Below are 144179 nucleotides of genomic sequence, written 5' to 3' on the forward strand. Positions count from 1 at the left end.
GTTTTTGTTTTTTAACTTCTATCCCTGTGTAATTGGACTTAGTTTGGACAGTATCTAAGACTTTACTTTCTTCTCTAGATTTGGTGTTCATTTCTCACACTATGGCAGTCTGTTATCTGCTCGAATGCTTCATTTCTTGTTTTAAACTTTTGCTCTTTACTACGTTCAATTTTTCACTTCAAATGTTCCATGACCGCGTTTCCATGATCAAAAAGAAAGCAGTCATTGCAAAACTTTTCTAAGGAACGCCAGCGATTGCTACAAGGCTTGCAATTGAATTCACGTAAGGTGCAGTGGTTTGAAACGCTCGTTGACCTTCCTCCCGGGTATCAATGTCCACGATCTTATTCAAAATCAGTACCTGGTGATCGGAACCTCCTCACTACAGCCCTGCCCTCAGACCCCTTAACCGCAAAACCAAGATCATACAGCCCATTGACCGCCACGAGAAGCCCCAGCGGTTGCTGATGATGCCAATGGTGGACAAATATCCCCAGTCGCAACGGCCTCCAAAAAATGGAGCGAAAAAATTGAAAAGTTTACAAAACATTCTGGCATACACTGCCAGGAAACGCCAAAAAGGTTGGCAGAATTGATAAAAAAATCAGCCACTGACGGGCAAATTTTATAATATTAAACAAAAACAACGCTGAGAAAAATTTTTTTGAATGTCAAGATGAAACTCTGAGCAGTTTGCATGGCTTCTATGGAGAAATTTCATCTAAGATTGTCGCTATCTTCCCCATCTTCTTGTCTTTTGCGTGAATTGACCAACGATCGTTCGGCTACCAGGACCCTTGCCCGAGACCTACAGTTGTAGTGCAAAGGCGACCTCGCCGTGCTTCTTCCGGAAGTTTGAGCACTGCAGTGTAAACTACGTCAGACCCCTAAAAACAGGACAAAACTAAGAAGTGAAACAGTTCAACAAATTCATGGAAACTGGAAAAAATTCAAACGCTATCAATTGTCTCATTTGTGAAATATCATGGTGGATATAATCATGAAACGATAAAATAATGGAAAAACTGTATATGAGTTGCTCAAAAAGAAGCACCCGACTCCTTCACAAGTAAACGCCAATTACAAATTCGGCTAAAACACGTTTGAATCATTCCAGTATCACACCGTAGTCTTCGAAAACATAGGTGAGTCGGCAGTTAAAAAAGCAGGTTGGAAGACACAAGACAGCCAAGGACCGTCCGGTTTAGACGCCACAATAGAGACGATTTTTCACTTGCTTTAAGGATTTTTCAGCAATCATAGCGGGAACAGTAGCTAAAAATGCTATTCGTCTGGCAAATGAAAAAGTAACTGAAAAATCTCTGGAACCATACAACGCATGTTGACTAATCCCCGTAGACCAAAACCCCGGTTTACGACCTATATCCGTAGACCAAAACCCCGGTTTACGAGGCAATAGAAAATGAGTACTATGTAAATTGGTAAATTGCAAAACCAAAGAAATGGTGACCCGCCCTTCCTCAAAAGAAGTTCGTATCACAAACTCAAATATCCACTTTTTGGTTTATGATAGTTTCGAAAACAATGAAAACTGTTTGCGGAAAAAACTGAATAAATTGAATTAAAGTAAACTCTCCGATTACCCGCCGTTGTATGTAATTTGTAAAACAACATTCCTGCAAAAGATGTCCATATTTCAACTGTAAAATCCAGTTTCGTTCATTTTATGAAAAATAGTGGAAGTTTTTTGGGTCAAAGAATGTAATAAACCGTATGAAACTAAAATCCCAGACTACCATTAACATGTAGATTGTCAAACAAAATTGGTCAGCCTAACGTTCCTGGAAAAAAGTTCTTATGTCAACTGCAACTATCCCACTTTTTCGTAATTTTTTTTCGAAAGGAAAGTTTATCGGTTTAATGGGTTCTTTAACGTAATGAATTTTCCTATCCCCGATTCTCAGAAGTAAGTAGACTGCCTAATACAATTTTGGTTGACCTAAATTTCCGGGGAATAAGTTCGTTTGTCAACTGGAACTCTCCATTTTTTCGCATAACTTTTTTCAATTATTATTGTCAAAATTTAGCGGTTGAAGGAGTGTTTAAATGAACTAAATTGATATCCACAACAAAAATTTGTAGGCAGAACAAAAATTGTTGCCGGCTGCCCTGATCTAGGATATGTAATGGCAAATGAGAAAACCTATGAATCCTATAATATAACCACAGCTGAAACTATGCTAATTTGTTTAAAAAAATAGGTCAAGTGGCAAAAACATCCCCTCAGAACGCTGACGCATCCCTAACAAGGTGCGCGCAACAAAAAAAAATTTGTTTGTGGAATTTTCCAAACACGCAACGAGCACAATATCTACACAGACGTGGAAGCCAACATTCAAACCCACAAACTATTGTCGTCCTTCGACCATCCAATGTCTCAAACTGCATCAAAATTGTGTTAGCTTCGCAGCCGGGAAGGCGGACTTAACACCAATGAGCCCATAGATTAGGAAACGGAGTACGCCGAATCGCTGACCTCATGTGCTCTTCTTGAATATGGGCAATTGCTCCGCTAATCCTAGAACTCTTAACGCACGACCAACCAACCACACACCTCAATGAAATTGGCTCGCGAAAGAAGGATCTTATGGAAAAACTTCAGACCGAGCAACGCCACATATAAGAATTGGCTTCGTAAAAGGGAGCCTCGAACAAGCTCACCGCTCTACAATCTACACGATAAGGTTTCTTGCTAACAAAGTCAGAATATAGAGAATGGTTTTACTATAGATACCTTATCGAGGCCAAAAAAGACCCATTGGTTTTCCTTGTGGTAAAATTTTACCTATCGCATACTCTCCACTGTGCGAAGGGTTGGCATACACACATGAGACATAATGGGATCTATGATACCTTTGCTAAAGTTATGCATAACTTTTGATAGGATGTCGAGGTTGAGCCAACTCTCCAGTTTCCTGGAAGCGAGTCTTTTACATACAAAACTACTAGCACTGATAAGGACGCGCCACTAGTGAGTATTAAAGCAAATGATCTGTGGGGGTCCATGTTTAGCCGTTAATTCTTCAACGTGATCCAAACAAATGCAAACGGTCTAACGTTAAGTTAGGTTTCAGAAGTTTTCCAATTTTGATACTGAAAATTACCGTCAAGTATCCCTATTATTGGTTGTTTCAAAAGATTGAACGCTTCCTACTTATTTCCATTTATAAACATCTCAGACATCTTTAATGAAACCGCTAATGGTTTAAGACGAATGCCTATCTTTTATTTAACACGAAGCCCACCTTATGTCTAATACGATTGCCGATCTTGACATAAGATTGGGCAGTTTAACCGTTGTTGCTTTGCTGGCTGTAATTGTGGCAAATTTTTGGATGAAATTTTTTGACAAATCCTTACAGAAACCATATGAGGGACGAGAGAACAAAACTTCTGACGTGAAAAAACCTGCATTGACTTCAACTAACTTGTTGTTTTTTGAGGGAAAGGAGTCGAGTGCGGTTCATGTAAAAACTGGTTTCTTGCAAAATGACATAGTATCAATGACACGGAGTTTAAAAATATGCAGGAAATTGTAAGAATCTGTTCTTATTGTGTAGAACAAACAAACCGGAACTAAAATTATTCAAGAGGTGTATTAGAGACATAGTGTGCATTGTTAAGAGGAAAGGTCTAGAGTTCCTTGAGTACGCAAATTCTCCTCACAAAAACTTACATTTCATTATTGAGATACCAAACGGTGATGGAAACGAGGCGTTCCTGAAAATAACCGAAATGATGATATAAAAATTAGCTTCCATTGGTATTGAAAAACTACTGGTACCGTATTAATTCTAAAACTCTGTAACTCTTTTTTGTTACAACAAAAGAAAAATGTGATTCATGGGACTGTAAATACAATTTCAATGCATCCAGTTATTGGCAATCATTTTTTTGTAGCTGATAGGATAAATCAAGAGATCTGGACCAAATGTCTGCATCCAACCGAGTGGTCTTCCAGTATTGTTAATGAGACGTTGGATGAAATAATCAGAAAACAACGCATAACGCACGACCAACGAACCGCACACCTCAATGAATTTGGCTCGTGGAAGAAGGATTTTATGGAAAAACTTCAGACCGAGCAACGCCACGTAGGAGAAGTGGCATCGTAAATAGGAGCCTCGAACAAGCTCAACGCTCTACAATCTACACGATCAGGTTTCTTCCTAACAAAGTCAGAATATAGAGAATGGTTTTACTATAGATACCTTATCGAGGCCAAAAAAGACCCATTGGTTTTCCTTGTGGTAAAATTTTACCTATCGCATACTCTCCACTGTGCGAAGGGTTGGCATACACACATGAGACATAATGGGATCTATGATACCTTTGCTAAAGTTATGCATAACTTTTGTTAGGATGTCGAGGTTGAGCCAACTCTCGAGTTTCCTCAAAGCGAGTCTTTTATACACAAAATTACTAGCACTGATAAAGACGCGCCACTAGTGAGTATTAAAGCAAATGATCTGTGGGGGTCCATGTTTAGCCGTTACTTCTTCAACGTGATCCAAACAAATGCAAACGGTCTAATGCTAAGTTAGGTTTCAGAAGTTTTCCAATTTTGATTCTGAAAATTACCGTCAAGTATCCCTATTATTGGCTGTTTCAAAAGATTGAAGGCTTCCTACTTATTTCCATTTAAAAACATCTCAGACATCTTTTATGAAACCAAAAATGGCTTAAGACGAATGCCAATCTTTTATTTAACACGAAGCCCACCTTATGTCTAACACGATTGCCGATCTTGTCATAAGATTGGGCGTTTAACCGTTGTTGCTTCGCTGGCTGCAGCTTTGGCAAATTTGTGGAAGAAATTTATTGACAAATCCTATCAGAAACCATATGAGGGACGAGAGAACAAAGTTCCTGACATGAGAAAACCTTCATTTTTTAACTAACGCGTTACTTTCAGAGGGAGAGGAGTCGAGTGCTGTTTATGTGAAAAAATTTTTCTTGCGAAATGACAAGGTATTACTGACTCGGAGTATAAAAATATGCAGGAAATTGTACGGATCTGTTCCTCTTGTGTAGACAAAAAACACACAGGAATCAAAATTATTCAAGGGATATATTGATGACATAGTGTGCATTTATAAGAGGACTCGTCTAGAGTACCTTGCATACGCAAATTCTCCTCATAAAAACTTACATTTCATTTTTGAGATACCCAACGGTTATGGAAACCGGGCGCTCCTAGATTTGAACAAAAACGTAAATGATGAAAGAAAGATTAGCTTCCATTGGTATTGCAAATCTACTGATACCGGCAAAATTTTAAATCTCCGTTGCTCTTTTTTGTTACAACAAAAAAATGTGATTCGAGGGTCTGTACATACGATTTTCAATGCATCCACTGATTGGCAATCAATAATTGTAGCTCATAGGATAAACTAAGAGATCAGGACCAAATATCAGCATCCAATTGCGTGGTCATCAGGTATTGTTAATGAGACGTTGGTTGAAATAGTCACAAAAAAAGGTTACCTCAAAAAAGAACTAAATCTCAAAACAATTAAAAGTCTCAATAATAGAGCTCCAACCGCTGTTTTTTGTTCAATACAGAAAAACATAACTCAAACTTTTGCGAGTATATGTAAAAAAACTGTGTGACATTCAAGTCAATTTCACCACGAGAAAACTAGGAACTTGCTCGCCCACCCTGAAATCATCCTTTGATCAAATTTTGAAATTGCATGTGGTATAAAAAATTACATGTAATGGATGCAAATCCTCATATGTTGGCCAACCCAGCAGACCTGTTATCGATGGAATTTTTGAACATCGAAATAAACTTTCTCTTCCCCTGTGGAACAACACCTCGTTAAATGTTATGGTGCATCTCAAAATATTGAATAGCACCATCTTGATGAATGTCGCGGGGCGGTAAGGTCACGCGCATAACTATATACGCGTGACGAGCACCGGGGCGGGAATCGACCTTAGAGTATTAGTTCAAACGGAAAAGTTCAAACAAAGAAAATTCCCGGTAATTTTAAAAACTCCGGAATTAATTTTGAAAATATTGCGGCGTATTTTATTTAAATAATGTGTAAATGTGACTTTAATTGTAAATAATTTCAAAAAATATGTTTTACTTCAACTCGTTTCGTAGAATTCGATAGAGTCAAAGACTAGTACATATACTTCGTAAATAATTTTATTCGATTGAGAATCATTTTTAAGTAAACCGGACGATGAACACAATGTTTGTAATTGTTCGTTTTTTAAACCAATTTAATTATTAGCAGCACTGCCATAGCTAGGGCTATTATAGGCCTTCTTTTTGGCCAAGCATATGACGTCACAACCACTTCAATTCTGCTTTTTGATCATTTTTTCATGCAATTTTAACTGAAGTGCGTGTGTGACGCCATTTTTCACTCCTATTGGAGCGAGTTTTTTGTTCATTCGCTTGATTAAGTTTATGTTCACACGTGACTTAATTTACGCTCAAAAATAAGTTCCTCACTTTGAAATTGACTTTACATTAATTCAAAAAGATAAGGTCAAGTGAAAGTTTGTCACTATTACTTGAGGTTTTCTGAGAGCACCTAATAGAGTCAGCAATAGCTTGCACAGATTCTTATTCAAAATATAATATCATATCCTTTAATGAAAAAAGTAACTTTTTTGGTCGGTCCTTACTGATTTTGAGGTCTCTATGTACATTCATTTTTATCGAGTGAACCGTTCGTTAGAATTGCTTGCTTGTCATCTCTCAAGCCATGAAGTCATGATTTTTGCCCGCCGTCTTAGGGGTTCATTCAACAGATATTTAATGCATCGAATCACAATTTAGTGGAAAGAATACCTGAGGATGTGTTGTCGGGGCCCAATATTTAGTGTTGCAACCAACTTTAGCTCTGCAATAAAGAAAGTTTATTAAGAAAACTTGTTAAGAAAACTTTTCCCGCGATCAAGAAAACTTTTTGTGATAAACTTATTAAATAGGTCTGGAATGTAAATCAAATGGTATTTTTTCAGATCACTTGAGCTAGGGTACACTGATAAATTATTACTTGTCAATTTATACGAAGCCTCAGATGGGTTTCAATGGTATCTGACTTTTCCAGAGCCCCGTATGTCCCTAGCTTAGACGCGTGAAGCCGGACACCCATGAGAAACCACAGATTCAAGTCATCATCCACAAAGAAACTCTTCATTGTAGTTTCACAAACCAGAGACTTACAATTCTCCAATTTCAACGTTCTTTCGTTGCCTGGAGCTGTAATCAAACACGTTAAAAACTTCCTGTCTCCAAAGAACAAGTATGACTTAATAGGGTTATTATTGGTGGCAACGTTCTTTTTAACGGAGTAGAACATTCATATAAGAAACCCAAGAAAGTCGCATCTAGTTTGAAGAGTCTTTGTAAACGCGGGTACGTCATTGTCATCTCAGTCTGCGGAGATTCCTTCCATAATAAGTGGCAAGTAAGAGCAATAAACTAATTCATCGAAACGAAAATCAAAGGCACTTTACTGCAATACACAAATAAAATTGCGAGTATCATTTGAGAGACGACTCGGTCCATATAGCGAAGATGTCATTGTGCAGTATCTGTTCACTTCTGAAAAACAAAATTCTGCACAATTATTTCTCAGTATCAATCGATCGACGCGGTCATCTTGCTGAAAATGAGTGCTCTGGACTGTGTTTTTGTAGCTGCTTCACCCATTAAGTCAGTAGTGGTAGTTGTTCTTGTCTTTAATACGAAGCAAAGAGTATTTTCAAGTAATATCAGTTATTTTAAGCTCAATACGTTGCCGCATATCTGTATCACTTGAGCATTTACAAGCAGATCGAAGGCCAATACTTTATAATTTTTGCCTCCAATCTCATTGTAAAGTCCGAATAGCCACAAGTAACCACAGGTGAAAACTAAAATGACTAGAGACAGTTGTGCCATGTGCAAGTTGCGAGTAAAAACAGACTGAAAATATGTATGCTCTATCTGTAACAAAACGCAGCACTTAACTGTGGAACGTACTGAGTTAAGTTAATAAGAAATGTGTCGATGTTCTGGTAAAACTCAAAAATGATTTCATCCACATCTGCAATAATTGTAAACCAAAACTGCAAGATGTTTTGGACAAAATAGAATAGAAAAATGAAAGTCTAAATTGAAAAAAAAAATAAATCCATTTCAAGAAAAAAGCAATGCTGAATTGAAAAAAAAACTTCAAGAGCAAATGAAATCACTTACTGAGGAAATTGAAAAGTCAAATATTATTTTGACAAATTGACATACGAAAATGAAAACGGTAAAAGAGGATACACAAACATACAAACAATCGCTTGCTGTGGTAGAACCTGAAACATTGGTGTCAATTCCTGATGAAATTGTATTGGGAATATGCATTAGAGTTATCCACGAATCATTCCAGTATCACACCGTAGTCTTCGAAAACATAGGTGAGTCGGCAGTTAGAAAAGCAGGTTGGAAGACACAAGACAGCCAAGGACCGTCCGGTTTAGACGCCACAATAGAGACGATTTTTCACTTGCTTTAAGGATTTTTCAGCAATCATAGCGGGAACAGTAGCTAAAAATGCTATTCGTCTGGCAAATGAAAAAGTAACTGAAAAATCTCTGGAACCATACAACGCATGTTGACTAATCCCCGTAGACAAAAACCCCGGTTTACGACCTATCTCCGTAGACCAAAACCCCGGTTTACGAGGCAATAGAAAATGAGTACTATGTAAATTGGTAAATTGCAAAACCAAAGAAATGGTGACCCGCCCTTCCTATCCCCGATTCTCAGAAGTAAGTAGTCTGCCTAATACAATTTTGGTTGACCTAAATTTCCGGGGAATAAGTTCGTTTGTCAACTGGAACTCTCCATTTTTTCGCATAACTTTTTTCAATTATTATTGTCAAAATTTAGCGGTTGAAGGAGTGTTTAAATGAACTAAATTGATATCCACAACAAAAATTTGTAGGCAGAACAAAAATTGTTGCCGGCTGCCCTGCTCTAGGATATGTAATGGCAAATGAGAAGACCTATGAATCCTATAATATAACCACAGCTGAAACTATGCTAATTTGTTTAAAAAAATAGGTCAAGTGGCAAAAACATCCCCTCAGAACGCTGACGCATCCCTAACAGTGTGCGCGCAACAAAAAAAAATTTGTTTATGGAATTTTCCAAACACGCAACGAGCACAATATCTACACAGACGTGGAAGCCAACATTCAAACCCACAAACTATTGTCGTCCTTCGACCATCCAATGTCTCAAACTGCATCAAAATTGTGTTCGCTTCGCAGCCGGGAAGGCGGACTTAACACCAATGAGCCCATAGATTAGGAAACGGAGTACGCCGAATCGCTGACCTCATGTGCTCTTCTTGAAGATGGGCAATTGCTCCGCTAATCCTAGAACTCATAACGCACGACCAACCAACCACACACCTCAATGAAATTGGCTCGCGAAAGAAGGATCTTATGGAAAAACTTCAGACCGAGCAACGCCACATATAAGAATTGGCTTCGTAAAAAGGAGCCTCGAACAAGCTCACCGCTCTACAATTTACACGATATGGTTTCGTGCTAACTTTTTGAGGGAAAGGAGTCGAGTGCGGATCATGTAAAAACTTGTTTCTTGCATAATGACATAGTATCAATGACACGGAGATTAAAAATATGCAGGAAATTGTACGAATCTGCTCCTATTGTGTAGAACAAACGAACCGGAACTAAAATTATTCAAGAGGTGTATTAAAGACAAAGTGTGAATTGTTAAGAGGAATGGTCTAGAGTTCCTTGAGTACGCAAATTCTCCTCTCAACAACTTACATTTCATTATTGAGATACCAAACGGTGATGGAAACGAGGCGTTCCTGAAAATAACCGAAATGATGATATAAAAATTAGCTTCCATTGGTATTGAAAAACTACTGGTACCGTATTAATTCTAAAACTCTGTAACTCTTTTTTGTTACAACAAAAGAAAAATGTGATTCATGGGACTGTAAATACAATTTTCAATGCATCCAGTTATTGGCAATCATTTTTTGTAGCTGACAGGATAAATTAAGAGATCTGGACCAAATGTCTGCATCCAACTGAGTGGTCTTCCAGTATTGTTAATGAGACGTTGGATGAAATAATCAGAAAACAACGCATAATCACGACCAACGAACCGCACACCTCAATGATTTTGGCTCGTGGAAGAAGGATTTTATGGAAAAACTTCAGACCGAGCAACGCCACGTAGGAGAAGTGGCATCGTAAATAGGAGCCTCGAACAAACTCAACGCTCTACAATCTACACGATAAGGTTTCTCCCTAACAAAGTCAGAATATAGAGAATGGTTTTACTATAGATACCTTATCGAGGCCAAAAAAGACCCATTGGTTTTCCTTGTGATAAAATTTTACCTATCGCATACTCTCCACTGTGCGAAGGGTTGGCATACACACATGAGACATAATGGGATCTATGATACCTTTGCTAAAGTTATGCATAACTTTTGATAGGATGTCGAGGTTGAGCCAACGCTCGAGTTTCCTCAAAGCGAGTCTTTTATACACAAAATTACTAGCACTGATAAAGACGCGCCACTAGTGAGTATTAAAGCAAATGATCTGTGGGGGTCCATGTTCAGCCGTTACTTCTTCAACGTGATCCAAACAAATGCAAACGGTCTAATGCTAAGTTAGGTTTCAGAAGTTTTCCAATTTTGATTCTGAAAATTACCGTCAAGTATCCCTATTATTGGTTGTTTCAAAAGATTGAAGGCTTCCTACTTATTTCCATTTAAAAACATCTCAGACATCTTTTATGAAACCAAAAATGGCTTAAGACGAATGCCAATCTTTTATTTAACACGAAGCCCACCTTATGTCTAACACGATTGCCGATCTTGTCATAAGATTGGGCGTTTAACCGTTGTTGATTCGCTGGCTGCAGTTTTGGCAAATTTGTGGAAGAAATTTATTGACAAATCCTATCAGAAACCATATGAGGGACGAGAGAACAAAGTTCCTGACATGAGAAAACCTTCATTTTTTAACTAACGCGTTACTTTCAGAGGGAGAGGAGTCGAGTGCGGTTTATGTGAAAAAATTTTTCTTGCGAAATGACAAGGTATTACTGACTCGGAGTATAAAAATATGCAGGAAATTGTACGGATCTGTTCCTCTTGTGTAGACAAAAAACACACAGGAATCAAAATTATTCAAGGGATATATTGATGACATAGTGTGCATTTATAAGAGGACTCGTCTAGAGTACCTTGCATACGCAAATTCTCCTCATAAAAACTTACATTTCATTTTTGAGATACCCAACGGTTATGGAAACCGGGCGCTCCTAGATTTGAACAAAAACGTAAATGATGAAAGAAAAATTAGCTTCCATTGGTATTGCAAATCTACTGATACCGGCAAAATTTTAAATCTCCGTTGCTCTTTTTTGTTACAACAAAAAAATGTGATTCGAGGGGCTGTACATACGATTTTCAATGCATCCACTGATTGGCAATCAATAATTGTAGCTCATAGGATAAACTAAGAGATCAGGACCAAATATCAGCATCCAACTGCGTGGTCATCAGGTATTGTTAATGAGACGTTGGTTGAAATAGTCACAAAAAAAGGTTACCTCAAAAAAGAACTAAATCTCAAAACAATTAAAAGTCTCAATAATAGAGCTCCAACCGCTGTTTTTTGTTCAATACAGAAAAACATAACTCAAACTTTTGCGAGTATATGGAAAAAAACTGTGTGACATTCAAGTCAATTTCACCACGAGAAAACTAGGAACTTGCTCGCCCACCCTGAAATCATCCTTTGATCAAATTTTGAAATTGCATTAACTTTTTTGGTCGGTCCTTACTGCTTTTTGAGGTCTCTATGTACATTCATTTTTATCGAGTGAACCGTTCGTTAGAATTGCTTGCTTGTCATCTCTCAAGCCATGAAGTCATGATTTTTGCCCGCCGTCTTAGGGGTTCATTCAACAGATAATTAATGCATCGAATCACAATTTAGTGAAAAGAATGCCTGAGGATGTGTTGTCTGGGCCCAATATTTAGTGTTGCAACCAACTTTAGCTCTGCAATAAAGAAAGTTTATTAAGAAAACTTGTTAAGAAAACTTTTCCCGCGATCGAGAAAACTTTTTGTGAAAAACTTATTAAATAGGTCTGGAATGTAAATCAAATGGTATTTTTTCAGATCACTTGAGCTAGGGTACACTGATAAATTATTACTTGTCAATTTATACGAAGCCTCAGATGGGTTTCAATGGTATCTGACTTTTCCAGAGCCCCGTATGTCCCTAGCTCAGACGCGTGAAGCCGGACACCCATGAGATACCACAGATTCAAGTCATCATCCACAAAGAAACTCTTCATTGTAGTTTCACAAACCAGAGACTTACAATTCTCCAATTTCAACATTCTTTCGTTGCCTGGAGCTGTAATCAAACACGTTAAAAACTTCCTGTCTCCAAAGAACAAGTATGACTTAATAGGGTTATTATTGGTGGCAACGTTCTTTTTAACGGAGTAGAACATTCATATAAGAAACCTAAGAAAGTCGTATCTAGTTTGAAGAGTCTTTGTAAACGCGGGTACATCATTGTCATCTCAGTCTGCGGAGATTCCTTCCATAATAAGTGGCAAGTAAGAGCAATAAACTAATTCATCGAAACGAAAATCAAAGGCGCTTTACTGCAATACACAAATAAAATTGCGAGTATCATTTGAGAGACGACTCGGTCCATATAGCGAAAATGTCATTGTGCAGTATCTGTTCACTTCTGAAAAACAAAATTCTGCACAATTATTTCTCAGTATCAATCGATCGACGCGGTCATCTTGCTGAAAATGAGTGCTCTGGACTGTGTTTTTGTAGCTGCTTCACCAATTAAGTCAGTAGTGGTAGTTGTTTTTGTCTTTAATACGAAGCAAAGAGTATTTTCAAGTAATATCAGTTATTTTAAGCTCAATACGGTGCCGCATATCTGTATCACTTGAGCATTTACAAGCAGATCGAAGGCCAATACTTTATAATTTTTGCCTCCAATCTCATTGTAAAGTCCGAATAGCCACATGTAACCACAGGTGAAAACTGAAATGACTAGAGACAGTTGTGCCATGTGCAAGTTGCGAGTAAAAACAGACTGAAAATATGTATGCTCTATCTGTAACAAAACGCAGCACTTAACTGTGGAACGTACTGAGTTAAGTTAATAAGAAATGTGTTGATGTTCTGGTAAAACTCAAAAATGATGTCATCCACATCTGCAATAATTGTAAACCAAAACTGCAAGATTTTTTGACAAAATAGAATAGAAAAATGAAAGACTAAATTGGAAAAAAAATAAATTCATTTCAAGAAAAAAGCAATGCTGAATTGAAAGAAAACTTCAAGAGCAAATGAAATCACTTACTGAGGAAATTGAAAAGTCAAATATTATTTTGACAAATTGACATACGAAAATGAAAACGGTAAAAGAGGATACACAAACATACAAACAATCGCTTGGTCTGGTAGAACCTGAAACATTGGTGTCAATTCCTGATGAAATTGCATTGGGAATATGCATTAGAGTTATCCACGAAAAAAGAAACTGTCTCCGCTAGTCGCAAGCTACACGCTGACATTGCTGAGGTTGAGACTTTTCTCCAATTTTTGAAAATAGGGGACAGAAACTTCTCAGAGTACAGAGGCTTGAAAAGTACGATCGTAACAAAACTTTTCCGCGACCTTTTTTCAATATTATTGAATATCCTTTTTACTGAAAGGCCGTAATCTCATCCTGCGAGCTGTCTCTAAGTCGAAAAGCTACAACAGGTTCGAGAAAACAACCATTATAAGCCCAGGTATAACAAAAATTTTGTAAACAGATCTATTCAATTGTGAATTTTTTTGAAGTAAACCTGACGATGAACGCAATGTTTGAAATGGTATCTTTTTTAAATCAATTTAATTAATAGCCTCACTGCGATAGCTAGGGTTATTATTGGCCTTCTCTTGGCTGATCATATGACGTCACAACTACTTCAAATGTGCTTTTTCTTTGCTTCGTTTGATTAAAAAATTTTGACTGAAGTGCGTGTGTGACGACATTTTTAACTCTTATTAGAGCCAGTATTTGTTCAATCGAATGATTAAGTTCTTTTTCACACGTGACTTACCTCACTCTCAAAAATAAGTTCTTCATATTGAAATTGACTTTACTTAAATTCAAAAAGATAAGGTCAAGTGAATGTGTGTCACTCTTACTGGAAGTTGTTTGAGAGCAGCTAATAGAGTCAGCAGTAGCTTGCACAGATTACTAATCAAAATATAACGTTTCATTATTATTGGCAAAAGTTTTTTTTGGTCTGTCTGTACTGTTTTTTGAGACTGCAGATCTCAAAAAACTGGTCCTAAACCTCTCTGTACATTCAATTTATCGATTGATTCTCTTCGTTAGATTTGCTTGCTTGTCACCTCTCAACCTAAGGTGTCAAGATTTTTTGCCGCAGTCTTAGGTTTTCATTCATCAGATTTTTAGTGTATCAAATCCCAATTTTGTGAAAAGAGTAGCTGAGAATGTGTTGTCTCGACTAATTATTTAGTATTGCGACCAACTTTAGCTTTGCAATCATGAAATTTTATGAAGAAAACTTATTAAGAAAACTTTTCCCGCGATCAAGAAAACTTTGTGTTATAAACTTTTTAAATAGGTCTCGAATGTAAATCAAATTGTATTTTTTCAGATCCCTTGAGCTAGGGTACACTGACACATTATTACTTGTCAAATTATACGAAGCCTAAGATAGGATTCACTTGTATCTGACTTTTCCGCAGCCCCGTCTGTCCCTAGCTTAGGCGAGTGAAGCCGTCACACCCATGAGATATCACAGATTCAAGTCATCATCCGCAGAGAACCTCCTCATTGCTGTTTCACAAGCAAGAGACTTAGAATTCTCCAACTTCAACATTCTTTCATTACCTGGAGCTGTGATCAAACACGTTGACAACTTCCTGCCTCCAAAGAACAAATACGACTTAATAGCCTTATTCATTGGTGACAGCGTTCTTTTAAACGGAGAACATTCATTAAAAGAACCAAAGGAAGTTGCTGATTTACTTATAATCTCAGCTTTTAGTTTGAAGAGTCTCTGTAAACGCTGTTACAGCATTGGCATCTCAATCCGTGGCGATTCAATTCATAATAAGCGGCAAGTAAGAGCAATAAACAAATTCATCGAAAAGAAAATCAAAGGCACTGGGTTGCAATACAGAAGAGTTTGCCACAAAATTTATTGCGAGTATCTTTTGTGTAACGTCTTGGTCCATATCGCGAAAGAATTGTCGGGCAGTTTGTGTTAGGTCCAGAAAAAAATTTCTGCATATTTATTTCTCAGGATCAATTGATCGACGTGGTCATATTGTTGAAATGGTGTGCTCTGGACGGTGTTCTTGTGGCTGCTTTACAACTTAAGTCAGTAGTAGTAGTTTTTGTATGTGGTACGAAATCAATATTGGTTTGCGCTTAAAATTTTTTTTTCAGCTCAATACGGTGCCGCATATCTTTATCACTTGGGCATTTAAAAGCAGTTCGAAGGCCAATATTTCATAATTTTTGCCTCAAATCTGATTGTAAAGTCCAAATAGCCACAAATACTCGCAGGTGAAAACTGAAATGACTAGAGACAGTTGTGCCAGGTGCACGTCGCGAGAAAAAAACAGACATCAAGTTCTTATGATGTATCTGTAACAAAACGCTGCACTTAACAGTGGAGTGTACTGAGTTTGGTAAGAAATGTAATCATGTCCTAGTAAAATTCAAATATAGTATCAATACATCTGCAACAATCGTAAAACGAAACAGCAATATTTTATACAAAATGGTATCAAAAAATGAAAACCTGAATTGGAAAAAAACTAAAAAACTAAATTCATTTCAAGAAAAACCAATGAGGAATTGGAAAAGCTTCAAGTGCAAAAGAAATTGCTTGCTGAGAAAAATGAAAAATCATATAATAATTTGGCTAATGTACAAACGGAAGTGAAAACGGTAAAAGAAGACACAAAAACATACACACCATTGCTTGGTGCGGTAAAACTGGAACATCGGTATCAGTTCCTGAGAAATTTGTTTTGGTAGTATGCATTAGAGGTATCCCAAAAAAGCAGAAACTGCCTTCGCTGGTGACAGGCTACACGCTGACATTGCTGAGGTTGACGCTCTAATTCGATTTTTGATTATAGAGGACAGATAACTTGTCAAACACAGAGGCTTGGAGAGCACGATCATAACAAAGCTTTTCCGGAAACTTTGTTGATTAATACTGAAAATCCTTTTTACTGAACAGACGTGATCTCATCCTACGAGCTGCCTTTATGTCAAAAGGCTACAACGGGTACAAGAACGCGGTCTTGATAAGCCCAGAGCTCAAAAGCACGGAAGCAAAAAAAGCAAAACAAAAGTCTCGAAAAGCCAAGAGTTAATAAAGAGCTCTGAAAGCAAAGTAACCTCCAAAGAGATAAGAGTTCGTAATCTTACTCTAGAGGTGTTTGAAAAGAAATTGTGACTCCTCTTCAAAAAAATTTTCATTTATGAAATTGGGAATTATTCAAGCCGCTCAGAATATGGTCTAAACGGATTTTAACAAACAACAATCTCAATCTTAATTTTCAACGCTAGAAGTCTCCTTGATTTAAATAGAAGAACCAAGTTTGCTTATGGTGTCAACACTTATGATTTTGATCTCAACAGTATAACTGAGACTTGGCTAGCGCAAGATATACCGTCGTCAGCACTTTTTCTTCATAATTACTTGATTTAGAAACGATTGAAATTTTTCTGAAGACCGAAAAATTGAACATGGTGGTGTTCTCATCGCCGTCAAATTGAACATTCCTCACCAATATATAGAGTTAAGAAATAAAAAACCGGACTTCCTTAGCATAAAATTTGTGACAATAACAGGATAAGATATCGTTATATGCAAAATATACAACGCACCGCACTCTAGCCCTATCATTGGAAATGAAATTAAATGTAGCAGCTCCTTCTTTTAGTTCATGATTTAGCAGTTGAAAACCGTTGTGATGATAACGGTTGGCATAAATTTTTCACAAACAAACTGGCCCCCTTTTTTGTCAAAAATTGATTACAAAAAAGAGCTATTAGGAAAACTAATTGATCCTAATTTCAGTAAATTTTCTAATGACCCACATGATGTAGTCTTTTCTTAAAAAAATCTGATTATCAAGAAAAGTTTTGGACGGTGACTACCAAAAAAGTTAATGATAGATCTTTTCCAGAACAACAAACAATTTTCTGAGCACAAGTCAATGGAAACAATAAATGAATGGTCCAAACTTGAAACATTATCTGTAACAAAATTTATGCCTTCAATGGAACCAATTAAGGAAAAATTTAATGAATTCTTTGAACAAGAACAGTTTTTAACTTTTTGCTACAGCATTGTTGTCCAACTGTTGCTCCAATGGTACAAATGTTTATGGGGAAAAATTTACAACAATTTTTTGAGGATAATCAAACACCAAGCTAATCTGGCTCTGTGGATTTCAAGTTTTACATCAAATTTAATTAAAAGATTGAAAACACTCAAAAAACAAATTGAGTGGCTTCTAAGCAAACTGAATAAATTGAAAAAGCTAGATAAGCTAATCAAACAGTCAAGTAACAATGACTTTTTGAAGAGAGAAAGATTTGTAAGATTATCTGATGTGCAACGGGAAGACTGCCTTGATACCACCAACAGGGAAATTAAATAACAAGCAGACGTCCGTTGACAAAGAAAAGGCAGAACTATTCAATCGGTATTTCGTTTCAGTATTTTGTAAGTGTGAAAAAGTAACAACTACGAAAACTAATGAAAGTTTAAATAAGCTGATATGTAGCGACGATCAAATCAGCAATCTTTTGTGATCTAAATCCAAACACCAAACCAGATCGAAATGGGAACCTCATTTTAAAGAAATACCACAAAACTTTGTGTAAATCAATGAAAATATTCTTCCAGACATGTATAAAAAAGCAGTGGTTTCCTACATATTGGAAAATAAGACAGGTAAGGCCAATCTTTAAAGAAGGTAGTAAGGCTGGTGCTACATGTTAATTGGACAAAAAGTCCCCTTTGCTGTACCTCAAAAGCTTTCAAAAAATCAATTTTTGACAAAATTTACTATTTTTTTGAAATAAAGTTCCACCCAACTCAGTACTGTTTTAGGAAGCGACGATCTGCCACACTTCTAATGACAAACAAACGGGCCCTCTATTTTGTCAAAAAAAATTGATTACAAAAAGAGCTATCAGGAAAACTAATTGATCCTAATTTGAGTAATTTTTCTATTGACAAACATGATTTAGTCCTCTGTAAAAAAATCTGATTATCAAGAAAAGTTATTGATAGTGACTATCAAAAAAAGTTAGTGATAGATCTTTTCAAGAACAACAAACAATTTTCCGACCACAAGTCAATGGAAACAAAAATTGAATCGTCCAAAATTGAAACATTGTCTGTAACAAAACCCACCATGTATGCCTTCAAAGGATGCAACTAGAAATTAAATGAATTTTTTGAACAAGAACAGTTTTTACTTTTTTGCTACAGCAATGTTGTCCAACTATTGCTCCAATGGTACAAATGTTTATGGGGAAAAATTGACAAAAACTTTTCGAGGATAATCAAACACCAAGCTAATCTGGCTCTGTGGATTTCAAGTTTTCAATCAGATTTAATTAAAAGACTGATACACTCAAAAAACAAATTAATTGGCTTCTAAGCAAATTGAATAAATTGAAAAAGCTAGATAAGCTAATGAAAGAAAAGGCAGAACTATTCAATCAGTAATTTTTTTCAGTATTTAGCAAGTGTGAATAAGTAACAACTACGAATACTATTGGAAGTTTTAATAAACTGACTTGTAGCAAAGATCAAATCAGCAGTTTTTTTTGTGATCTAAATCCAAACACCGGACTGGATCGAAATGGGAACCTCGTTTTAAAGAAATACCACAAAACTTTGTGTAAATCAATAAAATTACTCTTCCAGACATGTATAAACAAACAATGGTTTCCTACATATTGGAAAATCAGCCAGGTAACGCCAATCTTTAAATAAGATAGTAAAGCTGTTGTTACATTTTAATCGGACAAAAGGTCCTCTTTGCTGTAGCTCAAAAGCTTTCGAAAAACTAATTTTTGACAAAATTTACTTTTTTTTGAAAAAAAGTTGCACCCAAGTCAGCACGGTTTTAGGAAGCGACGATCTGCAACATTTCAAATAAAAACTTTCCCCTATCACATTTTTGAATACAACGACCTTGAAGCAACTAGAGAATTAAATGTTTTGTACCTTGATTTCGATTATTTTGACACTGTTTTGCATATCGTCTTAATTTAAAAATTGAAATTTCTAGGAATCGGTGGAAGAATATGGGGACTAAAAAAGTCTTATCCATCAAACAGAAAGCAAATTTTTCAAAAAAATGGCCAAAAATCTTCCCTCAAAAAAGTCACAATCAGTGTACCCCAAGGTTCAATTCTAGGGGCCACTTCAATTTCTCCTGCTGTTCATCAATGACCTGCCCAATTTTATTCAAGAAGTAGAAAGCTGCGGTTACTCTGATGACTTTAGCGCGCATTATCGAGTGCTAAGTGATAGCGCGCATCCAAATTGATATGAATAAGGCAACAAAAGTTATTCAGAAAGGGCTTGAGTCTAAAAAAAAGAAATTAAATTCAGAGAAATCTCATATATTTAACATAAAAGGGAGCATCAACGCGAAGGCAAAAAGGGGTAGAAATATCTTGAATCATTCAAGTCTCAACGTGATTTGGGACTCATTATACAGCAAAAATTAAATTGAAATGAAACTAGCCTCATTAGTCCTATGAGCGCACTGTCGAATAAAACGTAATTTTGGAACCTCATGTGTTTGGAAAGTGAAACTAAATGCGTACACTGGACATGCTGTACGTCTCGGCCTCTCAAACGTAGCTACAATGTAGAAGTAATATCCACGAATTTGAAAAAAAAACAACACAATGCAACAAAATGGACACATAAATCAAACCAGAGCCACCGGGATCACTTAGTGACCTTAAAATCTATGTAGAAATGCATTGTCTTTTATTTCTATTATGCCTTATTCGAGGGGATTAGTAGTAGTAGTAGTAGTAGTAGTAGTAGTAGTAGTAGTAGTAGTAAAAGACTCAATTCCAAAACAGGAGTGAGGAGATCATTTAGTCCAGGCATCAGGAGAAATTAAGAGCGACAATTTTTACAAAAACATTTTACAAAATAAGAACAAGAGATATCAATGTTAAAATGAGTAAGTTTTTAAACTAGAAAAATATGTAATTTAGTACGAAATATGCCCAGCGGCATATCGAATTTAATAACATTTAGCTTTAGCAGTTCATTTGCACATCTGGTGGCCCTGACAAAAAAGTTATCTTCGGAGCAGAACTTCTGCGTTTTAGGCACGCTAAACAATCCAAGAGTCGATGACCTTGTGTTGAAAGAACTACTTTGTGTTTCACTCTCCACCTCGGCTTGTTTATTGATCATTTTCCAAAGCAGGACCATGTCCGACTCAATCTTCTGGTAGCAAACTGGTAAGAAAGAAAATCTTTGAAGTTTAGAAACATAATCGCGATCAGAATTAATCCATCTGAAAACTCTTGATTGAAATTTCTCCAGCTTGCGCATATAGGTTATGGAAGGCTGCCATACAGAACAACCATAAAGAAAGATGGAGAGGACGAGGCTTTGATACAATAAAAGTTTCCTCCTTGCTGATATCGTGAAAGGCACGTTTCTCTTTATGAAATAGAAAATCTTTTTGCATTTAGCTAATTTTGTATCAATATGACGTTGCCAGCTCAAATTAATCGATATGGTGAAGCCAAGGTCTTCAATATAGTCAATATAATCCAGTTCTGTCTCGCCAAGTTTTAATACTTGCGAACGGTCAAAATTGAAAGATAAAATTTTACATTTGGACGGATGAAAATTCAAGCCATTTGAAACTGACCACTGCTGTAAGGCGTTAAGGTCCTGTTGTATAAGTTGTAACTCGCAGCATGTGAAAATTTTCAAATCATCAGCGTACAGAAATTACGGTCCGTGTGAGATTACATTTGGCATATCATTGATAAATAACAGAAAAAGAAGTGGTCCGATGACACTGCCTTGTAGTACACCAGATGTCACATTACAGAAAGAAGAGAAAGTTTCATTCACTTTGACGCACTGTAAGCGATCAGAAAGATAAGACTCAAAAAGTAACAAAAAACCAGGACAGAAGCCAAGAACTTGATGTTTAGATAGCAATAAGTGATGAGGAACAGTGTCAAAGGCCTTCCTGATGTCAAAATAAACTAAAAGTGCAAGAGAGCTTATGTCTTAAGATTCATAAACAATATCTAAGTAATCAATTATTTGAGTTACAGTGCTCCTTAATTTCATGAATCCGTGTTGATGTTTGCAAATTAAAAACTTCACCTTTGGATAAATAAAATCAAACAAAATACGTTCGAATACCAACGAAAGTTTACATAAAATACTTATTGGACGATAGTTCTCAACCAAGTTCAGTGGTCCCGTTTTATGTAAGGGCGTAATATACGATACCTTCCACAACGAAGGCCAGGTGCAATTTCTGGTAACCCAGTAAAAGAGTTGTTGAACTGCTGGAGATAAAATAGTTGCACACTAACGGAGAACGAATGAGGGAATATTATCAGCACCCATAGAGCTCGAATAATCACAGCGCAATAATAAGGTTCTTATCTCCGTTTCTGAAACCGTTACGTTGTCTATACACAACTCTGGCAAAAATTCATAAGATGCTGGCACGTCGTATTTAATTTTGGGAGAAAAATCGGAAGCAAAGAACGTATTAAAACCATTTGCGATCTCGGAGCTAGAGGACAGAGAAACTCCGCTATAGGACATAACAGAAGGTAAAGACTTACTGAAGCCAAGTGTTCTCAGCAGCCTAAAACAGTGAGAAGAACATGATAGGTTGAATTTTTCAATGAAAGTTTGCTTGTCCAATTCAATCGACTCCTTAAGTGATTTATCAAGTTCTCTTTGTTTTAGTGAGAGCAGAAGTGTCCAGTCTTTTGTAGGCTTACGGAGGTTAGTCTCTTTCTGATTCAGAAGATGCATTGTATGCGAGCTGAAAAATATTGGCGCATTACGTCGCTTAGCTCTTTTCATCTTAACACTTTGACTAAAACTTTCATGCAGATAAAAATACCAGTGCTCAGGATAGTCCAAAGTCTTGATATCGTTGAAACTTAAAAACTTGAACAAGTCAGAAAGATAAAAGTTGAAAGCTTGCTCATTGAATGACGAGCGTGAAAAACCTGATTTAAATTTAGCATCAATCAGATCGAAGTTACAAGAAAAGAAGATCGGGTAATGATCGGAAAAAAGTTTGGTTCCAATAGTAACAGGTAATTGATCCACATTAGACAAGATAAGATCCAACGTGTTGTGACCTTTGTGTGTGGGACCGCTAACAAATTGATTCAAATTAAGTTCGTCAAGTAAATCTAAAAATTCAACTTCCTGAGAATTAATCGATGTAAGTGTTTCCCAATTGATACCGGGAAGATTAAAATCACCGAGCACATAAATATTAACTGTTGTTGTAGGCGAATAGTTGCTGACTAAACATTTGATTTTCGCAAGGTATTCATTTAGGCAATCAGTGAGCAATTCGATGTTGAAGTGAAATGGAGATCCGACTGGGGGTTTGTATATCAATATGAAAAACGACGGTATGCTATCTAGAAGACCACACGCAACAGAGAAAGGATATTGTGGTAATTTAAAATCAATTATTTGTGTTTGGATGGAATTAGAAGCAGCAATGAGAACACCTCCGTGTTCCCATTTGCTGCGATCGGAACGTGCCACAACATTGAAATTAGATCCGAGTAATATTTCTGAATCAGAAATGCTTTCAGAGAGCCATGTTTCAGTTAAAAATATTAACGAAATTGATGCTGTTGTCATTATTCTAACCAATTCTTGACGTTTATCCAAGCTGCAAATTGATTGACAATTGCGAAGCAAGCAGTTGGCTTCTGTTAGTCAATCACTGCTCATTTCGACTTCACGCCCTTGATAAAGAAGTTTTAAATTCTTTATCCGAAAGTCTTCTTTATTTTTTCCTTCCCGATGAATCATATGGAAGCGTTTCCCGAGGACATCTTTCTCCTTCTGTCTTTCACTGGATGTCAGAAACTTCTTTATGTATACAGGTTTTACAAAATTTTGCAGGTAGTGACTTCTAGCAAAGCAATTCTGAAGGAAAAGGGGATTGGAGGTTGTTATAAGTATAGGACGGCAGTTTTGCTTTTGTTTGTTCAGGGGATTGACTTTTTTGCCAAGTCGTCTAACACCTGTTACATTGCCGTCGCAAGCTAACCCAATATGCGATATTATGTTTTTGACTTCCATCGAGTCCTTCTCGATTTGCTTCAAGTACGAGTCTTCAGATTCAGTAACACCATTTATAATAAACTGCAGATCAGGATTTTTGTACTGAGCGTTTGAGCGACCTGAACTAATGTCAGCGTAGGATGGTAAGGTGTCATTAACAGCTTTCTTGACGTCATCGTACAAATGACTAGTAACAGACTCTTTAACAGCTTTAGGAACTAGTTCTGCAATTGATGATGTAAACTTGTTACTTAAAGAATCAAATAAGCCATTCAACTTAGCTTCGGTTTTTGAAGAAGTGAAGATGTTGTCATTCTGCTCGACACACGAATCACAAAGCCACACACAGTTGCGTTTAGCTCCAAGCCATTTAACTTCCTCCTCGGAGAGGTGAGCACAGGTACCGTGAAACCAAAGTTGACAACTTTCGCACCCAATCGCAGAACCGTCATCCTCTTCGACTCCTTTCTTGCATTGGCCGCATTTGACTGATGTCTTAGTAGAGTTAACTCTTTGATTCCTTGATGCCATTGTTCAAGCATACATTAATATGAAACTATTTAAGATATTAACTATGTATACTATGTAGATATTAACGATATTTACTATGTAGATATTTACTATGTAGATATTAACGATATTGAAGAAGCAGTGGAAACAACACGTCAGATTGAACGGGGTTAATAACGAATCACAAAAGCGAGAATCAACAAAAGTATCGATAACTTATAATAAGAACGAAATTGCTTTTCAGCTACGTTTCTTGGGTTGCGAATGATTATGGAAAGACCCTATACAAAATAACTCTACAGAAAATATGCTGGAATTTTTCCACAAATCTTAATGTGGAGGAGAACAAATGCACATTGAGAGGGATTTGCCCATGTGGAAACTGCAACATTCTAAACCAAATAAAACTGATCTGAACTGTAAACTGGGTAGAAACCCAAGAGTTTTCTCTAAATCCTGACCAACTACTACTACTAGGCGGCTCTGCGATGACTCTTTCTAAAACTTATACTTTTTTGCTTGGAACTTCCACGGTTTTTCTTACTGGATCTGAGATTGTGCTCAAAGAACACACAGTTTTCTCCTCGACTATTAGTAATCTATCATTCACACATTATTGAACCATACTAGTCCTGCGTTTGTTTCCTCCTACCTAAAACCACTTTTGCTCCCATCTTTCAAATCGAAAATATATCAAAAATAGTACATGTATGACGGCAGTGCGTTAGGCGCTTTGAAGAAACAACTGCAGTTCTTCGAGGATTTATTCGATGACAGTAAGCGTTTTGGGTGACTGATGAATATCACAGAATTGATAATTCCAGAGCACATGAAAGTTTCAGAATAGCGGAGGTTTTTAATTTAGCCGTAGGGGAGTGAAGAATTAATTCTTCTTTATAAACCGCGAGACCTGGCTGCTGCAACCGGTTTATCCCAAAATGACCGGACATCAAGAGTGGCAGGTTTCCTTGGGCATCTGAAAAGATGTTCTGTGTTATCACGCGAGGAACCGCAGCCCGGGCAGGCATCGCTAGTGTCGTCTTTGACTCTGCTGATTTCGCTTCTCAGGTGCCTGGAGTACCCCTAAGTAGCTGTGCCAACGTCGATTTCGTTCCTCTGGGTAGGTTCGCTTCTTCTGTTGAGACCTCTGTTGGCGCGGCTGACAGGACTTTTTTCGGCAGATACTCTTCGATTGTGCTTCTGACTGATCTGGTTTTAGAACTGATCAGCCCTCTTTTTTTTAAACCATTTCTTGTCATCTACGTTAACAAGTTCTGTCACTTGTTTGGCAAAGCACATCTTGAGCAGGTTCCTGTTTCTGATACATCGTGTTGTTCGGGCGTTCTTTCTTGTATGGCTTTGGAAGAAAAGGCTGCGAGAGTAAATTGTTATGATTTTTAACCGGGATGATTTTGGTTTCCCTGTGTAATTCGTCCTGATGACTCATCTACACATGGCCGGTTATGGTCCTGAGGCCCAAACTTTGGCTTGCTTGAAATTTTATCCGGTTTGTATCTGTCAGTTCTGGCGTCCATACTCGGGCCACGTAACTTAAGACTGGACGTCAGATTCCTTTGTGCGTGGTGGTTAGCAGTTATTTGTCTTTTCCCTACGTTGAGCCAGTCAGTGCTGGTAGCTTTTTATTCTTCTCACGCAGGTTCTGTTGAATCCTCGTGACATGATCCTTGAATATGTGCATTGAATCAAATGTCACGCCAAGAATCTTTGGGTTTTTCTTGGTTGATACTTTGGCTCCTTCTATTGTGACGTGCATTTCCATAGCGACTTCTTTTGTGCTTGTGGTGAAGAGTGTCGGCGACGACTTCCCCGTTGAGAGTTCCAAACTATTCTCCTGAAACCAATTCTGTAGCTGCTGCAAGTAGTTTTTGAGATAGCAGCATATCGTGAGTACGTCGGGTCCAGAAGCATATACCGTGCAATCGTCAGCATATGTAATGTTTATTTGTACTGGCGGGGTTGGGAGACGTGGCATGTAAGCATTAAACAGAATTGGTGAGAGCACTCCTTTCTGCGGCACACCTGATCTAACTTTTCTGTAGTTAAAAGCGTTGCGGAATTCTGTGTATGTCTGTCTGCCTTTGAGATACGCACAAAGCCATCGTTTTTTCATTGGAGATTGGGTTAACTGGCATATCTTCTCAAGGATGGTGTTGGTGTTCACTGTGTTGAATGCGGCCCGCATGTCCAACGCAACCAACATAGTGCGGTGTGGAGGCTTATCTTTGATTAGTCCATCAATTATATGATTATCGATCGCCATATGCATGATGGTCGTTGATCTGTGTTTGTTGGTGATCGGCAATGGTGAGGTTTTTCTGGAGGTCCGGAAGAAGATATGCCTCTAGCGTTTTTAGCATTGGTTACAATACTGATACTGGGCAATAGCTCTTAGCAGGTTTGGCCCGGTTTTAGCAGTGGGATCATCCTTCCCGTCTTCCATATGCTAGGAACTATTCCAGTTTCTAGAATGAGACTGAAGATTCCAGCTATGTGTTAGGGTGCATTGCTTCCCAGTTTCTTCAGCATGATGGGTGAAAGTTTATCGGCTCAAATTCTTTCGACGGCCCAGTTCCCTTCAGGATAAGTTCAATTTCATTGATGGTTATCTGATGCTTCGTTTGGCTCAACGTTTCAGCTTCCGTAAGATTGTGTACTGCTTGTCATTTTGCGTAGTCCACATACATTGGACATGCAGCGGATGTCAATATTGTAGAAGATTATTATGTTTCAGGATCGATCCGTGGAACTAAAGGGTCTCGTGCATCCTTACTAGCAAAAATATTGTGAACAATTTATATCTGTTTAAAAACCTATGCACTAAGAAAAATTGCCTAAACATTGTCGCAAAATGACACTGAATTGTCACGAGATTTGTACAAAAAACTTGAGTTTAGTGCTTGCATTACCCTTAACACTAACAAAGTTTTCTGAGACGCAGAGACAAGTATTGAAAAACTTTTGCTATGATCGTTCTTGACTGGCTGTCGCGCAATTGTATTCACTCCTCCTGAATCGGGAGGTAGGACTCAACGTCAGGGTGCCAATGGAATGCAACGCCGCATCACTCGCCGCAGTCGAGCAATTTGGAAATTAAGATTTCACGCATATCCAACTCATACAAGAAAGGAATTACCAAAACGAACGCAACGCGCAAATTAAGAGGTTGGTAGAAGAAAAGAGCTCTTCCGTACCTTTCCAGAGGACAAACGCCACAATGGCGGATTGGCAGGAGAAGAAGGAGTTTCGAAGTAGCTAACTAACTTTTCACAATGATAAAATCGGAATTTGTGATGTTTGTGAATTTGGTACAATTTTTAAGCCAGCAAAATCTATCGACTGATCGGTGAAAAATTCTAACGCAAGCTCTCCACTTTGAAAAGGGGGTTATAGCTACATGTGGCACATCCAAATTCGAGACTTGTTCTCGAAGACGTCCAATTTTAGCCGGCATTTCAGATAATAGAAGGCAAAGTCTTTGACTAGAAAGCTACTAGCACTGATGATAACGCTCGATTTGACATCCAAGAATAATGCTCGTGGGGTCTAGATTCAGTAGAATGTTCTTCGAGCTGAAAAATTCAATCATGTGGCCACGTTCACAGCCGGAAAGAAGCTGAGGTAGCCTACTAACATCACCTGGCTTCGAGATCCTAAAATAACAGCTCATTTTTTGGGAAAGTGAATAAAGTAGTACACCCGTACTCTTTTTGGGGTTTTTTCTGCATGGGAAATCGCGCACGCATTATAAAAAAGTAGCAAAAAATCTACAACAGATATTCGGACACATTAGCAAGCATTCGAATGAAGATAAGTTGCGGACTCCTTACCCGTTTCTCATATGCTTCGGACACTACTGAGGTTCATAGTACCTGTAGTGTTCTGTGGGAAAGAATGATAGACATCTAATTAGTAGTAATAATTTAACGCTTCTTTTACTATCATATTCGTGTAAGTTTAAAAAGCAGTGCGTTTTTGCGGTAAGATTAAATACGCTGCTGTGGGACCCTCAATCAGAGATTATTGCTTTCTACAGACTTCTCCAAAGCTTTTGACAAAGTACCACGTTATGAGTTAATTCAAAAATTGATTGACATTGGAGCTGGAGGATGTTTGCTCGAAATTTTAATCGACTACTTGATTGATCGACGACAATATGTGCGTGTGGACAATACCAGTTCGAAGATACTCGATATAACAAGCGGGGTACCACAGGGGTCACTCCTAGGCCCTATACTGTTCTGTATATTTATTAACGATCTTCCAGATGTCCTGATGTTTTCTGAGCCCTTTATCTTCGCTGATGATCTTAAAATTTTGGCTGTACAAAGAAGCTACTGGGAAGTCCAAGATGATCTACATGGGATTGAGAACTGGATAATCCAAAATAAAATGGAGCTGGCAATAGACAAGTGTGCGTATCTGAATTTCAGAGGTAGAAACGAACAGTACAAATTGATGGGAAAAGATTTGGCGAAATCCACGACTGTCAAAGATCTTGGTATTCATGTTGCGGCTGATGTATCGTGGAAACAACATATTGAAGAAAGAATGAAGAAAGAAAATAAAGTTCTGTACATGCTTAAGCGAAATGTTGCAACTAAAGTAAACACAATTGTGAAATTGGGATTATATAAGTCCTGAATTTTGCCGGTATTGCTGTATGATTTCACGTGCTTGACTGCAGGAAGAACTGAAATTCAAATTCTGGAAAAGTTTCAAAAAAAGGTAGTCAAATGGATAACGGGAAATGAAGATACAGAATACAAAAGCCAGCTTCGACTATTAAACATATTGCCATTGCCAATGTTTATCCAACTTAACGATCTATTGCTGGTTTCAAAAGCTTTGAATGAAGAGAATAGCGGCATCGAGCTACCAGAAGTACATACGAAAGAAACAAGGAACAACGAAATTCAAAATCTCGAACAGAGAAAGCGCGCAGCGAATTCACCTTTAAAACCTGTCGAATTGCAAACCGCCTAGAAAATTTAATAAACTTAAGGGAACCATCTGGACTGAAAAACCGAATATTACGTACAATGTGGAATTTTTTCGAGAAGAAATTTTCTGAGCGAAATATTTGCACTTGGTAATTGTTCTGCGATTGTCAAAACTGTAGAAACTATTGGACATTATTGTAATTTGATGACTGGGACTTTAGACCCTTCAGCACAGCTGTAAATCCCCAACAACAACAACAAAATAGGGGGATCACTCTTCCATAAATTGCGTGGATCATACCATCTTTTTTTTATTGAATTTTGGGTTCAAAATTGATAATCTGAGTAAGTTAATGTTTTCAATGAGTGTCTTTTTATTGTGATGAACGATTGGCGATTTGTTGGGTGAATATTACCAAATAATTTTTTTATTGATTTCAACAGTAATTTTTGCTGAATTGTCAATTAGGCTATGACTTTTGGCGTTGGGGTGAAATGTTTGTAAGATCCCTTTACGTCTGAAAATGGATACGTATGTATCCTTGAATGTACTATCTTAAATTGAAGACTCCTGCTTAAATTGAGGAGTTCTAAGCTGACATCATTGCATGCATAAGAACCAAGATAAGCGTTGATCTATTGCGAAGCTCAGTAATATGCGTCCACGGATCTCGGACGCTCAGGCGAAGCGCGACTGTTGACACATCGATTGCAACCATTGTTGAGGAGGGGAGATTGCTAGTCTGGAAGCGCAGTGTTTCTCACCTTTGGTGCTTTTCTTTGTCCCTTCAATCAACCCCTTTATAAATCTCGAGTGTATTTATCAATTTTCTACATGCTGTTCGTTATAATTTGCATTTGATGCTAATTCGATGTTGACTGATGTCAGAATTTAAAAATGCATATAGGAGTTGACTTGCCGCCCCCTAGATGTACGGCTACCCTATAAGGGGAGGGGTATTTAATTGACTTTTTTTGAATCTGAAATTGAAAACAAAACTGAGTAACTGAGTTTCTAAATTTATTGTTGCTTTCACCCAATTTTAATCAATTTCTAGCAACATGGAGGGCTCGGTTGTGGATTAAGTTCTCTAATAATTAATTGAATAGTACATTACTTTCCACTTTCAATATCTTGCGCTACGTAATGCGAATGTTCAATGTCGTCAAAACCGTATAATGTTTTCACTACTGTGGTTCGCCAAAGGCGTCTCCCTTCTTGTTTATTCAAGATTCGATAAAGCGCTGTAACGTCGGAAATTGTTAGTTGAGAACTGATTTTGATTTATAAGAGACATATTTAATGAATTCAGGTTTGATGATGAATGCGGCCAAGATTAACCTACTTCACAATCGCATTGGAACTCAATCAAAGCGAAGGGATTCCGTTTGATCGTTCTATCTACCGAGCTGGAAAGTTTGTCAAGTTGATTTTTGATTAATCATTGTCTTAATGACCGTATAACAGATCGAGAAATGCGTTTATTTCGGCTTCTACATATGATAACTGTCTACTTATGGGAATATTCAGGGCCTGTCGTGATGCCAATAGCCCTGATGGGCATTATTGTTTTACTATTCAAATGGTACGAACGCAAATACTTATCCAGTAGAAGTAATCAAATCAGTGATGAAGTTATCCAGTTTTGCAATATTGAACAGTTCAAACGGCAGCGTGCCTTTGAAGCTTTACAGGAAGATAAAGAAGATGAAATTTTTTCTGAGGCAGATGCGCATTTGAAATCCAAGTCCATACAAAAAGAGACCGAACAATTCGCTACTGCTTCAAAAGTCAAATCAAGTCAAAGTTACGCAAATGGCGGCGAGTGCTATGAAAATTCGGATAAGCATGTTATCTATTCCAAAGCAAAATTTGGTTCAGTCTCGACTAGTGTTGAGGAAATATCAAACAGTAGTAAAGAAAGCGTAGTGTTAAATAATATACCAGCCAAGCTATGCAATGTCGATGCAGTTGGAAAAAGCGAGCACAACTGGCATGACATAAAAAGCGAACACTGTATCCCTGTATTAGAAAGCAGCTCAAATGTTACCACTAACTTAGATGACTGCGAGGATAGTAATAGCGTTGATATTAAAAATTCAGAGGTGGTCTGCTGTCTGGATACCAAAGTCGGCAATGGAGACGAAATCATTGGCCTCAATAACAACATTTCTGAGGACATAATGGATCTTGCCCAGATCAAGGAAAAAGCCAGAAATTTTGCCGACGATGATTTTAAATTGGGCGTACTTACCGAGAAGCTGGAAATTAAAAGCGATGAGAAAATTTCTCAGATATCAGAGGAAAGTGAAAAGGAAGACGAAGACCGCGATTACGACAGTGATTGTTCATCAGATGCGTGTAGTGATGACGACGATGAAATCATATCATACGATTTAGAGGCAGCTGCTAATGAGGATGATGACGAAAATAATAGCGCAGATGAAAAAGCTGTGTCATATACCATCAACTTATCTTCTAACATCAAAGACGACTCGATAGGTTAGTTATCAATTGTCTTCTTTTTTTTTTACTTTTGACAATTCGACTTTTAAGGGCTAGAAATTGAGGTACATCATTATTATGACGCTGAAGCTAAACCTACCGGGAAGGAAGGAAAATTTGTGACTAAGTAAACTAAATTTGCCTCCTGCTTGATTTTTTTTAAAAGAAAACAAAATGACGTTACCGAATTAACGGGCTATGTCTTGCTTTTTTTTCGGGGTCTTTGTTGTTGCGTTGTGTAACTTTATATTTTAGTCCTTTACTGAACAAGAAACTATTTTACCAGGACTCTTGAGAAAAATTCCAGCTTTTTATCTTGAAGAGATATTTTGAAGGAAAATGTTACCAGATTATTTTTTCTTCGTTTCTATTTTAGTTTTCTGGGAATTTTTTGATCCTTTATATATATTCTTACATGTTAAATGCTAATCGAAAGGAAGTGGTGGATCTTAAGTGGAAAGGAAGAAGTGAAACTTAATCTGTTGAGAATAGTTTTCGAAAAGCTATTAGATTACAGATTCCCCTTTTTCGTTATTTTGTTCTTTTCCTCTGGGTTTTCTCACTTTTTTGATGAACTGAAAAGGTTTTATAGTCTCTTAATCATTATTGATGAAACTTGAAACTGTCCGGTCTCTTCTCTATGAAACCTAATAGTATAACTAACTCCGTAATTGAAACAGTTCCGTAATTAAAACTGTGCCGTTTTTTGCTAACTTTACTCGTTGATTATCAAAAACGCAGCATTTAATTTTGATTTTTCAACTAACAAAATATCTATATCTATAACAATCGACAGAAAGTGTTCTTAGTGGACGAACAGCATTGGCAGAGCTAGTTTTGGACCAATCTTGAACTGTTACAATCCAAAAATTTTTCATATTGTAATCAGTCGATCTTTTTTATAAAAAAAAATTAGATCTTTTTTATTTATTAGGTAAATAACAGAACATTTCAAATCAAAGCTCACTAGTGATAGGTCTAATTTGTTTCCTAATTAGCTGCAAATGATTGTATCTAGTTTATTACTTGAAAGCCTATAGTCGTTTTGACTTTTAAAAATATTTGATTTTTAAATAAATAATAGCTTATTGAACTTTGCCTCCATTTTTCTACTAATTTGGTCAACTTGTAGCTTAGTGTCAGCAATGCAAGAATGCTTCTTCTTTCTACTGAATTCCAATCTTATTGCGGTTTTACACCTTAAGTTATGGTTTTCTGGCTTTGATACTACTAGATTTCTTATTTTTTGTTTTTAGGTATTTGACCATTTTTCACGTTTTCTAGTTTTGTCACATTATCACGTTATTGACAGTTCATATATCACATTATTGGCGTTTGAGATAAGGCACAACTGATAATATTAAAATCTTGAAGGATATGGAACGGTTTTTAACGTCTTGGATAATAGTTTCTCCAAGAATTAAATTGAATTCTTAAATTTTTTCTTCAAATGTTGTTTTTACTTTGTGTTTTTAGTCGTATAAAATTTTCTGTACAATGATTCGGTTTCATTGGTTTTTCATGGAAGAATAGATGGGCCGATTTTTTAATATAAGTAGATAGCTGATGGATTTCATGACTTTGAAAACAATTGTTTTCCAAATTGAAAAAAAACTTAGCTTCGCAATTTTGTTCCTTGTATTGTCTATTTGTTACCTGGTCTGGTTAATTACAAGCCAAATATGAGAATATTGTTGTCAAGTGATTGGTGTCACAAAATCTAGTGTTTTTAAAGAGTTAGTTATGACTATTGGCTTCGACACGGGTTTTTCACAAAAAAAAGTAAATTAATTTTTGATTGTCATATTTTACGTTCTCTTTGTAGACGTGATATATTCTGGATAATTGCAGGTCACAAGGGCTTCCTTTGGAAGAATAAATGAAATTGTCTAATTTTTTCATTTTGTAATTAATGGCTTTCTTCATGTCTTTCTTAAAATTAAGTATTACTTAATTTCGCCTTTCTTTTTGTCTGCTTGTTTTCTGGTTTAATTAATGAGAGGTCACATAATGAATTATTGGTGTTCAAAGAAGGTGCAATTGAACATATTTTGAGGGCCAAAGTTTGGCTTTATGGCTTCAATAGCGTTTTCGGGCCAAATTTAAACGATTTTTTGTTGTCTATTTGTTGTTCTTTTTGTAACTGCATAAAAATTGAATACCGACAGTTTTTAATTCTCATTTTAGAAACTCTGGTAACTGTAAACCTATGGGATATCTTAGTTGATATTCATTGGTTTTCATTACTTTGAAATTAATTGTTCTCTAATAAATAAGCAATTTTTTCAAATTTAATTTTTGTTCTCTATTGTTACCTAGCCTTATTATGGACTGCTCCCATATCTTTCCTGGAGAATTTGATATAGTTTGATATAGTTTCAGTTTTATCTGATGCTATTTTGACTTTGTTATTAAGTTTTGTTCTTTAAAACGGACATAAATTTTTTGTTGTAACTGTTTGTTGTTGTTTGATTTTGCTGTCCGTGTTGACTCGCTATCTTAATATTGGCATATCTCATCAATCTAATGCGTCTTTTTTTTTTACTCCACTGAGTTATATGTTTTGATGGCTATTTTTTCGTTCATATAACGTTTTTTTCAAATATAATTTTTGAAATTTATTTTAAATAGTCACCTTGAATTTTTGGCTATTAATTGTTGACGAAACTATCATTGCTTTTAACTGTGTGCTAATTGGCGACAGCCGGGCAAAGATATCAATTCAAAATGACAATATTTTCTTAATTGAATTAAAACCAGGAGGCTTGGTAATGGGCATTCGCACATAATGTTCCAACCACGCTCAACCAAGTTTTCGACTTAATTGTTCACCAAATGAGGAAAAGATGGAAAACTTAAAAAATTATTTGTTTTTTTTTTTTTGGGGGGGGGGGGGGATGGCTATCGGTTATCTGACCACTAAGCCTGGGGGGCTATAATGGGAGACCCTAACCACTATAAAAATGGCCAAATGATACTTGCCAATAAGGAAAGTAGGAGACAAGAAAAACAACAAAATCAAATAAAAACAACTAACATTACTGGCCAATAAAACTTAATGTCTATCTATTTTTTCTCAAAAAAAAACTTAATGAAAAAGTCAAAATTGCATCAGTTAAAAAGTAGGCTCAACCAGATGAATTGCATTACCAGAAAAGATATGGTTGCTGTCTTTTTTGAGAATAATTAACAAGTAGTCAGAAAACAAGCAGGGCAAAATTAGAAAATACGTTTACACTTTTTGAAAACAATTGAATTCAAAGTCGTGAAAGCAATTAGTATCAACTGAAATCATTCTTTGGTTTCGTTAATATTTTCGTACAAATCCAATGAGAATGGTCATTTTGCAGAATATACTGTTACGAAAAAAGCAAATACAGGCAAAAATCAAAGTCAATTCAGTTTTTTGAGGATAAGGTGTGAAAGCCTATAAGATCAAAATCTCTTGTTGTAAAATTTTTGAATATAATCAATTCTGCAGCTTTATTTCAGCAATTGAATTCAAAGTCGTGAAAGCAATTAGTATCAACTGAAATCATTCTTAGGTTTCGTTAATATTTTCGTACAAAACCAATGAGAATGGTCATTTTGCAGAATATACTATTACGAAAAAAGCAAATACAGGCAAAAATCAAAGTCAATTCAGTTTTTTGAGGAAAAGGTGGCAAAGCCTATAAGATCAAAATATATTGTTGTAAAATTATTGAATATAAACAATTCTGCAGCTTTATTTCAGCAATTGAATTCAAAGTCGTGAAAGCAATTAGTATCAACTGAAATCATTCTTTGGCTTCGTTAATATTTTCGTACAAAACCAATGAGAATTGTCATTTTGCAGAATATACTTTTACGAAAAAAGCAAATACAGGCAAAAATCAAAGTCAATTCAGTTTTTTGAGGAAAAGGAATCAAAGCCTATAAGATCAAAATCTATTGCTGTAAAATTATTGAATATAATCAATTCTGCAGCTTCATTTCAGCAGGCTTACTTCAGCAATCTCAATGTGATATGCGATTTGTCATTAATGTTCCTTTAATGTGATGATGGGACAAGACAGCAAACGAGAACCTAACAAATTGCAAAGTGTCAAAAATTATGGAAAATTGTAGTATCAACGATGAAAAACATTATTTAAATAGAAAACAGCAATAAAGTGTGCATTATATCTCGCTTGCAAAGGAATGCAAACTCACTCTTAGCTTAGAATACGCTGAAAAGTTCCAGAAATAAGATTGAAATTGCTAATTCTTCAAATGCCTATTTTTAAAGGCGTAAGGAATAACAGCCTTAAGCTTTCACTTTAAAAATGGCAAATAGTTCATTTCGTTGTTTAGGAAACCAATGCACGTGTCATTAGCGAGACTAAGTCTGAGGACTACACATTAATTTCGAATACCGTCAGAAATCAAAATTTCACGATCAATTTTATGCGCATGGTGTTGTAGCCAAAAAACCGTATGCTTCGCGCTGATTTTCATGTATTTTCATTGGCCTCGTTTTGCACGTAATTTTGGGTTGTGAATAATTGAGGTTTAACCTGAAATCATTTTGGTCTGTAACTAACATAAAAAAGCAAAATCATTTCAAAAGTATACAGGGCCCCATTACTATTCGACTAATTTTTGAATTATAAAATTTTACAACTGGACCAAGACTGTTCCTACTCTTACTGCTTCTCCATTGCAACCAAATTGGTTCCAATTTTTTTTGAACTAGAGAACGTGACCAAAACGTCATATCAAAAAATAAATGATGAATTTTGGATACTTGTTGAGTAATAGAACCAAGAAACCATTGTGCCAACTGAATGCATCGGATAGTTTCCTTCATAGCTCCTTCGATACCAAGTTAGGCATTGATTAATTAGACTCAGTCATAAGACTACAAAAAACATTAAATGCTGGCAAAACTGAAGAATTAAGCAAAATTTTATGAAAACAATTTGTCGGACCCTTAAAAACCACGCGCTTTACTCATAAAACACTATTGTTTCGCTGGACATTATTGGACTCTTATCAATGGAATATTTGAATCAGAAAAAACTGACTTCTAATTGGGATGAAAAAATGCAAAAAAAAATGTTTTAAAATTGACAGACGTGAGTTAGTTTGAAAACAATTGTTTTCCAAATTGAAAAAAAACTTTAGCTTCACAATTTTATTCCTTTTATTGTCTATTTGTTACCTGGTCTGGTTAATTACAAGCCAAATATGAGAATATTGTTGTCAAGTGATTGGTGTCACAAAATCTAGTGTTTTTAAAGAGTTAGTTATGACTATTGGCTTCGACACGGGTTTTTCACAAAAAAAAAGTAAATTAATTTTTGATTGTCATATTTTACGTTCTCTTTGTAGACGTGATATATTCTGGATAATTGCAGGTCACAAGGGCTTCCTTTGGAAGAATAAATGAAATTGTCTAATTTTTTCATTTTGTAATTAATGGCTTTCTTCATGTCTTTCTTAAAATTAAGTATTACTTAATTTCGCCTTTCTTTTTGTCTGCTTGTTTTCTGGTTTAATTAATGAGAGGTCACATAATGAATTATTGGTGTTCAAAGAAGGTGCAATTGAACATATTTTGAGGGCCAAAGTTTGGCTTTATGGCTTCAATAGCGTTTTCGGGCAAAATTTAAACGATTTTTTGTTGTCTATTTGTTGTTCTTTTTGTAACTGCATAAAAATTGAATACCGACAGTTTTTAATTCTCATTTTTAGAAACTCTGGTAACTGTAAACCTATGGGATATCTTAGTTGATATTCATTGGTTTTCATTACTTTGAAATTAATTGTTCTCTAATAAATAAGCATTTTTTTCAAATTTAATTTGTTCTCTATTGTTACCAAGCCTTATTATGGACTGCTCCCATATCTTGCCTGGAGAAATACATGTTGTTTGGTATCAACTGAAATGATTCTTTGGTTTCGTTAATTTTTTCGTACAAATCCAATGAGAATGGTCATTTTGCAGAATATACTATTACGAAAAAAGCAAACAGGCAAAAATCAAAGTCAATTCAGTTTTTAGGAAAAGGTGTCAAAGCCTATAAGATCAAAACCTATTGTTGTAAAATTATTGAATATTATCAATTCTGCAGCTTTATTTCAGCAATTGAATTCAAAGTCGTGAAAGCAGTTAGTATCAACTGAAATCATTCTTTGGCTTCGTTAATATTTTCGTACAAAACCAATGAGAGTTGTCATTTTGCCGAATATACTATTACGAAAAATGCAAAAACAGGCAAAAATCAAAGTCAATTCAGTTTTTTGAGGAAAAGGTGTCAAAGCCTATAAGATCAATATCTTTTGTTGTAAAATTATTGAATATAATCAATTCTGCAGCTTCATTTCAGCAAGCTTACTTCAGCAATCTCAATGTGATTTGCGATTTGTCATTAATGTTCCTTTAATGTGATGATGGGACAAGACAGCAAACGAGATCCTAACAAATTGCAAAGTGTCAAAAAATATGGAAATCTGCAGTATCAACGATAAAACATTATTTAATTAGAAAACAGCAATAAAGTGTGCATTATGTCTCACTTGCAAAGGAATGCAAACTCTCTCTTAGCTTAGACTACGCTGAAAAGTTGCAGAAATAAGATTGAAATTGCCAATTCTTCAAATGCCTTTTTTTTTTTAAAAAAAAAAGCGTATGGAATAACAGCCTTAAGCTTTCAACTTAAAAATGGCAAATAGCTCATTTCATTGTTTAGGAAACCAATGCACGTGTCATTAGTGAGACTAAGTCAGAAGACTACACATTAATTTCGAATACCGTCGGAAATCAAAATTTCACGATCAATTTTATGCGCATGGTGTTGTAGCCAAAAAACCGTATGCTTCGCGCTGATTTTCATTTATGTTCATTGGCCTCGTTTTATGTTCATTGGCACGTAAATTTGAGTTGTCAATAATTGAGGTTTAACCTGAAATCATTTTGGTCTGTAACTAACATAAAAAAGCAAAATCATTTCAAAAGTATACAGGGCCCCATTACTATTCGATTAATTTTTGAACTATAAAATTTTACAACTAGACCAAGACTGTTCCTGCTCTTGCTTCTTCTCCATTGCAACAAAATTGTCCCAAATTTTTTTGAACTAGAGAATTTGACCAAAACGTCATATTAAAAATTAAATGATGAATTTTGGATACTTGTTGAGTAATATGACCAAGAAACCATTGTGCCAACTGAATGCATCGGATACTTTCCTTCATAGCTCCTTCGATACCAAGTTAGGCATTGATTAATTAGACTCAGTCGTAAGACTACAAAAAACATTAAATGCTGGCAAAACTGAAGAATTAAGCAAAATGTTATGAAAACAATTTGTCGGATCCTCAAAAAACCACGCGCTTTACTCATAAAACACCATTGTTTCGCTGGACATTATTGGACTGTTATCAATGGAATCTTTGAATCAGAAAAAACTTACTTCTAATTGGGATGAAAAAATGCAAAAAAAAATATTTTAAAATTGACAGACCCGAAATACAATCAGAATCCTTTTCATTGCAAAAATCAACGATGGGACCAAAACTGTCCTTGCTATCGCTGCAACACTGTTAATAATCTTATTTGTTCTAAGAAATTGCGTAATAGCTTTTTACAAATGAAAATCTTAATATATCAAAAATAAACTGATCATTTTAAAAAAATAAATAGTGTTAATTAGAGAAAGACCGCAAAAATAATATTTCCAGATACATTTCTTAGGAACAGGAGGTAAAATTAGCCCACATCTGAATAAAGGAAAATTGTGTCAGAAGTTTTGATGTCTGCACCAACGGTCAGATTGGACAACGTGTAACAAAAGGGCATAACTGATGCCATTTTTGTATCAAAAAGGTAAAAATGCTGACTTTTCAAACATTTAGCTGAAAAATTTGCCGAAATACTTGGTTCAAACTATTCATCAACTCTTTTCTATCTAAACGTAAAACCAATGAGGCTGTTGTTAACAAGTTTATCATATTTTAGCAAAAATTGATCAAAATTTAAGCACAAATTACGAAAAATGTGAACAACTCATCGGAGGTTAGGCTGACGTTCACATTTCTTTAAACCTCCCTAATTCCTCAGAAAAATTGAACTTCAATTTTTTTCAATTTGAATTTCTACGCTGGATAAGTTTTCTAATGATATCTGATTAAATTGATCGGCGAAAATTGACTTAATAAAAAAAAACAGTTGACTTAACAAACAAAAAACTTAAGTGTGTCGGAGCAATAATATAGGCCGTTGCTAATAGCTCCAATTAAAGCTAACTTTTCTGCGTTTGTTGTGTCTGTCGTCTAAAGCACCCGTCTTTAACATTAATGCCCATCGTTGTGTAGCTTAATTTCTGCACTGCCCTTTTCCACTATAGAGTTGTCCATGTTTCACTTGTGCAATTTTCATAACAGATAACGACAATTTAGCAAATTTATTACATGCGACTTTGCTGTTTTTCTGCTGTTCTCATTTATAAAAATTGTTTTGGGTCATGCTTCCCGATATTTCTCTGGGTCAATTTTTTGTCATTAGCGTGAAAATGGTTTAATGTCAATTTGATTCTCTAACTTTCAAATTTACTCTCGCTTGACTTAATTAGTGGTCTAAAGACTGATAAATCAGGATGTGATTAAGATGCATTGGATGATTAACTCTTGATAACCCTTATGCCTAAAAGCGTATTTGCTTTTGAAAGTTGCTGAAACTTTCTAAAACGACTCCCCGTAAATATGAAGTTTTCCGAATGCAGATCTAATGAGCTATTGCAGCTTTTTCTTTTACTCTGCCATCTCAGATTTTGTTTTCACTTAATCTCCTTACTGTTTCAAATTTTTGTGTTTTAAATCATAGCCGCGTCGCGACATCTAGAGCTAACATTGGAGTCCCCTTAGAGCCATGTAGTTAGGTTGTATTTGTACCCTGTTTTTCATATGATCTGTAAGAGTGATATGAATTGGACAGAAACGCACTAAACTGGTCAAGTCCCAGGGCATAAATTGGCCGTAGTTTTTTGAAATTGATGCTGCCGGTCTAGAAGTTTGCACGGTGACCGAAGCCAGTAAAGAGGAGAGAGAGCCAAATGATGATTTCCTTCCTACGGTTTACCTTTTTTTAAAATCAACTGTTTCTTAATTTTGTTTCTCAACTTGTGCGTCGATTTTGCGATCTATAGCTTTTGAGTTTAATTTCTTATACACCACCTTTTGAAAAATCAGTAGTGACTATTTCAGTTCGGTCTTTTCTCTTTGTTTGTTTCATACCGATACAAAATATTTCTAAAAGCCGATACAAAATATTTCTAAAAGTTGTGTTTTGGTATGTTTATATTCTGCCTAGTATTGTCAATGACATGAAGTTTTGAATGTAAACAAATAAAACTTATCAATCTTCTTGAACGAATATGTTTTTTCGAGGGTTTGTGATTTCCTCGTCATTATCGATTACGTAACGCTCGTTGATGGGCAAAGTGTTTTTCCACAAAACAGAAAAACGTCACCCTGTTGCTGAGTTTCAAGTCTGAAATGAAAGCATATAGGGGCTTGGTTTGAATTTAAATTTTAACACTGGAAAATTTGAGATGGAATCGGAACAGTTAACCGTGTGAGAAGCAGCTCGAAAGTACGATTTTTAAGTTGGTCAATCATTGATTTCATTTTGAAGTATTTTCTAGCTATGGGTGTAAAGCAACGCATTTCTCTGACATAAGAATTTTAAGATTATTGTTAACTTTGTTTGCACGGCTGTTTGATCATAATCATATGCATTGACTATTGGCAGATCTGTCTGAAAACAATGAAGACGCTACAACACCTAAGCTACTGGCCAATTCAGCAGAAGGCACGCCCCTGAAGTCTTGCCTGAAGGAGGGCTCCGTTTCATTCCATGCAGAAAAACAATCTCAAGAACTCACCCCCTCTAGAGTCCAATTCGGAGAAATCCGAGTGACCGAAGTCGAGGGGCTGGGATCCTGTGCAGGTGAAATTACACCTGCGCACTTGTGGCCAAAAATTACGTCATTCGATGACTCATCCAGCTCAGATGCAGATGATTAATCAAGTATTCAGATAGAGGCATTTCAGGGATTTAATCACTGCAAAACACTTTTAAGTTGCTCCTTCAGTTTTCAAAGCTCGTTCGATTTATAATGACACATCTTTTTAAGCGATGTGAATATTTCAACTTAATTTATCAGCTTTAGTAATTTTTACTGGTTTCAGCTATTAGATAACCTGTTTGGAGTACTAGATTAGTTGCGTGAAGAGTATCGCAGTAAATGTGTAGATTACTTGGGCGAGTATGGAGTTTTTGCGAAGAAAGCAATGCTATTAACAAAACCCCCCTGTAATGATTTTTTTTTCGATGCTAGTGATGGTGATTTAGTAATCTATAAGATTAAGTTCTGTACTGTTTGATGTCATAATTTAACTCATGCCGTATTTTTACTTCTCTTAAAGCTATTGTGCAAGATCTGAAAATCGTCAACATCCTTAACGTCATTTTGATCTCAGATTTGTGAAAAATTAATGTTAAAGTTTGCTCATAAACGCGATGTTCCAAATATCTTTCTAACTTAACGTGTTAATATGTTATAAATCTCGTAGATTGTACCGCCTTTTGTTGAGTTTCGAGTAGCATTAGTGGCAACAGTACGCTTTGTGATCTGAATATTGAGTTACCAGTGAAGTGTATTTGTAGATTTAGTTGTTCTTTTTCTGTCTCGAAGTTTTATTCAAATTAAATTGTGGTTATTCTGTCTTTCGCTTCAATAAAGAACCAGGTCATGTAGTAAAACTTATTTGGGCGCTTTTAACAAAACTTAGGGTAAAATTGTTCTACGGGGTTTAAGCAATCAACTAAGGAGAGCGTATAGAACACTTATAAGCATGTACCTTACAATCATTGGACACAGGAACGCAACTAATAGTAGAGGTTACAACCACTATGCATTATAGAATACATTTCCGTTGATACGAAGCGGCAGTTCAGTTCTCAGTGAATGACATTGCATCGGTTTTCACGCTTCTGTTAGAACGTTTGACGGAAACGTGCTATTGAATACTGCGATATTTAATGTTAATATCACTCTTGAAATCCTGATGCTAGTTTCTTTTTGCGTGAGTGATCGCTCTCATCTTTATACGGAACGTCACAGCAATTAAATTGATTTTAAGCAACTGGACTAAGATACTCACTTTTTGACCAGGGATTCACCCTGTTCTTCATGCGAGCTTTAGGATTGTCTAATGTTAAAACTAAGTCTAAGTTGGTTTGCGCCAACATTCAGCGAACTTTGACGTTAAGTGAAAGCTTGGGGCCCGAAGATGCAAAATGATGAAATTTGCTCGCGTGGAAAATGTGAACAACTGTGAAATTACTCGGCTTTCTGGCGTAATTACTCGAAAGCCGAATAGTAATTACTCGTGCTCAACGTTTAGTTACTGATAAATGTGTTCCTTTGCTTTTTTTAGGCTACGAAGAGATAAATAAAAGAGGTATCTTTTGGGGGTCTTACACAAATATTTAATAGAAGGACAATGAACTTATTCTTTGTATCTTAATACAACAAGGCGGCTCGGTAATGTGCGATGGCACATAAGGTTCCGACCCCGCCCATCCACAATTTTGGCATATTTGTCTACCAAATGAGGAACAGATAGAAAAACCCAAAAATTATTGCCAAAAAATTGTGTATGAACGATAAGATAGCCTTCAAAGCAAATAACTAAGTGGCTTAAAAATTGAAGCATTAGATTGCTGTGATATGGCAATATTAAGAAAGCGAGTCAAGACGAACAGCAAAATCAAACAACAACAACAACAAACATTAACTACATTAAAAACTTTGTCCGTTTTAAAAAACAAAATTTAATAACAAAGTCAACATACCGTCAGATAATCCTAAAACTAAACAAAATAACTTATAAATCGCCAGAAAAGATATGGACCAGTCCATAAAAAAGTTTGTAACAATTAGACAAAAAAGAACAAAAACAGTAAAGTTGAAAAAATAGCTTATTTTTTTAAAAAGCAATAAACTTCAAAGTAATGACAACCATTAGAAATCAAGTAAAATCTCACAAAAGATTACGGTTCTAAGAAAGGACATTAGGACCTGTCCTTATTAATTTGAACAAAAATTCAGTTGAAACTTTCCAGAAAACGCTGTCAAAACCGTCAAGCCATGTTTTGGCTCTCAGAAAATATTCGGTTGCGCCTTCTTCGATCATCGATAATGTAGTATGTAGCCATTTATTAGTGAGACTTGGTAAAAATAGAAAAGGGCGAAAGTATGTAAAAATTTTGATTTTTTTTTTCGAAACAAAATTATATCCAAAGTCATGAAAGAAATAAAATATTAAATGAAATATTTACATACGATAGTTCATTCATCCCAAGGAAGACTTTGAGACCTGCAATTATCCAGAATATGTCTTATGTCTTGCGTGTACAAAAAGAACGTTAAATATGACAAAAATCAAATTAATTTTAGTTTCTTTTGAAGAACCGGTGTCGAAGTCACTAAGGTCATAACGCATTCTTTAAAAAACAGTTTGGGGCATCAATCCCTTTTGACACTTTCCCTTGACACCCATAATGTCATATTTGACCTGTAATTAACGAGATTACGTAACAAGAAGAAAAATAAATAGAACAAACTTGCGAAGTAAAAAAGTTTTTTTTAGTTTTGGAAAACGATTGTTTTCAAAGTCATGAAAGCCAACAGCAATCTAGTAATATCAGAATATCGGCTCATCTATTCTTCCATGAAAAGCCATCGAAACCTATCACTATACAGAAATTTCATACGACCGAAACGACAAAGTAAAAATGACAGTTAAAGACATAAAAAAATTCATTTAATTTCTTCGAAAAATAAGTGTCGAGGCCGTTAAAACGATAATCTATATCTTCCAGGATGTTAATTTGTTCAATTGCGCTAATAATCTGACATGAGAACTGCCAATAATGTGATAATGTGACTAGAAAACGTGAAAAACTGTCAAATATCTAAAAACAAAAAAAAAAATCAGAAATCTAGTAATATCAAGGCCAGAAAACAAGAACTTCAGGCTTAAAACCGCAATCGAGACTAAATTTTAAATCTGTAGAATGAAGAAGCATTCTTTCTTTGCTGACATTAAGCTACAAGTTGACCAAATTAAGAAAAAATAGAGGAAAAGTTCATTAAGGCACTATTTGTTTAACAATCAATTATTTTTAAAAGTCGAAACGATCATAAACTTTCAAGTAAAAAAACTAATTGCATTAGCTTGGATCTGCTTAGGAAGCCAATTGGACCTATCACCCCTGAGCTTTGATTTGATATGTTCTGTTCTTTATTATTAAAAAGTCTTTTTAAAAAAAAGACAGACTGATTACAATCCGAATTCTTATTGGATTGTAACAGTCCATGATTGGCCCAAAACTAGCTCTGCTAATTTTTATTGTCCGTTAGGAACAATTGCTTTTTCGAATATTGTAGATATAGATAGTTTGTTAGTTGAAAACTCAAAAATATGTTCTGCTTTTTTGATAATCAACGAGTAAAGTTAGCAAAAAACGGCAAAGTTTTAATTACAGAGCATTCTCAGTGGAAGTTGAAGTAGGAATAGCCCCTTCTGTGTCTACAAAGATTGTATTAGTGTTGTTTGGGGGTATACTGCCGGCAAACATTAATCAAAGTGGACTAAAGTAGCTTATTTCGTGTTGTTTTGATGAAAAAGGCTGAATTTTTAAATATTTATCCCGAGTTTTTGACCAAAAAAGTTAAATCAGAATAATCAACAATTCTTGTTTGTCTTTAAAAAAATCAACGACACTATTCTTAAAAATTTTAACAAATTTCAGCAAAATTGACGAAAATTTAGGCGAAAATTTCGAAAAATGTGAATGAAAACAACGTGAATTCACTCTACTTTTCTCAGAAACTTAAACATCGATAACTCCCTGTAGAAGTCGAAAATTAAAAAATCTTTTTATTTCCATATTCTACGCTGGACGAGCTTTCCAATGATACCAGTCTCAACTCTCTACGATGAATATATCGATCGGCGAAAATTGACTGAACAAAAAAAACCCATTTGAGTATATAGTTCCTCCCCCCTCAAGAGGGGTCGGAACAAATACTAATAAGCAAAATTGAAATAATAGGCACTCAAAAAGGACAGGAAACAGGGCCCTTCGACCCCCTACTAAGCTTGACCTATTTTTTCTTGAATTTCAGCTGAAATAATTAAATCGGAAATTACTTTTCATGCGTTTGATCGTTGGCAGCCTCACAGTTTGAAGCAAAATTGCAATTGAATTCAATCCACAATCCTTCGATACATAATCATTTCTTATTAATATAATAAAGAAATGTTGTAATGAGATGAAATACTCAAAGCTGAAAGTAACAATATTTAACAAAATAAGCACGGCTGTTGATGTATTAGCCAGTTCGGAGCTCTCATCAACCTGATATGAGAAAGCGTAGAAACTTTCGGGACACCGAGCATTTTTCTATTTGGTATTTACGAAATTGTGTCAACGCTGCTTGCAGCTACTAAAGGCAGTAAGTATCTAGTTAACCCCCACAGGAACGGTAGGCAACCTTTTGGGGCTAAAGGATAAATAAATATCGAACCGAGGTACAGGTTGTACAGAGGGCTCCAGAACCACGTGATGAAGTTAACTGAAAACAAGTGTTTCTAGACGGGAGTCAAAGTGCATATAATTGTCATCCAACATATGTTGCACTCTTAAAAAAGTCGGTCAATCGACATATAATAAATTTCTTATGATAAAAACTTTGCTTTGAGCATTAGGTGTGATTTTATTTCGCTCCGATTTGTCGTGAAATATAACTGCTCGATAATTAATTGATTTACGTTTATTTTGTCTGCTACTTTTATTTTTTCTAGTAAAACAATCAACTCATTTATGTAATCCCGTTTATATGCTCTTAATCCAAACCCGGAAACAAACTTGACCATTTTGTCATGTATAGCCTAAGTAGTGTACTTGTATACGAATAATTATTCAATTACATTTATAACTTGCGTTTGCTCTCAATAAGGATACTATGATACTTGTACTAGTTTACTTTGAAATATGCTATCATTTTACGCGAGATTTCAATTAAATGCAAGCGGTACTATTTTTAATTGCTCTCAAACGAAGATTGTAGCAATTATATTAGTCCTGTCGGTCTTTTTTATGGGATTTTTTGCTTGACCGATTTTTCGTCTGACGCCTTTGAGTTTTCGTCGTCAAAAACGGGATAAACAGGTAGCGCCCAGCGGGCATTAAGTGCTCTTAGAGCCTTTCAGCTCTGTTTCAGCTCAAACTGTTTTGGAGACTTATATTTATGGTGTGAAGGGCGGTTCTTAGAGGTTGACCGCCTCACTGTTGACCCCCCCCCCCCCCACTATTGCCCACCCACCCCCCCCCCCACCGCGCTGTTGCCCCCACCCCACTGTTGCCCACTCTTCCCCCTCCCCATTAGCCCCCGGTCAAGGAACCTCTTCTAGGTTATAATAATAGGGTTACTGCATAGTTTTTAGTGGTAGTGGAATTGTTTCAACATTTTAACATCACGAAATTTAGCAATTCTTTTGACAAAACGTGCAATTTTTTAATTTTTTTTGACATTTATTTTCATTATTCACGTCTTGCCAGACGCAGGGGCCAGAGAATGTCCTTGGGGGTTTAATAATAACTTACTGTAAAAAATTTATTTGCCATGGACTAGCTTTCAATTTTTTAATATGACAAATTTTCGCAATTTTTTTTGGTAAAACTTGCATTTTTTTCAAGTTTTTTGAAAATTCTTGTCGGTTTATAGGTTTCTCCAGCCTCAAGTGCCGAGAAATCTCCTCTAGGTTTTGATTGTAGGAACTCCTACTTTCTCCCGACGTTAATTGGTTATGTTTTATTTTTGGTGTTTGATCCGTAGCCACAAAGCCAATTTTGGTGGCTACCACTTAGTTTTGGATTTCACTGATTCTACAATTTAAAGATAAGTGATTTGTTTCGTCAACAATAAGAGGAGATTCTAACGTGCTACATAAGGCAAGTGATTTATACTAAATGTAAAGAGGGGCCAAGTACTGAGCTTTGGGGAGAAATCGTACTGCATACATTTTCATATAAAATTATGCACAAACGGGACGGACGCAGCGATGTTTTTAAATGAACACTTTTAAAGTAATTTAACTTGCTTAGGCAGACAAAAAATAATGCGTATTTTAAATATTTTGCGCTTTTCTTTCATAGGATTGGCTTTATGGCACAAATTTTTTTGTCAAGCGGAATTAAAAATCCATCCAATCGACTACCGATACCGGCAATTTATTGTAACTAGACTGAAGGTTGTCTAATGCAAACCGACCGGCTATATAGGACTGGGGGCAAAACAGAAAAGATCCATCTTCAAACAAGACGATATTTGTACGTTCTCTTGTCATTTTGCACTTGTTCAAATATTTTACTCCGTGAAGTTAGATTATTGATATCAAATTTTGATTTTTCGCTTGACCGATTTTTCGTCTGACCCATTTGATTTTTCTTCATCAAAAACGGCTGGAACAGGTAAAGCCCGGAGGGCACTAACTGGCTGAGCAGCTCTTTTAGAGCCTTACGCCTTACCAGACTCTGAGTATGCGATTCACCGAAACTGTTTTGAGGAAATTTCATGGCGCGAAAGGCATTTTAATCTTAAAAGTTTGACCCCTTAGTCGCCCACACCCCATCGCCGGTTGTTTGAGACCAATTCGCCCTATGTTAGTCGTTTATGTTCGGGTTGTCGGTTCAAGTACATCCACAAGACTTGGAATATATTTTCCGTTTCGATTGGTTTTACATTCTCCGAATATCTCCTAATTGTTTTGAAGCATTTTTCAATCGCTCTATTTCTTGGAGTTCCAACAAGTTCTGTGTTCCTGTTTTGTTAGCTAAAAGTATCTTCCAAGCCCAATTTGCCTGGCTGATCTAAACAAATACACATTGCAACTCTTTTGAAAACTATGAAAATGAAACTGTCAACTCTAATGTCGAAGAGCTCTGCTCAAATTGAGTTGCTTCACAATACTACGCTAAGAATTCGTTGGTATTCATGAGATCACAATTTTGGATAATGTTTCAAAATAGAAGGGGTTGCTAGCTGAGTTAAAGAAGTCCAATCCTCCTTATTTTTCCTGTGCTTCTGGGTTCTAATGCTGTCTTATCGTTTATCAGCGATGTTGGTTTTAGTTTTAGTAGCGAAATAAAACAAGCCTCAAATATTATCAACTCCATGGCTATTTTCAGTATATGATATGGATTAAACTATTGCAGTTAGCTCAGCTCTCCTAATAATTTATACTAGTCTGCAAACAGAATATTTCCAAAATTGGGTTCGAAGAAATGATTTCCACACAAGCACAGGTAGCTTTGGGCGTCACGGGAGGGCTTTTTCTGGCCTATTGCGTGTACTTTGACCATAAGAGGCGGAGTGCGCCAGACTTCAGGGCTAAGCTGAAAGCGAAAAGAGAGCGACAGAGGCAGGAGAAGAAGAGTAGTAGACCAAATTATCCCGACATGAGGGATGAAGCTGCCGTGCAGAGGTGAGCATTTTCAAGTCTGTCTATGTGTATTGAATTGTTAATAGTCAATTTATCGTTCTTAATCAATACTTATGGACGGAAATAAGATTTAAATCCATAATTGGCTTTTAGTGATGGTTAATTGCACCTTAGTTGTTTAAATTTATGAAAAAATTGGGCACGTTGAAGTTTTATTGATAGAATGACATCTATAAAACCGCGTAGCATATTTGCTGGGTCCCATTTAATTAGATGAGACCAAATTGTTCTATAATTTCTCCTCTCTCAACGGGTGAATTGAGCTTACGGAAGGATCCTTTGAGCTTAGTTAGTGATCAGAGCCGACTAAGGAAAAAAGAATTAATGAAAAAAGAATTTTGTTGCTGGTGGAGTTAAAGTCGGACAACTGCGTGTGTCGAAGATCGATAAATGAATAGGAAACAAGCCCTTGTGAAATATTAAACATATGAAACATATTTAAACACTTTTACCTGCTGACATTTTGTTTACTGCTAGCATTGTGATAACATTTGGTATTTAGCCATTGACATGAAACGTTTTCAGGATTGAAGAAAATAGCACATTAAGGGTACAAATAACAGAACAGAATACGTTTGTCATTTCTGTCAAATCTTTGTTTTTGTGTGCAGATACTTCCTGGAGGAGATCCAGCTGGGTGAGGAGTTGCTGGTTAGGGGCGAAATGGAGGATGCAGTCACGCATCTTGCCAATGCAGTGGTGGCCAGTGGACAACCGATGCAAATACTCAACTTACTCAAGCATAGCCTACCGCCTGAGGTTAGTTACTTCAACAAACCGCACTAACTTTTCCACAAACTGTAGCGTTAAAGGGTTCATAAGAATTACACGGACGCTTCAATTAAGCACAGATTAACTGAAATTCCATTTTTCATCTGGAAGCTCAAATGTTAAATCTGTTCCAGTCGGGCCGAGTTTGTTTGAGGATCTATTATGATATGGTTTTGATCCACATCTTTGAGTGACGTTTTTCTATCATTTTTTTGTAATCATCAACTTTACTGATCTTTACAGAACTTTACTGATCGCATAAACTTTTTCACGGAAAATATCGGGACGTGATTGTGGCTTAGTTATGTTGAGTAGTAGCTATAATTATGTATGTTCAGTAGCGTTTATCTTTTCGAATTTGTAGCAATCATAATAGTCTTGTTGCTCTTTTAATGCGATTTTTTGTACTACCGATTTTGTGTTGAAGATTTTTGATCCGACTTCTTAGCTTCCGTAAAAATTAGGATAAACAGATAAAACCCCGAGGTCATCAAGTCGTTAAGGAGTTCTCTTAGAGCTTTACCGATCTCTAAGTGTACAAATCCCCGAAGCTGCTACAAATCGTCGAAGTGCTGCAAATCATCGAGAAAGCATAGTGATGGAGCTGGGATTTGATTTTTTTCTTAGCGGATTAAACCCCATAGCTCAAATCATTTAGACTTCTCCGCTCACCCCACCACCCTCGCCAGTCCAACCCGCCCTGTATTGAGCCCCTTTATGCACCTTTTGTAACAGTTTTCCCCTCTCAAACTCCCACTAACCTAAGTTGTTTATTAATAGCCGCACAGCGATAGCTGGGGCTATTATTGGCCTTCTCTTGGTTTTTTTTTACAATTCAACGAATTTGAATTGTATTGGGGCGCTGTCTTCTTTTTAAAGATCTGTTCACACATTTTCATGATTTTTGAAGTCAAATTGGCGTAGTGATTTTGGTCACGCCGAAACAAGAAGTGGAGCGAAAAAGCGAGTAGTTTTGCGGCGTGAATTTTTTTCGCTCTAATTTTAAAGTAGAGTGAGAAAACGGTGTTTGAACAAAAATGCGCTTTCTCGCTAGTGTTTTTTTTGTTCACATGCGGCAATTTCACACTGTGATTTTTACTGTTTTTTAATTTTTTGGATCGGTTTTTTTATTTCTAAATGGTTTTCCCAATCCAATCATAGTTCAATCTAGGCCTTGTTTTTTTTTGTTTGAACCAAATTTCCATTTCTCGTTAGTGGTTTTTTGTTCACATGCGGCATTTTGACATTGGTTTTCTGTTTTTTTATTCTGATTTTTTTAGAAATCGTTTTCCCAATTAATTCATTCCGTTCTATGTCTAGTTTTTTTTGTTTTGTCAATGAAAATTCTTTGAATTGTATTTCAGGACTTGTCCTGCTATGTTTTTTATTTCATCTTCGCAATTTTTGTTACGACCATATGACGTCACAACCACTTCAAATCTGCCTTTTGTTCAATCGTTCATGCAATGTCCAATGACGTGACGTCATTTTTCGCTCTTAGTGGAGCGAGTTTTTTTTTGTTCATTTGCGTGATTAAATTTTTGGTCACAGTTGACTTACCTCACTCTCAAAAATGACTTCACTTTGAAATTGACTTTTATTTACTCTAATTCAAAGAGATAAGGTCAAATGGGTGTGTGTAACTCTAAATAAAGGTTGTTTGAGAGCAGCTAATAGAGGCAGCAAAAACTTATACAGATTTTAAATCAAAATATAACATATCAGCCTTCAATGAAAAGACGATTTTTTTGGTCTGTCTTTTTACTGTTTTTTTTGAGACTGCAAATCTACAAAACTGTTGCGGCTTTTTTCTGTCAATCTGCCAGCTATGTTGTAAAGAATTATATTACCTTTCTCCATTCCCGGCCTTTTACTTCTGTTTTTAAAGTTATCTCTGATTTGATTTTCATCTTTTTGTTTTCTGCTTTTTTTGCGTTTAACCTTCATTGATTTTTTTTCAGTTTCGGAAGATCTTTTCTTCATTACCGACTACTATTTCGGCATCTATGACAAAGTTTATTTTATCGTGATCATAATTTTTTTGTCCTACATTGTAATTGATTGGAAAACTTATTTTGACAGAATAATTGGCCAATTTGCTTGACGAAATTTGAAGTATTTCTTGATGCTTCGTCAGGACCGAAAAATGCCGTATTGAAATTCCTCTAGTTTAGGAAACTTTGGTAACATTTTTTTAGCGGATGCATTTTTGTCTTGCTCAATTTTTAGGTAGTGAAACGAGTTTCAACTTGTTTTTGCTTCTTTTAAAATTTAAGTCAGGCCTTCGTTACTGCATTCTGTGTTTGTAGTTAAATAGAGGGTAGTATGGGGAGTATTTTTTTAGCATACATAAATTTAAAATCTAAATAAGCATACATGAATTTCAATTTTAATTGATATTGACTGGAGTTAATCCAAGTGTTCTAATTATAAGCAAATATTACTTGAAACATTTGAATTTTTTGGAATCAGGATGTCCTATTTTGGACCTGTTTTATCTTTAATCTTGGTGCTTTTTAATTTATAGAGCCCCAACAGTCCAATTCGCGGCTGTTATTGGACAATCTGAGGGCTATGTTCTGAAATTTTTGGAGTCTGGATAGGTTTTATCTCTTGATTTGATAGATTTTAAGTTGTTCATTTTAAACGGTGTATTAGAATAATCCGTAATTTTGTTCTGTTGATAGCTATCTCTGATGTTTTCTGCTTTTAAAGTCCTGATTCGAACTTTTCTCAGGTTTTTTTGTCATGATCATAAAAAAGTGAGCATAGTTTTTGTTTTCTAGATGTAACAGTCAAACTTTTTTTTTATTTATTTTGCTTTTCAAGCAGTTATTTTGATGTGTACTTGTTAATTTAGCTTTTTTATTTCCCCACTTTTTAAGTTGATCATATTAAGTTAAACCAGAACAGTACCACTCTGCTAATTATCGTATTTTTGGAACGCAAAATTGGGACAAACAAAGCAACAAACAGATTTTGGTTTAAGATTTTAATTTTTTATGAATCAATCAATTGTAAAATAGATTCTAAAACTGGTTTTGAAAAGATTAGTCGAGGTTTCTTAACAAAAATTTTACCTTTGAATGCGTATTCAAAATTTAACATGGCAATAATTGATTTTTTTGCAGAACTTGAAGCATTTTTGTCACATAAATGAAATGTATTTAACTGGCGCTGCTTTGAGCGCGCTGTTTTTGGCTTTGTCTTCGTTTATTAAGGCTCGAAAAGGAGTATATATATATATATATATATATATATATATATATATATATATATATTGTTTTAAATAGGTAAAGTGTCACTGAAGCAGTATGTAAAAATCAATGAAGCACGTAATAAGTTATTGAGTTGGTATCATTGTTGAATTCTTCATGTCAAGAAAAATGGTTCAATTGAGCCCAATTTTTAAGAATTGTTTTCTACTTCGGGCTTTGCGCAGTTCTGGATTTTTTTTTTACTAAGAGGACAAATCGAGTATTTGATGCGCCACTTCACATGATTTCTGCTTTTTTTTGTTGCTATTGTAATTTTTATTGTAAAACGAAAACGACTTGCAAAGTTCTTTTTTGAAGCAATTGCTGGACGTTACATGTTGTAAGTTTGTCTTCTGATAATTGTTTCAAGATCGTTTTTGTATTGTTTACCCATTTTCTTTGCTAGTTTTCTTGTTTTTTTTCTCGTCCCGATTACTTTGTCTAATGTATAGTTAATCAGTTATTCAAGATAGAAACTATCAAATGTCAATTTAAGTATTTTTTCAACTATTGGACATCACAATTATTTCAAATCGGCTTTTGTTTATTCGTTTATGCAATTGTTTAACTGAATTGCGTGCCTGACGTCATGTTCCCACTTATTGGAGCGAATTTTGATCAAATTCAAAGAATTTGACATGTTTTGGGCGCTTTTTCAAGATATGTTCACACATTTTCTTGAGTTTTGAATTCCAATTGAAGTGATGATTTTGGTCATGTCGAAACAGGAAGTGGAGCAAAAAGCCAGTTGTTTGCGTCGTGAATTTTTTTATTCTATTTTTAAAGTAGAGTGAGAAAACGGTGTTAGGTTGCAAAAACAATATTTTATTTTCTCGCATGCGGCAATTCGTCGTTTTTTTGTTCGTATGCTGCAATTCGACTCTGTTTTTTTAAACTTATTTATAGCCGCGAAGCTAATATTGGGGACCTTGTGGTTTTTTTTTAATTTGTCGTTTCCATCGACGATTCTTACGACCCGAGGTCTTGGAATTGACTTTTAATGACTTCAGTGACTTCTACTGCTTTGCAGTTAAAATTTGTGTACATGACGTCATTTCTGCTTTTAGGTGAATCGCGTGACCTTCCTCACTAAAAAAATGACTTCTGAACTCACTTATGAAAGTTTATGAACATTTACTAGATAATAGTGGGCATCAAAATAGTGCCCTAATACTTGATTATTAATTGCTCTCGTAGAGAAACAATTATTGTAAACGGGTGTCTTTTTTATGCAAAATTTTCTCTTGACCGTTTTGACTTTTCGAGTGACCTTTAGCTTTTCGCGTTTCGCTTGACTTTTTGCGTTTCGCGTGAATAAAATTCTCTCTCAATCACAATTTCAAGCAGCAGAACTCAATTGGCGGCAATTTAATACTAAAATTCAAACGGAAAGTGCGCCAAAACTGGCGCCATTTTTCACTTTAAATCTCAATTGTGGTATATGTAACCTTTAATGTCGTTATTTGAAGCCCACTATTGAACTTCTTGGTCCCATTCACCCCCCCCCCCCCTGAAGCAGGCTGCAATTGATTAGAGCTCCCACTAGTCATTCGAGAGCAATTCTTCTGACGTTTAGTCGGTTATGTTTAGTCTTGAGTTTTTGATTTTGAATATCAATTTTGAAACTTATATCCAAAGGTCTTTTAGGGCTTTTTCCTTATAAACCGTATGTTTCATAAAATTGACAGTCCGAATATAACCCAAAAAGTCCAGTGGTCTATTAAAGGACTGGTGGTTGATCTGTCTATCTTATTCCTTTAGTTGTTTCAATTCATGGAAGTCCACAAGCGTCTATCGCTAGTATTTTCCGGCAATCCTCCGGCTATGTTTTTTCTATTGTTTTAATCGGGGTTTTTTTTCTGAATGGTTTTTCCAATCCATTCATATTCCAATTGGTGTCGAGTTTTTTTAGATCGATGAAATTTTGCATTTTAGGCCAGGACTTTGCCTGCTATGTTATGGTTGATTCACTGGAATAGATTTTTTGGTCACACTTGAATTGAAAATGATTTTCTCCTCTCTGAAATCTTTTTTTCATAACCTAACTATAATTACATTATCGAAGATTATTTGAGTGCAGCTTTACAATGCGTTTCTTTCTAACGCAAAAAATATGACCCTATGTGGTGATTCACCTAAATTTTAAAATGAGAGTCAGATAAGTTTAAAATTTTGCTGATATCTTTTAACTACGAAACGTTAATGCTTCAAATGTCATATAATAAGAAGGATATAATTGGAACTCAAAGATATAATTCAATTTTTTGTTTAATTTTGTCGGCTCTCAATTTGTGCCCTTTAGTGACCGGTTCTTGATTCGCACAGATGTTCCTTGTCCTCGAAACGTCTTTTTTTTTCGCGAGTTTACGGTTTTCATTTGATTGAGCGGGGTATGCGTATAAATTGTGGATTAAAGCTACTCTATTGAAGGGCTCCTCCTCGTGAATTAGTGCTTATTTGCAAATGTGGTGAACGATATTGTTTGTAGCCTATGTAATCACAGTTTGAAGTTAATTAAATTTACTTTGCCTAATGTAACGCTGGATTCTCTTACGTAACTTTGTACTTTCACCATACAGTTGGAAGTTTGTTTCAAATCACACTACTATGTCTAGTTCAATGTCTTTGTTTTGTTTACCTTTAATAGTCTCGTGAAAAAGGAAACAATCCGACTGTTAGTTAATCATGTTCAGGTGCATGAACACTTAACATTAAAAACGTTCATTTGTTCCCATATTTCACTTTCTAAACATGGTTGACTGAACCCTGGATTTCAGTGACTTTCATCAAAAGTATCAAAAAGTATTCCATTTTTGCTAGTTGTCATGCTAGCCGTGATAAACAATTATTGAGCAATGAGCTTAGCAATGTCCACTGTTAAATAGACAGATAAGAAAAATGGATATTTAGTTTAAAAAAAATGAAAACCATTTTTTTGCATTTTTCACCTCGAACATTATATTTACGCAGACGCAACCAGAAACCTGTTTTTTTCTTTTTTTTGTCTGTTGCAATGATTGTTTGGAGGAAGTTTTTTGGCAAAAAGTGACAACTTCAAAAATTTCAGTTTTCTAGATTTAAGTTGCTTTAATGAGCTGTGAAAGCCGTAAGTGGCAATTCAATGTGATATTTAGGGAAGATATGTACGGGTGGATAAATTTCTAAAAATGTTTACTTTTTTTGCTAATCTTTCAAATAATGCGGTGACTTTTTCCGAATTTTTGTGTATTTTTCAAATACATTGTTAATGAGAATTAAAATCAAGCCCCGATCGTTGGGTTTTCAGATTTTTTTCAAAAACTGACTATTAACCGGTTCGGCGGGAAAATTTGGTGGATTTTGTACTATCTTCATTTTGCTTCAAGTAGATAAAAAATGTCATCCTAGCGTTACCTTTTCGTTATTCTCGTTGATTTACGTATTTTTGGGTCAGTTTTTTTGCAATGACATCGAAAAAAGTTTAAAAATACAGAGCGCTAATTAAAACTGAACCCGCTGCTAGGTTATTTAGCTGGCTACCTCTTTCAAAAGAAACCAAACTAATTCCTTTTTTGGGGGGAGGGGCAAAATTTGAAAGTATTCCGTGTTTTCTTCTTGACGAGTATGGTGACCCTTAATTTTTCTGTGCTGCGAAAAATGTTGCCTTTGCAGTATCTAGCCCTGAAAATGATCAAATTTGGAAATACCATAAAAACTGTCTTGGTTGTTGAATAAATGACTATATTTTTAAACAACAGGAGGAAGCAAAGGCTTGCTTCCCTATACTCCAGCCGAACTTTGACAATTGCTCTAACTCTTTATGGATCTTATCTGTTTGCAACCACTCCTAGGATTAGCTCTAAGGCTAATTCAGTCTTCTTTGTTAATTTTAAAAATAAGTAGTTGCCTGCTTCACTGAAGTTATAACGGCGTTATCGGATTAGGTAACCGAAACGCGCTTTTAATATTTAACATTTCCAATTGGTGTCGAGTTTTTTAGATCAATGAAATTTTGGATTTTAGGCCTGGACTTTGCCTGCTATGTTATGGTTGATTCGCTGGAATAGATTTTTTGGTCACACTTGAATTGAAAATGATTTTCTCCTCTCTGAAATCTTTTTTCATAACCTAACTATAATTACATTATCGAAGATTATTGGAGTGCAGCTTTGCAATGCGTTTCTTTCTAACGCAAAAAATATGACCCTATGTGGTGATTCACCTAAATTTTGGGTTTTCAGATTGGGTTTTCAGATCGTTGGGTTTTCAGATTTTTTTCAAAAACTGACTATTAACCGGTTCGGCGGGAAAATTTGGTGGATTTTGTATTATCTTCATTTTGCTTCAAGTGGATAAAAAATGTCATCCTAGCGTTACCTTTTCGTTATTCTCGTTGATTTACGTATTTTTGGGTCAGTTTTTTTGCAATGACATCGAAAAAAGTTTAAAAATACAGAGCGCTAATTAAAACTGAACCCGCTGCTAGGTTATTTAGCTGGCTACCTCTTTCAAAAGAAACCAAACTAATTCCTTTTTGGGGGGAGGGGCAAAATTTGAAAGTATTCCGTGTTTTCTTCTTGACGAGTATGGTGACCCTTAATTTTTCTGTGCTCCGAAAAATGTTGCCTTTGCAGTATCTAGCCCTGAAAATGATCAAATTTGGAAATACCATAAAAACTGTCTTGGTTGTTGAATAAATGACTATATTTTTAAACAACAGGAGGAAGCAAAGGCTTGCTTCCCTATACTCCAGCCGAACTTTGACAATTGCTCTAACTCTTTATGGATCTTATCTGTTTGCAACCACTCCTAGGATTAGCTCTAAGGCTAATTCAGTCTTCTTTGTTAATTTTAAAAATAAGTAGTTGCCTGCTTCACTGAAGCTATAACGGCGTTATCGGATTAGGTAACCGAAACGCGCTTTTAATATTTAACATTTGCGTCAATTGGTTTTGTCCGTGGTTGACAGTGGTTACGTATTGAGAGTTTGAGTAGAAAAAGATTTACGAGATCAAAATTAATTACGTCAAAAAAAGGACGTTAATTACGTCAAAAATTCTAACTATTTCTCACGATACACTTTTTTCCCTTCTAAATGTGGATAGACAATTTTTCAAAAGTATAGTTGATAATAGTAAATAATCCAGCTATGGAATCACCCAACAGCAGTTTTTCACAAGAAGCTGTTCACTCAATTAAGACAGCAATCTATCTGCAAATTAACCCTCTTATTGACCGAGAACATTATTTCTCGTACTGCTCTCAATTTGTGTGAGAATTTTTGAGTTTCAGACTATACCAAGACAGGGTAACTTGAATGCATTTAAAGAACAAATTATTTCGCAGGTATTCAAAGCAGTAGCAGAGAAATATCCAGCAGTGGCAAGGGACATGATGCGGGCATCTGGTATCCCAGTAGTAGGGGGAGGAGCAGGACCCGGTAGCATGACTTCAGGTACCACCACCAAAAAAGTATCAGCCGCAAAATCGGCAACATCTGCCAAATCTGTATTACAAGATGACGACGACTTAGAGTGACAAACTATCATTTTGTTGCTGCGCATGAGTTTTTGTCCCATTGAACAATCAAGACTATTGTATCACAGAGATGAGGCATTTGCCGACTTGTGTTGGTTGCATTAAGGAGTTGAGATGAAACTGAATTAAATTCTATATTTCGATTTTTACCTTTTGGACGATAACTTCAATTGAGGTCTGTTACTATTTTGTTCTGGAAAATAATTAACATGAGGCTGGATCACTGTGTGTGAGTGAGACAAACATAGGGCACTGCTACAGCTGTGATAGTCGTATCCAGAAAAGTTGGTTTAGGTAAGATGCACAAGCTGAAATGTAGAAGCTCTTATATGAGCAAGTTGCGCTGTAAATGCAACTCAAACTTAGAATTAGTTTTTATTGCTCTCGTACGCCTTTTGTAACATTTTATTTGCGCAGTTGCTTTTTCTATTTTTAGTCTGACTAATTTGATTTCTTAAACGTCTATTTTGACTGTTCGCATCTTGATTTTTCGTAAGTTAAATTGCGGTCTTTGAAAATGCGCGTGAATCAGCACGTGGTATATGAAACCTGCTAAGCTTTAAGCGCCAACTCTGCTAGCTTTAAGCCCCAACTTAGCCGCCCTCACCAGATTTGCTTTCATTTTTTTCCAATTCAGAAATTCTGGAATGAAGCAGATCACCTCATAAATTGTAATAGAATAGGTGCGTAGATTGCGACTGCAGTTTTATTTGACTAGAGACACTTACTTGTATAACAACGAAAACCACAGAAAGGGAAATGAAATTTTCCTCCAATTTTAGACGGGTGGAACTTGATCTATTTTTTAGAATCTTTTTCGTTCTCTAGATATGTTATAACCTTGAGCCCGATTGGGACTTTTACTCTGCACTCGGACGAAAGCGTCCTCTTTTCAGGGCTCTTAATTTCTGCCCGGTGAACAACTTAATCATTCAAGGCTTTAATCTAAGAGCCCTCCGATCCAAGTGTCTTGTTTAGCCTCCCTCATCTCCGCGGGCTATTATAGCGGGCCCATTTTGTACAATCCAATCTATTTGGATACAATGCGCTGTCTTTTTAATTGCTCTCAAACAAAGTTTGTAGCAATTATATTAGTCTTGTTGGTCTTTAATCGATATAATGGCTCCAGCTTAAAGCTAATATCTTTGACACTAATTGTTTTCAAAAAGGTTGACTGTCTTACCGTTTGAAATGTTAAAGTGAATTTGCGAATGTTGCCTTCATTTTTAGTTCTTTATGCCCTTTTTCAGCCATTAAAACTGCCAAAAGTTATTTTATGACTTCTAAAATTTGGTGATATGTTGTGGTTTAATTTGTTTAGCTTTACCGTAACTTGTTTAACATTTTGTTTGAAATGTCTTTGACCTCTCTAGGCTAGTTTTGTTCTTAGCTCATTCTGCTCAAGCGCTTTTAAACAGTGGTTACTCCGTAACGCAATCTATAATGAGCGGAATAATAAAAAAAGAAACGAAATTAGGAATAGAAACCGGATAAATCCATGAAGCCCAGTTTTAGATGCCCGCTACTGGAGCTTGGTTCTTAGAAGTCTTAGGTACCATCTCTAACGCTTATTGGTATTGATACTATTCCCGTATCCCCTCATTAATAAACAGGAGTATGATTAAGTACGGAATGATGTCAAAATAATTCGTACTTAAAAACCGGTTTTCGAAAATTTTCGTTTCTTTCTGTCAATCCCAATCGGAGTTATTGGAATCATTGGCAGCTGTTTTCGGCAATCTGTCTGGTATGTTTATGCTTCTCAGCTTTCCGGGCTTTACTTTGGTTAGGGTGAAATGTTTTTGACTTCTCTGGGCTCCGTGTCAGTTTCCTTCATTTTGGTCAAATGGTCAATTAAGCATTTGTTGGAAGTGAGGTTTCATTTGCGGATATGAGTGTTATTGAATTTGAGGTTCATTTTGAATTATGATCGAATCGAACAGATCAATTCGAGAACCCTATGATGAGTTACTCCCAGATCGTTTATTGGTTAAAAATAAAAATTGTGACATGAATTATTTGTGCATTTCATTAAGGCTCCCTTTATTCAGAAGACAAAATTACTGAGTTTTTTACATGTGGAAAATTGCAATTAAAAATATACATTGTTTGTTTTGTGAAATTTTATCGATGAGTCTTCAAATTTCAGCTTGAAACTTTAAAACATCAATAATTTAAGTTAGGCCGGAAATGCGTAGTAATGATAACTTTGCTATTATCTAAGTGTGCAAGGTTTGTTCAGACGAAATATGATTAAGCATGCTTTAAACAAATTTATCGTTTTATTTTCCACAAGGTAGTGAGTTCACTGTAAACAATGGGTAGGTAAACTTGCCTGCAGAGTGTGCCGGTAAGGTGTTTTGCTGGTGAAATTTACCTCCACCATTGCGCTCAAAATTGCTTACCTGCACATGGTTCAAGTATATTACCTGCAACAATATTTTTGTTTTTAATTGAAAACTTTTAAGCAAAAAATTTTTCTGGTGAGATCTGTTTTTGTTGTTCATCTATTTAGGCAGAGAAAACTTTTTCACTATAGTTTCTATATCTTTCGCAAACTAGAATGAAATGTACCATATTGGGAAGAGCAGGTGGTTTATTAATTTTCAAAAAACTATTTTTAATGAAAAACTTTGCTTAGCAGATCTAATTGAGCCTTGGTGCGCAGAGTTAAAAGAAAAATTAAAAAAAATAGTTGTGAACATTACTACAAAACATTTTAAAATTTGTAAATTAAATAAGATTATAACTCTTGCACTCTGTAAAATCGCGTAAACCGAACTGAAGTTGAGTTCGAAGCTCTCATTGGTGAAGTGGAATGTTCGAAAACCAATAAAACCAGAAAAGCTGCATTCTGAAGTCAGTATGAGTAGAAAATTTGGCCAAAGCGGAATATATCAATCGACAGAAATATGCATGAATGCTGTGTGTATTCAGTTTTCGCTTGACTTTTTGTTTGTGTTTCATCGGCCAAAATCAGAATCAAGGACAAGAATGTATTTTTCAATTGAAACTGGAAAACGTTTCTAAAGTTTGTGAGTTTGCCGTGTATTGTTTTTAAACATTCAGCCTTTTTTGGCGATGCTTATAAGACTTTAAAAAGCACGTAATGCACTTCACACTCCTAGAATATTTGTCTGATTTGGAGCGTCCATCCAATGGTCGGAGCGAAGATTGTTAAGAAGGACACAACCTGCGACACTTTGTTCAGCCCAATTGCCAAGTCTTTCCATGGATTGAGATCCTTAGAAGTGTACTGAGGCCAAGGTCCTGTCAGGTGCGATGAGTCGTTAGCGATGAGATCCGACGCTCCTCTGAGGTCTGTTTTGGTCTGCTCATGCTCAGTGATTGTGGGGTATTTGTCACTAAACGTAGGTCTGTTCAATAATATGGAAACATAACTGACATCAGATGTAGAGAAATCAGATCTAATCTGTTTAGGCCCGCAGTGTGTTTATGACCCCACTTACAAATTATCTGTTGCTACATAGATTGTTACTATGTAAAATAGCACTTGCGTTTGAGGAGTGTAAAATATATATGCCCGCTAAGTTATAGGTCCAAAGAGAATAGATCCGAAAATTCAGTTATTTAATGAACTACGGTTATCACTATCACCAACTCAAACGAGTTGAAACGTCTTGAGGTGCAAGTATCTGAGATGAACTTCTTTTTTGAACTGTAGCTTTCAGAGGTCTCAAAGCGCAACAAATAAAGGCAATACTAAAAAAAGCTAGGACCACCCCCAAACAAAAATTCTGTTTTCCACTTTCTAGTGTTACTTGGCACTACACAATGTATTTATACCACTATAACGGTTTAAGACTTAATTACAGAGGGTTATAATCCTATGGGGCAAGGCAAACGTTCCACGAAACCAAAATGAGGCTAACCCAGGTTTCAATTTTTGTGCGATCTTGGACAACCATTGAGGCATTGGTTTTGAGGCTGGTGTCTGATAGACACACTGTAGTGCAACTGTCATTATGACCGACAGGGCTACAGCCATCACTTGCGACAACACATACTTGCCCAACAGAGGAAATTTTTTTTTATCAGCTGGAGGCAAAATGTCCGCTAAAACCAATAGTTCCAAAACCTGGGAGAGCAGAATTGCGGTGGAAAAAGAAACTCTTTCTCCACCCTCAAGTGGCAGTCCGAAAGTCACGATTGCCAAAATACCAAACATTGCGCATGGAATCATAACGACTATGACGTAATAAACAGGTTGTCGTTCCAAAACGAGAGTGTAGATTATTGTGTCGAAGCGTAAGTCGTTTCTTCGTGCACTCTGAATTATTCGCTGGTGAATTTTGTAATAGACTGGAGGTTTTAGTTTCCACTGTCCATTTTGGTGGAAGTAGTTCAAAGGCATCCTTGTGATGTTTCCAAACTCCGGATCCGTGGACAATCGGTAATGAGAGTTCGTTGTTATCCACTTTCCGAGTGTCAGATTACAAATCTGTAAACATTTTCCCTCTTCTATAATTGCACAACGCAAGTCAATATTCCCTATTTAGCTCTCGAGCGTGACCAACTTTAACCAAACGACCATTTCTACTTCAACTAAAGAGGATATTGTTGACATTGCAGGCTTGTTGCAGTAGTATGGAAAAGTTGGATCTACAGTGATTGAAAATTGCTTTTTCAATTCCCTGTAAGTGACCCTACGTTTAATTAGATTCAACAGATCAAAATCCCCGATAGATCGGGCAATCACTTTTCTCGAGTTAATTTTTAATGTCTGAGTTTGGTTTTATTCTAAGTGCTTTTTCTCAAGAATTTTGGGATGGGAACTTAATTCAACGATAATCACGATCCATTAAAAATGAGACCTACCTGTGTATCATATGGGAAGTGTTTGAGGTCAAAGGGACATGTGAGTTTGACATTGAGACTCGTGCTTCTTGCTATTACGAGTCCTGTATGTTCAACGAATTGGTAGTCATTAGAAGAGAAAGCAATCTCAACTGCATTGAACAGAGTGACGTCAGGAGTCCAAACGGTATCAGGAGGAATCTAAAAGCATAACTCAGAAATGTTTCCTTCCTCTCTTAGATACCAAGATCAGCGTGTACGAATTGTTCCAACTCTCTGAGCCTGGTTGTTTTGCGGAAACAAAATGACTAAGAGTCAATGTTAAACTCAAAATCGTTCAGCAAGAACTTAGATTGCAATTGATACCACCTCGTGACAATCAGGTATGTTAAACCTATATCCTAGGTAGAATAGGAAAATACATGATAAACTGAAAAAACTTCGATGTTGCCTAGCTGAATTCGATGAAATGTAAAGAGAACTAAATTCCTCGAAAAATTTACTTTCGAAAGAAAGAGAATACTCTTAACAACAGCAGTCAGTTATTAGCTTTTTAATTATAAGTTATTGTACATGAACTATCTTGCAAGTTTTATTTTTCCAGTCTTCGAATAACTCATATTTAAACAAAGATTTCAAAAAACACCCTACTTACAGAACTAAACTCAAACAATAGAAGCTACTCAGACTTTACAGGAAGACGTAAGATCTGCATACATGAAATGGATTTTAGCGACCGCGCAACATTTTTTGGCACCCAGTTTCAGACCTCGACTCATGAAAAGACCATAAGTCATTTGATTACTATATTTTTCCATAGCACGTTTTGTATATACTGCTACGGCAATCTAGTGTTCTTTCTTTGCTGAAGAGATTTTATTATCTTCGCTCGATTTTCCATTTCTAATAAAAAATCTTTCTGCTTCTCTTTCGCTTAGAAATCTAAATCCAGACTGGAGAAATTGAAATAGTACGCCATTTATCATGCATGTTTAAATCTACCTTGATACAGTTTTAAGATTAATAAACTTTACTAGCTGTAAAATCAGTTGCAATATTATAGTGTTACAATGTTTTAGTGTTGCATGTTTTAGTGTTGCAATGTTTTAATGTTCCAATGTTTAACCTAAATAAACGTAGGCTTAAAATTATAATTTCATTGCTTCGGCTCTTCGACTTGATTTCATGTTCGCTTGCCCTCGTGCTGCGCTTCATGCAAAACCCCAAATAAATTTGAATTTGATTTGCTGGAAGATTTTGAATGCTCCTTTTTAGTTGATGTTGTCCAATTATAACATCAAAGTGATCAATGCTAATTAGACTTAACAATTGTATGCAGATATTAAAATGTAGTATTGGAATTAAGTTGTTAAAACAGCTCTAGACTTTTCATTATTTACTCTCGAACAAAGTTTGTTGCATTTATTGTAAACTTGTGTTCTTTCTAATGCAATATTTTAGCTTGACCGTTTTGTTCTACAATATATTCTTGATTCACTTCTGGAATGATTTGTAACCTATTGACCTTTCTTTTTTAGTTTGTTATCAGAAATTAAGTGCTGATACAAAATTGGTAAGACAAGCTAGCACATTGAACTGTACGACAAGTGGTTCAAGCTTCAGTTGATTACGACGAAGGTCGGGAGTTGGAATCTATCCTGCATCGTCTTTTTCGCACCTATAAAAATTATTCAGGCTACAGCCCCCTCTGAATTAAATTTCCCTGCCTGTCGTTCGAGAGTAAATTTTCCGACGTTAATGTTATCTGTTTATAATGTAGTGTCATCTCAGTATCTGCCTTTTTAAGTTTTTGGACTATAGATAACGCTATTTTCAATAAAAAATACTGGCAAAGGCTACGCAAAAGTTTGTTTTAGGCGTATGAGTAGCCTGAATTAGGTTTTACAAAAGAGTTATCTGCATAGAATTTTCTTATTAGCTTTAGAAATCCTAGCATTTTGCGCCGTTTAATAAAGAGATTTTCAAAATTTCATGAGAAAAAGAAATCGCGAAGAATTTTTCATGTTTTTATATTTTGTCGCTGATCTTAGCAGGCTCTGAGGAAAGATAAAAGCGTCAAAAGTGCCAAAAGATTCTACGAACTTTTTTCCATCAAACGTTAAGTACTTGGCGAAGAATTTGTAAATCGTTGAGTACGATTTTGTGATGTTAAGGAAAATGCCATTTATTTGCTTCTGTCAAATTATTCGATCGGAGTAAGAGAGCTTATGACGGTTTTTGATACTTTCATAACCGATATTTTGATTTTTTCAAAAAATTTTATATTTAGGTGATACTTTTCAAATTTGTATGGAAGCTTTTTATTCATTGCTTGGTTTGGTGACAAAAACTAAAAGGTTTTCATGACTCTGGATTATTGGATGACTATAAATATCGAAGTTTGGTGGAAACTGGAGAAAAATCAGGAGAGAAAAACTTCTGGCACGACTTAGAATGAAATTACAGGTTTTTGGCGTGCAGTGGATGAAATGAACAAATCACAGGAATTTGAACGAAAAGATTATAGTAAATTTTACCGATTTGACAACGTTAGGTTATTGGAAATAAATGCCTAAGTTCTTTTTTATAGTTGTTCGTTACAATTTAGAAGCAAATGATTGCATCTCATATAAATGTTGAAATGCTGGTTAAAATGTGGCCAGGTGAAAAATACTACACTAGCTTTTTAATGAATCAATTAAAGTAAATTAGAGCAAAAAAAATTTGTAGGCTGATGAGTGGCCTGAATAAGATTTATCGAAAGAAAGAGAGTAATAAGTAGGGGTTTTTTGCATCTCAGCTTCTACTTTAGCTTCAGAATTCTGAATTTTTAAAATTGAAATCTTTTTTATTTTGATTAAATCAATCGATGTTATGATAATTATAGACTTTCTATGGAAAATTTACGGAACGAAAAAAAATTGGCTTATAATTTTTTAAATTGTTGGATTTGAAATCAAAATTTGATAGCAGATCATAGCAGGCGCTAATGAAAGATAATTAAAGCGTCAAAAAATGTCACAAGAGTATAATTTTTTCCAAAGAATTTGTAAGATATGGAATTCGCATTGTAATGTTTAAAAAATTGCTTTTCATTTCATTCTGTTAAATTAACCGATCAGGAGCAACGTCACAGTGCTTTTGACGTTTGTGATTCTTTCATATTATATTTTTTTTGAGGTTTTTATTGAACATTTACGAAAGAACCTAATTTTTTAATCCATTTTTGAACTTCGTTAGCAATTTTTTTATTTGAGTGGTTTTTTTATTCACTTTGAATGACTTTTTGTGATCAGCGGCAAAAAGTGATGTATTGTGGCTCTTGAACATTGGATCACTGAAAATGCCAAATTGGGTTGGAGACTGGGGTAAAATTTAGTTCGAAGAACTCCTGGAAGGAGTCTGATCGAAACAGCTGTACGTTTTGGCGTACAATGGTTGATGTAAATTGAGGTTTATGAGTTTCGTAGTTTTACCAATTTGATAACGTGAGAGTCGTGGAAATTGATGGAAGGGCTGTAAACAACTAAACTTTTGTAATCTTTTATATGTCAAGAATTTTACCTAAGATTTTGAGCGTAGACTGGATTTAAGATTAGATACATTTTGTCAAATTTGTGTCAGATTTTCAATATTACGAGTGTTGTAACAACATTGAGCTAGATTGTTTGATGTAACGGTGAAGTTTTTAAAATTTTCCTATGAGTTGAAACAATTTTGTTGAAACAATTTTGTTATGCAGTTTTCAGCAAATCCTCTGAAAATTGCACGATTCTCATTTCCTACAAAAATCGTTTTTTATGGGCTTTACGATTTTTTTAAAAACAATATAGCCAAATTGAACATAGAAACCAAAAAAGTTTTTGAAAACTTTCATTTTCAGGAGAATTGATTGAGGACGACCTAGTCGTACATCAAAAAATTAAAACTTACTTTTTTATTTTGTCAATAAAAACTGGATCAAAAATAGCTTCAACAAAAGGGCTTTTAAGAAATGTGAAATTCATCTAGTTATAACTCACTTCATTTCACCGATTTACCGAACTTTTTATATTTATGTATCGCACGTTACATAGTAAAATTATGGTCATATTTCCGAGGAAGACATTTATTTTCAAAGTACTTTTACTTTTCCCCGGAAAACACTTATGAATGCTATGATAGAACTAATGTAGGAATCTCATCAGGCCTAATGTTAGCTCAGCAACTGTCAAAAGTACTTATTTGTGGATGTGCGCTATTTTTTTTAAACAAACGTTTCAATCGCATATAGATGCTGAGATTGTGATATAATTTTGGTCTTGTGTGAAATTTTACACTGATCTTTTTTGAATGATCCGGCGAAAACTGGAGCTAATAAAATACTGCAATTGAGGATATCGACAGTGACAGTTTTCTTTTCTTGACGAAACAGGCAATCCGTACTCAATAAATGATTGTATAAAACTTAGTTATTATAATTTTAATTTCAATTAAGTAAAGAAACATTTCGAAGAAAAATATTTAGAGGAAACAATTAACTGCTCAAACTGATTGCATTAAAGAAATTTTTAGGGCGGCAGCCAATTGATTGCTCCAAATTTTTAGCAGTTAGAACCAGCAAGTTCTCAATTTTTACTGTATTTTTTAACTGGATTTAATCAAAATCAATTGAACTCAAATGTTTTTTATTTAAATTTTGCGCTGCTATTGATAAACTAATCCTTAACGACTCTATTGAATTATATTTCCACTGTTTGGAGAAATGCAAATTTTTTGGAAAACCGCGGCCTTTATTAACATTACTTAGCAGAAGAGAATAGGTCTGACTGTGCCAAACCGTTTTGTGCGAAAAACTAAACTACATCGTTCAAATTATTCTATTGTGAAATAAATTCCTGCTTTGTTAACTAACCTGTTTCAAATTAAAGATGTGCGTGATTTTTGTATCCGCTAATACAGCAAAACCACCGTTATACTGAACTTATGTGACCAATTAAATAATACAGCTGTTACGTCAACTGTCTGGCCTTTTACAAACTGTCCAATAATAAGTAGTGTTATAGGACATTTGACGTAATCTTTAGCATCACAGACAAGTTTTTTTTGTACGACAGATGTGCAAACGAATGCAAAAAGTAGGCAAATTTGTAAATTAAGTACATTAGAATACCTTTTTCGAGTTTCACTGGCTTTTATTGTCGCGTTTCAATCCATAAAAAACCAGATATTTCGAAAAGTAGTAGTCTATTATGCCTAAGTCAACGTGAATGGCAGAACATCAATCGGAATCTTCCAAGGAACTTGAGGCCTTGACACGAAAGTTCCTGCGATTTTTTTCACATTACATAATTTATACCAAAAATTATTTTTTTGTCAATTTGTGTTATTTTGTAATTAATGCAAATAAATAATATTATTGCTGCATAACTTAAGGGCGCAGCTTTATTCGGCGGAAACTGATTTTTTAAATTGTTGGATTTGAAATCAAAATTTGATAGCAGATCATAGCAGGCCCTAATGAAAGATAATTAAAGCGTCAAAAATTTGTCACTAGAGTCTAATTTTTTCCATCAAAGAATTTGTAAGATATGGAGTTCGCATTGTAATGTTTAAAAAATCGCTTTTCATTTCATTCTGTTAAATTAACCGATCAGGAGCAACGTCACAGTGCTTTTGACGTTTTTGATTCTTTCATGTTATATTTTTTTTGAGGTTTTTAATGAACATTTACGAAAGAATCTAATTTTTTAATCCATTTTTGAACTTCGTTAGCAATTTTTTTATTTGGGTGGTTTTTTTATTCACTTTGAATGACTTTTTGTGACCAGCGGCAAAAAGTGATGTCTTGTGGCTCTTGAACACTCGATCACTGAAAATGCCAAATTGGGTTGGAAACTGGGGTAAAATTTAGTTCGAAGAACTCCCGGAAGGAGTCTGATCGAAACAGCTGTAGGTTTTGGCGTACAATGGTTGAAGTAAATTGAGGTACATGAGTTTCGTAGTTTTACCAATTTTATAACGTGAGAGTCGTGGAAATTGATGGAAGGGCTGTAAACAACTCAACTTTTGTAATCATTCATTTATATGTCAAGAATTTTACCTAAGATTTTGAGCGTAGACTGGTTTTAAGAATAGATACATTTTGTCAAATTTGTGTCAGATTTTCAATATTACGAGTGATGTTACAACATTGAGCTAGATTGTTTGATGTAATGGCGAACTTTTAAAAATTTTCCTGTGAGTTGAAACAATTTTGTTGAAACAATTTTGTTATGCAGTTTTCAGCAAATCCTCTGAAAATTGCACGATTCTCATTTCCTACAAAAATCGTTTTTTCGTGGGCTATGCAATTTTCTTAGAAACAATATAGCCAAATTGAACATGCAAACCAAAAAAGCATTTGAAAACGTTAATATTCAGGAGAATTGATTGGGGACGACCTAGTCGTACATCAAAAATTTAAAACTTACTTTTTTATTTTGTCAATAAAAACTGGATCAAAAATAGCTTCAACAAAAGGGCTTTTAAGAAATGTGAAATTCATCTAGTTATAACTCACTTCATTCCACCGATTTACCGAACTTTTTTATGATTATGTATCGCACGTTACATAGTAAACTGATATGGTCATATTTCCGAGGAAAACAATTAATTTTTAAAGTACTTTTACTTTTCCCCGGAAAACACTTATGAATGCTATGATAGAACTAATGTAGGAATCTCATCAGGCCTAATGTTAGTTCAGCAACTGTCAAAAGTACTTATTTGTGGATGTGCGCTATTTTTTTTAAACAAACGTTTCAATCTCATATAGATGCTGAGGTTGTGATATAATTTTGGTCTTTTGTGAAATTTTGCACTGATCTTTATTGAATGATCAGGCGAAAACTGGAGCTAATAAAATACTGCAATTGAGGATATCGACAGTGACAGTTTTCTTTTCTTGACGAAACAGGCAATCCGTACTCAATAAATGATTGTATAAAACTTAGTTATTATAATTTTAATTTCAATTAAGTAAAGAAACATTTCGAAGAAAAATATTTAGAGGAAACAATTAACTGCTCAAACTGATTGCATTAAAGAAATTTTTAGGGCGGCAGCCAATTGGTTGCTCCAAATTTTTAGCAGTTAGAACCAGCAAGTTCTCAATTTTTACTGTATTTTTTAACTGGATTTAATCAAAATCAATTGAACTCAAATGTCTTTTATTTAAATTTTGCGCTGCTATTGACAAACTAATCCTTAACGACTCTATTGAATTCTATTTCCACTGTTTGGATGAATGCAAATTTTTCGGAAAACCGCGGCCTTTATTAACATTACTTAGCAGAAGAGAATAGGTCTGACTGTGCCAAACCGTTTTGTGCGAAAAACTAAACTACATCGTTCAAATTATTCTATTGTGAAATAAATTCCTGCTTTGTTAACTAAACTGTTTCAAATTGAAGATGTGCGTGATTTTTGTATCCGCTAATACAGCAAAACCACCGTTATACTGAAGTTATGTGACCAATTAAATAAGTAGGCAAAAATTATTAAAAATAATTATAAAAATCTTTATAATTTTAAAAATAATAATTTTTAAGTAGGCAAAATTTTAAATTAAGTAGATTAGAATACCTTTTTCGAGTTTCACTCGCTTTTATTGTCGCGTTTCAATCCATAAAAAATCAGATATTTCGAAAAGTAGTAGTCTATTATGCCTAAGTCAACGTGAATGTCAGAACATAAATCGAATCTTCCGAGGAACATGAGGCCTTGACACGAAAGTGCCTGCGAGTTTTTTCACATTAAATAATTTATACCAAAAATTATTTTAGTGTCATTTTTGGTTATTTTGTAATGCAAATAAATAATATTATTGCTGCATAACTTAAGAGCGCAGCTTTTTGCGGCAGAAACTGATTCAAAGAATTAGAAATTATCTCTGATAAATTTATATACATTTCTTCCAAGAATATTGAATTAATTGGATAATTTCGCAAAATATACATGGAGGAAAAATTTAGTTTTTATCGCACTTGATTAGTTTTATAGTGCAGAGGCTAGTGATGATAATGGAAAAAAACATCAAAAGAGTTTAGTTTTTATCTATGTATATCAAATTTTAGAAAAATTTATCAAAATTATAAAATTTCGACCCCTTTAAACAAAAAAAGCTAGGGATCAAACTATCACTTCAAAGTTTCCACATATATTTGACTATTTTGTATTGTTGGCTATATTACTATTTAGACTTTATAATTGGCTATATGCTCTTTAACATGAGTTTGATGAGGGTATTCCTTGAACTTTTCAGCGCATTCAACGTATGCGGGTTCGACTGAATAATTCACGCATTCATACAGAAAACAAAAACACACGCATTCATACAGAGCGGTTGCTCTATTTCTTTCTTTCTTTTTGACCTTGATGTTTCTACGTCTATAAAACGAAACTACGCAGGCCGTTTTACGCATTAGCTTATCGAAACTGAATCTTTTCTTGTCTTTTATTGATCAAAACAATTAAATTGAACTTCTATTCTTCTTTATTATTATTGACTGGACTATGGAATCAACCAAAGCAGAGGATGTGGCCAATGGTATCGTGAGTAAAAACAACACACAAACACCACAAATACAATAGTTACAAAAGGTAGTATCTAAGCTTCGTAAAACTATTGTTGAACAAGACCAAAAAATTGAAATGCTAACAAAAAACCAGAAAAACATGAACGATCGGCTCAGAGCACAGGAACGATACTCAAGGAAAGATAGCGTTCTAATCGTTAACCCCCCATTTGATAGTCGAAGTGTACAGGACGTTACGCTCGAAACATTGAAATTTTTTGATAAATTTCTTGGAGTGTACCTGGAGAGACCCAGCATCAAAGCTTGTCATATTTTACCGCGTCAAATGAAGTACAACAATATGCCTACTGTTATATGCAAGTTCATCTACTTTGCTGATCAAAAAGCAATTTTTAAGAAAAGACGAGCCTTACGAAACAAGAAAAACGCAATTAATGGAAACAACATCTACATAAACGAGCCACTCCCTGAATGTGAGGCTCAAATCAAAGCAGAGGCTACGAAACGCAACTTAATTACAACAACACACAATTGCGTTGTTTCCGTGCTCGTTGAAAACAACGAACAGAAACCACAATTCGTTCGGGTGAACGAAATAGGAGAATTAGACAAGCTTACAACCATTAAAAAGCGAAATGTTAAGGACGATGATGTAGACATCAGATCTCCCGCTGCCAAACGACAAAAATAGTAAAACAAGATGAGAACTAGAAAACGAAATCTGAATCAAAATAATTGTTCTGGATTTATGTTGAAATGTGCTTTCTGTTTCTGTAACTCAAAAACTCCCATCATGTTCAACCGGAAGAGCAATTTTTTCTTTTTATTAGGATTCTAAAAATTAGTATTATTATAGCACCTGACACTACAGAAAACCACCAGCTGGTTGAAACCCTTGGTTAGCAGAGTTCTCTGTCCTTAACTCTGCTTGTGATTTCCGCAAGTAGTCTTTTCGGACTGTGATATACGCGGTCTTTTTGAAGAGACAGGGGTTAAGGAAGAGTAACTTTGTAATATTACTCTCTTCTTCCTGTGATTTTCGCGGGAACTGATTCCATTTGATACTACTAATCTGTGGAAAGTTTTTTTTTTCTTGCTTTTGTTTTGCATTTTTTTTTATTTAATTTTTAAAATCATTTACACTTTTTACATTCGGCTGTGTCTGGCGGCCTGCGTAGCTAGTTAGTTCTTTAATTAAGTTAAAATTTCAATCTTAACGAAAAACATGTCAAACTGTTTCCAAGTCATGCTTCAAAACATTCGTTTACTAACCAAAAACTTTGATGATCTACAAGTGTTACTGGAAAGTCTAAGTGAGAAACCGTCGGCAATCTGTCTGACGGAAACTTGGCTCAAGGAATATAATCACACAAAATCAATGTTTCTAGAGGGTTATAGACCTCTCGTTAATATCAACAGTAAAAAAGGAGGAGGTGTTGCAATTTTTATTTAAAAATCTCTACAAGCAAAAGTTGTTAACTCGTGTAATTTAAACGGACTTCAGGCACTCACTATGAGAGTTACCGGAACCGTCGAGACCGGCATCTACGTAACTTACATGTATATGCCTCCAAATTCAGTTAACACGGAAACCCTTTCAAAAATTGAAAGTTAAATTGACAGTTTGATAATAGAACCACAATCTTATAATATCGTCTGTGGTGACGTTAATATCAATTTTTTAAAGAACAATCAGAAACGAGAGACGTTGAAGGAAATTATGAAATGATGTTGTATGAAAATAATTGATGAAAATTCAATTACGCGAGAAACCACATGCTCAAAATCAAACTTAGACATCTTTTTTTGCAATTTTAAAGCAGAGTTAAAAGTCAAAAAAACATGTATATCTGATCATTATTCTGTATTTCTTGGTTTTCAGACAGGAACACAGATGGAAAACAAGCTTGAATATATCACTTCAAAAAACTGGCAAAAACTTAAAGGTATCTCCCTAATTGAAAAAATAAATTTTGTTTTGAGTCATGAAATATCAAAACTTGAAAATTGTGAGAAATACAAGACAATTGATAACAAGTTTGAAGAGCTTCAAATTTTACTGAAATCAATTTTGGACTGATATCTTCCCAAGCATGTTGTAAAAAATAAAAACCATCACAGCTGGGTTGATAACCAATTGAAAAGAGAAACTGCAAAAAAGAATAGGATGTTCAGAGAAAGTATGAAATCAAAAACAACAGAGGCCAAAGAAAAGTACCAAGAACAACGTAAAAAAGTTAAACAAATGGTGAAAGTAAAAATGAAACAATTTTATCATAAAATAATAGAAAAGCATGCAGCAAAATCAAACAGAAAATTTTTTCAATTAATAAGAAATCTTAGCGGAAATGAGCGAGAAAAAGTACAAAATCTCAACCAAAAGGAACTAAATGATTTCAATCACTTCCTTGCAACAATTGGTGAAAAATTGAACAAAAAGTTTAGACAAAGTGAGTGTTCATTAAAAAATCAACAAGTTCAATCTATGTTTTTGTTACCAACGAGCAAAAAGGAAGTGCTTAGAGTTATCCAGGATTCTAAGTCAAAGTACAGCGAAGACTATATGGATCTTAACTATATCTTTATAAAATCTGTAGCAGTTTCAATCGCGCGCTACCTATCCAAACTGATTAACACATGTTTTCAGGAAGGCATTTTCCGGACTCATTGAAAATAGCATCAGTAATACCTCTACATAAAGAAGGTGAAAAAAATGAACCCAATAATTTTCGCCCAATATCTCTCTTACCAACTCTTGGTAAAATTTTTGAAAAAATTATTCTAAATCGTATTTCTAACTATTTTAAAGACTTTGAAATTTTAAACAGCAAACAATTCGGTTTTAGGGAAAAAAGAGGAACTGTTGACGCAGTTAGCAGTTTGGTTGAGTTGATACGATCATCAAAACGTTCTTATACGGAGCACACTTATTGCACATTTTTAGATTTACGTAAAGCTTTCGACACTATTGACAGAAAAATTCTGCTTCAAAAGTGTAAAATGTATGGACTAAGGGGTCCTGTATATACTGTTTCGGAATCTTATTTGAAAAACAGGAAACAATTTGTACAGTCTGGACAAAGGAAGTCGCAAATGACAGAAGTTAAATACGGGGTAACACAAGGGTCTATATTAGGCCCACTTCTTTTCATTGTTTACATAAATGATTTGAAAACCAACAGCCCATGCTCGAACTTCATTTTCTATGCTGTTGATACTGCAGTTTCCACAAAATCAAATAAAGCAAATGCTTGTCGGGAACATCAACAGATCTTATCTCAAACAGAAAACTGGCTTAAAATGAACAAACTTACACTGAACACGGATAAAAGTAAAACCATAACCTTTAAGACTAAGCATGACAGAAGTGATGTCTTTACAATGAACGGCCAGCGCCTTGAAAATATAAATTCTGTAAGTTACTTGGGCATAACGATTGACAAAAAATTATGTTTTAGAGAACACTCGAATCGCGTAGAAAATAAATTGGTACAATTTTGCGGACTTTTCTATAAATTGAGAAAAATTTTAAATCGCAGTCAATTGACCAAGATTTTCAACACTTATGTTAAACCAGTGGTTCAATACGGGATTCTAGTCTATGGTACTGCCAGTAGAGCTGCGATGCAGAAAATCGATGCGAAAATTAATAGAATACTGAGAGTAATCTTTTTTGTTCAAAAGTTTGACTCAGTTTCTCTCATCGGAGAGAAATACAAAGTTTTTTCGGCCCAGGAGCTTCATCTGTACGAAGTTTTTAAACTGATGACAAAATGCATAAGACGTGAAAGTTGCATTATGGACATAAATCACTTCATTACACAAAATGAACTTTCAAAACTGTGCTCATGCGAAAAACGTGTTAAAGCTGTCCCCCTTAATTCATCTTTTTCCAAAAACAGTCTGTCAAATAAAATCCGAAAACTCTTAAACGTTTTTCACAAACTGGATTCTAATTTTGTAACAAAAGTGAAAAATTTGAGCGGCGCACAGTTAAACAATTTTGCTCACGAAAAGCTAGAAAACTATTTTTTACTGAATGAACAACTCACTAGGTTAATTTATGGCTTAAATTAGAAAATTTATTCATCAAAAAGTATGACCAAATTGAAATCATTTTAACACTAACCTTCCTTGTTTTTTTTTATCGCTATCACTTTAATTTTGATTTCCACTGAATAACTTTGAAATAAGTAACATGAAATTTCTCTTCCGACTATGAGACGCCTGAAAACGGACCTTATGGTCTAATGGCGATCTTTCTGGTGCTCTTTTTTTGTATTGATCAACTGTGTAAGTGCTCTATTTATTCTGCTTTAAAGACACCAGTAAACAATTTATTATTATTATAATTCTTCAAATGATTCTAACAGGGGAACTTTTTTGATATAGGCATTACGTAATCAATATTCGAAAAGACAGATTTCAATAAATTTGTTGTTTTACGAAAACGAGCGGGAATACTTCGTAACTTTTCTTTAATTTTGGATAACCATTTTCTACTATGGAAAATAGTTACCTAAACGGTGGAAATAAGTTACTGATATCTTTTGTTGTGTAACGAGTGTTCACGAATAAACGTAACCCAATTCCATGATTTTGAGAATGCAATTAACCTAAATATTTATGGTTCCTATTTCTTTAATAATTAATTGGGACCGAATTCAAATCTTAATGGTTCTTGTGAAAAGTGACATGGGTGATATCGCAAATCTACTAATCGTCTTTTTAATCTCCAATTAGCATCGAGAGGAAGCAATTTATGACATTAATCTACAGTTAGAGAGTGAACAGACTGAAAATCAGTTCTGGCCAGCCTTTGCTAAGGATTTAAATTCAATGCTGTTTTCTCTCGGTCTTCGGTTTTTCTGTCTGAATTTACACTTTTCATGGTAAAAGTGACATGATCAGAATATGTTCATAGTAAAACAAGGCTTGAGAAATACTATGATTCAGCGCTGATTTACTATGTTACTATGATGAGGGATAGTATCTACAACTGTGGAGAAGGTTGACGCGTGAAAATGAGTGAAATATAGGGCGGAAATTAGTGACAAAATATTGTCACTATTCTTCAAGCTAGTCCCAAGAACTCATCGTGGAAATGATTGTCGAATATATACAGACCTCAGGAAAACTTAGACTAAATTCGCTTATTTCCACACACGCTTATAACCCTAATCTTTAAACGTGGTCATGGAAAAAAGTACAAAAAAGTTCGAGTAAATTTACTCGAGAAATACGACATTGGCCTCGTTATGGGAATAGCATTGAACACATTTAAGATTGAAGATGGATTTTGTATGTTAACCTGGATTGCCTCAACTCCTACTTCATCTGGATCCCACTTGATGGAATCGATGTAATAAGTGAGGAAGATCCACACCTTCACAGAAACAACTCCTTCTTTCTCGTCAACTCCTAATAACTGGTACAGATCCATGTATGCATACACCGTCCGGTTACTGTCCACGTGGGGCGAATATTTGGTCAACTTTCCAAGCAACGAATCCAGAAAGTCTTTCTCGTGTTTGGAAGAATTGAAGAAACTGCTCACCAAAGTGAAACAATTACTAATTACTAAAAGAGTTATAACTTTTCTCAACAACATTTCAAAAGCTATAACTGTCCTGACGCTTTGGTAGCTTGAAAAATATGAAACTTTCAGTTGCAAAGAAGCTGAGGAAAATTAAAAGAGAAACCACCTTTTCTAGTAAAAGGGAAAGGAAATTGAAGTAAACAATGTTGTTTGTTTTTTATTAGCTTGGTAATGAGTGGCCTGTTTGTTTCAGCCGGTTGATCAGGGCACCAGATAATTTGTTTGAAATGTGTGAAATAAAATGCTGGTAGTTGCTATCGGAAGCACTACAAATAGTGCATCAGTGAGAAACCATAAGCGGTACCGTTGAAAAGCAAATGGATTCTTCAAAACTAATTTTGCGAAAAATTACGAAATTTTAAATTTTGTGAGCTTCCGAATTATTTGTGAGGATCTTTCATACAACTGCCCGGGTTGAGGTTTGGCGGTGAATTTTCGTTAAAAATGCGGTTAAATGCGGTGAAAAAAATTCCACTGCATAATTCTTACATCTTTTTTCTGTAAATGCGGTGAATAGCGTTGAATAGCGTTCTCGGTATTTTTACAAAAATGAAATTTCCATACACTGGTTCGGGCCTCTCACCTCCTGCATGTCTTTAACGTCTCTTGATTCTATGATATTTCACGTGGATTTAAATCAGGTTCAAAAAACGTTGGAAAACAAATGCGGATAATTTTTGTAAGAAATGCTGTGAATTTTTCGGAGATTTTTTTAAAGAAATGCTGTGAAATAAGGTGAATTATTTTTTTCCATCGCATTCACCGCATTCCTTGCATTGATTTGCAATAAAAACCGATGCGGTGAATTTTTGTAAGAAATGCGATGAAATGCGGTAAAAAAGTCCAGTTTCATCCAAATTTGTTTTCCTTTGCTCTTTTCCTTACTGTAAATTTGTTAACAATGTGTTAACATTGTGGTATTTAACTAAGCTGTTTAGCGGGGAATCTGCGTTTGCACACCACGTTCTGACACAATTGAGTTTTTCCAAAAAGCTCTTCTTGAGTCAATTTCGTCCCTTCAACCTACCCAAACTTGGTCTGGTATCTCACCTGCGACACTATGCCAAAAGGAAGCAATATATAACTACGAGAATTGTAGCCTTATGTTTTGGACCAATTTAGAATGTCGAACCAAACACAAAAAAATCGTTTATTATTGAGCCAAAGTCAAGGACATCGTTTATTTTTCGGCCATTGAAAAGAACAATGTATAATGTCTCACCGAAGTCGAGGAAATGCCTAAAGTCGAGCCAAAATATTTTGATACGCAATATGTGTCGGGCATGGTCTTTTCATCTAACTGTCAAAGAAGTTTTTTCATTAGTCGATCGAGCTCCAGGTTAGGGTAGTTTCTTAACTTAGAAGACTGTGTTTCTTGTACGAAATCTCTGTTTAATTGTTTACTATCATGTTCGGGTGTCAAAATTTTGCCAGTTAAAATTGTCATTGTGCGCATCCGAGGTTATTTTTTTAAAAAAATAAGTCTACATTTCAAAGAGTTGTGCAATATGGTCTCTTTAGCTTCACCTAAGCCAGAAAAATCATGTTTTTTATTTACACGACAATTTTTCAATTACTATACCATGGAAACTAAGCTGCTACTGTCCAATGTTGGCACCAGCTTAAACTAAACGTTCAAGACATGAACAAAATTGCTTCAGCTGAAAACAAACACCCAGCAGAATAGAAGAGACAACCTGAATTGGTAATAAAGGGCTATAGTGGGTTAGGTAGGTGGTTTGAGAGATGAATAGTTTTTGAGAGTAGCTATATAAGTGGGGATTGAATGTGGGGAGAAGGAGAAGTGGTCATTGAGGAAATATTGGGTGGGGCGTACGTCGGAATGGTAAGTTGCGTAGGCAAATATGTTAGGGGGGACCTTGTTTTCTGGTGGGAGAGGAAGAGTGATTGGGTGATGGGATTATCTGAAGTTTGCATAAAATAGAAAGAAGGTTATAGAGTCAAAATTTTCTAAAAATACCTTTTTACCCTAAATAGTTACTAATTACAGTACATTCGAAAACCTACAGTTCAAATCCAATGTTCGAGAAAAGAATAGACAAACTTCAGGTCATCGACATATTTAATGTCATTAAGGACTTTAACTTTCGAGCCAAAAACCTTAACCTAAATCAGAAATATCACAAAACTAAAAGAAAGAGAACTTTAAGTTGATGATCTGGGTAAGAGCACATGTCACTGGTGGGAGAGGGGCGTTTATGCTACTTAGGCTGGGTCGAGAGGTGTACATAGGTGGGAAAGAGATAATTATGTTGCTGAGGACGGGTGTTGCGGTGTGTGGTAGTGTAGTTAAGTAGGTGAGGTGTCGGAAGGCAAGGGGCAGTAGGTAGGTGCCAGCTGGGTAAGAGAGGGGAGAGATAAGTCGGGGTAGCGGTTGGGTTTAAAGTGGGGGCTAAGTAGAATGATATGACGGTGTATATTGTTTGGATAGTCAGGAGGGACCGCTATGGGATCAAATAATCCAAATTGTTTTTTGACTTTGAACTCTTAATTTGTGCTTACTTGAATTAGAAATATCAAAAAGAAAATTAGAAAAAATGAAAAATACGATTTCCAATAAAACTACCAATACTGTTTTGAAAACTGCAAACATAATTCTTAAATTAGGGGGACTATGGGGTGCAGGGAGTTGCAGGCGGGGTTAGATTGTTTTAGGGATAGATAGCTTGTGGGTTTGTTAGAATATTTATGTCGAGTGGGTTGGATTAAAAGTGGAATTTGGTTGAGGAGGGTGGACAAGGGGTAGGTAAAGTAGGTTATGCGGGGGTCTTTAGCTTGGGGGAGAGAGGAGGACGACGGAGGACGGTTATGGGGAAAGAATTTCTCAAAATTAACTTGATTTCTACCAGCAGTTCTGTAATTTAAATTTTTTTCTCAAAATTTCACATTATGCTCTTGAATTTTACCAGCAGTTCTGTATTTCTATTTATTAAGAACTAAGCTGCTGTTAAATTGATTAAACGTTCTAAAAGACAAGTCAAGGTTTGAACAAACTTTTTCAGCTAAGAAAGATCCAGTAGAATATTGGAAAAGCCAAAAAAGCCTTGCAGTGAGGTCTCTGCACTAGTATTATCTTAATCGGAAATAACTATTTTTTAGTGTTGTAGGTAAATGGAGGGGTGTAGCTCGTGAGGGACTTGTTGGCAGTTGGGATTGGGAGGGGTCTCGTAGGTAATACGGGTGTTTCGTTATGGATGGGAGGGGTGTCTTAGTTAACTCTCGGGATATGTATGGCTGGTTTTATTAGTTTGGATAGGTGGGAAGGACTGTTATAGGATCATTGTAAGCTAAACTAGTGCTTAAATCGAATGTTGAAAACAGAGTCAATGGTCGACAACTAATAAGTCGTGAACAAACTTTATTCAGCTAATAGAACTGTAGAGTATAATAACTCCTCTTGGATTCGTAAAACGAAATAGACACACGTTTAAAATAATTACTGTACACACTAAATAGAGTTAAGGTAATTTTACCTCAAAAACATTTTAGCTCGACTGAACTGTTGTGGTAAATTTGCCTTTCCTTAACTCACCTTAACTTAGACTATCTTTACCTGAACTTTACCTGAAAAGTTAAGGCCTGACTACCTTCATAAACGTCATTCGAGAGAACTATTAATAACAGTATTGCTTTAAATGAGAAATTCTTTCTGAAGGCTCTTTAAATTAGTGCCTTCAAATTTAGGGTTAAGAGGTATTCAAGAAAGGTGAACGTTTGTACATAAGATGATATACGTCTATTAACAGATTTCTACATGACTATTATTAGCACATGTTACAAGAATTTAGTGAGTTTTTCGATACTTCGTTTGATTTGCCTGGACACAAATATTTTATTGAGATTTGTATGGGTAACGATAGTGCATGTTTTGGTCATTGTAGTACCCGTGTCTGTGGTAGTAATGCGAGGCTACAGTGCTTGCACGCGGTAGCCTCTCTTTCTCTGTCGAAGCTTCTATCATTGCAGACCTATAACAATAATTAAAACTATTTCTGAATTGCAAATTTGCATTGACAAGAATTTTCATTGACAAAATTAAAAACCTGAATTAAGTACCTGAATTGCCTGCGAGATGACTTTGAACATCATTTGGTCTAAAACTTTATCCAAAAAATCAGTATTGTATATTACAAGAAACAGTAAGGTTGGAAACTAAATGTTCTTCAAAACTTATTTATTAAAGGCAGCTCATATCGATAGGATTCAAACTCTTTGAGTTGTTAAAGATAGTTAATTTCTTACATTATGTGCTTATATAGGCAGATCATGCCTCAAGTCATAATTAAATATGCTAGGTCTATGCTTTTTGACAAAAATTCATAATTATGTGTCGCTAAAATTTGTCTCTTTATATATAGCAGTTGTGGTGAATCGCATTTTTAGAGTATAGTAAGGCTTAGCGCTCGAAGAGAACTTAATGCCCTCCGAGCGCTACTTGTTAGTCCCCTTTTTAAGGAAGAAAAATCAAATGGGTCAGACGAAAAATCGGTTAAACAAAAAATCACATTAAAAAGGACAAACAGGACTAATATAATTGCTACAAACTTCGTTTAAGAGCAATTAACAATTGCACATTTAATTCTACAATTAACAAAAGTAATATCAAAGCTGAGGTCTCCCAGACCCTGCTCTATTCTGAGACCTACGCCCTATGGGAGAAAAGAGTGATTTCTGATCAATTCTTTTTTGAGGAATTGGAGCCTGCGATTATACCGTTTGAGCAGCAGTTTGATCTCTGAGCAGACCATTCTTTCAATATTTGAATCTCTTTTCCAATCTGATGAAGCCACTCTTCAGGTAAATTGAAACCCGAAGAACATTAACATTGTAATTGTTTTGAATTTAAAAGAAGAACTTAATAATATTTTGGTGCATAAAGGCCATTTTTACTGAAAAACCTTGTGCTTGAAGTCAATTTAAGCTCAGTTAAGTTCATTGGTCGATAACAGGAACCAGTTGATGATCTTTAGATATACTGAGATCAATTTCGGAGCTTTTACGATTCCTTTAGTTAAACTGCTGCAACAAAGTAATATAGCGGCTCAAAACCTTCAAAAGAGAATATTGATTACGCAAAACTCAAGAAGCCAATTGCAAAGTCAAATCACCTAAGAGAACAAAGAATGTTCTAGAAGAAAATAGTCAAGCAATTTTTGCATCATAAAATGCACACAAAACTAAAATAATCGCAAAGTTTAATTGAGAGCAATAAAGGTTTGAGTCCATTTTGTAAACCAAGATCAAATCCCTCCTAAAATGGTGCCATGTACTGATCTAGCTGAAGTTCCTATGCGTATCTATGCGAAAATTTTTTTGCCATAATTTATTACGCGTTGTGGTCCTGAGTTTTATAACCAAATCAAAACGAACCTTGGGAAACAATCTGGCAATAGTTTACTAGGATAGAAAAGGAAACTCCAAGTGATCTAGAAAAATATTTGAAGGCAGTTATAACACAGTTAAACACAGGCAAATAACACGAGACAAAGCTGAGGAAACCAAAGAAGGTGATATGCGAACACGAAACCAACGAAGTTCATATCGGCAAATATCACGGCGGCGTGAAAAAAGTTTCAACCTAATTGGTAAACAGGTCTAGACCTCGAAAAGACAAAAAACTCTAGTGTGCAGAGGCTTTTTCATTTAGATATACACAGTCAAGCTTTCAAGGTGAAGTCGACAAAATATCTTTTCTTGCTGTAAATTTTTAAAATTTTATTTGTTCTTCTATCCAACTGGAGCAACAACGGTTCAAGACTAAACAGCAATACAACTTAACAGACAGTTTAAAAAATTGAAAAGGCCCTCAGTATGTCCTTTAATTCTAAAGATGGATCAGCTGTCGCTTCTGGATTATATTGCCATGTTACAAGATTGAGTACAACTAAGTAGCATAATTGCAATGACTTTTTTTCTGTTGGCCATGATCAAACTGTGGCATTTTTTTATTGTTTTAGTTCCATCCTAAATTGTGACGAAATTTTTTTAAAGTATTTTTTAAAATAAATTTATTGTATTTTTCCTTAGATTTGCAACAAACCGAGGAGAATACTTTCTGACGGCTCTTCATAAAGATCAGTGAGCTAAAGCAAAACAGCAGACTCATGAAAACACTTTTCATCAACTTATAGTTGGGCAATAGCTCGAACTAATATTTGTAACTCAAAAATCGAGCATGGCATTTGAGCAGCTGCTCGCTAAATTCGAACTGAAGTTGATTAATAGGCTCTTTGTGTCGGGCACTGTCTTTTGATGCCACTTTTTGTTGAACATCAGTCGAGCTCTAAATGAGCATCAATAACGCGCGTACGTTCATCAAAATTCTTTATTGTTCAAAAACTGTTCTAGGTAAATTACATTAGTTCTTCATTCTCTACTGAAGGCAATTCCATTCAGTCGCATTTTTCACAAAAGAGACAATATTTTTTTGTTAGGAAGAAAAAATTCTTGGTTACCTTTGTTATTCCCAGGATGAAGTCCGCGACCCAAGACAGGTATTGGCCAGACCGACTTGGGTCGCGGACAGGGGGGTCCGGTGTGACCGTCCACAATGGTCTGGAAAAAATTCGGGTCGCGCCTTCCGTCTGGCCAATGGCAATTTTAGTCTGCTCGGTCTGGCGAATACCCATATTTTGGTCTGTTCAGTCTGGCCATTACCCAAATTTCGGCCTGTTCGGTCTGGCCAATACCCAAATTTCGGTCTGTTCGGTCTGGCCAATACCAATATTTTGTTCTGTTTGGTTTGGCCAATACCCATATTTCTGTCTGTTGGGTCTGGCCAATACCCATATTTCGGTCTGTTCGGTCTGGCCAATACCTAATTTCAAGGCCTAGAGGTCCAGCCAAATAAGAGCCAAATTGTATAATTGCGTGCTGTATTGACTGTTTTTCAATTTAGCAGCCCATAAATGGTAAACGACATCTACTCCTAGATGATTAGAATACTTCATTAACCTTCTTTTGAAATTTGCATTTGTCTTTAAATCGACGGGTTTTTTTTCCAATAATTTCTTTTTAAAATCTCATATTCATTTGTCATTCAAAAAAATGAAACGAATATATTATAAATTTTATTGGATGTTTATACACGTTTAAATGAGTCTGGCTAATAGTCTGGCCTAGGTCTGGACAACGGTCTGGCGGATGGTCTGGCCTACGGTCTGGACAATGGTGTGGCTTAAGGTCTGTTCGGTCTGGCCATTAATCTTGACAACGGTCTGGCGGATGGTCTGGCCTACGGTCTGGACAAGGGTCTGGCGTAGGGTCTGCTTGGTCTGGCCATTGGGCTGGACAACAGTCTGGCGGATGGTCTGTCCTACGGTCTGGGCAATGGTCTGGCCTAAGATCTGTTCCGTCTGGCCATTAGTCTTGACAACGGTCTGGCGGATGGTCTGGCCTACGGTCTGGACAAGGGACTGGCCTAGGGTCTGTTCGGTCTGGCCATTGGTCTGGACAACGGTCTGGCCGATGGTTTAGACAACGGTCTGGCCTAAGGTCTGTTCGGTCTGACCAATGGTCTGGACAATGTCTGGTCAGTCTGGCCAATGGTGTCCAAAGTCTGTTCAGTCTGGCCAATGGTGGCCAAAGCCTGCTTGGTCTGGCCAATACCTATCTTTGGGTATTGTCGGTCTGACCAATGCCTGTTTTGGGTATGGTCTGTCTGGCCAATACCTGTCTTGGGTCGCGGACTTCATCCTGGGTTTTGCTCCCAATTCCCATGATTTTATTATTACCCAGGTTGAGGTCCCAGACCAAAGTAACCAGCTGATTAGACCATCTTCGAGCGCACAGTGGAGAGAGATCTGCGCGGCAAATTGTGGTGTGCACCAGTGAAAAAGTCTGAACAATGGTCGAATTGATCAAATGCCACTTTGGCCTGTGATGGTCTAATCAGAGGTCACTTTGGTCTGGGACTTCAGCCTGGATTACCATGATAACTGCTTCTATAATTGGCATTGCTCTTAATTAACCTGAATTAGTTCACTTACCTGCCGCGGTTCTTTTTCATTCGTTTGTGTTTGCGCACTTCACTCCTGATCATTGTAAACATGAGGTACAACACCAAACTGCTGATCAGAAGAATCACCATCTGTAATTTTGCAATCAACTAAACTTGTGCATTTATCAACAATGGATAGACATTAAAAGATTGGTCTCTAAAATGGCTCTGCGTTAATGATTGCTGTTATATTTTAGTAGTTTGGCGTCCGATTTAATGCGCAATTGTTTCTAATGGAACTCTCCGGAGCCATAATGAACTGAGATAGATTGTAATTTTGTTATATGTCCTGCAAAGATCACAAAAGTAATTACTGCTACCCACTTATTCCATCATCAATCACAAGCTCTGCACCTTTTTCTATCTTCATACGCTGTAAAAGTAAGCTCAAATTCCTTATGCTTAATAGATTCAAAATGCGTTTAGGGAAAACGAAGGTAGTTTTAAGGTACCTCAAGATATTAAGTTAAGTTTTTTTGACAAAGTGGTGAAGCCTTAAATTTTAAAGTAAATTTGTTATGAAGATCTACCGCGATAGAGATGGCTTCGGACTGTGCCTCGACTTTGCGTCTGTCTTCTGGTGTCTGGGCATCCTCCCCTGTGAACTGGGGCTCCATTGGGATGTCAAATGGAGTGCAACACTGAATATTCAGAGCCGCAAACAGCTTCACGTTCGATTTGTCCAAACAGCGCTGCATAAACACTGCAAACAAAGCAGAAGAAACTACCGGTTCAGCTTGTCAGCACCAAATACGCTAATTTACAAAGCTATGTTATCTTGGGCACATCAAATCTTGATATTGGTCTGATCGGAATGCAAAAAAACTGGAACTTGAGTAACTGTAAAGTGACCAATCGAGTGCTTATGTTCTGAGTTTTGTGCGTTTTTTTTTAAGTTTTCAGACTAAATAAATGTGAACGCACAACGCCCCCTATCCTACTCCTGCGTTCAACTTCTGGATACTCAGCCTGGAACCTTCCAATTTTTAAAGCTAGAAAATGTTTTCTAATAAAAACTAAACAAGAACAGAAGACTGCATGAATGCAGTTATAAAACATAACCGATTAACGTCGGACGAACTTGCTATTGAACGACTAGTGGGAGCTCTAATCTATAGCAGCCTGCTTCCTGCTTCATTGCTTCAGTCCGGGAGGGAGAGGGGGTTGAAGGGTAGACTAATAGGAGGGGGGGGGACTAAGAAGATCACTATGGTGCTTCAAATGTCGTCATTAGAGGTTTCTATATACCACCATTACGATTTAATAGAAAACGACATCGATTTTGACTCACTCTTCTTTCGATTTGACTTCTGGTATTAATCTGTCGCAAATTGATTAAAATGAGCTGATTAAAATAATGAATGAGATAGAACATACATTCCGAAAAACGCAAAAAAAACAACGGCGTAACGTTTACTCAAAAAACTTTGCATAAACACACAAACACACACACACACACACACACACACACACAAACACTCTCTCACACACACACACACTTTTACAATAACTGACTGAAACTTCGCGTGAGCACAATTAACAAAAACAACAAACTCTTCGCGCAAAAACAGGTTTCGTTGACTACTTTTGACGCAACGACTTTATAGAACTGCAATGCCAATACGGACCAAATGAGATGCCAATTGATTTGACAAAAAAGTGTAATCAACAACTCCAGCTGCAAATAAATTCAAGACAAGTAATGCCTTGTTCGAAACGGTAATCTCTTCTATGGAAAGTGCGAGTCAGGGAGCTTTGCCTCCCATCTATTGAAAGACCAACGCCACAAAAACGAAAGATCACAGCTCTGAAATAGTTGGAGTTGGACTGCACGCAGACCTGGAAAATGTTAGTTAAGCAGTCAGCAAAACCTACTCAGCAGAGAAAAGCTTAGTGCGTATCAGAAGCCGAGCCAACCCAACAAGTAAGATTATTCACGAATAGAGAAACCGGAAAACAAAAACTCATGATCAGCCAGCCACGGCACGAGTTTTTGAGATCAGAGATCAGAGATCCGAGGCGTCAAGAGAAAATTAAGCCCAGGCGTCTTTCTCTCCTGTTCTAGGACGTGATGTGGTGAACCAGTGCTATCCGTGCCAAGGCTTTGATTACAAGGCAAATGGGTGCTCCCAGGAGGCCCCAAACGTCAGATGTGGTGGTTATCACAAACTGTTTAACGGCACTTTCCCCAGAAAAATTACGAAGCGTGCCAACTGCCAAATAGCCCTTCTGATAGATACAAAGGATGCACAAAATGGAAAGAGGAGGAATCCTTGCATTGATCCATAAAAGTGAACGATCTGCCAGATCTCCTCATAACAGTCAGGCTAAATAAAAACACGCTGTGCTCAGAACCAAGGCCACGTCGTTTAACTCATCAAATGCCTCAACCTGACTCCTGAACTCAAAAAGCAAGAGTGCTTGAGGCCGACAGACTGCCTAATGGCTAGATGACTACAATCACTGCTACAGACGAACTCAACAACTGTGGCTGAGTTCAACAACTGGGAGAGATGACGACCTAGAAGAGCGGCTTACTTGGCTGCTCAAGAAGTTGCTGTTCAGAATGGAAGCCAGACTTACAAAACCCCCCATCGAATTGAATTGGATTACATCGGAAATTGAGGTTTACCAGTTTCTTAGAGGTTGCGGGTTGTGTGCTTGATTGGTAGTTCTGTAATAATTAGATTAATCAGAAATCTGGGAAATGGTTTGATCAAAGAACCTTTTACTTTACAAAAAATTACAAATTGGGTTATTAGTGTATAGAAATAACTTTGTAGTAAAACAGCGATAGAGGTAATGCAGAAGCTTTAAGCCTCGAAATGTACCATTGAACCGAGTAAATATAAGATTTTCGACTAGATTTCAGAATTTTTAAGGACCACGTTTTATAATTAAAATTGTAAGTAAGTGTGGAAAGCAGTAAAAACAGGAAAAATTAGTTCAGAGTTACTGCCAATTAAAACTTTTTTGACAGATTGCCGAGAAAAGCCTCCGTTGATTGCCATAATCAAAATTGGAATGGAAGAAGAGAAAAAACTCATAAAGGAAGTGATTTTTATACAAAAACAATTCTGAACTTTTTTGATGTCGTTTTGGAGCTAGACATACTCCTGTTTCGTATTGATATGACACAAAGGCTAGTAACAATAGTATTTGTAAATTTTAGAGATGGTAATTAACAACAATTTTAGATTAAGAGGCATTCAAAATTGGGGTCTGTTGGTTTTTCCCGTTTCTTTTTCTGGTTTCGTTTTTTGATCTGACTCTGTTCATTTTGATTTGCTTTGCTGAGCAACTGTTTCTAGAAACACTTATAACTGAATAAGAGAAAAGTAAAACTAGCCTATATAAGTCAAAAATATTTCGCGCAAAATGTTGAACAAGCTGTGAACTAAGGTAAAGCGAAAAATTTTTAGCACGACGAAGTAAAAAAAACATAGCAGGACGAGTCCTGACGTAACATTCAAAGAATTGTCATTGACTAAGCAAAAAAATACACCATGAACGGACTATGAGTGAATTGGGAGAACCCTTTCAAACAATCAGATCAAAAGAACTAAAAAACATCTGAAAATCAACGTCAAAATGCCGTGTGTGAACAAAAAATTGCTAGCGAGAAAGCTAAATTTTGTTCAAACACCGTTTTCTCACTCTACTTTAAAATTAGAGCAAGAAAAATCCACGCCGCAAAACCACTCGCTTTTTCGCTCCACTTCTTGTTTCGGCGTGATCAAAATCACTACTCCAATTTGACTTCAAAAGTCATGAAAATGTTTGAACATATCTTAAAAAAAAAAGACAGCGTCCCAATACAAATCAAATTCTTTGAATTGTAAAAATTAGGAGAGCTAGAATAGCCGGCTGAGAAGCTGAGGCGGCTCTCAAAAAAGTATCCCGAACTAATTTTAACGTTGTGCATTTCTGAACAATTGTGAAATGAAACCCAAATAGTTTGCCAATTGAATCGAACGCTTACCGTCACCGCCGACTGCTTTTCACAGTTCTAATAAAAAAGCGCCTGGAGATATATCAATGTCAGCAAACAAAAAATTCCTCCCCAATGATTGCTCCACCAGTTTACAGCAGCAGGTGTTTTTAAACTATGTTTTAAGCGGCCTTCAGCAAAGTTTTCAGTTTCTGAGAACTGTCCAACAAAGCTTTTAGATCAGAAATGTTTTCAACCAAAACAAAAATTGTTATAGACTCTCGATTGCTAGTACTCTTAATGTTTTCATAATCCAAACACGTAATTTGCTCAAAAACATCATCCATGGAAAAAATGTGGTGTAACACAATTGTTTTTATTTTGAATGGACGTAATGCTGAATCATATTATTCACCTTTTTTAAATTTTAAGTGATAAAAACCAAAATTTTGGCTAACATTTCTTATCAGAAAGGACAGAAATCTTGCAAAAAAAACGACTCTACTTAATTTTGTTCTTCTCGGAGAAGCGTTTATTGGCTCAAAGTCTTACCTGAAACGAGGGTCTATGAGGAAGAGTTTTGAAGAAAATGTCCTCGCAGAAATTAAGTATCCCATCTTCAAAATTACATCGTTATACCAGCAAAAATTCGGATATTTCACTTAGTTTGCTAGTCACCTCTCTCAGCATATAAATACTATTCTTTTGGTTGGCTAGTTTTTTTCGTATTTCAGCTTTTTTCAGGTGGTTTATTTGTTTGCAAGAATCTTACAAGACAAAATTTTTCTTGCAAGACCTTGCAAAAGAATTTTTTTTGCAAGAATCTTGCAAGATCTTACAAGATAAACTTTTGGCTCCGACTAGGGTAATTTCTTTTTCACGACGAAGAAGTGTAATTTCCACGTTTTGTTTCAGTTGTGCAGAAATGAAAGACACAGCTTAATTGATGGTTAATGGCCTAAAAGTCTGTCACAGTATCGCAATACTAATTTGCAAGGCACCTTTAAGATTTGCAATGACCCAGATCACGCCTCTTAAGAAAAATTAAGTGTCCCAATTGGACCTCAAGTAATCACTAATTGATGACAATGAGCAATAATACTTCATGGTTATTAGGTTATTAAGTTGAAAATTGGTTATTAAGTTAAAACAATAACAGACTTGAAAAATTTGTCGTCAATGAGGTCCACAGTGGACGAACCGATTCTTCAAGGTGAGAAATAGTGACATAAAGTGAGGAATTAGGGCGAAGCATTACCACTTGTCAACAAAAGCCAACAAAGAACCCCAAATTGTAAAATTGTACGTTCTGAGCGTTTAAGTATTGAGTGTTAGCGCACCAGAATAGTTGGAGCCGATGCTAAGATTGCGGACTGTGAATCTGGCGCCAAGTCGCTCTGAGACTGAGTAACGGTTGCTGCCGAAATTTCCACTTTCCACCAACTCCACCTCTCGTTTGCGATTCTGTTCACTAAAAACGCTTAACTGAAAAATTGATCTGTTGTATTCCCCCCTCCCCGTGTTTTTATGACCCCTGACAAATTTTATGTAGTTATATAGCACATTACTATTTAAAAATAGCACTCGCGCCTTTGGGGGCGTAAAATTAAATCGTATGCCCGCTAAACTGCGGGGGAATCGGGACACAAAAATCATTTTAGATCTATTCTGCCCCTCACCCAGTGCCGTTTATGACTCCAAGCTTTAAAAAAATATGTTGTTATATAGCACCTTTATGATGCAAAAATGGCACGCACGCCTAGATGTGTAATTATTATAAGTCCCCTAAGCTGATGAACCCAAGCAGAATAGACACAGCTATTTATATGCCTTCAGGTTGATTTCATATTATACTTCATCTCAAGTCAAGTTCAAGTGGGCGAAGGGAAACTATTGCACTTTTGAGATGATTTTGAATTACTTTGATCGCATCGTGATTCTTAATTCATAGAATTGGAAAGTACGGAAAAAATCTTCTGTCAAAGATTACCGACTAACTTTGAACGACTGGCAGAGACTCGATTATGTTTCGGCCTGCATCGGCCCGGGGGGCTGGTGGAACTGAGGGCGCAATAATTTAAATAGGGGCCTTCTATGAGTAGAGCTTATAATGGGTCCCTGTATAATTTAAATTGAAAAACAAAGCTCACAAATTGCATGAAAATAGATTCGATAGCTTCGTAGACCTGTATTATCAAATACCATATGAAAAAAGTAAGAGCGAAAAAAAATATTATTAACAGTGAGGTGTGAACTCTATCCTCAATAGACCTTTAATCCTAAAATCAATTCTAGGAGTCAATATTGTAGGAAAAAAATCCTTTAAGAGTTAATCTATGAAATTGTCTGACGGAATTTCAAGTAAGAGTGGCATCATAAGTTCGCAGAAAAAATCCTTGAATAGAACAAAGCCACTGAAAAAGTTAGATTCAAATGGTAGATGGCTTTGGTGTTAAGGCACTGAAACCCACTGCTATAAAAAACCTCAAAAAAGAATAGAAGAATTTCCATAGGAGATAATTTCTGCTCAATACACAAGAGATAAGCAGCGTTTGGCAAAAAAATCCTAAAATTCAAATTAGCAGAAAATAATTATGGGTTGCTAAAAGTTTGCGTTGTTAGTGTTTTTCCAAAAAGATAGTGCAAAAATTTCCGCAAATGCCAAGCTTTAAGATATAAAAAAACTTCATTCAAAAATTGAAAATTCTTTTTTGTCAAATTTTCGGATATTCAAGTGCTAAAAACCAATTCCGTTTTGCCGAAATGTATACAAAAATTTATTTGAAGTACAGCGGAAACTTCTTGAGAGTAAAAGAGACGAAAGGGGGCAAAACTATTTCAAAATTGGATAAAATAGCCAAAATTTCGTGAGGCTACTCTCCTCAAAATTGCACTGGTGCTGATTGGTGGACAATATTTAAAACAATTTATTTACCACTAAAAAAAACATTTTGTTTTGCCTTGGAAACCATTAGCCATGAACTGGAACCATTAATTAGGCCATTTATCTGTTAGCAACCAATCCAATGAGGCGTGTCATTATGTGATAAGATAACAGAATTATATTAAAAAGGGACAAAAATATAAAAAATCTTTAAAGTGTTATCAAGACAAACAAATAGTTACACAGTCATAAAAATTTTTAGCTACACGTTGATGAATTCAAATATTTGCAAATAGGGGCAATGAGGTGCTATAAGTTTTATATTAACATCACTCAAGAAAAGAAACACTAAAAACAGAAGTCATATTGCAGCACGTGAAAAAAAATTGCTTTCAAAAGGCCAAAATGTGTTTAAATGTCAACTTCTCACTCCACTTCAAAGGTACTTTGAATACAATCACGCTCCCAATTTGCTCGCGTTTTGCTTCTTTTACTTCTCGATTAAAACCACTACTCTAATTTGATGTAGTACTGACGTGAAAAAACCGAAAAAAAGTGTGAAGAGACTGAAAAGATATAGCCGGAAGAAATCCGAAAACGACTCGAAGCCCTCCCCTTTGCCAAAACCAAGCTAGTTTCTTCTGGCAGAACTCCCCAATTTAAAGAAAAAACACTCCTCATTCAGATAACAAAGAAAAGATTAGTCATAAGTAAAGTAGGTTAAAAAATAGGAGACATCAGCTAATTTTCCATTTAGCTCAAGGAAAAATACAAAAAAAACAAGCAAACTATTATTACCCGAATATTAGCCATGAAATATTGCTCAAGCCGTATTACGTTAAAAATACTCCACATTTGAATGAAAATTAACAAAACTCTAAGAAATTAAAAAAAGTTCACATTTTTTATTCAAATTTAATAGAATAAAGTAGCTTTATACTGAACAATTTATTTCAGTTTTTGTTAGCCAGTCAAACAGCATTATGCTTCAACTCAGTTACCAGTAATTTCAATAGAATGGTTAAGCGGGGCAAAAATTGCACGCAAAAAAAATCAAAAACAGCCAAAAGTTCAAAAATATTCAAATTAGCGCTAAGCACCATCAAATAACAAAAAAAACTTCAAAACACAATGAAATGAACTTGGATATTATTACAATAGTCGACAACAAACCCTTACACTTCAATAAAATCCAAAAATTGGAAACAAAACAGTTTCGAAAAGCGGCAAAAGAACACAAAATTTCACTAGCATTGCAAAAGATTGTTCGCAACTCATATTTTAGTTCTGTTTCAGAAGACAATATAAATTAATTAAACACTCTGTCTTTTCTTGTCTCTTCAAACTTGAATATCAAAATGACCTTTTCGTAATTAATTCACTCTTTGAATTTCCAGTTTTTTTGCTCGCTCACTTCTGAAAAAAATAAAACAGGAAGACTTTAAGAAAGTTGTCGCAGAGTTTTCTCTTTCATAAAACCTGTTAGAATTGGATGGAAATGATTACGTAATTAAATTATTCCAAAAAAAGAGAAAAAAATATATAAGTGAAAAAAATTAAAGAAATTTTTAGCCCAAGAAACCAATCGAACTACAAAAAAAACGGACAACATCAGTGGTTTAATGAAATACTGGAATTGCCAATAGAAAAAGAAATTTTTTCATCACATAGACCACTCCAAATTTGTCACGCGTTTAATTTCCTGCTTCAATATTCACTCCAACTAAATCGATTTAAAAAATAGCCGGAAGGCCCCCGAAAACACTATTGCCAAAACAACTCTCAAAAAGTTGGCCTCATTCAATAACTGATAACACTTTGATATTAAAAACGAAAGAGACGTTAGATACAGAGAAAACCGAGGAAAAAGGAGTAAAAAATGATACAAAACTCCAAACTCGGTTGTTAGTCTGTGAAACCTATAATAAATTCTTTTGCGCTTGCGGTACGCAACTTCAGTCAGAGAAAACTGAACAACAAAAAAAAATGAAAACAACAAAAAATCTGAAAGAAAGTACAAATTTATATAGTTTATTTCAATAAAAATTGCAATTTTTATAATCTGGCCTAATCAATTCTTAGTAGCAATACCGGTATTATACATCCAGGTTAAATAAGGAACAAGAAAAGCTAAAATCAATAGCTTTATTTCGAAGGCAAAGCACTTAAAAAAACAAAATAGGAAAAATTTTATTTCAAAACTGTAATTTTTAACAAAAAAACTCAAAATTAAAGTGTAAACCACTGAAATAAAACCAAAAAATTTTCTAAATGCTATTAAAAGAAAACAAAATATGAACATAACCCACTAACGTCGGGCGAATTACCCTCAAACGACCGGCGAGTGGTTGGCTTCGTAAGTAGCTAGGCACGGTTTAGTAAGGCTAGCTTTATTTAACAGAAGGGGCGTAAGTGGCAACAGTGGGGGGAGTCAATCTCTAAGAGCCGCCCTTCGCACCATAACTATAAGTCTCCAAACAGCCAAACAGATTCTGTGAATCGCAAACTTGAAGACTAGTGAGCTGAAAGGTTCTAAAAGCACTTATTTCCCACTGGGTGCTACCTGTTTATCCCGTATTTGAGGACCAAAAGTCAAATGCGTCAGACGAAAAATTGCTCAAGCGAAAAATCGCATAACATAGCTGGCAGATTGCCAGAAAATAGCCGCAATAGCTTCGTAGATCTGCAGACTCAAAAAAACAGTAAAAGAGGCAGACCAAAAAAATTCGTCTTTTCATTGAAGGCTGATATGTTATATTTTGATTAAAAATCTGTATAAGTTTTTGCTGCCTCTATTAGCTGATCTCAAATAACCTTCATTTAGAGTGAAACACACCCATTTGACCTTATCTCTTTGAATTAAAGTAAATAAAAGTCAATTTCAAAGTGAGGAAGTCATTTTTGAGAATGAGGTAAGTCAAGTGTGACCAAAAATTGAATCACGCGCATGAACAAAAAACTCGCTCCACTAAGAGCGAAAAATGACGTCACACATGCAATTCAGTTGAAATTGCATGAACGAATGAACAAAAAGTGGCGGTGACGTCATATGGTCGTAACAAAAATCATGACGACGAAATAAAAAAAACATAGCAGGACAAGTCCTGAAATACAATTCAAAGAATTGAATGAAAAACTCGGACGCACTCTACCTGATCAGCAGATCAATTGAACAATGCCAGCCAGAACACAAAAATCACAAAAGAATTGAGAAACTAAAAGAATCAAAACTAAACAAAAACAAACTCATTGCTAAAAATCTTGAAGCTTTTAAACCTACAGCAAAACTTTTTCGCTTTAAAAACACCTATTACAAAAATATGTTCAAAACCAATTTTTGTTTCTGAAATCAGTCCAGTATTATATCTGCAATACCTGAAAAATATTCATTGGCCCTTGAAGATCGATTAACTTGAAAATGACCAAAAAATTTAAGATAAAAAAAGAAATCAATTGCAAGTTATAAGAAAATGTTGCTGAAAATTGTGATATAAATATCTTCAGAATCATTTCTGTGTCTCTAGAGGCTATCCAGTAACCCAATTCGAAGCATTAAAAAATCAGTGGCTCATAGATCGATAGGCAATAAATTTTAGAAAAAATTTCAAACTTCAAAAAAGAAATTCCTTCTATTAAAATGTTGAAAGCCATTCAATTGCCCCTAGCAACTATTTAATAAAATTTTGTCAAACCCTGGATGCGTTTATCTGGCAACTGAGGCAAGAAAAAATAAATAAAATACAAATATTTAAAACAAAAAAATTGAAAAAAAATTGCAATTTCTATCAAACAATTTCTAAAAGACGAAAGGTTAAATTGTTGAAAACAAATCCAATGAAACTAAAAACCATGCAGTAACTTTTTTATGAAAACGCGGAATAGGTTTTCTTGCACTTGAGAATCGACGAATATCAAAAACTGACAAAAACTTTAGGAAACATTAAAAAAATTGCAGATCTTATCAAAAAAATGCTAAAATTCGAGACATTAAAAAATTAAAAAGCGTTCCATTGTTACTAGAAACTATGCAGTTCCCTATTAACAAACCTCAACGGAGATTGCCTGGTCCCTGAAACTCGAAAAACTGACAAAATTATGAACAATTTAAAAAACCTGAAAAAAATGCAAATTTGTTAAAAAAAATTGCTAAAATTTGTGATATTCAAAAGTTGAAACTTATTCCATGGCAACTAAAAATTTTTCAGTAACTTATTATCCAACCCCTAATATGGGTTTTTTGCCCTTGGGACTCAAACAACTTGAAGGATGACAATAAATATGTCAAAAAACATGAAAATTTTGCAACTTTTGTCAAAAAATGCTAAAAACCTATCATCCAAACCTTTATCAAACCCTAGATGAGGTTTTGTTACACCTAGGGCTAAAAAACTCAAAAAATAACAAAAATTTTCAAAAAACCTGAAAAAAATTGCAAAAATGAGTATCCTTTTGTGTGTTTGTGTTTGTAGTACCACGACATATAGCCCATAAAATGGTCATAACAAGCAATTTTGTGTCGCAAAAGACCTTCATCAGCTTTTAAAAACTTCAATCTTAGACTAATCAAACAAAAATCTCAAAAAAAATCACAAAAAACACGAAAAATTGCACCATTTTGAGACGAAAAACTCCTAAAAATGACCTTTTAACCTTTAATTAAAGCCATCCCAGCAGCTGCACCACGATACGCACTTGAAGGTCTACTAAAGCCCACTTTGGGCCTCTAATGAAACTTAATGCCCGCTGGGCTTTACCTGTTTATCCCGTTTCGAAAGATCAAAGTCATTGAAAAACGTGTGAACACATCTTAAAAAAAAAAACACAGCGCACCAATACAATTCAAATTCTTTGAATTGTAAAAAACCAAGAGAAGGCCAATAATAGCCCCAGCTATCGCTGTGCGGCTATTAAAAAAAGACCGACAGGACTAATAATTACAAAATTGCAAGAAATGTAAAACTGTATATAACACATAAAATTAAGATAAAACTTACAAAAATCGTTGAGAAAACCGCACGTGATCAAAAAATTTTTCACACCTACATTTCTCGCTCTCTCTCAAAACTATGCAGGAACGAATCTAAATTATCTCTCTGCCTTTGACTTTTGTTCAAAAGATGGACCTAGACACTTTTTTCACGCATGGCACATCCTCCTCCTCTAATATAGAAGTCACTGATTAACAAATAGTCAACATAACTCGTCTTCGAGATTTAAATAGATCTCCATAACTCCTTTTCGAGTCTGAAAAGGACAGCTCACCAATACAATCCTAATGCCTTGGATTGTAAAAAGCACCCAAATACAATTAAAATTCTTGGAATTGTGAAAAAACCACGAACACAGCAATAGAGCTACGCTCAGCTTACAATTTTGCAGCTATAATAGTTGCTTCCAAATTCGTTCCAGAGTATTTTAAACGTATTTTAAGTGCCAAAAATGTTCAAACCAATATTATGGAAAACGTCAGAAATTGAGCAATAACAAAAGAACTGTTTTGGAGTTGCCATACGTGAATGATTTCGCCAGAGATTGCAAATGTCGCATGTCAGTTTTTTGCGTAGAGGATATTTTTACTCTAACTTGCTCTTAATTTCCTGGCACTCAGTCAGAAACGCAACAGGAGCAAAAAATCACTTTATCCTCTCTCTGAAATTTAATTTGGTTCAGCTATTTGACCTAAGCAGTTAGTTTTCACGTGTGATGTTTGTTTCAACTACAGTGCAAACACATCTATCAAAAGGTCAATACTTCTCCTTGAGTCACAAACAGCGCCCGCGGATCACAAGATGCAAGATTTGGAGGTCTTTCTTCCAATACAAGATCTTGCTGCGCTTAAAAGACTAAAAAGATTTGCTCACAAAAGCATCGAAAACAACAAAAGCATCGATGCGTTTGCTCACAAAAGGATCGATGTAATAGATTATAGAACGGTTTACCTGCTGGGTGCATTTCTTTTGCCGAGGATTTTAGGGAGAGGCTCTTCATCCTGGTATCTCTTCATAAATGGAATCCTGCTGTTCACAACACTTCCCGGAACCACTACCAAAGATGGAGGCACTTGTTCTAAACGCATTTAAAAATTTAGAATACAAAAAATGGACATCAACATTTATTGAACACAGTGATCATCTACCCGGACGAGGTGTTATAAGTGCAAACCATATGGTCCAGACAAAATTTGGCTATGATCAGACGATCCGGAACAAAAACATGAACTTGATTTAAATTTGTGCGGACTGTTATATTTAGCAAATTTTGTTCTGCTTCTTGTATATTTGCCTTTTTAGTGTTAAAAAAATTATTTCACTTCTTGAATTTTACCTAAAATTATATCAACAACTGTAAAGTAATGAAAAAGTTACTCGATGCAATTATTGTGATCGGATTGGTAGTTGACTACAACAAGCCAATTTAATTTTGCTTTGAAAAACTGATAAATATGTTCCCAGCTCACCAGAAACATATGTGAGCTTGAAAACTAGGATTGCACCTGGGAACTTGAAAAAGTATGGCATCTTTTGATGTGAATCAAAACTCAAGTGGAAGTAAAGTACAAAAATGAGAAATTACAGACTGGAAGTGGTGCCAGGACAATAGATCAAAAGATTGTAGATCGAGCCGATGAGAAAAGCGATTAATTTGAAATCTACTGTCCTAATTTTACTGTTTTTGTTCCGACATTTTTTTTTGTTCAGACAATTTTGGTTTTTTTTGTTCAGACAATGTTGGCCGATCGATATAATAATCGTAGAGAGTTGTGAGTGGTATCATTAGATAGCCCCAACTTTTCCTTTTTATGGGGACTTATCGACTTTAAAAAATTTTTGAATATTAGACGTAAATCAGCTGTTTTTTTTTCACATTTTTGACCAAATTTTCGTCAATTTTGACTAAATTTTCGTCAATTTTGACCAAATTTTCGTCAATTTTGACCAAATTTTTGTCACTGCTCCCGAAATGTTAAAATTGTTAATTGTAGTGTAATGGATTTTATCTCTAAAGATAGAGGACTGCTGAATTGTTGGATCGGAGTTTTTCGGCTAGAATTTATGCTAAATTTTTCAAAACTCAGATTTTTGTCGTCGAAAAATGGCTTTTTTTAGTCAACATGCTCTAAATTTGCTGGAAGTACACACCATTAAATTGCGGCCATATTCTTCCTAATCTTAAAAAAGCTAGATGTACTTCCGCTGGCAATAAGAGTCTTCTGGAATTATAATGTTGCCACTTTTTTTTGCAAATTTAAAGTCGATTAATATACAATTTGCATTATATTTTTTGACAAACTAAAAAATTTTTTCTAGAATTGATCTATTTTGTAACCTTCTGAAAAAAATGAGCGTTTTGTCAGACGCTTTGCAATATCTGGGTTGATCTTGATCTCAACATGAATCCTTATGAATAAATTTACTTAGATTTTTATGGGGCTCAACCTTTTTCTCAAAAAATTGCGGCTAATTAAAAGTTTTTTTTCAGGAAATTCCAGGGCTCAATTAATGACAGCTACTGTCTACAATAAGCGAGACCCATTGAGATTATATTATGGTTTCAGAATTAAGCTCAAGCTTTTTGGAAATCTCGCATTTTGTTTTCAATTTTTATGATTTCTGTTATTCAATGACCTAGTGTCCCCAATCTAACATCCAGTTATTTTTCAGAAAAAAAAAGAACACAGACATTTTTTTTGAATTGCTATCTAATGTCTGTTAGGACTTTGAATATACTTTTGTGAGAAAATATCGTTAATTTTTGAATTTCGCCAATATTTTTTCTTACTTCTCACAATTTCGGGCGCAATCTCAATTTCGAGCGGGCAAACAGGCCGAAAAAGACTTTCTGTGATGTATTAATTATATTTGGTAAAATTTTTTCATTAAATTAGCTTTTTTGGTACTACGCGTTTTTAATTTTTCTTTTTTTAAAATAATAATTGCATCTTTTATGAGTTCAATTTAATCCCTTGTCGAACTATCACATTATTGACCAGTCCAATTAAAGAGAAGCATTGTAGGAAAAATGCAGAACTTGGAGAAAGGCGTATCTGGATATGTTAATTTGTTTTTGTTGAATAGTTTATGCTTTTTGGGCTCAGATAGTTATCTCGCAAAATTCAGTGGGTTTTTTTTATTTTGCCTGAGTTTGTCTTTCTTTTCGGCGTTGTACTCTATATAACTGATAACGATAGATCTTAATAGCTTCCCCAAGACCTATAATTCAACTGAGTTAAAGATTTCAGTATATAGCTTGTTTTAACGAAATTCAAATTTCAAATTAGTTAAAAAAATTGATTTGTTTCATCTTCTCCTTTTGCTTTTATTTTCGTCACGGTGTAACTCAATGTCACTCATTAGGAGTCTCATTTACTGTTGTTGATTGAAAAATTTTTTCCGCGCTTGGTTGTGCGTTGTGACTGATTGCTTCGACCACATAGATTCATAAAAAATTTCGATATTTCTATACTGTTCCATTCTTGGGTTTCGTTTTGTTGTCATGTCTAAGTAGTTCTTTAATAAAGAAGACTCGTTGATGTTAAGATGGAGGAAAATTGATGATTTACAGTTCTTGCAGGTAACATCTTATAATTATAGTGCCTTAAACATTTTCATGTTGAAAAATTGTTGGAAGTTTTGGCTTGTTTAGGAATTTGTTTTTTTTTGTGGGCTCGTGATTTAGTCTCGTTATTAACAGATCCGATTGGATTCATGAAGTGTTGAAATTTTTTCTGTCGTTTTTTTTGTAGAGCTAAGGTTGTTGTGAATTTTGAAAATATCTTTTTCCAATAATAGTTTTGGGGTTTTGAGCCTTGTCTTTTTTAATTAGTTTTCGGTCGATTTGTAGCTCAGTCTCTGTAAACACAGGTCACAAACCATTTCCAGTAAGCTGTATTTTATAACGGTTTCACTTTCAAACAGTTGTTTCTCGGCGTTGTTAATACTGTTACTACGAGATTTCATAAAATGTTAGATTTTTAATTATTTGAATATTTCAAAGGATTTTTGGTTTCTTTTTAAATTATAACAATAATCGTTAGTCCCCTCAACTTTGAAATTTTGTGCCATCGAACATTGTATAATGACATGTCTCAATTGCTTCCTTTGTAGACATAAATGAATATTTTATTGCTTTCAGTTGATATCTAACGACAATAATAACTGTAAAGTTAATTAATTTCAAAAATGGAAAATTATCTTTCAACTTCGCACCTATTTGCTCTTTTTTGTCTACCTGTTACCAGTCGCATTGGAGACAGGTCCCATATCTTTTCTAATGAAGTGCTGGTTAATTTTTTTGGTTTTTATCTGATGCGAGTTTGATTTTTTTAATGATTTTTTTATTATAGATTTAGTTATTTTTTATTATAGATTTTATTAGAGTTTTGGTCGTAAATAATGTTTGTTGTTTGATTTTTATTATTGTCCTTTCTAGTAGTCCCATTATCAACACCTTTCATCGGCCCTCTAGATTTGGTTTGTATAGATTTGGTTTTATTTTGTTATAGATTTTATTAGAGTTTTGGTCGTAAATAATGTTTGTTGTTTGATTTTTATTATTGTCCTTTCTAGTAGTCCTATTATCAACAGCTTTCATCGGCCCGCTAGCGTGGCATTATCGTATTTCGTTGTTTGTTTATTGAACGATGTGTATGCTTTGAAGGTTTTCCATCTCTTCATCATTTGGTAGCCAATTTAGCCGAGAATGTGGATGAGCGGGGTCGGAACATTTTTTGCGTACGCCCGTAACCTAGTCTCCTTGTTCGTTTTTGTACCTTTCAATGTTTTGTTACGTCTAGAAAGACAAGCAAATAGATATTCCACTTATAAAGCTCTATCATTTGTCAATGTGATCGCTTTTTTGTTATTGGGATTTTTATAATGGCATTTTATTAGCAAACCTAAGGTTATTGATGACAAAACCCGAGGTAGAAAAATTATTGGCCCACGAAATTGCACAAGAGATATAAGAAAAAAATTTTCCCGGTTTTTTTGTAGAAAACAACGGAAAAACCCCCGCCACTTAATTTTTGATAGGAAATGAAACCTAAAGAAAAATACCCGCACGGAAACGAAACACGCGGAAATAAACCACCACTTGACTGCTAACGAGCTGCGCATTCATCTCATTTGGTCCCACCTGGAATAATATTTTGCCAGTGCAATTGACGATGCCTTAGTGACCCATGTGACTTCATAAGAAGCTATCAGAACCGAACAAAATATCATGAACAGTATTTTAAAATGGAGTTTTGGTCCGTGGTGTTTTATTTCCTTGGGGTTTTATTCCTATTTAAAATTAGATGATGTATTTCTAGACCCGTGATCCACTGCTTGGGAGGGAAAAGCGGTTCTAGGAAATAAACCCTCACGAAAACAACCCACCAAAGTTTAGATAGGAAATAGCCCCTCAATGAAAAAACCTCCACCGGAAATAAATCCACAGGGAAATAACCCTCATTTTAAAATTGAATGATGCGCACTATCGATAGCGTTTGTTCCATGAGCTATCAGTGAACAATTGAAAAAATGCTGCGAGTGTTTGTGTGCTTGTACGGGTGAAATATGTGTATATCCAGGGTAAGGTTTTCCAGAGTTTTTGTTATTATCAAACTATTCCCTGGCAATGCCTGGAGAGTCATATGTATAATTGCTAATATGAAAGGTGTCTATCTTCTTTTCCGCAATTAGTAATGCGATGGCTTTTTAGGTAATTATTTACAATTTGTTTTTTTAAATGCCAAAATCTAAAAAGTTATCCATTTCCGCAAAAAAGACCGATCTCCCGTCAAGTCAGTAAAACAGAAGTATTTTTCTTCGAAGAAAATTTAAGTTTTTTTTTTTTTTTTTTGGGGGGGGGGGGGGGGGGGGTTATCCGCCCTTACCAGATCTGAATCCTGCAAACTCAGCAACCGTGACAGTGATGTAATCATTGCAATTGTCGTTTACATACAAGGCCACGAAGCCCTGTTGCTCGTTTCCACAGAACACCCGTCTCCCATGCTCCTCGGGTTGGTACGGGTAAGATATGTAGGGACCATAGTCTTTGTTCTGAGAGTCAGAGGCTACAATGGTAACTAGCACAGAAAATGAGACAATTAAAACAACAGTAAAAAATGTATTTGAAACCTTCTGTATCATTACTGCGGTAGAGAAAATAACAAAAATTATTTTTTAAAAATGAATGTGAAAAATGAAAGCGTCTTCGATAGAGATCTGATAGATAAATTGAAAACAACTTTAGAGCTTCGTCTACATTGTTAGATTAAGACTTCTGATTCCATATTGTGGATATTAGACTACGTTTTTTGACATACTGAGTTATTAACGCATTGAAAGACGGGCACTGGCCCACAGAAAACTGTAATTGAAAAATGATTATTGAGTTAAAGATGCACATGATTTATGCATCCGTTAATTTGGCCATACGTTAAATACGTGGCCTTATTAGATAGTTGAGTTATTGGACAGTATACATCCGTTATATAGACTGCAGCTTCTTGAAACTCGTTATTATTGAATTGTTTCGGTTTTTGTCGTTGTTTCAATCAATTCGACTCGATACGGCAAAAACAGTCGTCTATATATTTGACATAAAATTTCAGTCCAGATACTTTATTGAACAGTATTAACAAACTGTTTAGAGTTTGATCGTAGGCTAATTTTTCACGGATACAAATCTTCATGTACGTCTTAAATGAAACTCATACCAGCAAAACGAGATGTTTGTGGAACAAAAAATGCATTTAGAAATCTGGAAGACGATAAAAAACTATGCTGAGCTTCCAAAGCAAATTAGCACGCCTCAACTTTACTTAATAAAATTTCAATTCTTGACGTAATTTGACTCCAACTCTATTTAAACTTCGGCAACAAATTGTTACAACATTGCTCCCTTCACTAGTACCCATCCTACGCATGAAATTAAGATAATGCACAACTGGAACTTGCCAGATATCCCGATGTAACGATTATCAAATTCATTTAATTGCTTTTAAGATTTGCTTTCAATTGGGACCTTTTTGGGAATCACACAAAGTTTTTACAAAAATATAAATTTTAGTACTGTTCTTTTTTAGTCATGTGGAAAGTGCTGATTAATACGTTGACAGCTATAAGACTAAATCTAAACAAGGAGGCTCGGTAATGTGCGTTCGCACATAAAGTTTCGACCCCGCTCAACTACATTTACCCACTTAATTGTGTACCAAATGAGGAAGGGATTAAAACAATTAACATATCAACATATCGTTCAATAAGCTACTAAATGGATAAACAATCTACCTTAGAGGGCCGATGAGACCTGTGACTACCATTAAACGACTACAAGAAAAGACGGCGTTAAAAATAAATTAATAACAAACATTAATTACGACCAAAATTAGTTGTCCATTTCTTGAAAACCATTAATAACCAAATAAAAATGGGATCAGATAATACTAATACTAAATAAGATTAACCTCTACGTCATTAGAGACAAATAAGGGACCTTTCCTCAATACGACTCGGCAAGTCCACATTAAAAGTGCAAAAAGGCAAAATTTAAAAAACGTTGTTTTTTTTAAAGAATTATTTTTAAAGTGATTAGAAACATGATGCGTCAAAAGAAATCATAGAGAGATTCTTCTATACCTCCTTAAGGAGCCAATGAGACCCTTAATTATCCAAGATATTTCAAACGACTACAAAATGAACAACAAACACTGCCAAAGAAAAAAAATATTGTACTAAAAAAGTTGCACGAAAATTTGCACGAAGAAGTTTGCACGACATCGATGTCACAGCCAATTATAAACAATAAACTGTTCACTAAAAACATTACAAATCGTTGATTGCAATTTTTTCTCAAATGACCAGAGCACCTCCCATTATTGTTATACTGTGAAAAGAAAATAATAACCTACAAAATGTGCGAACATGCAAAAATGACGAATATTTTACAAAAACTGGGCGTACCAAGAACAAAGACCAATTGAGGAAAATGAAACCGTTATAAAAAGTCAATTGTAGTTAATTAGATCAGGGATAAGAATTGTCTATAGAGATGCTAAGCTACAAATCAACAGAATCAAGAATGGCAAATCTCAGAAATCAATTTTCTTTTTATAAAACCTTTTTTGTCAAAATTCATAGACAACATGAGCCTTCGACTGAAAGTGTAGACAGTTTATCTTGCATTTTTTTTGGAAACTAATAGCGCTTTTTATTGATGAGACTAGGTCATAAGACCATAAAATAACATTAAATACCAGCCAGAGTCAACTTCAAAACGACAGCAAAAACCATAAAAATTGAAAAGAATCTAAATTCAACAAATTTGTTCTGAAACAAAATGTCTAAGCCCTGAAGACATCAGTCAAGACGTTTAACCAAGAAAAAATTTTGTCAGCTTCAACAAAAGATTAGAAATTCTCTGATCGGAAAAATGAAGTTAATTTACGAAAACGATACAACATTGTAAAATTTGGAAGAAAAGGCAAACTAGAACAAAAAGTTTGAAAACTTTTACATATTTTTTTTGAAAAAATTTGATTTGAAAGTCAATCAAACCATCAGCCATTTATCGATATCAGTTATTAAATTTAAATATGTATCAAAAGTAGGCCGATGAGGCCTTTAATTACCCAATATTTGGCATACGGCAGCAGAAATTAACTACAAATAAATGGCAAAAATAAAAAATTCTACCAAATTCTGAAAACGAACGTGTCGGAGCCCTTAAAACCATATGTTGAAAAACAAGAACAAAAACTTGTTCAGTAACATTTTTTGTAAAGCTGTTTTCAATTAGATTGTTAGATAATGGGACAATTTAACAAAGGATCAAAAACAACAGCAAAAATGGGCAATAATGCACAAAAATCACAAAGTTTTGTAACAAAACTCGTAGTACAAAAACCAAAAACCGTGTTTTAAAACAATCACCATAAAATTGTATTCTATAGGAAAAAAAATTTGACCTGTATTTGCTGCCAAAAAGCTAAAAGTTGACAGAAATAATTTAAAAGAATTGACAAGTTCAAAAAATCACTGAAAATTCTTTAAAACAAAAAAAATCAATGGCATAGGAGACATTAGTTAACAACCAAATGAATGGCACAGGTTTGTGTGCACGTCCCAAAGAAGCCATTTGGATCTTTGAATTGTTACACTCAGTAGTCATAGTGCAAAAAGAATAACAATTGAAGGTAAAACAGTCGAAGTCAGTTAACGTTTTCTAAAACACTTCTTCAAAGGCATAAAAACCATTAGGTTTCTAAAAACAAACTATAAATACGTTCAGCCTCATTTTTAAATAAACGGGAGCTGTCATTAATTTTTAAATAAACGGGAGCGGTTTTAATAAACGGGAGCTGTAAAAAAAATTATATCAGTTGTTAACATTAGAAAAAACAAAAGCAAAATATTTTGAAAAAAAGGCAGCACCAAAATAAAAATTGAAACCCATGATAATATCAAATTTATCTCTGATTTTGCCGCCCCCCCTGAAAATACCAACCAAGTGTTCCAAATGTTTGTGATGTAGATCATTTGTTGAGTGAAATACATCAAACGAAAAAAAACAATAATGCATTTTGTATGTTTATCGAGTTAATTTTGTTAAAAACGGCAAAATTATTATTTCAGATGACTTTTATAGGACGCCGAGTTTCAACTAGCTGTATTTTGATGTTTGGAGAAATTTTGTCAGCGGTTTCTAGTCCTCCGTTTTCGGCAAACTTAAACAAAGTGGACCAAAAATGCATATTTTGTCCAATTTTTGATGAAAAAAGTCTGACTTTTGAAAATTTTGTCAAAATTTATGACCAAAGAAACTCAAATAAAAAATTAAGCAACGCTTTTCTGTCCCTAACGGTAACAATAACACTCTACCTGTTAAAAATTTTAACTTGTTTTAAATAATATTAGCAAAATTAAGACAAATTTTAGCAAAAATTACTGAAAATGTGAATTTAAACCTCGATAACTCCCTGTAAAAAACGAAATTCAAAAAATTTTTTTAATTCCATATTCTACGCTGGACGAGCTTTCTTATGAACAATCTAATACACCAAAACTTGTTCAAATATCATTATCTCACTTTGAAGAGACATTACGCTTTAAACCTCCATTTTTTGCTTCTTTTACTAATCCGTGTATCTTATTTGACAACCGGCTGACATCAGAAGTGGAAAAAACTGTGAGCTATGTGAACAGATTTTAAAAATTGGGTTAACTTTTTATGCTGGTATTGTCAATTTAAGAAAATGAGATAATTTGCAGGCAATGTTCCAACTTTCATTTATGCTCAATAAAACTTAGTGCTCTTTAATAACTTCTCGTTACAATAACAACAGTTTAAAAGCATATCGTCGAAATAAAACTTTACCTCCCAACATAGGCATCGCAATCTGTTCAATCATTAGAGGAGGAGTTTGTCAAAATGTTTTGTCCCAGTAATACTACGTATTGCGACAAAACGGTGTGATATTTTTGTACTCTAATCACGGTAACAGTGTGATTCATTAATTTATGCAACAGTTGTAATCGCAACAAGAGTTGTTTAAAAACCTTATCGCACGATTTTTATTGTTCTATCAGAGTTCTTCAACTAGCCTAACCTCGGGGTTCGATAACTTCCGGCAATAACAACAATGTGGTAATATTCATAGTTGGTACGCTGGCAACCGAAACTGCCAATCAAAGTAGCACTCCACTGCTTTTGTGATACTGACGCAGTAATTATTGGTTATCCTTCTACGTGGATTAGCTAAGGTGAATGTCTGGCGCATCCTTTCTGATATAATCTTATACTGGCCCAACCGCAAGCCTTTTTTGTTATACTGCTATCTTGGGACCTTAGATTGCTCATCATACAAAAATCTAGTGGCGATACTATGTCATATATTGGTTCTGGTAATCATGCTATGTCATATATGATTTGTGGGATTTCTTAGTGGTCATACAAGGATCAAACAAAAAATCGAACTTAATCCTAAAATGTTTAAATCATTACTCCCTAGACTACTGATACCGAATAAATTCGATCAATGTCAGATAAATTGTTGAGTTTGATCATGATAAACTGTTTCCAATATATGCCAAATTAAGTTTTGAACCCAATCTTAATGAATTTGTGGCTTGTAGAGCTGATTGGAGCCCGTGACACAGATTTAAACTTACAAATTTGTTTCATTGTTTTGTAATTGGTGTTCTTCGCTATTCACTGTTTTCGTCGATTTTTTTTGTCAGCATATTGTTCTTCGAGCATTGAAACGATTTCGCGAGTAAATAAATTTTCAGTAGTGGTACCTGGATCATAAAAGAATTCTTTGTAGTCACACATGGAGCAATTATGTTTTCTTATCAATAATAGCGTGATCAGATTTGTTTTTCAGTATCCTTACAAAGATCCTATATGATTTCTTAGTTCTTGTTCTAATTTAAAAAAAAACATATGATTCATCACTAGTCCTTGATTGACTTGTAGCAGAATTAATTCAACGTTCATTGGTTCTCAAACGTTTGCTTTCAACGCATAGCGGTGCCGATCAAATATGAATTCTTTGTTGTCATACAAGGAATTTATATGACTTCATACAAGTCTTAGATCGGTTTGCTGCAGCTTGAACCAATGCTTGCAACGTACGAGACATAATATTCATCATGCATGATTTTTTGAAGTCATTCAAGGATCGTATTAACAACTTATGATTTGTATGATATCATATATGATCCTTGTGTGAGTACTAAGATATTTCAAACCCCCGGATATTTTATGATCTTCTGCACTCAGTCACTCATAAAGGCATTAGAATTAATGAACTCAGCCAACAATTGAGAGAACCAGTTTTGACAAAACAATGATATCAAAGTTCACATACATTTGAAAACAGAGCATTCCAATCATAACTAACATTTGAAGTCAGATGAAAAAGATCATTTCAATAACCAATCCAGATCAACAACCAGAAGAGTCCCTTCAACTTTTTTGTGCTTTTGAGACATTTTAGCTCATTATTTAGTTTTAAATAAGACTCTTGAAATTAATAGTTTATTGGTTTTTAAGCTATTTTTCTTTATCTATACTGCCCAGTAGATAGATCGTTGAGTAGTTTATTTGAATCCAAAGAAGATTTCTATTTTTTAATAAAATTTTTACGATTTTTACTTGCTAACGGTGATTATCAATTGTTGAACTGTCAGCTGAAAAATATACACATTTAGGTGAACTGCATAAGAGAAATGATTAGTTGGTAGGAAAAACCACAAAAGAAACGGGATTTTTTGGCAACATTTTTTAAAACAAGCTCATATTTAGGTTTTTCTAAATTTATTTTAAGTTGAAGAATTTCAATCTTAACACTGAAATGGGAATCAAGTGTTTTGATACTGGCAAATATATATTTACATCAGAGTAAGCTCAAGTACATGGAATTTATAAATAATTTTCCCTAAAGTAATTTTTGCAGGATTTTCCAAGGGATTTTTTTTCTTACAATGAGCCTAATAGTTACTGTTGTTATATATACAAGCTAAAAGAAATGCTACTATATGAGATGATAAATCAAATGAAATGAAAAAATTGTCGTTTTTTAACCTCGGAGACACTTGGAATCTTTTAGACAGTAAATAATAAATAATTGGAAAATTTCATTTTTTAATTAGCTGCCGTTTTGCAAAAAAAAGTGATAAAAAGTGATCATTGTCAGCATTGACAAATTATTTGGTGTGATGCTGTAGAGGAAATATCAAACACTAGGGCTCATTTTCCCCAAATGTCGGATGAGCCTTCGGTTTAATCTTCAATACCAATTTGGTGACCCCCAATTCAACGGTTTGGAGAGAAGATTCTAAGATCGAGATAAGTTTTGAGACTATTGCTACCGTTAACTTGTTAGTCCTTGCGTATAAGACTCAATAAAAAAGAATTGGTCATCAAGGCTTTAGCTTTGTAGTTGTTTTTGTAATGTTCTATTTTTGTCGGTTTTTGTCACGGCAAACAATTCGAATTAGTTGTAAGTCTTGGGTTGTCCAGAACTGCACACACACAACACCAATGATAATTTTTTGCTTTTTTTCTTGAGGATTGTGATAATCCACTATTTTTTTGTTCGCAAACATATATTTTTAAAGTATTTTTCATTTGTCAAGAAACTGAAAGAAACCAGAAAACTTGGGGACGGACTCTGACAATTGTTATTTAGTTTTTCTCATACACGACCATATTATATGATCACAAAATATTGGTCATAAAAGCCTTACAAGCGAGCAAATTTGAAAAAGGCTTTGATGACAAAAAAAAATCCAATCTTGTCGCTCTAAGGGGTTCACACCTCTTTGCTTGGCGTGAATGCAGCCAATAAAGGTTTCACTTCACATCGTTTTTAAAAAACGCGAGAACTGTCGTCTCTTTTGACCGAGTAAAACTAACAATATCAACTACTTTTTCCCTAAAGCAGAAATTTTTGAAAAAGGATCTTGAGTATTTCTTGAGCAACTAGTAAACGGAATTCGTAGCATATGAAAAGTTTAAGCCTGGTTCCCTCCTAGGCAAATAATATTACAGTTAATTGAAGAGAAAAAAATATTAAAGAGTGAAACTTCTGAATTGTGGAATTCACAATAACTGAGTGGGCGGACCGTACAATTACTGCGTGGACCGTACATGGTTTAAAAGTTAAGGATAATGACGTCAACAGGCTTGCGTCATCTCAATTTTGTGCGTAGCTCAATTTCAGTCACCGTAGACATTTGTAGATCTCAGGAATTCTGTACCGTCTGTAAAGGTGAACCTTTGGTATCACTAACATCTAACTATAGAATATTTATTCGCTCTACTATATTTTCAATTTAACTAATTTGTCGTTTGAATTAAAGGCAGGTGTAGCTCTGTATCATCAATGAAATTAGAATATTGGATACGCTGTAAACTGCAAGCGTTATTATTTCCAAGCTATTCAAAAATAATTTTACGAAGATGCGTATCAAATTTAACATCCAACAATTACTATCACAACAAACTGGTGCTACCTGTGTAGATTATCGTGTAAGAAAATTATCAGATCTATAGTTTACGTTTGAGATTACTTGTGGGATAAATATTAGCTTTGTTTCTGCGTTTTGGAACGGAATTTCCTTCTTGAGCTCAATTTTCTATAATACTTATAAAATTCTCTTCGATTGAATATGTTTCGTTTGTTGGGTGACAATTCGCGTCTCGACAACTTAAGGATAGAAGCAGCAATCGACGATTAATTCCAATTTAATTGATCTGATAGTTTTCTCTATTGATTTCTCTAAAAATAAACTTAAAGAAATAAAAGAGTAATTGTATTTTACAGTCAGTGCTTAGACACTTCGAAGCAAAACTATTTTTCTACCAAGTTCAAGATTGGATCATCTTTTAGACATTTTTCAGAGAAAACTTTTTGCAAATCATTATTTAAACTAATTGTGGCGATCGGTTCGAGGCGGTTTCTGTCGAGTTATGGATTTCGCAAGCGGATGAAAAAGCGTTTTTAACTAAGTAGAAAAATTAATTTCTCAACATGAGAGAATAACGAGAATGGCATTTTACAATAGAATTTAGAGATTTACAGGAGAGATCTGATTATTAGATCAAGATGGTGATTTGATTTTGGGGATGAAATAAAGACCCATAATCAGTGCGCGAAAGTCAAGTTACAAAACAAATCTTAGCACCATGATTTACAGTGGTGGTCGCAAGGGTTACCCAATATGGTTAGCTTCTTTAAATTTTCCAGAAATCAGTCGCTGGGGGTAGCATGGATGGTAAGCATTTACACTTATCTAAAAATTCGTTCACATTTCCGGTGACATCATAATCATTCAATACATGCTGGGAATATTTCATATCAAACAATCTCACTCTAATATTAGTTATCTAGATTCACCAATTTGAACCGAATATTGATTCTAAGCACCATTTCTTGACGATTCATTTATATGAATTCTGTGATGAAAGTCAATTTGCTCTTGTCTTTGTAATCTGGTAAAATAAACTTTCTTTCTAATTCTCACTAAGTTCAAGACTCTAGTTTGATTGACATTCTAACAACCCCACTCCGACTTGAGCTGATTGCGTAGAGTCTGTTCCTATCAAAACAGTTCTGAATGTTTCCACCTTCGATACGGGTAAGGATTTCGTGAAGTTGTCGGCCGCCATTTTCTCAGTAGGAACGTAATGAATCAAAATAGTCCCATTTTCCGTCTTGTCCCAAATGAAGTCAAATTTTGCCTCAATGTATTTGCTTCTCTTGTGCGTGACTGGCTTTTGGCACAATTTGATGAAACTCTTGTTGTCCTCTCCAATTGCTATTGGATGTTTCTGTTGGATACCGAAATCCTCCAGAAGTTGTTTCAGATACAAGGCTACTTGAACTGCTGTTGCCATGCCCTGATACTCTGCTTCTGATGAAGAAAGAACAACTGTGGCCTGCTTTCTGACACCCCAGCTGAGTGCTGCGCCACGTTCGTTGAACTTGAAGTAGTAACCCGTCGTTGATTTTCTGTCGTTTACGTCACCAGAACAGTCTGTATTACTTTCCCCCACTAAATCATAACTAGCTTCTTTTGTGTAAGAAAGTTTTAGACCTTCTGAACATTGGAGATATCGCAGAAGTCGTTTTCCGCACATCCAGTGTTGATTGGTAGGTGCATTCATGTGTCTGGACAGAGTGTTGACTGTGAACTTGATGTCTGGCATCGTCTGTTTGACCAGATACAGAAGTGATCCAACCAAGTTTCTGCAGATCCTCTGGTCCACTTCTTCGTCTCCGTTCTGTGCTGTCTGAAGTTTCAAATTCAAATCAACTGGAGTTCTTGAAGGTTTGCCTTGATCCATTTGATACCGCTCACGCATTGTTTCTATGTAGCGTTCTTGGTCAATTTGACTTTTCTCATCTGATTCTTCTCATCTGATTCATAGACCCAGAAACCAGTCTAATCTTCCTCTGTCTTCTATATGAAATGTTGCTTCGAGTGCTTTTGATTCGAGTGCCACCGGAAATCACTGTCATGCTTCTTGATGGTACTATGATGTCGTCAACCTAGACCAAGATAAAGTTGTGACCCTCTGTCTCTGCTCTCGTGAACAAGCAATGGTCATTCCTGCTTCTGGTGAACCCCTGTTTAGTAGGAGGTTTGCTCGTTCCTTTTACCAGTTGTTAGCTGCCTGTTTCAAACCACAAATTGAATTATTTAGGCGACATACTAACTTCTCCCCATCTGTCCTTGTTTTACAAACTCCTGTGCCTGTTCCAGATACACCTCTTCCTCTATTGGTTAGCGCAGGAAAGCCGTCTTGACATCAGACTCGTGAACCATATAGCCCTGCTTCGCTGATAGTTGAAAAAGAATCCTGAATGTCTCTGGCTTGCAGGTAGGCGCAAAGGCCTCAAAATAGTCCAGTCCGTCCACCTGTTTTTTTATCACATCTCGAATTGACACCACCTTGCGTGTGTTGAGTAAGTGCACCAAATATCCGTTGTCTCCTTCAGTGTAACCCACGAATTTACTTCCAGTGACTTGGGTTTAAGTTTGCTGAAATCTCTGTCTCGCGTATTCATGAAGACAGTGTGACCAAAGGTAGATAAATTACTAATTGAAAGCTTAATTTTTATACCTCGCATCAGCTCTGGAGAATTGTTGCGTGGAGAATTGCTGCTCTTCACATCATGTTGGGAAGACCCGAGTCAATGAGCAAGCATCTTGCCATCTCCAGCAGTGTCGTGTTGCACCTTTCAGCTAACCCATTCTGTTGTGGCGTCTCTGGTACGGTCTTCTCCAGTAGAGTGCCTGCATCTAAACAGTACATCCTGAACTGCTCTGAGAGAAACTCCCTCGAATTGTCTTGTATCAGCTTCGGTGGCGTCCCCACACTGAGAACAAAGTTCTGCAGGCTGGCCGGTGCTTCACTCTTTGCCTTAATCAAGTCCACAAACACAAACTTTGTGTACTGGTATGCAAACACAACGCAGAACCGGAACCCTGACAATAACTCTACTCTGAAAGGCCCCATCACGTCTGTGAACATCCTCTCCAGCATCTCTTTTGCTTAGGTCTCTGCCACTCTTGGTACTGGAGTCTTTGTGATCTTTGCCAATGCGCGCGCACACATTGAATACATCATCGAGTTCCTCGAGTGTCTCTGGTGCATTCCTGACCACATCCACTTGATACAAATGACCCCATTGTCTTTGCCATTTCCTTTGTCTGTCAAGTTTCACGCTGTTGGAACAATTATTTTTCTGTGTTAGTTTTACCCGAATTCTCTTCTGGAGTTTCATGCAGCTATTTCTTTTCTCAAAAGTGAAGCTATGCCCCAGACAGTGCATCTTGAGACTGATAAGAGGTTTGAAGAATAGTCAGGCACACACAAAGCTTTCTGGAGTTCGCACTGAAATTCCCCTTTGTTTGAGGGTATGCTTATCCTCAAATAGCCTCTGGCCACTATTCTGGCAGCTTCTCCTTTGAAATTTCTGACAACTGATTGAATGGGCACAAAGTCCAGGAAGGCGTCGATGTTCGTCTCTATGTGATCTGTACAACTACTGTCACTAGCATGCCTGCTGTCTTCCACTGGATAAGAGCTGTCCAGTTTTCCTCGTCTGGTGAAGCAAATGTTGGACCCATTGCCACTGACTAATGTTTGCCTCCATCTCTGTGTCTCCTGCATGCCTTGTCTAGGTGACCTTTCTCACCAGACTTGCTGCATTGTGCTGTCTCCTTCCTCCTGCAGTCCTTGGCAAAGTGTCCAGGGATCCCAGACACAAAGCAGTTTCCGTTCTTGGGTCCCTTTTTGAAGTCACGCTTCACTGCCAATGCCACTGAACCACTTTGTCCCTTGTGCCTCTGTGCTTTGCTCTCATGGAAGTTCTGCAACCTTTTCCACAACTCTGTGAAGTTGGTTGCCGGGTTAAAGCTCTCCTGTATAACAAAACTTTCATACCTCATTCGCAGACCATTGAGGACCTAGGGGTTGAAAAGGATCCCTGAGACTGCTTCCCCTGCTTCTTGAAGCCTTGTGAGCAACTCCTGTCCTCTGATGAGGAAGCTATCCAATTATTCAGCATCCTCGAATGCACTCGAGCAGACTGTGCCACCAAAATTACCACTGTTGGCGTCTCCACACTCTGAAATCTCTCTTCCAAATACTTCCAAGCCTTTGCTTCATCTCCGATGCCGTCATCTTCCACACAGTCATGTCCCATCAGCATGAGGGTTGTTGCATCTGGAGTCTGTGCCAGGTGGCACCATACATTGTTCCGTTTCTCCTTGACGTCTGCAATTTCCTTTTCACATACATCCTTCAGCACTTTGTGGTTCTTCTTTTCATCATTGCTCGCCACATTGTCTAGTGGTGCAGGCTCAATGGGTTGCTCCTTTGTCCCAAATAGTGATATGTAGAGTCCCTTCGTCTGCATCATCGCCACAAATCTTGTGCTCCAGATTGAAAAGACCTGTGCCTTTCCTGTGTAGGTCGGCAGCTTCACTGTCTGTTTATCCATCGTAGTTTGAGCAGGCAAAACATTTGTGATAAAAAAGGTACTAAGTAGAAAAGGCTTATGGTTGTCAACAACAAATTAGTTTTGTTTTAGAAATAGGTTTTAGGACTTATAAAATTGGTTGGCCCATAAATTGTTGGGTTATGGGTTTTCGCAAGCCATTCATAACATCCATAGCATAGATGGTATGCATTTACACTTATATATGAATTCGTTCACATTTCCGGTGATATCATAATCATTCAATATATGCTGGGAAGATTTCACATCAAATAATCTCCTTCTAATCTAGATTCAGCAATATGAACCGAATGTTGATTCTAAGCGCCATTTCTTGACGATTCATTTATATAAATTCTTTGATTGAAATCAATTTGCTCTTGTCTTTGTAATCTGGTAAGTTAAACTTTCTTTCTAATTCTCACCAAGTTCAAGACTCTAGTTTGATCGACATTCTAACGGTTTCTGTGACCGGATAAAGACCTCAAAATTTTCTTCAAGCTTTTTACCAAAGCCAATTGAGCACAACAAATTAATTGACAGAACACTTGGCAATATACTTGCGTCGAATCAATATGTAAAAACTTTTACTTAGTTCTTTGTTAAAGTTTACCACAGTTCTAACAAAAACAGCTTAAATAACAAAAAGTTTTCTGATGAACTTATATGAGTCCAAACTGACCTAAGATTTTAATTCTTGTTTCTTATATATATATATATATATATATATATATATATATATATATATACATACATACATACATACATACATACATACATACATACATATATATATATATATATATATATATATATAATGTATATATATATATATATATATATATATATATATATATAATATATATATATATATATATATATATATATATATATATGTATGTATGTATGTATCATAGTCGGTTTGCCTTCCGAAAAACTGCAACATGTGACCAATGTTCAGAATCTATAAGTTCAACGTTGACGTTGATGTGGTTTCTGATCTAAAACGGATGTTGATCCATAGCTTAAATTATTTATTCGAAACTAGTGCAGCTAGCACGGATGACAACAAATAGAGTCTGCGACTTCTCAGTTCAATAAAAAATTTATATAAGTACTTCGCTTGAATGAAGATTTTGATTGATAGGCATATTGTTAGCGTTTGTAAATATGTCGGATGTAAAAAGAAAAACAGTAAAGATATGACATTTTTTCTCACTGCTATCAAAACACGAAATATGAGTAGGGAATATAAGAATTATCTTACCAACAGCTTATCAAATTGATATAAAAACTCTTGCCGGTCAAATAATCGGGCAAATAAATCTGATGTGGCAAAGATCAGGACAATGTCGAGAGATTTGAAGAGAGAGTTAAAATAATAAAATTTGAAAACCAATCGAGTGAATTTATTAAAAACTCTTTAATTTAGATGTTACTTGAAGCCTGTTTCTGCCAGGCAAAAAATTGTTCAGAAGTTAATGCAATCAAAAATTGAACTTCCACGTTTAATGTAACTCATTACGCGAATAAATTAGAGAATAACTGATTTAAAAAATGTGTGTTTAATGGTTTACTATCAATGCTACGATACATTTTGAAACAACAAATTGAAACTGGCATCATAACAATTTTTTCAGGAGATGCATAAGGCTTTTTTGTGTATAAGAAAGAAGAAATAATGAAAACTTTTTCAACACCATGCACACAAACTCTCACAAATTTGAAAAACAATTATGAATTTATTTGAACTTGTCTGACGATGGTTCGAAATTATCTGTCTGTAGTTGTCAAAAAGCCAAAATACTTATAACTAATCAATTTAGGAATTCTACTGGTTTTCAAAGCTCTGCTTTTTTCGCGAAAAAATCTATTTTACGTTAAAAGTTGGAGAACAAGTAAAATTAGTGCATATTTTTATTTCGAATACTGATGCTTTTATTTGCAACGGAGATATGCGAATCTTCGAAGCGATTGCTACACTACCACGACGTTTTCTTTGTTAAGGATTTAAAATATTTCCTTTATTTTTTTGCAGATCATTTTTGGTTCAATTTACTCATCCTGGACTGAACGTCAAAAATTTATTAGTTCTGATTCAGTGACATAGCAAATCTTGGATCAGTACTGCAACATCAGAACTATGACCATGTCTTTTTTTAGACTTTGCACGCCTTAAATCCATTCTTGAGTCTTGGCAAGTCCTTGTCAAGTCTTGAAAACTGTTGTGCAAGTCTTGGCAAAAGCTTGACAAGTCTTGCGCAATTCTTGGCAAAGAATTGACAAGTTTTGAGCAAGTCTTGGCCAAGACTTGACAAGTCTTGCGCAATTCTTGGCAAAGAATTGACAATTTTTGAGCAAGTCTTGGCCATGGCTTGACAAGTTTTGCGCAAGTCTTGACGGGCCTTGTGCAAGTCTAGGGTCAAGTTTTGAGCACAGTTTTTATTGTTGGTTTGCTTTGTTTTGTAACGAAAGAAGAAGGCCGCCACTTATTATGGCTTGTCTAAAAATATCTCTAAAGTGAAAAAAAAGTCCAAGACAACGCAAGCATTTCCACAAAGTACACTTGATAGAGAATGAAAAAAACTCTGATATCGCACAGAGATACCAGTCAGGGCCACTTATTTCTGCCCATTGAAATTACTTTGTTTTCGAGGTTAATTTATGGGACATTTTAAGTTGGTATATGCTCAATTCAGAAATAGCTTCGATAGATCAGCAAATTTCTCGTGAAAAATTTTTTAAACCAATGTTTGTTAATTTTGAAATGTCTTAATTACAAATAATTTGTTCTTAAAACCCTACATTGAGGAATTATCAAGATTTGCCAAGTCTTGGTCAGGACTTCACTCATGACTTGTCAAATCTCGGTCCAGACTTGACTCATTACTTGCCAATTCTAAGCCAGGGTTTAACTCAAGGCTTCCCAATTCTTGGTTAAGACTGGACTCAAGACTTGCAAAGTCTTGGCTAGGACGTGACTTAGACTTGGCAAGACTCGAACAAGTCTTGACTTGTTTTCACAGGTCTTAAGACTTGAGATAGGATGTGATCAAAACTGATATGTCAACTCAGGACGTGTACTTCACTGGAGAAGTACTGATCAAGATTTGAAATTCGTTCGGGTATGTAAATTATCTTTGATAAGCAGTTCGCTTTTAAATTGCTACCAATTGTTTTTTTTTATCAAAAGTAAGAAATCATTCACTTTGCAATTTGCACAGGGATAGGAACCAAAAACTATTTATTTCGCTTTTTAAGATAATCAAAATCAATGGAACTAAATAATACACACTCTCCATAAATTCTACTAATTCAAGTATTAAAATAGATCACTTCGATTTAGCTCATAAGATGAGCTATTCTTTAAGATTTTAAAAACATATGATCCATAGTATGAAATTAATTTGGATCTTTTCATTTTGTTTTGAAAAGCTTAAAAAGAAGAATTTTCCTACACTTCACATCTTAAAAGATGCAATCAGAAAATTTCTTTATATGCATCTTATAAATTGTCTCAAATCAACATCTAAACTAAAGTTACCCACAACCAAATCCAATTATGAATATTAGAATAAAAGTTCAGTTTTTTAGAGGGGAGCTTATAGCATCGATTGCTGCCTTCAGTGAACGTTTCCTGGAAAGCTTTTTGAATGGCGACGGCAGCGGAAACAATGACTCAATTAAATTGATAGATGTTATGACTGATCGCTTGAAGCAAGGCCAAAAACAGTTACCCGCAAAACTTCGTCCGCACATTTGGAGGCAATCAATGATTCGGAAAATTCTGGAAGATGACAACAGCCAATCTGAGCAAAAGCTCAGAGAAAACTTTAAGAGCAAATTAAGAGAAATTGTTCCTCGGATGGAGCAAAATCCAATGAACGATGACTTGAGCTCTGGTCCTCAAACTGAAATTCTGCGTCAGTTGACAATGTTTCAAAAGTTAGATGAAGCCATGCAGCGTGTTCTCTTTCGAAACGTACCAACAATGATAAAGATTCTTTCCCAATTAGAAAATGTTGATTATACTTTTGTTTATTTCATTTACGTCTTTATTATAGCAACAAATACGGGAGAAGAGCGTTCGATTAACTTTTTTGAAAGCCTATTTTTAGGTTTTCTGTTTATTAAAAGCTATTTCCCTGCCCTGGAGAACATTAGAGAAATAACTCAAAAAGTATTGGGATGTTTCAAGTGCGATCATCCTGAATTTTATGATCATTTTGAAAAGTTGTGTTCAGTTACTGCGGAAAATTATACTAGCAAACAACATACGTTTGAGAAAGAAAATGGAATGTTAAGCAAATGTGAACAACAGCTGAATTTTGACAATGTCGCTGAAAAATCATTTCATAGGCAAAGTGTGACAAAATCGGAAATTCTCATTTTGAGTTGGTTAAACTTGATGACCGAAAAGTCACCTAGCCTGTATACTCAACTCAATCAATGTCACACCAGCCTAGAAGACAGAAATTATTTGGCAAAAGGCCAAAATTTACCGAAAACGATTGACATTCAGGGCAAAAGGAACCGTCCGAACTCGCAGCCAAACTTGAAAACTTTCCAATCTGAAATCATCACTCCGGGCAAAAATATTCAACCTTCCAACGCTGACCAAAATGTCTTCTCTGAGGAAATGATAACAGAAATTGAATCAGAAGATAATGACAAGATTTCTAGCTCTCCGGTAGAATTTAAGTCGCCTCAGGAATTGGTTGCAACATTGATATTGGAAGGATTTGCCAGGAACTCTATTCCCGCATCTTTTTCCCATTTTGAAAGAACTTAATCAAAAGTAACATTTTGGCCGACTACGAATGTTGCTGTCATGCTGGTACCGGGAGATCAAAAGTGAAAGATCAAGTGGCACATCAGTGAAATGTGATTGAAATGACGGCCCCCCAGGTTCAGACCTCGACTTATGAAAAGACCATGCTCGGCTGAAAAGATTTTGGCTGGATAATAGTTCAACTAGACTTTGGCTCGACCCCAATTTTGATGCTGGATTTTATCTCTTCCCAAATATGATGCTCGACTATAGCTCGACCTAAAATGATCACGGGTCGGAACGTTTAAATTTTTCAAAATTTCTGATATTTTATCGAAAAACGAACTGTGCTATTATGGAAGTGTTTTTTTAAAAAAAAAACGAACTTTAGAAACAAATGAACTAAACTAAAACACACTAGTCATTGCCGATGAAAAGTCGGTTTTTAGAGCTGAGTTAACTAGCTGAATTAAGCCGAACAACTTCGCAATATAGTTTACTGGCGAAAACTAACTGATCTTAAGAATTCAAAGTTTCGTAAGATTTTTTGGCAAAATTTCACCTGTTTTTCGAAGCTGGACTGCCTGCTGCAACGCTATTTTGGTGCTGTTGGTAGATGTTATGTTACACCTCTACAATAAACAAGTTAACTGATATTAATTCTTCAAAAATACAATCCTGGACTCATGAAAAGACCATGCTCGACCTGTTAAAAGACCATGTTCAACCTTAATTTTTTTTACACTTAGAAGACCTTATCTGGACCGATAAAAAGACTTTACCTCAACTTTAACTAGAAGCTGGACCGTGTATTTATAGTCAATATCGGACCCATCCTACTAGAATTATAAAGTCTTTTCATAAGTCGAGGTCTAAACCTTGGTCTGATCCAATTGGGACGCTTATCTGCTAAAACCCCAGCGAGTCTTTTATATGACTGAACCTCTCAGATAACAGTTCACCTTTCAATAGTCATAGTAGATAATAGTTATTCTACTAAGATTCCTCAGCACATTTAAAGAAAGTTTTCTAAAACACTCAAAAAACCCCTAACAGATGCTAAATAATCCACAATGGGGTTAAATAACATCTCACTCCTTGTCACAAATTATTACACTGTCTCAATCAACACGATTTGAGGGCTCCCATGACTATAAGTAGCAATTAGGCACCAAAAATGTTTTTTTATTAATTTGTAGTTGGTAGCATTTTTTTGTGCCTGATTAGAAAACGTGAGACCTTTTTTCAAATATAAACCACATACTAAGAAACTGGAAAAATAAAAAAAAATAAACCAGCTTGAAAATTTGCGGTTAGGACTTCAGAAGTGATCATTTGAGATAAAAAGAGAAAAATATAAGGAGACATTTTTTTCGAAACAATCTATCAGATTTTAAAGAGATTGAAAAGTTTATCACAATATCAAAAAAATGGTTAAAATGTTGACTATTATCAAACTGGGCTGGCTATCTGTTGTGACCCGTAAAAAACTCGGGCGTGATTGCGCATCTTACATCAAGAGTTTTGCAAGTGTGTTAGCAGATAATTCTCCATTATGCGCGATTCATAGTAGATAAATGCTGTTCTTGTGTGATACCTACAAGAAACCAACACTTTGTAAGGTTCTTGACATGTATCGTTCGCTCCAAAAAACCAGACAAGAAAGTAAAAAGATAGACCGGTAGTTTTTTGCATGAAAAAAATGAATAAATTAAGTTAAAAAGAGAAAATCGAAAGCAAATACTTTTTCAAGAACAATCTATTAGATTATATATAAAAAATAACATATCATGAAAAGTTGTAATCTACGTGTAACAATAGTCGAATTTGAAAGTAATATTTTGGATATAACTAACTCACTGAGTTCAATGAAGTATTTGCCAACTTTCTGTTGACAAAGGTTTTGGTTGGCAAAAGACTGAAAATTGCATTACTTTGTTACATGATGTATAAGGACTACAATTTTAGTAGTTCCTGGTCATTTTTTGGCATTAAGAAAATCCGAACAAAACATTTGACTCGAAAATCAAAATTTGTTTGATTTTGAAATTGTTTTTCTTTCATTTTTTAAAAAAATATATTAAAAACTAAACCAAAGATTTCAATGTTCAGTTGATAATGACTGAAAAATTTGATCACTTGTTGCCACTTGTAATTGCACAATGATCAAACTCATATGAAGTTTGGGGGGGGGGTGAGATATTAGGCCGAAGCTCGATTCGGCGAAACTAATTTTTGCGACCGCTTGGTAACCTTTAGGCAACACTTTTTGTGGAAAATAGGCGCAATCCAATCGGAACACCTAAAGACGGTACTTCAAAATCCGCTTGAGGCTACAAAGTACTCAAGGGTCCCGAACTAATGTCTTAACATGATAGCGGCTTACAAAAACGTGAAAAAGGATTTTCTTAATATTTCTCAACATTTCAGTTTAGTTCTATCCCACAGCTATATCAACAATGTCGTCGAAGTTACCCGCGTCACATAGCTCTAAACTGTTAAGAATAAAACAATTTCTTAAAAAGAAGTAAATTCTTCATTTTTTTTGAGGAAGTTCTACGGAAATCGTCTTCCCCGATATTACCGAGCTGTGTAAAAATTTGAAAAATAGTACATGAATTTCATGAACTCATTTTCGTGTTAAGAAAAGTGTTAATAACACTCGAGTGCTTAATAACGTTAAGCGGATATTGAGGTACCGTCTCTAAGTATTTCAATTGGTTTTCGCCTAATATCCAAAAACAGTTATTTGAAAATTTGCGCTGAATGGCTATTAAAATTAGCTTTGCCTAATCGAGCTTTCGCCTAATATCCTACGCCCCGAGGCTTGAACCAGTTCAATAAACACACTATTGCCACTGATGACAACTTTAAGCCTCAAATTTTAATGCAAACTAAAGATCTTAATTTTCTGTTCTAAAATTATCAAACAAAAAAAATTAATATAAGTTTTTTTAATGAATAATAAAAAATTTTTACGTTCTCGTTTAGTTTTGGGAAATCTTTCATATCTATATTCCTCATCTACCTCATTGATAAATATGAACAGAGAAAAGTTTTTTGACAACGTCTAGGCGGTGCCTAAAAATTTTGTTATGTCGCCACAGAATTTATGACAAGCCCATGAACAATCTTACCCTGTAATTTTTTGTAAAGCAAAATAATGAATTAATAGATGGAACAAAAAAGGATCTGGGAAATGTTTTCTTGGCTAGATGTTTCAAAGTAAACACTTGCATCTACGCCTGGGATCAGTTATTTATGGAACAATGGAATCCTGAAGTCATGGAAGATATTATCAAAACTTATCTACTCATGGTCAAAAAGCACATTGAGCAAGTTAAAAATTATAGTGAGCTTATTCAGGTGATAAAGTGTTCGCCTCAATCGATATTCACTAAAGACTTTGTTTTCATGTATCGTTCGGTTCGAAATGAAAGGACCCCAGGGTTTCAAACAGAATCAAAAAGCCCGAAACACAATGTTATAGAAGTTGAGCCGAAACTTGAGGAAAATATAACTGAAACTATAATGCAAAGTGACAATGTTGAGAACACAACTGACGACGACAGAGAAAAAACCGAATCTGTTGGCGATGAGAATATGAGTGAGCAAATTGAAAAAGTACAAAAATCAGATCAAATTGAAAAAGTAAAAGAATCAGAGCAAAAAGAAAAAGTTGACAAATCAGTGAACGCTACTGAAGAAAGTAGTGAACACACTGTTCATTCATGCAGCTGCACAAATATCATCCCTGATGATAGCCTGGTAGACATTTTGGTCCCGAAAGTTGTAGCAGCTCTTAAACTTGAACACTACTCTTTTAACAGATCTAAAAGTCCTGCTCGACCGGATTCAAACATTTCGTCAGTATCAAATGGCGACCAGAAACTAAATATAGACAACAGTTTGATTGATACTTCTTTTTCTGGTGAAGGAATAGAGAAATTTCACATTAAATTGTTGAAATTACATCTCCGATTTGTGAAAGAAACAGCTGATGCGCAATCGTTGCGTAGTACTTCGAACGTCGCAGCTCTTTTCAGCGTTCAATTTGCAATAGTTTGTGGTCCCGCAACGCTGTTTAATTCTAGAATATTCAAAACTACGAATTTTGAAAAGCGCGGTACGAAAGATTTGATTGACGCTGGTACTAACTTTGAACTTGATTTTGATGACGCAACGGAGGAAATTCCCCGAATTAATCTTGATATGGAATCGGACTCGTCAAGTGATGTAGTTCGTGTGCCATTCATGAAAATAATTGTCTATTCCAATATTAAAGGGAAAAAATTTATGATAGGAAATGGTCAAGTTGATCTTTGGAGAAGAATTGATGGTGATAGCAGCTTTTGGAGTCCAATGATTGACAAAGAAGTGAAAGTTCAGATTGTTCCAAAGCAGCAGAGCTCTAATACGGGGAGTCAGTTCAGTGACGTAATCCAGATTGAAGAGGGTAGTTCTGCGCAAGTGAGGTGCTCTAAAGAGGTAAGAATGTGAAGACACATATCTCACAGTCAAAGTAAAATTTTTATCTGTTGACCCTAAATAGAGTCTAAACTATTTGAAATTGATGTTGAATTTTACATCTAACTTGCGAAACGTCTCAGGATATATTTTCAGATGCTGTCCTATTGACTGATAGCAGACACTGTTCGCACCATTCTAAAGTATTTGTCACCAGTCAGTACCATTTCGGATATGTCAAATTCCAAAATTTCTATAGATGAAAAACCGCCATTAACGCATTCTGGGTGATTACTATGATAGTGGTCTCGTCTCGTTCACTTGTTTTGTACTGTCCTATTTCATGATTCCAAGAAGCAGAGCCCAATTCAGCTCACTAGCGCGCGGCAGGATAAAAAGGCGAAAAATAAATCAATAAGTTCAAAAAAGATTATCCTGATAACCCTGAAAACTATTCGCCTATCTCAGTGACATCTTCTCTGTCTAAAATTTTTGAGAGGCTGCTGCAAAAAAATCGTAGAGTTTTTGCATAACGAACGCTGCTATTCAGAAACGCAATTCGGTTTCAGAAACAACTATTCAACAATTGATGCTCTTCTGTATTGCACCGAATCGTGTCGACTGGCTATTGACAATAACAAAATCATCACGGCTGCTCTTCTTGATTTATCAAAAGTTTTTGATTCCATCAAGCGTAAAATTTTGAAAGAAAAATTGATTTCCATGAATTTCAGTGAAAATGCTGTTGAATTACTGATTGATTTCATAACAGATCGTAGGCAGCAAACCATTGTTAACAACGTCAAATCTGATTGGATAAAACTTTATCAAGGTGTGCCTCAAAGTACAATAATGGGCCCACTTCTATTTAATCTTTACATAAATGATCTGTCAAAAAACATACCAAGTTACTGTTAAATTGTTCAGTACGCAGATGACACTCTACTTTTCACCGAACATATGGATTTGAAGCAATGCGTACAAAATTTTGAAGAATTTTGCAAATTAGCTCATCAATAGTTCAATCTACATTCACTGAATATTAATGCTGAAAAAACTGAATTAATTGTAATTTCAAAGAAAATTAAAAACACCACCAGAAGGTCAATTAAAGTTGGCGGTAAGATAATTGAATCCAAAAGGTTAGTAAAGTATTTAGGGATCATGATTGATAGTCATTTAAATTTCCAAGGAGTTAAGAAAATTCTTAAAAAAATGGCATGCGGAATTAAAACCATTGCCGCAATTCAAAAACCTTTCGTCCTTCAGACTCGCCTACTTCGTCTACAGTCACTTGTTTTTAGCCATCTACAATACTCTTCAGTACTTCTATTAGGAATAAGTCAAAAACTGATACTTTTACTTGATAAACAAATTAATTGGGCTTCAAAGACCATTATTTATCGCAGAAATATTAATCAACGAGAGATTTGAAACTAGAATTTGAAGTTTTGCCAGCAACTGAAGTTTTGAAATATAAAAGAACCTTCCATATGTGGAAAATATTTAGTGGTCATTTAACAGCATTTCCGAAAATTAAGTACCGAAGCTTCGAAGTAACTATAAACAAACGAATAAACAGCTACTTCTGCAAACTGATACTAGAAACTAAATACATGCAGAACTTTTTTAAATACAACTGTTCCGTTATAAAACTCGACGTTCAAAAATTTCGGTGATGAAAAAAATATCCCTACTTGATGCAAAAAAAACATATCAAAAAGAAGTTTTTTTTAAAGATTTTTGCGAAATGTATCAAGTGGCAAAAGCAGTTACTTCTTGGCGTGATGCGTGTTTTCTTGGATCCTTCTCTAGTGCATTACAAGGTTAATTAATACTTTCTGTTGTTGACCCATCTGTATTTTAATCTATAAAGCTATTATTATATTACCCTACACTACCATTGATAATGTTACCTCTTGACATTGTTTTTTGGATAAATAAAGTGTTACTTTTTTTGAAAGCCTTCTCACTGCTGAGTTATTTTGTTCTCTTTGATTAACACTCTAAGACACTGCTCCGGAAACAATTTATAATAATAATAATAATAATAATAATAATAATAATAATAATAATAATAATAATAATAATAATAAATAATAATAATAATAATAATAATAATAATAATAATAATAATAATAATTATTATTATTATTATTATTATTATTATTATTATTATTATTATTATTATTATTATTATTATAAATACCTCGATTTGAATCAATATAACCCTAGTCAATAGATAATGTAAAATTTTAAAAAATTTTTCCAGGATAATCCATAAAATATAGACTTACAAAAACGCATCTCTTAATCTATTCTTTTGAAAAGTTTTTTAATATGGAGAGATCTCAAAAGAGTCTGCCAGAATACACTCAGTAACAGCCATGCCACCTATTCTACCACTTTTGTTTTTCACATAAAAAATTATAAACGATAAAAGGGTTGCAAATTTGGAATTAATTTACAAATATTTCACAACTTCTGCACTAGTTCAAATTTGCGAATTTTAAAATTTTAGAAAAAAATTGTAGCAAGGTTACAGGCTTCAGAGAAAAGATAGCAAACTAACTGTCTATCAATTATCTAAAGGATTAAATTTTGCAAAAAAAAAACAGGTCGCATCTTTTTATGGGATTTGCTATTATAATATTTTAATTGCAGGACTACGCACAAATTTTGCAAAAGGTTGCTGAACTTATACTAAGATCATAAATGATGCAATCAACCTTCCCAACATTTTTTCGATATTTGCTAGTTTTTTTCAACCCTAAATAATTAGGAAACTGCAAAAAATTGAGTGGTATTATATTCACACACAAATAATTAATATCATTCCAGATAGGAAAAAAATCTACAAAAATAAAATCCTAGCAAGATTAAAAACTAAAGTTTCCACATTAGCGTTTTCCGAGATTACTACCTGGTTATCAAATCTTAAAGCAGAATTTAAAGATTTTCATTCAATTGCTTTGGAACAAGGTTTGAAGCAATTATTGCCAATATGTGTGTGTAATTTTAAGCAAATTTTCTTTTGCTTGACTGTTTTCTTCTAGAACACTGCGCAAGTACTCTGCGCATTTAGAAATTAAACTTACTACAAAAAATTTGATTGAGAGCAAGCACCAAACGTTGTCGGGCGTGCAGAGTAGAGGATGATGTCAAGGACTCATCCCAGAGGATTAGGGTTCAAACCCCTACTCAGTTAGAAGTTTTTTGCAGCATAAGTGTTCCTCTAGCCTGACTCCCCTTATAAATTGTTTGCCTTGACAGTTGTTCGAGAGCATTTAGTCCGACCTTAGTCGGTTTATGTTTACTTTTTGCAGTTTTGCTATGTTTTTCGTTGTAACGTATTTTGCAATATTGTGGTGCCTGTAATTACTGCATTTTTTTTTGCTTTAACGGACTTTTTTAACGGATTGTCGAGTCGTTTCCATTGTTTTGTTTTAAACCAAGTTAACCGGATAAGAATAGATAATGATCAGACATTCTACACCAAAAATGATCGACCAAATTTCTACGGTCAGACAGAAAAGAAAAATCTCAAAAGAAAGACAGGAAATTGAAGAAAGCAAGTTTTACTTGAATACTTTTTTGAAAAGTACAATTTACGTAATTATTTAAAAACTTTAAAAGAGTTATTTTTTTGGGAATATGTTTTGATTATTTGATTCAGTCCGAGAAGAGCATGATGCAGACAATTTAATTATCATTTCGGAAGATAAGCACTGGACACAGTAATTTGTCAAAGCACATTTCCAAATTATAACTCCGGGCTATGGTTTTTTATCCATTGATTCTTGTTTGGTTACAATATAATTAAATATTTAAATGATAAAAATAATTTTTTTCCCACAGTCAATAAGTCTCTTCACATTTACCTTTCCAAGCTTAATCACAATTTTTACTGTGGGAGAGCACTTTTAAGCCGATGGTCCATTCTCAAGTGTCTCACTCAGGTTTTCTTGATGAAATGGATTCCAATTAAAAAAGAGGGACAGTTTGTCTAAGTATCAATAAACCTGGCAAAAAAAACAAAGTTCTGGCTGAAGAACACCTTTGAGCTGTGATTTTGAAACTCATACAACTTTTTGAATATGTCTTCTTTACCTAAATTATAATTAACTAAAAATTGATGAAAAACATTCTTTACTTCTGCGTTAAAAATAATTTCAATCTTTTCAGTTATTTCATCATCGTAACCATGAAGCAATCTTAAGCCCGCATATTATTCCAACTATTATTGTAAAACTGTGAAATAGATTTTCACGTACACTTATCTTGTTTTTAATCAACCGCCTGCTTTGTAAGGCAGTTTTGCATTGAGAAAACTTTTGAAATTGGCGAAATAATACATTGTCCCTTTACGCTTTTTAGTTTTGTACTTGAGTACCTCATAGGCATTTAAATCTGATGCTAAATAAATCTTTTGTTTTACTCCTTCCTCCTTTGTGCTTTCAAATTTTTTTCGATGAAAAATTAGCTGCACTATACGTTTGACAACTTTGTTTATTTTCCTAATCGTTGTGATTATTGGTGACTCGTACAACAAAACATCATACTGCACAGTTTGTTGTACGTGTTTTCTAAGTGTTTTTTGTCTGTGTTTCCCTCAAAACAATTTTCAGTCTACAAACGATAAAGCAATACGACAAAAGTTTTGTCACCACGTGCTCTGAGAGGTTTGAGAAACGTAGATCATTGTCTATCGTGATACCCAGTTTTTCCAAGTTAGTTTTCCCTCAGTTTTAGTATTTTTCATGTATTTTCTTGACTGAGAGTTTTTTATTCTTCTTTACAGAAAACATGCACTTTGTTTTTTTGCGTGTTCGGCGTGTTTTTATGAGCCAATCATTATCATTATATTTTTCTTGTCATGATATTTGTCAATTTTTGATGAAGATTTGTTCTAGAAGCTCCAGTTTGGACCATTTATCTCCAATTAATGTATATTGCATTTGTTTGGACAAAAATGATTTTAAAATGTTTTATATTTGGCCATATGTATAACATTTTGCAACAACATGTTTTGATTGAGGGTATCAAACTCTTTTTATAGGTCTAAAAAAAGCACTTGTTTTTGTCGCTCTTGTTGTGGATAATTAATACTTTTTCCTCTAATAAAGGTGCAATGGCATCAAACGTGTTTTTTTTTCTCGTGCATGAAACCAACTTATGAATCTGAGAGAAAAAGTTTTAGCAAATTTTAATTCGATCTAAGGTAATCCGCTCAAATCTTTTCCTATAATTGGTAGCAACGAAACTGGCCTGAATATTGATGAGTCATCCTTATTTCCATTTTTGAAGAAAAATATTACTTTTGCAATTCTAGACAATCTGGGTGATGTCCATTATGGTTCTGTGAAACAAACTTGTTAAGGAGCTGTTAAACAAATAGAAATTTTTTAATGAAAAAAATGCTTCAATATATAGCAATCAAGGTTAAATTTATTTTTACCAATGTTGATAGAGTAGTTTTTTCGCTCTCAGATATTGATTTTAAAGTCAAATATTGACTCTAGTTTTCTATCGTAACTGCACTTTTTGTTATGCTTTCTGCATTTAATTTTTTCCAATGTTTGAGAAGAACCCAATAATTTTCTTTGCTTTATTTTGTGAGCAGAAAACTTCGGAGGACTTTCATTCTTTTTAGCCATCCGGAATTAAATGGGCTTTGATAAAGAAGTCCGGTTTTTAGACCGGATGTGTGATTTGAGATTTTACAATTTTTGAAAATTCTTGTTATTTTCCGGACATCCAGTTGTATTTCCCCTTCTCTTCAGACTACGTTTTTTGTCGTTAAGTTTTTAACCTCATTGTCAATCCATATTTTTCTTTTTTCCTGTGAGATATTTTTCAGGGAGTGGTTGTTTAATGCGTCAGTGAGCATTTCGAGTAGTTTTTGAAAGCGTTATCTCTCGATAATTATTCTAATCTTTTTCTGTTGACCTCAAACTGATATGTGAGATCTTTTTCTAGTCTTTCTGTTCTGATGGGACTTTATAGGTTATGTCAATTTTGGCTTTTCAGAGCTTTAAGATAATTCTTCTTAGAGAAGTTCCTGCCCTAAATCTTGAGTTGAGCTCATATTTCATATATATTATGAAACAAAATATCCAGAACAGAATAAACTAAAATATGTTTTTAGCTTGTAACTACAGTTACTGAACTTGTGAGATATCATTGTTTCCACTCCTCTTAAAAGTTAAGTCTCATGCATGCCAGTGAGTTCATCTGTCCAAATCTTCCATAATGTTCGTTGGGACAAATTTTGCTTTTTTTTCTACCATTTTCAACTAAAACGAAGACTGCACAATTGCGTGTTGCAGTGAGCATGTTTTGTTTGTTTGCTTCGTTTTTGATCTGAGCTTCACACTCTGGAAGGGGCTCGTTGAGTTTGATGAATATGTTGTTTATCATGTTTTTGTTTTTCCGAGTCTTTTTCTTTTTTTATAGATTTTTGATTTGACTGCAAATTTAGATAAATTTGCAAATTACTGTTGGCTGTTGGTACTCATTTCCAGAATTGGGAATAATATGACACACTTTAATTCTGTTCTCAATAATTTTGACCCCCAAAAGTTTTCTTAAAAATTTTAAAGTTTTGTGCGCTTCATTGCAAACCTGTCGAGCACCGAAGGGCAGATTTACGATCAGCAATGACTCTTTGCGCGTGTATCTCTCCTGTGCTCTTAATCGATCGGTAATATTCTTTTGCTTTGCCCTTGGCTCCCTAATTTGTTCGTCCTGTATTTTTTTTTAATTTCAAGAGCTCGAGTTCCCTTTTTAATGCACTTACTTCTGTCTCTTGAATGGTTCTCACTACAATCTCTTAAATTAGGGGTTTTGACTTAGATGATGTAGCATCTATCTCCATTGCCGAGTGATAAAAATAGTAAATTAATCAGCAAATTGATCAAATGGTAACATTCAAATAGGAATATTGTGCGTCGAGACTGTAACAGCAAAGAAAGAACGTTCTTTTCAAGCAAACATTTAACGTTTTTTCACAACGCGTTTTTCAAGGTCAACCGACTGTTCTTCAGATGTACTATAAGATCAAAATTATATTCATTGAATAGAAATTCTGAGCCCCCGAAAATATTTTGTGTGTTTTGTAGGAAAGATTTCCAGAGATTCAGACGCTGAACGATATCTTGGAGCCAATTCAGATTCTGCCAAAGCGAACATTTTGGACTCCCTTCAACTCAGCGAAACTTGAGATCCAAGCTAAACATCAATTTGATGATTTACGGTCATTCAAGGTTGTGGTGGATGAAGTCAGATACCTACCAGGCACAGATTTTAGGCAAAACATGCTAATATATAAAGAAACAAATCTAACTGATGAAAAAAGGATTTATCTTCCTAGGGCTTTGCTGGTTCCTCTCAAAAAATGAGCCGAGTTCTGTCAATAAATATCATTTGGAGGACAAGATTAATAGTACCAATTGTTATACAAAAATATTTAGGGCTTCCGGCCAGAAGGTCAATCGCGGAAAAGATATTGCATATATTCTAAAATTGTCTTATATCGTCTGTATAATCTTGTCTGCAATCAATACTTACCCAGGGCAAACATTGTGAATTTTTTCTTTTTAAACATGACCAAGCCCTACATAGAGTCTAAGGTAATTTGGCAATCATATACATAAGTATTAGAAACCAGCTCCGCACTAAAATTGTTGACCGTTGAGGCAAACGCTCAATGCGTTAATCAAAAACAATCAGTTTCATGGGATCTTTTCAAGGTATCCAGATTGTAGTTACCTTAATCCTAGCTAAATCAACTGCCTAAAACTCTTAATTGCATTGACTAGACAACGCTAAACTGTTGCGAATCAACTGTCGGTTAATCTCTTCCACCGTTAAACTTAAAAGCCAAAATGTGTGGCCCGACCTGGACTCGAACGCTCGCAGCCCTACATTCCCTGACGAACTGTTTTTCGAGACCTTTGAGTCAGACGCCCAGACAGAAGACCCACACAGCTTCGTGCATTTGAAACTCATGACTGTAGATAAGAATGACGGAAAGTTAGCAGTTCTCGGAAATGCAGCTATTCAACTGTTCGAGTGTGAATGTCACAGAAATGCTATCCAAAAAGAAATTAACCTCGAAGCGGTCAGAACACGTGGTTCGAGCTCTTACTCCAAGATTTCAGACAACTTATCAACTGTTTCCACCATTTTACTTCCTGCCGAATTAAATGATAACGATGATTTGCCTGAAAGGGCTTCAGCATTAAACAACGAAATGTACAGAAGACTTCCAGTCAAGTTTGGAGCTTACCAGCTGCGGGTGTTTCAATCTAAGCCCAAATGGACTACTAAACATGAGTTGTACTTTGATAAAGAGTCAAGGGTACCAGGACTCACAATCTTGATGCGGGTTCTACCGATTCAGAAGGAGCAGAAAGCAAATGGTCAGGTCAGTTGATGCATTTCCCATCGCAGATTCCTGTCCGCTTTCAACTAAAACCGAGTTTTTATTAAGATGTGACCAGACGCACTTTTAGTTAATGCACGTTTAGTTGCAAGATGATACCTGGAAGTACTTGTGGTGTTTAGATGCAAACATACTCCTTGAAGTACGTTGGATACTTCTCAGAGTTCAGAAGGACGGTTGACTAAAATTCACATTAATGTATTACTGCGTTGAAATGTTGGTATTCAGACAATATATCACCTGTCAATCCCAGATATAGCTTTTAGAAAAAAATTAAGATTTGTTTATAATAAAGAAAAAATATTTGTTTTCTTTTAATTTCTAAGTTGAAATTCTATTCCACAGAAAATCTGTTCCAAAAAATTATTGAGACTCGTCTTAAATGCCCATGCATTAAGTCATTTGCACACTACTTAGCAGTTATCTATCATTCACACATTGAAGAAGAATCTAATGGAAAAGAAGCTAAATTGGAATTAAAGGCAAAATCTTTCAGATAGAAATTTAAACCTGTTGAAGACACTAAATGCAGTCGTAATACATTCCCCGTAAAACTTATTTTTTTTGCAAACAAAACAATGACAACACTTTTGGAGAAATTAAAAAAAAAACAGTTAAGACCTGCTTTCACACAGCCATTTGGACGTCCATTAATCACTTGGAATCTTCTTGAGTCTAACAGGACGAAAAATGGCTCTGAAACCTAAAATTAAATTCAATCAAAATGCGAAACTCATTTTTAAGATTAGCGATAATATATCGGAGTGAACAACCAAGTAAAACTAAAATCAGGCAAGACAAAAAAATTACCCATTGTTCAACATGGAGTGAATTTGAAATTGGGAAATGAAATAGACCTATTGTTGTTGGGTTGACGTTTGAAAACTCATACCTGTTTTTTTTTACGAATTTAATGAATTTTTTGTTATTGAAGTTTGCGACAAAAATCCAATTGACTTAACTTGTCCGTGGAATATTAAAATAAAAAATAATTTGTAAATATTTAAGCCGCCGAATTAAAATCAGTCGTATAGGCGTTGATACGGCCTGGAAAAATAGCTCTGGATCTATTCTGTAATCGCCTGTTGATCAGGTGTAAATTTTTTACGAGCAAATTTGATCAATATTTTGTGTGTATGGCAGAGAAGTTTCGAGGTCTGACTAAAACAGTAAACTTTCAATTTGAATGATTATCTTGTTTATTTATTTTGCTAGAGAAAAGCTTGCTCTAGTCTAAATTTTGGTTTTTTACAAGTTCAATTATAGAGTTTAATTTTATGATGCCTTGTCCTCATTTAGTCACGGTTGCGCAACAGAAAGAGTTTATTGTTGGGAACAATTAACTTCCACTGAATTTTTTCTGAAAGCCGTTAGTTTTTATCTCAAAACTTCAAACCTTTCATTTTTTTTAAGAATTACTGTTGTTGATTCTCAAACTTAAAAGTCGATTGTAATACAGCTATTGGCAGATTCAATGCCAAAAAATTGTATACGAAAATTGTCTTCTTACCTTATTGTTATTCAATTAATTTTTTAAGACGTCCGGATTAGTGTTTTTCATATTGGGTGGTTGCATCTGATAAACTTTTGGTGTCTTATATCAGCTCCTTCGAATTCGACTATCAAAATATTAACGACTTACCAGTTTTTTTGCGTACTTGCATTTTTTACCAAATGTAATCTGAAGATCAATGAAAATGAAAAACTTTAAAAATTGTTGTTTCTTTTTCATTTTTTGAGTTGAGATATCAAAAAATCTTGCTGTTTTTTGTTTTGAATTTAGCTGGATGGTATCTTGACTAAGACTATTTTTTCTAATTTGTCAACAATTTTACTCAGAAAAGTTAGATGTCAGAAGATGCTATTTAAATTTCTTTGTACTTAGGTATTGTCAAACTCACGAAGTATTTTGACTATCATTTAGTCACGGTTGCTCACCAGAAACTTTTTCTTGTTTGGAAGAAATATTTCGACTAAATTTTTTCTTAAAGTCGTAAGTTTTTATATCAAAAACTTCATGTTTTCAATTTTTGGGTGGTTATATCAATTGGGTGGTTATATCTGGAGAGCTTTTAGTTTCTTATATCGGCTTCTTTTAAGTCGACTATCAAACTTTTAACGACTTACCAGTTTATTTTTGCGTACTTGTAATTATTACCAAATGTAATCTGAAGATCCATAAAAATCATTAAAAATTTGTTGTTTTTTCACATTTTTGAATTGAGACATCAAAAAATCTTGCAGTTTTAGTTTTGAATTTAACTGTATCGTTTTTTGACTAACACTATTCATTTTAACTCTTCATCAATTTTGTTCAGATGTGTTAGATGTCAGAAGTTCTTATTTAATTTTCTTTGCATCTATGTATTTTCAAACTCACGAAGTATTTTGTGTTATCGTAGTTATAAACTCCGATACTTTTTTCTCAATTTTTCCGACTGGCCCCTGGCTGACAATATGTTTTCCAGGCCATTCGATTTTTTTTATTATTCTTATCTTTTCCCTTCATGAAGTTCAAAAAAATTCAAAAAAAAAATTTAATAATTTTCTATGATTAAGATGTTACAAAGTCTGAAAAGATTCTGCAAAAATGTAACGGATATCATTTTTGCAAAATCATTTCACAAATTTTTAATTGAAGCGATTTGAATAATTAACAGGCAATCTTGACTAATTGCACCTGTTGAGAAAGGCCTTAGGGAAAATAAATCAGAGCAATTTTGCATTTTCTAACTTTGTGGCAAGTTATCACGTACCACAAACAAGAATTAAGAATCGGATCAGCATCAGTTATTTACCTCAAAAAATAAAAGAATCCTTAGAGTAATCGCTTTTAAAAATGAAAAGTTGTTTTTCACAATTTTTAAGGTAAACACGGCCTGTCATATTTGGTGAGAAATAATTGTTAAATTCTTAAAGCCAGTATTTTTCTAGCCAGATATTTAATTCGATAACAACAACGGGGCACGTTCTCAGACACCCTTTGAGGAGAGTTACTCCACACCATTTGTGAGAGCTTTGTACATTATCCATCGGATATCCCTTTTTTCTATTTTTATTCTTAACCAAAGGGTTCGATGACCGGGAAAATCAATCCTTGTGCCAAAGTTTTCTGTCATTTTGCTTTCTTCTTCCAAAGCTTTGACGCAAATTTTCACACCCACAGACAGAAGAAATATCAAACGTATGAAAATATAAAAATCAAGCGGAATCATTACTCACAATTTTTTAAATAATAACATCACCATTTTTTCGTTCTTTATAAAGTGTGATATGGGACTTGCATTGCTTACGGTTTACAAGATCTTATAAGTATTTAATTGGCATGTAAGACTTTATAAGAAATCAGTGGTAATCGGTTCTAGTATGCTGAAAGAACGGACTCTGATCCCAAACCTGACTACCAAAGTGGGTGTTATGACAGTAACAAATGTGAGCCAACAACAGCTGAGGTCAATCTAATGTCTAGCTACATGCATGTTAGGAACCCTGCAGAGTTTGACAAACGACAGCTAATCCGGGACGTGATTAAAAAAATTGCGGCGAAAGAAGACAACCTCGATAATTCAGACGTCGTAGATGATTCCATCGAAGGTTGGTACAACTATGACGTCAAAGCAAAAAGGGACGCATGTATCTAATGTATCTAGCAAATTCCAGTGCCAAGCACCAGTTAGCCTTTCTTTCATTTTGGTAATTAGATACTGTATCCGTGGGAAAGGGGTAAATTAGTTTCCACACGCTTACAACTTTAATCTTAAAACATAGGCCGTCAAAGCATGTGACAAAGTCGAGTAAATATATACTCGATTTTTCGGACATTGGCCAGGTAATGTTGATTATATGACTAGGACTTTGGTCTCCGCCAAGTGCTATCTTCTAGAGAGGTGAATGAATGGGGGTTAAATGATAGAGGAGTTAAATAAATAGGGGTAAAAAAGCGGGACAGCATCCTCGCTGTATTTCCTAGTAGTTATGGTTTAATTTAGTGCCTAGTTTTGGCATCGATAAACAAATTCTTGCCAAATAGTTTCATATTAAATTTATTTGTAAAACATTTTGAGTTCTGAAATTTCAATTTTGCTTTTAGACTCTGATCAGCAACTCGGCGATGAAAAGCTTTCTGCACAGATGGTCAAGTATCTGTCCGATCCGGATCAAAGTTCAACTACCAAGCCTCAATTTTTAGACTTATCAGCTATGAAAACCTATTACAAACCCACTGGTCTCAAACTCCAAATAGTTTCCGCACACGGAATTGATGCTAAGGAGATGTATGCTAACGTGTGCGTCTTTGTTATCCATGGCAAGTCTTCAAATGATGTCTTAATCGATAAATTCACAGGTCACGAACAAGAAGTTTTCGTGACCAGCTCTCATAATTACGAAGCGCTTCTCAACTCGCCAAAATGGACGGACCCACCTCGGATTCTAAACCCCGATTTCAACAGGAGCTCGAAATTGGTGTTTTTGGTTCTGGGAATTGACCCTCCGTTAAAGATTGACCAGGTGACAGATAAAGACGAGGAGAAATCGGGGAAAGTTTTGGTGACCGTACGTGGTGAAGATGACATTATGTTGACGAGCAAAAACTTTCTCGGCTGGACAGTAGTTGACCTCTTCAAGGGTAAAACATTTTTTGACGTACTTCCCTTACGTACGCTATAGTTCAACTTGAACCACTTAATATGCATTCCGGCGCTAGCAAAATCCCTAAATTAGGCCTCGGTTTTCTTAAATACAAATGTACTCGATCAAAAGGGGCTAGGAAAGCTTAAACAAAAATAGCCCATGAGAAGACTTTAGCTCAAATTAAGGTAATAACTGGAATTTAGCTTGACCAAAATTGTGAGTCTAGATTTTTCTCAGCTCAAATTCTGTGCCAGAGTTTTGATCGAACCAATATGACACACTGGATTACAGAAAATTTTATCCTTTCATAGAGTATCTAACATAGTCAATGGTTTTCCACGATTTTCAACGCTAAGTCGAAATAAAAAAGCTCTTCTATTTCAAATTCAAGCCAACGCATATATTATAACATTTACTGAAAAACCAATCTGGTGACTGAAGCGACCCACATTTACAATCGAACGAATGCAGATGTTTCAATCGAAAACTTTCCTTTTCACATTTTAATCCAAGTAGAGACCTGAGAACAGCCACACGCTCGCCAAAATCTACCATGCATTGACCAGATTTTGTTTCACTCATATTGTTTGTGCGCAGTATTCTCAACAATGTTTGACATTTGATCATCTTGTCCAAGGATAAACAAAATTATCGCGCGTATTAAGTTTTAGTGAGATCTTTTTTCATCAGAATTATAGTTCTGCATTCAAAAGTTGCAAAGGAATTTTCCTGATAGAAAGATCTTTAGCGACTCATCAGGAACTTAAGTTTTAATCTTAATCTGCGTTTCTCTGAGAATAATTCTCCCGACAGACTTTGATATATTTTTTGTACGAATTAGGGTTTTACTTGCTTTAAAAACTTATTTTAAAAAAAATAGCTCTAGGTCTAATCTCTTGACTTTTAGCCACTGATTATTTGGACCAAACATCATATTCAATTTGCAAATCAGTTGTCAAAAAATAATTTTACAGTCCTAAAACCAAAGATCTTTAGTTCAACGAAGAGACTCGTTAATGTGCGTTCGCACATCAAATTCAGGCCCGAGCTGATCTACATTTTTCACTTATCAACCAAATGAAGAGATAACCAAAAATAGATGGGTGAGTTTTAAAAATCCTTTCACAACTAAACTATTAATTGGGTTACATAATGCCATGCCTCCTTACAGCGCTCACAAGATCTGACAGTAAAAAGACTACGAGAAAAAGAAGCAAATAAATAAAATAAAAAAAATTAATGGCAGAAACTCAATATCTAAATGTAAAAGCATCTAGTAAACAAAGTCAAAATGCAATCAGATGTAATGAGACTTTTCGGTAACAAGCAAAAATAAACAAAAAATTCTATGTGAAATTTGAAAATCTATCAACAATTTTTAAACCAAATAGTTTCAATTATCTTAAAATTTATTAGCTCCTTAAAAAGTAATTCTCAATTAATTTACTAAAATTCATTACGAAACTGATAGGACCTTTCTTTGGGTCGACTAAGCAATAGAAATGGACTAAAGATGCAGAAACGCTAAAGAAATTACAAACCATCTGCGAAGAAAACAAATTATTGAAGACATTAAAATCATAAGCTATTATCTAAATATATATTTTTTTAAATTTCAATTGTTATCTATACTAATTGAGCTAAAATGATATTGAACAATTAAGTAAGTTCACTTGGCCTCATTTGAAAATAATTGGGCTCTAATATTACGCAAATGTGGTAAAAGAAGAGAAAAAAACACAAATATTGACCACTCACAAAATAATTAAGAAGACGCATGTTGTCACACAAACAAAACATCGGTGACGACATAATATCAATAGAAAGTTTACTTTTTGAGTTACAGGGGTTAGATGGGACCTCTCAAGGATGAGAATAGGTTACAAGTTGACGAAAGAGCTACAAAAATATACAAAAAACTATACAAATAACAAAAAACGAAAAAAAAAATGAAAACGAATTATATTATGAACTTTCAGACTGTTCGCTATGAACTGACTTCATGGAATAATGTCTTTCAATCAATTCCAAATTAGAAGCTTATGCGAGCGCTCAGCATTTTACAACTACATAAAGATTCAAAAAACCGCAAAAACAGCAAATTCTAAAAAATGAGACCAAAGTGCCGAAGCCATTAAAAAACGATCTTTTCAGTATACAAATAACAAAAAAACGAAAAAAAAAATGAAAACGAATTATATTATGAACTTTCAGACTGTTCGCTATGAACTGACTTCATGGAATAATGTCTTTCAATCAATTCCAAATTAGAAGCTTATGCGAGCGCTCAGCATTTTAAAACTACATAAAGACTCAAAAAACCGCAAAAACAGCAAATTCTAAAAAATGAGACCAAAGTGCCGAAGCCATTAAAAAACGATCTTTTCAGTATACAAATAACAAAAAAAACGAAAAAAAAAATGAAAATGAATTATATTATGAACTTTCAGACTGTTCGCTATGAACTGACTTCATGGAATAATGTCTTTCAATCAATTCCAAATTAGAAGCTTATGAGAGCGCTCATCATTTTACAATAACATAAAGATTCAAAAAACCGCATAAACAGCAAATTCTAAAAAATGAGACCAAAGTGCCGAAGCCGTTAAAAAACGATCTTTTCAGTACAAAAGTTTTTAATTTCAGTTAATTTTTTAACAATAATAAGATTCTTCTTTCTTTAATTGTAAGACTTCAAAAAATCATCTAATATGAACAAATACTTTGAAACCACGAAATTTTTTAGAAAACCCGTAGTATCAACGATAATAAATTTAATAGCTTTCAACGGAAGTCAATAAATACGCGTAAATACGCTACATTATGCCTCGATGAGAAGAGAAGGCTGTTTGTTGGTGACCAGTCATCAAAAAGACATCAGAATAAGTCTTCTGACTAGGAAAACAATAAAAAATACAGGCAAAAATCAAAAAATCATTAGAAAAATGCGAGAAGAAAGTGTCAAATACTTTGCTGAGTCAACTAAGCTAATATATTTGCTTAGTAAACGGCTTCAATCAAAAGTGCCATTAATTGGTTTAAACCGCTTTTAATTCGATTGTTCTTATTTTTTGTATTCTTGGAGACATTTCAAGACTAGTATAAGAGTTTTCCATATATATATATATATATATATATATATATATATATATATATATATATATATTCTTTTTTCCTTAACCCCTATTTTCAACTGCAACAGATTTGCTTCTAATAAGTGTTAGTGATTCTACCGTTGTTGACAACCAAACTCAATGTGTCTACATGTACCTGAAATACATATATCCCAAAATGTGACCTGAAATTATCTCAATCACGTTTGCCAGGAATGCTTGCCAGCCAATGATGTACATCAAAAATATATTTACCAAAAACTCTTTTCAGCCTATCTGTCAAAATCTGATCTTTGTTAATTTTATGAACAGAATTGAGAAAATTGAGAATTAATCACAAGTTTATGTATGTCTCTGTATATGCTGGACGGAACTTAATCCCCTGCAGATTTCAAATCAAGGGTTTCTTTTTTCATCGTTTTGAAGTTTTCAAAAACTCATATATCACTGCTTTTTTTTGCAAAAAGTGATTAATATTTCAACCATTCGACATCCCCATTTCTAATGGATTATAAAGCAATTTGAACTTGATTGTCGATCTTGTTTTCCACAGATGATTCCGTAAACTCTGGAACCCATTACCTTCCCCTAATTGACGCCCCACAGCCCACAGATGCCCAACTGGAACAACTAACACAAATTCAAACTCGAGACTGGCTGGACGAACAAATAGCCAATCAGAGCATTTCGCTGCAGCGCGCATCAAGCTCTATCAAAATTATTCTTCTAGATGCAGTTTTCGATGTGAATGATTACCCTTCACTGAGTGAAAACTTTTCTCTAATCGAAGGTCGGACTTCCGAAAAAAGATACAGAGCAGCTCTGACTATTGATAGAGGTCTCAAATATTCGGATAAAGTTTGGAAATTGCTGGACTCGAAAACGCGAAGGAGAGGTCCTACTGGAATTAAATATGAAACTGCCAGAAGCTCTCATGAGACAAAGATGTCAGATCTGATCGTGAAATTGGTCCATTCTTATTTGTTTAAGAATATTCAAATTATCTCCCGATGATTGAACGAAATCAGAGGTCACAAATGTTTTGTTTGATTAAAAAAACTAGCCGTGGTTGAAAACTTTGCGGAAAATCTTTGAGAAAATAAGTACTATTTACATTCTACTAACTCCTAAAAATTTGCAGCTTCGTTTTTTTTTGTTACTGCTTGAATCTGCAGCCCCGCGCGTTTACCTTGGGCGAAAACTATTGTAGTTTGAGACAACATATCATATCCGCCACGTGGTTTATGAGAAAACAAGAAGGAAAATTTTCCATTCTGGTGAAAAAGATTATGCATTTTGCTTTTAATATTTAAAACTCAACAGATTAATATAACAGAAATTTTATTAATATAACAGATTAATGCGACAGAAAGCAAAAAAATTAAATAAAATTTTATTCATGAATGTACCGATGACTTTTTATTAAGTTCACCTGTTAAAATGTATTTCATTTCAAAACATATATTTTTTTACTACTATCTATCTCGTCTTTGTGTAATGAAATCCAAGTCCAGACAAGCCTATCAAGAGTAGACCCAGAACAAAGCTATCAAGTGCTTAACATATGACAAGTAATCAGTTCAGAGACATTGTCTCAAACATAAAAGAGGCTGAACAAAGCCGCCCTGATTAGACATGCCTTTCACCCCCACAGAAAACAGCAGGCAGAACATTGTCTCTCACTTCACTATTCCACCCCCCTCCCCCCGTCCCTCCATCTCCCTTCTCACTACTATCGCACTATACCCTTTTGGTCGTTTTCCTTGAAAAGGCCACTCTTTACCCTACTGCATTTAATGGTACGGATAGATACGTACTTGGATGTACAAGATTTGGAAAATTTTGCTATTTAATCTTACTTTTTATCCATGCCACGTTTGATCTCAAAGGACCCCCTCGACCCTTATTAACAAATCCCTCTTCATTTCCCAACAAGCCTGGCTGCCGCCTTTAAGATTACCCAACCCTTACTACCCCTACCCCCTCAAACATATAAGACATAATAGCCCCATCCTCGACATATTCACTTCCTGCCTCCCTGAAGCCCTAGAGCAGGATACGTCAGCTCAAAATAAACAAATGGGAGATTTTTTGAGGAGACGGAAAGAATTTTATTTGGGTTGACAGTGGACCTTTTATTTTGTTACTTATTCGGGCTCATTGGCGCGCTTTGCTTACCTTTTAGAGTTCGACGGAAACAAACCCAATAAGAGCATCATTGTTTTGTTATGTTTGATCGTTTTAATCACGCACTATTTGTTTTGTTTACAATTTGATTACTGATCACGCAATTAGTTCAGATTTATTTTGTAGCAAAAAGTAAAACCCTTGGCAAAACAGGTATTTTTTTTATCTCACAAACAAATTTGAATAATCATCACCTTTTATAAAGGCAGTAAACACACACATAACAGGCTTATCAAAAACCATTGCCTTGCCAAAATCATTTACGATTAGTTTGTGTTGTGTTTACTCTATGAGTGAAGGCATTACTCAGAGAATGTTTAGTTTTTTAGAATATTGCTCTTGAAAGGGCCATGTTTTTCTTGTTCTTTTTTTTGCAGAATTGCATTCTATATTTTTCAGATGCTAATACCAAATTTGTATGGGGCATTTTCTTACGTGCTTTTTCTTCCTTTTTTTGCAATTTGTCTTAGCAAGCCGTTCAATCAATCCAGTAACCCACGAACCTTTACAAGTGCCTCAATTACATCGGTTTTGTTTTTATCATTTTTTCAATCCTCTCTCGACAACAATGTCCTTGATCTAGAGTTACTGACCTTGGAATACCATATATTTTTTTGAAATTTTCGGGATATAAATTTAATGAGCGTTGCTTTTTCAAAA

The 144179-nt window shown here is 35.1% G+C and overlaps 5 protein-coding genes across 5 annotated transcripts; 3 read left to right on the forward strand and 2 right to left on the reverse strand.

Annotated features, from left to right (window-relative positions):
* The first annotated feature begins 6953 nt into the window (after nucleotides 1–6953).
* Nucleotides 6954–58776, forward strand: LOC142339291 (mitochondrial import receptor subunit TOM20 homolog). Its single transcript, XM_075389205.1, has 4 exons — nucleotides 6954–6975; nucleotides 48732–49027; nucleotides 49657–49804; nucleotides 58399–58776. The coding sequence occupies exons 2-4, from the start codon at nucleotides 48828–48830 to the stop codon at nucleotides 58588–58590; spliced, it is 540 nt and encodes a 179-aa protein (XP_075245320.1). The 5' UTR covers nucleotides 6954–6975; nucleotides 48732–48827; the 3' UTR covers nucleotides 58591–58776.
* Nucleotides 12162–42197, forward strand: LOC142339290 (uncharacterized). Its single transcript, XM_075389203.1, has 3 exons — nucleotides 12162–12176; nucleotides 30252–31441; nucleotides 41220–42197. Exons 2-3 carry the CDS (start codon nucleotides 30415–30417, stop codon nucleotides 41492–41494), a joined length of 1302 nt encoding a protein of 433 aa, XP_075245318.1. The 5' UTR covers nucleotides 12162–12176; nucleotides 30252–30414; the 3' UTR covers nucleotides 41495–42197.
* Nucleotides 58777–61264: 2488 nt separating the features above from the next.
* On the reverse strand, nucleotides 61265–77577 carry LOC142340331 (acetylcholine receptor subunit alpha-like). The gene is made up of 4 exons (XM_075390905.1): nucleotides 77278–77577; nucleotides 63430–63609; nucleotides 62484–63052; nucleotides 61265–61955 (listed from the first exon to the last, which is right to left on the reverse strand). Exons 1-4 carry the CDS (start codon nucleotides 77575–77577, stop codon nucleotides 61715–61717), a joined length of 1290 nt encoding a protein of 429 aa, XP_075247020.1. The 3' UTR covers nucleotides 61265–61714.
* A 3723-nt stretch (nucleotides 77578–81300) lies between these two features.
* On the reverse strand, nucleotides 81301–103569 carry LOC142339925 (uncharacterized). The gene is made up of 6 exons (XM_075390285.1): nucleotides 103280–103569; nucleotides 98340–98466; nucleotides 90857–90987; nucleotides 86116–86288; nucleotides 85575–85675; nucleotides 81301–81554 (listed from the first exon to the last, which is right to left on the reverse strand). Exons 1-6 carry the CDS (start codon nucleotides 103533–103535, stop codon nucleotides 81419–81421), a joined length of 924 nt encoding a protein of 307 aa, XP_075246400.1. The 5' UTR covers nucleotides 103536–103569; the 3' UTR covers nucleotides 81301–81418.
* Nucleotides 103570–132818: 29249 nt separating this feature from the next.
* LOC142339927 (uncharacterized) lies at nucleotides 132819–142680 on the forward strand. Its single transcript, XM_075390286.1, has 4 exons — nucleotides 132819–133569; nucleotides 136953–137181; nucleotides 137678–138214; nucleotides 141886–142680. Exons 1-4 carry the CDS (start codon nucleotides 133150–133152, stop codon nucleotides 142344–142346), a joined length of 1647 nt encoding a protein of 548 aa, XP_075246401.1. The 5' UTR covers nucleotides 132819–133149; the 3' UTR covers nucleotides 142347–142680.
* The last annotated feature ends 1499 nt before the right edge of the window (nucleotides 142681–144179 follow it).

Source organism: Convolutriloba macropyga, chromosome 5 (assembly GCF_964194025.1).
Source record: "Convolutriloba macropyga chromosome 5, txConMacr16.3, whole genome shotgun sequence".
In the NCBI taxonomy this organism is placed as follows: Eukaryota; Metazoa; Xenacoelomorpha; order Acoela; family Convolutidae; genus Convolutriloba; species Convolutriloba macropyga.

Excerpts from the sequence above, each read along its gene's own strand:
- LOC142339290 (XM_075389203.1), top strand. The coding sequence starts at position 30,415 with ATGCGTTTATTTCGGCTTCTACATATGATAACTGTCTACTTATGGGAA. Across the intron at positions 31,442-41,219 it reads CATCAAAGACGACTCGATAG|ATCTGTCTGAAAACAATGAA; the intron begins GTTAGTTATCAA and ends GACTATTGGCAG.
- LOC142339291 (XM_075389205.1), top strand. The coding sequence starts at position 48,828 with ATGATTTCCACACAAGCACAGGTAGCTTTGGGCGTCACGGGAGGGCTT. Across the intron at positions 49,028-49,656 it reads GATGAAGCTGCCGTGCAGAG|ATACTTCCTGGAGGAGATCC; the intron begins GTGAGCATTTTC and ends TTTTGTGTGCAG. Across the intron at positions 49,805-58,398 it reads AGCATAGCCTACCGCCTGAG|GTATTCAAAGCAGTAGCAGA; the intron begins GTTAGTTACTTC and ends ATTATTTCGCAG.
- LOC142340331 (XM_075390905.1), bottom strand. The coding sequence starts at position 77,577 with ATGTTGTTGAGAAAAGTTATAACTCTTTTAGTAATTAGTAATTGTTTC. Across the intron at positions 63,610-77,277 it reads TAGGAGTTGAGGCAATCCAG|ATTCCTCCTGATACCGTTTG; the intron begins GTTAACATACAA and ends TTATGCTTTTAG. Across the intron at positions 61,956-62,483 it reads GCACAAAAATTGAAACCTGG|TGACAAATACCCCACAATCA; the intron begins GTTAGCCTCATT and ends ACCTACGTTTAG.
- LOC142339925 (XM_075390285.1), bottom strand. The coding sequence starts at position 103,535 with ATGATACAGAAGGTTTCAAATACATTTTTTACTGTTGTTTTAATTGTC. Across the intron at positions 98,467-103,279 it reads GTTTGCAGGATTCAGATCTG|AACAAGTGCCTCCATCTTTG; the intron begins GTAAGGGCGGAT and ends AAATGCGTTTAG. Across the intron at positions 90,988-98,339 it reads AAAAGAAATGCACCCAGCAG|TGAACAGAATCGCAAACGAG; the intron begins GTAAACCGTTCT and ends AAGCGTTTTTAG.
- LOC142339927 (XM_075390286.1), top strand. The coding sequence starts at position 133,150 with ATGACTGTAGATAAGAATGACGGAAAGTTAGCAGTTCTCGGAAATGCA. Across the intron at positions 133,570-136,952 it reads AGCAGAAAGCAAATGGTCAG|TATGCTGAAAGAACGGACTC; the intron begins GTCAGTTGATGC and ends AATCGGTTCTAG. Across the intron at positions 137,182-137,677 it reads CGTAGATGATTCCATCGAAG|ACTCTGATCAGCAACTCGGC; the intron begins GTTGGTACAACT and ends TTTTGCTTTTAG.